Source organism: Eumetopias jubatus, unplaced genomic scaffold (assembly GCF_037043125.1).
Source record: "Eumetopias jubatus isolate StellerSeaLion01/CBP00866 unplaced genomic scaffold, mEumJub1_p1.0 scaffold_2, whole genome shotgun sequence".
Taxonomy (NCBI): domain Eukaryota; kingdom Metazoa; phylum Chordata; class Mammalia; order Carnivora; family Otariidae; genus Eumetopias; species Eumetopias jubatus.
Window position 1 is genome coordinate 30,816,280 of NW_028274808.1, and position 143,461 is coordinate 30,959,740.

Genomic DNA, 143,461 nt, shown 5'->3' on the forward strand with positions numbered 1-143,461 from the left:
ATTCTCAGCCTGTGAACTTTTACATTTTGTACTTTGAAAATTCCAAGAAAAACATGTTATTTATGTAGAGTTGTACCCATGATGCTTCAGATAATATCATTCACTGAAAACTAACTCTCCATTGGAGTCCCCTAATGCCTTGTCATTTTAGCAGGAATTATGAGCTACACTAATGGTTTTTTCTTTTAAATGCACAGTATAACACTGGACATTTCAAGTTCAGGTCTGTGCTGTGCTCAGATTCATACGGTGCTCTATAGATATTAGGTTTGTTCTCCTATGTGTAATCTACAACATTTGACTCAAAGCAAGGGCGTTCATTTTTGCTTATGTCTTCCACTTCTCAGTAGTGCATACAACACTGCATTCAATCTGTGACTAATAATGACAATAATCTCAACTGATACTCTAGTTACTGGACTGTAGCTCTTAATAGCAACAAAGAAGCCAGTCCACGATCAGGTTCTGGAATTTTATAATTGCTACGTGATCAATGGTCAAAGTTACCTCATTTTCAGGTGAAGATCTGAAGACTATTGACTAGCATTAGTGAGCCCTTTCTTCAACATTTCTGAAAAGGTTTCTATCCACCTTGTCATATCACTTAGAAAATCAGTCTCTGAGCACAATCCAAGCAAAACGCACTGACGCCCTAAACAGAATGTTGCATCGTACCAAGTCCTTCACAGCCATGAGCCATTCCTCACAGCAGCCCAGTGAGAGAGGACTCCCTCTTAATCATAGTTCACAAATGGAGACAGTGAGGTAAAGAGAAAGGTATGGTCTGTTGGGATCAACAGATACAATGTCACTGAGGGGACTTACATGGAACTCAAAACCGCACAGGTCTCCATTTGCAGATAAGAATCCTGCTACAGTGGGGCCATGCCTAACTCCATGACAGAAATTATCACAGACGAGGGTACCATCTTATTAATACAAATCCTATTACAGAAGACTCGTGCTAAACAAAAAATATATATATATCAATAATTAAAGTCTCAAATCTACAGGTACTCAAAGAGTCCCAAAGAACTTTTAATTTATTTTCTCCGAAACACACCTCATTTTCAATCCCACAGAATTCCCTCTCCTCCATCCTCTTCCCCTACAAGATGTTTATGCCCCATTAAACAATCAATTATTTCATTTCTCTAAATTTGTTCAGGGCTACATACTTCAGAAAAGTTTAGGCAGAATTTTGTCTATGGAGTCTTGATGAAGAACCAAGATAGAACAAAACTACATGCAATATTGAGGCTTAAAACATACGTGCAGCATATGAGCACTGGGTATTTTTTTTTACATGTTAATGTTTTTTTAATAATTTTTTATTGTTATGTTAATCACCATACATTACATCATTAGTTTTTGATGTAGTGTTCCATGATTCATTGTTTGCGCATAACACCCAGTGCTCCACGCAGAACGTGCCCTCTTTAATACCCATCACCAGGCTAACCCATCCCCCCACCCCTCTCCCCTCTAGAACCCTCAGTTTGTTTTTCAGACTCCATCGTCTCTAATGGTTCGTCTCCCCCTCCGACTTACTCCCCTTCATTCTTCCCCTCCTGCTATCTTCTTCTTCTTTTTTTTTCTTAACATATATTGCATTATTTGTTTCAGAAGTACAGATCCGTGATTCAACAGTCTTGTACAATTCACAGTGCTCACCATAGCACATACCCTCCCCAATGTCTATCACCCAGCCACCCCATCCCTCCCACCCCCCACCACTCCAGCAACCCTCAATTTGTTTCCTGAGATTAAGAATTCCTCTTATCAGTGAGGTCATATGATACATGTCTTTCTCTGATTGACATATTTCACTCAGCATAACACCCTCCAGTTCCATCCACATCGTTGCAAATGGCAAGATCTCATTCCTTTTGATGGCTGCATAATATTCCATTGTGTATATATACCACATCTTCTTTATCCATTCATCTGTCGATGGACATCTTGGCTCTTTCCACAGTTTGGCTATTGTGGACATGAGCACTGGGTATTTGTTTAAGGCATTTGCAGAGAACTAAATATCTCTCAGATAATACCTCACCAAATGCACACATCACATCCTGGGCTTTTTACTAAGAGTACGACCACAAAACTCATTTAATATACAATTTAAAATCTGGTCTGTAACAAACACTCCCCCTTTCCAATGCTTTCGCTTTGGATATCATCAGGAAAAAAATGGCAGAGATAACCTACTTTCTATCCCTAATACCACCCAAGAAGTATGCTTCTTCCTCCAAAGAGCTTTCTTCCCTTGAAAACCATGCAGTGGCTCTAAATGACTTGCTATTGCCTGAGTAAAAAGTTTTACAAAATTAAACTTCTTAATTTTGATAAATAAAGAACATTACTCAGAGAAGAACTTCAATGACCAGCCCAATCGCTTCTTTGTAGGTGCAAAAACTAAGGCCCAGGGAGGTTAAGAGAGTTGTACCAAATCATATTCAGTTAATGGCAGTGCTGGGATTGAGAAAAATGCAGTCATTGAACCTTCTCCCACCCAGCAATGTGACCTTTCTTGTTCCTGAGTGAATGTACTGGTTTCAGTCCTCATTCCCCCTGCACAGCCAGGGAGAGCGCTCCTCATGGAAGAGATTGCGCATGGCTGGTACATGAAGGCACTGGCCTGGGGGAAAGGGGTAGCTGGCACCATGGGAGCTGTCCTAAGTTTCATCCACACGCCACATCGGGGACATGAGAATCAGGGACTCTTCCGGTCCTCGGGAGCTGACGTCTTTCCAAAATAAAAAGCACCAAAGCCAGGATACGTCCGCTAGCAACAGGCTTTAGGATCCTCTAAAAGCCTCCCCACCCCCACATGGGAAGAAAACGCGAGCCAATGTTGTCTCCTTGTCTTTTACAGAGCTCCAGTGGATGCTCCCGACAGGACAGCCGAAACTTCTCTGTGACAGGATCAGAAATGACAGGGAATGCTCACCCACCAGAATGGGCTGCCCACTATTACAGGCTGTACATCATCCTACACAACACAACCAGAGTTCCTGGGGGCCATTCACTTCCACTCTCACATTGATTGGACGGTACAGGGTGTCCGGCCTGGATCACAGGATTATTACTCTGTTCTGCAGGATAAGGGACCATGGGGAACATCTCACTGTTCAAAACACACAAGGAGGAGGCTCATCTTCATAAGACATTCTACTTCGGTGGGGGGAAAGGGGGGGAGGAGGCAGGGCAAGATGAAAAGAAGAAAGAGAGGTAGTAAGAGTAAGAAGGCAGACAGGCATACGTTCTTCTGACTTGAAGAGAAAAAGCGGATAAAATTCACACAGCTTTTATTACTCACTTACATCCCTGGAAACCAACAGATGGAATCTCTCATTGCCAAGTTCTAATGCATTTCACGTTCATGCTCAGCATCAGGACACTGGGCTTGCCAAATACTAATAAACTGCAGACAGTGAGGTGAGTATCAAGAATCCACAGCTCCGCCCTCTGCCTCGCTTGCAGGGAGGGAAGCACTCACTCCACATTAGCCGAATTTCCACAAAAGGGGGCAGGTACATGGGTCCAGACATGTAAATGGAAGGTGACCATAAGAAATACTTACTTTTTTAGTATAAAAAATATAGAGGTGACCCCTAAGGGCAATTCACATCCATTATCTGAGAGGGCTCATTATGAGTACTGCAGCAAGTACTTCTTATCCTAAAGGAGGGTCAACAAAGTAGCTATGATATTCATGTATTAAGGCAACCTAGAAAATAAACCTCAGGAGAGCTCTAGTCTATATCATTCTGACACTTGTAGAAATTAGTCCTTGAATACCAGGGCCCAAAACTCTTGAGCTGAAAAATTTTTATTCCTATCAACCAGCCACCTTAGTGCCTGGGCTTCTTTCTTGGATTGCTCAAAGCTTAGTATCCACATGTCCCGCAAAGAGCTCCAACGTGGAGCCAGAGATGAGAAAGCAAACACCGCAGGCTCCGGGCAACTCAGGTGTGTCACGTCAGCCTTCCACCTTTTGGGTGGTAAACCCTGTGTTGAGAGAAAGGAAAAAAGAATTAAATATATAAGAAAGCACAAGTCCTGGGTTCCTGTCTCAAAATAACAGAACCCAACATATACTTTTCCTTTTAAAGCAAATATCTTCACTCCATAGTGACACAAACAGTCGCCTGCTAAACGTTTTTACCAAATTCCAGAACACAGGAAAGAAGGAAGAGATTCTACAATCTCCATGAAAGGAGACGTCTAATTCTGAGGATTGGCAGTTAGGATGGTTTTAGATCTCTTGACATTAACACTGGAAGTTAAAAAGCAATGGTAAGACTGATGAATGTGAACATTAGTGGGGAAAACTTTAAGGAGAAAAAGCATACTTGCATAGCCTCAAAATACCTCGCCCCAAATATTTATTCGTTAGACATAGGTCCACAAATTGTTTGATAATTCTGCTCTCAAGGAGGTGGAGCTTAATTCCTCTCCCTTTGAGCATGGCCTGGACTTAGTGACTCACTTAATAGAAAGGGAAAACTAGTAAACTCACAGAGAAAACCTAGCAAATACCACCTTAACCAAATGATCAAAGTTAACATCATCAGTAATAAGTCACATTGATATGATGTGTCCCCTGATACGGTGTGAAGAGAAGGGCCCTTTCACCCTGCAGTCATATTCCCCCAAATCCATAACCTACATTTTAACATGAGAAGACATCAGACAAATGCATGGAGGGATAGTCTACAAAAATATTGCTCTTCCAAAGTATCAAAGTTCTTAAAAATAAGGAAACTGAATAGCTGATCACAGTTTGGAGGAGACTAGGGAGACATGAGAGCTAATTTCAATTTGGTATCCTGGATTTGATCCTGGAACAAAAGATAACAAAGGATTTTAGTGGAAAAACTGGTGAAATATGACTAAAGTATGCAGGTCAGTTAAGAGCAGTGGGTCAACATTAATTTCTTAAGTTTTGACAAATGTACCATGGTGATGTACAATGTTAACAATAGGGAAGGCCAGGTGCGGGGTGAACAGGAACTCTGTACTATCTTTGTAACTCTCTGTCAATCTAAAATCATTCCAAAATTAAAAGTCTTTTAGAAGGCGATGCAAAATGCCTCCAAATTCTAGGAAAAATGGATAGTTTACACTCAGCTAAACTATTGCTTAAATGTTAGAGTAGAATGAAGATATTTCAGACATCCTCATGTATCCCTTCTCAGGAAGCTGTACGAGGGTAGGCTCAAACAAAAGAGCAGAACTAAGGAAAAGGGAGACAAGCATGCAAGAGATGTGTCAGAAAAAGATAAGAAAGGATAATCCCCACGTGCTGGGGAGGGGAGCGCTCAGGCTGGTGCTCCACGCGAGGTGGCGAGGGCAGCCAGCATGCTGGGGAGGCTCAGAAGGCTCTGTGAGCGATTTCTTCAACAAGATGAATGAATTGGATGTCTGGTAGATCTGAACATCTTCAAAGGAGAGTTAAACAATCAACAAGGATTGACTGAGTGATACGTACATATAAAAATAATCAAACAAGAAGGCAAATGAGAGGGAAACAAAAAGCTGTCCAGGCGAGAGAAACAAATCACAGTACACTACATGGTTCATCTCAGAATAGCAGGTGCACAATCATGATCACATAAACACTGAACATCAAAAAAAAAAAAAAAAATGAATGTATAAGCATGTTATTTAGAAACAATGAATAAATACCAAAATAATTAGCTGAATGTGGTGGTAAGAGATTGCCACTGGGGAGGGGGAAAGGGGAAAATAAAAGACTGCTCTTTTTTAAACTAACTTTGCAGAATTATTTAGTAGTTTAAGTTTGTGCATATATATCTTCTAAAAAATTTAACTCGAAGATAATAGGGCTTATAATGTGTTAGATTTGTAATAATTAGAATCTTTACCCATCAGGAATTTAGAAAGCAGAGGAGAAAAATCAATTTGGAAATACAATAATTTGGGTACCTACCTACGGTTGGATCAACATATTCTCTCTTTGTTAAACCTCCCATTAGAAGCATATTAGAAGATATTAAGGTGTAGCCTGAAAAAGAGATGACTAGAATGCATATAAAGCTTTCTTCAAGCATCTGAAGGGACTCTAAGTAGAAGAATGAATTAACGTCCCTCTTGGAAGAGGGACAAGGATACAGTTGCTCAAATCCTCCCTGCTCTTAGGGACCACTGACAAATGATCATGGAGTTTGGCTTCCAAGGGCCTGGAACTAGAGCACAGTTTCTTTACCAAGACAACACTGAGTGCAGAACACAAATCCAAATAGCAAACCACTAAGAAATGCTAAGACTAAAAATCTGGGAAGTCTAAACAATAATATAAAATAATACAAAAAAATTTTTTTTCAAAAAACCGGAAGTAGGCTCAAACTGGGGTTACTTTAGCCAGAGTTCATGGCTAGGTAGAAATTGTATTTAGAGCAAGAGTAGAACAGAATCAAGTAAGGAGAACCCAAAGTGATTACCATGAAACAACTTTTGAGAAGCCATTGCTCACATTTATTGACCGATAGGTACAGATGCAAGCCTATAACCCATTGAACTAAAGAGTCAGAAGCTGGTAGCTAAGAATGGACTAGAGAAGGGAAAGTGTTCAAAACAAAGAACAATATAAATGTCAAAACTAACAGAAGATAAAATGGGCTGCCTTAAAAAATAATGAAATTGCCAACACTGGAAATGTTCCAAGATCATTAGCAGATGACTTGTTCATGATACTTGAATCACCAGTCAGCTGGTAGCCATTCTGACCACATACTGTTGGACGGCCTTCCCAACCCTGACCTTGCATAACTGTTTATATGAGAAAGCCAGTAATAATACTCTGTTTCCTTGCCTGCCCACTCCAGAGTCCATTCAACAGTGTACGACAAAGTTACATCTGAGGTGATATAACAAAGAAAAGAATCTTATGAAATGGACACTTAACTCTAGTGTTCTTGTACAAATATTTCATAGTACGACCTGAAGGAAGTGTGTTTGATGAAATAGTTATGACATTTTAGAAGTAAGTAAATTTCAGCATCCCAAATGGACTTTCCAGCTGCAGTTCTGGGCAGAAAAACAAGCTGTTTCTAAAGTATGATTAACAAATATTTTGCTTCCAAAGAGGACATGGCTCCTATTTTAACAATAAGGACAAAGTCAAATAAACTATAAATTCATAAATTTCCTTGAGCCCATCAGGGAACTGAAATCACACAGCAACCAAGTAAACTGAATTCCATAGTGACAAGACCCTCTAAAGAAAGATGGATACATGATCTGTTTAACCTTTGACAGAACACAGGAGAAAGAGGTGGTCATCATACAAATAGGTAGTAAGAAGTCAGTTAAATTTTTAACAAATTCTTAAAGGTGAAGTATGGGCTACTATGCTGGTTTGGAATCCCTAGGAGCCCCAGAACACAAAAGAAGAGTTCAAACCCACTCTAAAGCTCTTTCCCAAGGACCTCTATCAGTTACCCAGAAGAAAGATTAGGAGCAGAACAGAAAACTGAAAATATTTTAAACTGAATTAACATTAATGTAGTAATCTAAATTTGTAGGAGGTAGCTCAAGCAGTGATTAGAGGGAATTTTATAGCATTAAATACGTATATTATAAAAGTATAAAGGCTTAAAATCAATGACCCAGTGTCTACCTTAAATTTGAAAAGAGCAAATTAAGCCCAAATTAAGAATAATTAAAATAATAAAGAACAGAAATCATTAAGATATAAAGCAAAATAAAAAATGATGAAATCAAAAGCTAATTATTTGAATAGATCAATGAAATGGATAAATTTCTATTTAGATTAATCATAAAAAAGACACAAATTAATATCAGACATGATGAGGTGACATATAGACACTACAGACATTAAAAGAATAAAGGAATACTAATAATGGTATGCCAGTCAATTTCACAGCTTGAATAAAATGAAAAAAATATTCCTTCGAAGACACAATCTACCAAAGTTCACTCAAAAAGAAATGAGTAAGGGGAGCCTGGGTGGCTCAGTCATTAAGCGTCTGCCTTTGGCTCAGGTCACGATCCCAGGTCCTGGGATTGAGCCCTCCATCGGGCTCCCTGCTCAGTGGGAATCCTGCTTCTCCCTCTCCCATTCCCCCTGCTCTCTTGCTGTGTCTCTGTCAAATAAATAAATAAACAAAATCTTTTTTTAAAAAAAGAAATGAATAAGAGGAACAGCTTTATATCTATTAAAAACAATTCAATTTATACTTAAAAACTTTCCCACAAAACAAAACAAAGAACTACGGATTGATGACTGACTGGTAAATCTAACAAAATATGTAAGGAAAAAATAATACTAATTCTACACAAACTCTTTCAGAACACACAAGAAAAGGAGTTCCTGGGTGGCTCAGTCGTTAAGCGTCTGCCTTTGGCTCAGGTCATGATCTCAGGGTTCTGGGATGGAGCCCCACATCAGGCTCCTTGCTCTGCAGGAAGCCTGCTTCTCCCTCTCCCACTCCCCCTGCTTGTGTTCCCTGTCTCACTGTGTCTCTGTCAAATAAATAAATAAAATCTTAAAAAAAAAAAAAGAAAAAGAAAACACAAGAAAAGGGAATGTGAGACCAGCATTACCATGTAAGAAAACTAGCCAAGGCATTAGGAGAAAAAGATGGAACTGTATACCTCATGAATGTAGACGCAAAAATTCCTATCAAAAATTTTAGCAATTCAATTCCAACAATAAATAAGAAGGATAATACATTATAACCAAGTGAAGTTTATCTCAGGAAAGCAAGTCCGTTTAACCTTCAAAAATCATCACTATAACTCACCATTAAATAAACGAAAAAAGAAAAACCATATGATCGTCTCAATGGATAGAGAAAATCATTTGACAAATTCCACATCACTCATTATAAAAATCCTCATAAAAGTAAGAACAGAAGGAAATTTTCTCAATTTGATAAAGGGCATCAACCAAAATCCTACAGTTAACATCATAAACAATAATGAAAAACAATATTTTCTCTCTATGACAGGGAACAAGACGAAGACATATGGTCCCAACAGTACTATTCAAAATTGTAATGAAGGTCTTAGTGCAGTAAGGGGAAAAAAAGAGAAGACATTAAAGGCAAATAGATTGGAAGTCCGGGTAAAATCATCTTTTTTTTTGTAAATGATATGATCATTTATGTAAAAGAAATCCTAAGAAATCTATAAAAAAGATACTGAATTAATCAGTGTAATTAACAAGGTTGTAGTCCATGAAGTCAACATATAAAATCAATTTTACTTCTATGTACTAGCAGCAAATAATCAGAAAATAGAGTTTTTTAAAAATAGCATTTGCTATAGTATCAAAAAATGTGAACTACTTAGGGATAAATTTGACCAAAGGGTTATATAAAAAAAAAAACCTGTACACAACAAACTACAAAGTAATGTCTAGAAAAATTAAAGAAGACCTAAATAAATGGACAGATCTATCATTCTTATGGATTAAATGTCTCAATATTGTCAGTTCTCCACCAAATTAATACATACACTCAACGCAATCCCAATGAAAATGCTATGAAGCATTCTCATATAAATTGGCAAACTGACTCTAAAATTTATATGGAAAAGCAAAAGACTTAAAATGGTGAAAATAATTTTGAAAAAGAACCAAGTTGACACTATCTCATTTCAAGACTTATTATGAAGCTACAGTACTTAAATATAGGCATATTTACCACTCTAGAAATTAACCCATAGATAAGGCCAATTGAGTTTTGAAAAAAAGCCAAGGTAATTCAATCATGAAAAAATAATCTTTCCAACAAATGGTGCCAATACTATTGGATATCCAAATAAACAAACCTCAACTCTGACACCATGCTGCATTACAAAAATTAACTGTAAGTTGGCTATAGACCTAAGTGTCTTGCTGGACAAAATTTCTAGAATAAAATAGAAGCATATCTTAATGACCCTGGGTTACACAAAGATTTTTAAACAGGACACAAAAAACACAAATGATAAAAGAAAAAAATGATGAGCTGGACTTCATCAAAATTAAAAACTATACACTTCAAAAGAGACTGTTAAGAAAATGGAAAACAAAGTGCCTGGGTGGTTTAGTTGGTTAAGTATCTGCCTTCAGCTCAGGTCATGATCCCAGGGTCCTGGGATCGAGTCCCATGTCAGGCTCCCTGCTCAGAGGGAGCCTACTTCTTCCTCTCCCTCTGCCGTTCCCCCTGCTTGTGCTCTCTCTCTCTCAAATAAATAAATAAAATCTAAAAAAAGAAAATGGAAAAACAATCCCAAAACTGGAAGAAAACATTTGTTGTATAAAGGATTCTTACAACTCAAGATTAACAACTCAATATTTTTTTAAATGAGCAAAGATTTGAAGAGACATATCCCCAGAGAAGACATTGATGGCAAATAAGTCATTAAAAGATACTCAAAATCATTAGTTACTAGAGAAACACAAATTAACTCACAGTGAGATACCAGTATGCTCCCACCCTAATGGTAAAAACTAAAAGACTGACCACACCAACTGTTAATGAATGGAAATCTCATACAATGCTGGTGGGAAGGTAAGATAGAGCAACTCTGGAAAACAGTTTGATAATTCCTCAAAATGTGAAACATACATCTACTATATGACCTAGCCATTTCGTTCATAGGTATTTACAGAAGAGGTATGAAAGCCTAGGTCCATACAAAGACTTGTACATAAGTGTCATAGCAGCTTTATTTGTAACAGCCAGAACCTGGAAATAACTCAGATGTCCATCAACAGGTGAATGGATAAGGACATTTTGGTATGTGCAAACTACAACAATAAAGAGAAACTACTGATACACACAATGTTGTGGATGAATGTCAACATTATCATATGGAGTGAGAGAAGCCAGGCACAAAAGAGAATCATTACATGATTCCATTTATTAGAATTCTAGAAAACTGACTTAGCTTCTTTGTCAAAAGTGACAAAAAGCAGATGTAGGCTTGCCTAAGGAAGGGTTCAGAGAGATGGATTAAAAAAGGACGTGGGGAAACTCTTAAGGAGGACAGAAATGTTCGTTATCTTGATTGTGGTGATGGTTTCACAGGTATATGTCACAATTAATCAACCATACACTTTAAATATGTGCAGCTTATTATACATCAATTATACCTCAAAGCTAATTTTTTAAAAGTTTATCCCAATTCTGTGAAGTTATATCTGTGATGATTCCACATTATATCTCCTATGATAGCCTTTTTGAGGACAGGATCATTCATCAGTAAATATTCTTTAACTGACTAAATTAATTCATTCAATATTGAAAGACTTTCCCCTACATAAATAAAGTATACAACACAGAGTACAGGCCTACTTGGATTCAATAGGTGCAGTGGACAGCCTGTAGATGGCCCCCAGGATTCCTGCCTCCTGGTATTCATGCCCTTATGCATGGTATCTGTCACTAGCTTCCAAGCCATAAAATACTGCAAAGGTGAGAGAATGTATGTGATTATGTATACATGATCACATACACACCCATTGTAGCACTCTCACTCCCTTGCTGGCTTTGAGGAAGCAGGCAGCCAGGGTGGCAAAGCCAATATACCAAGGAACTGTGAATGGCCTCTAAAGGCCAAGGGCAGCCTCCAGCCTCCAGCCAGCAAGAAACTGAAGCCCTCAGTCCTACAGCCTCAAGAAACTGAATCTGCCAACAAGCATGTGAGTTTAGAAACAGACCCATCCCCAGTTGAGCCTCCAGATGAACACCCAGCCCTGACTGATACATTGATACCAGGCTTCCACGAGACCCACCTAAGCCATGAACTAACCCACAGAGACTGTGAGATAACAAATGTGGGTTGTTTTAAGCCACTAAGTTTGTGACAATATTGTTTACACAGCAGTAGATAATTCACTGGGTCTGTGTGGAGGGAGAGCAGGGGAGGAGCAGAGTAGCAAAAGGGGAAATGCATTCAATATTCTTATCTTATCTTATCTTATCTTATCTTATCTTATCTTATCTTATCTTATCTTATTTTCTACATCCAAGTACAATGATTAAATTATTATCAACCACAAGATAAAAAAATAATCGGAGTTAGAGGAAATCAAATTATTTCTTTTAGCTCTACTTTGGCTGAAAGAGAAAAAGTGAAGAAACATATAAGTAGCTTACTTTAAGGCATGCCATATGTAACTTGTAACACAGCTTGTAAAACAAATGAATAAATGCAAGTGAAAAGGACTGGTCAAAAACCCTTTAATTTGCTTCCACCGTATATTTTGTTCTGCTTTTCAATAATGAGCACATTAGCATTTAAGAATTGTAGCACAATCATTGAAATGCAAGCAAAGCCTTTTAATCATCTTCACTCACCACCCCTCTGGGAGGAATAAGAGCTTGCCAGAGGACAACCTACTCTGTCTACTTCTCTTCAAAGACTCCAAAGAGAAGGACATTCAATTACACCACCTTCAGCACCTTCAGGCACTCTGAAACACCATAGTTAGCTGTCTCTGTTGGAAATGCAGGAATATATATATTCTCCTATGATTTTTAAAAGCTAGCTACCGGTGTTGTTGTACACTCTTTTCCAGTCCCCAGCAATCATTCCAATAGGGCGTCCGTGCGGTGCAGAGGCAGTTAGGGTTTGTGTAGTTCTCTGGTTCTCTGTGACTATAATCCCCAAGCCTGGCAAGGATCGTGATAAGTAGCCCGGGCAAATCATCACAGTCAGAAGTTCTGTTTTCTGCTTTGGTAGATTTTCAGAAGAAATAATTGGGATACCATGGGCAATTAATGTGGTCTCTACTTTCTCTCATGTTTTTTGCAGTGTGTGGATTTTGGTTTTTGCTGTAATGTGGCCTTATAAATTAGGTTAAAAAGGAAGTCACTGGAAATCAGGATGTCTGAGAAAAATGATATAATATTTAGTGTTCGTGCTGCTGACCAAGACACTTGGCTTAAAATAAATGATTTTATGAGTAAAAATTTGTTATATAAAACCAGATAAAATAATTTAAATTTTTATAATAAAATGAGGGAAATGATCTTGTAAACATTTTTAACTTGTCCAAACATACACATATTTAGAATATGAAAGCCTTATACAGTATACATACAATACACAAAAATAATTCCACATACTGTATAGGCTTATGTCTGACCTGAAATTAATATGCTAGCCAAAATCAACATTTCAGTATTTAGCAAAAATTATTTGTCTTCAGAGAATTTAGATAAATGTTATGTGTATATGGAAGTCAGGCAAGGGAATGATGGGTGATGGCCAAGAAGTATATGTGGGCAATCTCATTTTTTTTTTTAATTTCAAAAGTAATTGAAACTAATCTTCCTTTTTCTTTCAGTAAATTACCTTTTAACAAATTTAGTCATATACAAAGTGGGGCCATTCCTGGTAAAAATAAGTAAAGGAAGCAAATAACCAAATGTTAAGAGCATCAAGAAATTTGAAGGCATTACTAAGAAATTTATTTTTATTTTTTCTTAAGCAGGCTCCAACGCAGGGTTTGAACTCATGACCCTGAGATCAAGATCTGAATGGAGATCAAGAGTCAGACACTTAACCAACTGAGCCACCCAGAGACCCAGAAATTTCTTTAGAATACTTTATGAAAAAGAAATCTTTTAAGGATTACCCATCATTATTTGAATATTTTCTCTATATTAATAAGCATGTGTGTGCCAGAAAGATAAAGAGCAGGGATGAGAGAGAGAGAGATGTTAATTGATTGCATTCATGAAATGAAAATGTTTCTCTTTTTTTTTAGATTTTATTTATTTATTTGACAGAGAGAAAGAACAAGCAGGGGGAATAGCAGAGGGAGAGGAAGAAGCAGGCTCCCCACTGAGCAGGGAGCCAGATGCGGGGCTCGATCCTGGGACCCTGGGTTCATGACCTGAGCCGAAGGCAGATGCTTAACTGACTGAGCCACCAGGCTCCCTGAAAATAAGTTTCAAAGAAGCACCTATGAGGCAAGCTTGTAAGGGTCTGGTAGAAAACAGAGCAGTGATGGAAAAGTTAAAGGACTGACCATGTGGATGAGATTCAGAACTCCCAAATTTTTAATTTTTTTGGCTTTCTTCCCTCTTCTGCAGCCTGCTTCTATCACTGCCCAGCAAGCACCTGCAGCACGGTGTCCTCCAGAAGAAACAATAAAGGGAAGGTTAAGGCCTTCAGGAAGAAGAACATGACTCATAAACTTCATGACAGTCCTCCAAGGAAAGTAATGGAATATTCATCTCCCTGCAGTGCCTGGCTTCTCTAATGGGAATGAAGACTTGTGTGAAGAGGCTGTGACAAAGGATGCAAAATGGCAGAGACCATCAGGATGGCCCTCCTAGCGCCTCTCTGCCAAACCTCCATTTGCTCACCTTTTCCAGAAGCCGGATATTATCCCACACCTTGCTGCACACCATACACTCAAATGCATCGATGTAGTTGTCCTGGTGGACATCTTGCACTCCCCATTTCCGTTCCCTGAGTGCTGTAAGAAGTCGCGGATTAGAGACCTCACCCTTCAGCTTCCATTCTATGTAGGCCTCGTATAGTCTGTCATCGTGATCCAGTTGTCTGATGTAACTTGCTAGTTCTCTAGGGTGAGCAAATTCTGATACGAGAATAGCACTTCTATTACTCGGGAGCCAGTCTGCAATGCTGGGGGATCCATAATATACAGGGACCACCCCCAGTTTCAGAGGTCTCCAGAACTTCTCAGTGATGTAGTCGTCACACACTGCGTTCTCAAAGGCAAGAATAAACTTATACTGTGCGATGATCCTATAAAAGCCATCGGCATCCATAGAGGCTGGATTTTTCAGCTGCTGAGGGAGATCTTTGTTTCGTAAACACTCACCATAGGAATCGACCTCAATGTAAGTCATCAGCTCTCGAACATAGCTGTCCCTGTCCGACGGTGGGTCACAGTCTGACTGGACGTACACCAGTGGAGCAAGTCTTCTTCGAAGGTTGTTTTTGGACCTCAAAGGGACCAGGTATCGGCGTGACTTCAGGACTTCTACACCCTCCAAGTACTGGGTGGTCAGGGGCAAGTGGGAATGCCGGCTGAACGTGGCAGTGTAGTTGAACAAGGTGATGACTGGCTTGTGGAAGAGCTTATAATTGTTTTTTGGAGACTCTTCGTGAAAAAGGGCCCAGTCATGATGGGCTTTCCGAGGCAGAGGTAAGCTATCTATATTAAAGTCAGTGCCTAGAAGAAGAAAAGAAAATATTAGTACGTGCAAGAGAATTTTAGTGTCCAACTTGGAGTCTACCTGGTAAGATTATAATACAGAGAAGTCTGAAGCTACAAAGAAGCATGTCACAGTGTTGGCAAAGTGCCTGGCAGTCAATCGTGACTCATTCACCCTAGAAACTGCTCAGGGAGAGGAGCACCAAGGAGAGGGACCCTCTTTCTGATTTTATGTTAAGAGAAATGGGAGTAGTGTCTAGCCTGGTTCTAAAGGGAGAATTTATTCCACTGCCTCTGGCAATTAGTTTTTCTTCCCAGAGTGTTGTCTAAGAGAGGGCAGGTGAAATAAAGAGATATGGGGGCCTGGGTGGCGCAGTCGTTAAGCATCTGCCTTCGGCTCAGGTCATGATCCCGGGGTCCTGGGATCAAGCCCCACATGGGGCTCCCTGCTTGGCGGGAAGCCTGCTTCTCCCCCTCCCACTCCCCCTGCTTGTGTTCCTGCTCTCATTATCTCTCTCTGTCAAATAAATAAATAAATAAAATCTTTAAAAAAGAAAGAAAGCAATAGACAATTCTTATAAAAAAGAAAAGAGCGAGAGAAAAAAAGCCAAAAAGGGGAAAGCAACCAGCCTGGCAGAATGGTGCACTGAAAAAAAAGTGAAATCATGCAGAAGTTGCCAGAATAAATATGCAGGATAGATTTTTTTTTCATCCAAAATGATCGATTTCAACAAAGTGCAATGAATCAATCACAGTCAAAATGGTAGACAAGAGGCTTTTAAAGACAAAACGGCTGATAATAGCACTATGCTACAGACCACTGCAGGATGGACATGAATTAACCAGCACATCAAGAAATAAAGAAGGCATAACAGGATTATAATTATGAGTGATTCTAGCTTCCACAGGATTAATTGAGAAACCCTTGAAACATGATCATGTGCAGACAGAAGTGATGGATGTGGTGAACAGATGTTTCCTGACAGCGTGGATGGAGACTCAATCAGGAAGACGTCATTTCTATAACCGAGAAACAATTAAGACAATACCGCAATATGTAACACCAAATTTCTAAAGTGTTTCTGACACTGAAGATTCTGTGGCCCCTGATTTGAGTTTTTAAATATAAGGAAATGGCCAAAAAAAAAAAAAAATCCATCTGCCACCCTTCACTGGGGGGAGAAAAAGGCCCAAATAAATGCTTCCAATGGAATAAAACATATTCTCTGGTAGAATTCATAACAATTAATTATTTCATGCTCATGCACACTCTCTCAAATAAATATATACTCTTTGGTGCCAACAGTACATCAATGAGAAATCAATTAATCAAGAAAGGCTTTTAAACAATTAAAGACTGAATAAAATTATGTTGGAGGACATATACTGAGCACAGAGAAGTTGCTGAACAAAGTATGACTGTCTTGATACCAGGCTTTTATTCTCAATGATCAGGAATGGAAGACTAACATATAAAAGTGGTTATGTATTCATTTACTTAGCATTTGCTATATTTGCCCTTTAGCATCAAAAAGAATGCTCATCTACACACCTGCTATGTAATGGCATATAGAGTTAAGTGGTCAGAAAGGTTAACAGACAAACGTGAAGACATGAAAGAGAAGCAAATTTGAGGAGAAAAGCAATTTATTGCATGAAGTGGTTGCTGGTCAGCTGGTCAAGGATGGGAACAGGAACCCACCCACTTGAGTTAGAATGGAAAGTTTCCACTGAAGGCAAAACAAAAATCCAGGTCGTTTGCCTGGGATAGGAAGAACTAGAGTCCAATCCATAGGAGTCAGACGAGGGATCAAGATGTAAGATTAAGATTGGAGGGGTATGCGGACGCCTGGGTGGCTCAGTCAGTTAAGCTTGTGCCTTCGGCTCAGGTCATGATCCCAGGGTCCTGGGATCGAATCCCACAACGGACTCCTTGCTCAGCGGGGAGACTGTTTCTCCCTCTACCTGCCACTCCCCCTGCTTTTGCTCTCTCGCTCTCTGTCTCTCTCTGACAAATAAATAAAATCTTTAAAAAAAAAATCGGAGGGGTATGATTAAAACAAAAGTGGGTCTAGAATTGGGGGGGGCAGGCACAGGTGTCTTGAGGGAGTGACTCAGACCCCAGGGGCTGTCCGCTGCTGCTATATGGCACATGCATGATTCTTTCTTTGCCTCACCCTGGGTGTGCCACAGCAAAGACCCAAAATGCAGAGCAGGGAAGCAGCAAGACACAACGCCTGCCTCCTGTGCTTTGGAGAATGGAGAGGGCCTGGGTTTCATCTCTGCTCATCCACATCAGTAAAGTGTAACAGGCACTAAAAATGGCTATGTGTAGACCTTTCTGTGGCCAGTTTCTAGGTCCGCTCAGATTGTATTGATAATATGAATAGGACTTGAAACTGGTACCAATTATGAGCCATGAGCCCTTCATTCATTATAACTAGGAGATGAGAGCTTACCAGCTCATTATACCTTCAGCCAAGTTGCTACTGGAACCTCAATGTTGGAAGGAAGGGAAGAAGATCGCAGGGTCCCTTCCATATGCAATCTATGGTAGTAAAAGAAGCCTGCAGAATCTAAGCAAGAAACATTTATTTATATTCATGCTCTAAAAAAAAAACACAGCTAACTGAACATGATAAAAATATATGTAAAAATAATATAAATAAATAAAATCTTTGTTTAAAAAGGTGGGGGAAAAGAACACAGCTTTTTTTTATTTTTTTTTATTTTTTAAAGATTTTATTTATTTATTTGAGAGAGAGAGAATTAGAGAGAGAGAAAGCACATGAGGGGGGGAAGGGTCAGAGGGAGAAGCAGACTACCTGCTGAGCAGGGAGCCCGATGCGGGACTCGATCCTGGGACTCCAGGATCATGACCTGAGCCGAAGGCAGTCGCTTAACGAACTGAGCCACCCAGGCGCCCCCACAGCTTTTTTTTAAATGAGTGTGAGGTTCTAGTACATCCATCTGAATTCTGTTTAGTTTGTAGGAGTGGGGTCATCTTTAAAAGTGGGGGAATGCCTCTTTAACAGAGAAGCAAATTATGCCATTTGCAACGACATGGATGGAACTGGAGGGTATTATGCTGAGCGAAATGTCAATCAGAGAAAGACATGTATCATATGACCTCACTGATATGAGGAATTCTTAATCTCAGGAAACAAACTGAGGGTTGCTGGAGTGGTGGGGGGTGGGAGGGATGGGGTGGCTGGGTGATAGACATTGGGGAGGATACATGCTATGGTGAGCGCTGTGAATTGTGCAAGACTGTTGAATCACAGATCTGTACTTCTGAAACAAATAATACATTATATGTTAAAATAAAGAAGAAGAAGATAACAGGAAGGGAAGAATGAAGGGGGGGGAAATTGGAACGAGAGACGAACCATGAGAGACTATGGACTCTGAGAAACAAACTGAGGGTTCTAGAGGGGAGCAGGGATGGGGGATGGGTTAGCCTGGTGATGGGTATTAAAGAGGGCACGTACTGCATGGAGCACTGGGTGTTATATGCAAACAATGAATCATGGAACACTACATCAAAAGCTAATGATGTAATGTATGATGATTAACATAACATAATAAAAAAATAATAATAAAAAAAACAGAGAGGCAAGTTAAGAAGACCTAACTTTCCAGAAACATTTCCCATTATTTGTTACCTTAAAAAGTATTTCCTAGCTACTTCCCTACGATACATACATAATACACACAGACATATAGATACACCCAAAATCACATTAAAATAGGTTTTTTTAATCAGATTCTTCCAAACTAAAATTTTCTGGGAAAGATTTAAAAAATATGGGCGCCTGGGTGGCTCAGTCGGTGAAGCGTCTGCCTTCGGCTCAGGTCATGATCCTGGGGTCCTGGATTCGAGTCCCGCATCGGGCTCCTTGCTCTGCGGGGAGCCTGCTTCTCACTCTCCTCCCCACTTGTGCTCTCTCCCACTATCTCTGTCTCTCTCTCTCAAATAAATAAAATCTAAAAAGAAAAATTAAAAAAATAAATAAATAATAAAAAATATGGCATTTTGCCCAGTGAGCTCCTCCCCTAAACCTACAGCTTCAGATTGTTAACACTTGAGAAAACTGAAATGAGGTGTGGGCGGAGCAAGATGGCGGAGGAGTAGGAGACCTAGATTTCATCTGGTCTCAGGGATTCAGCTGAATAGGGATCAAACCATTCTGAACACCTACGAACTCAACAGGAGATCGAACAGGAGAGTAGCAACAACTCTCTGAACAGAGAAGCAACCACTTACTGGAAGGTAGGACGTGCAGAGAAGTGAATCAGAGGCGATATTCGGGAGGATAGACGGCGGGGGAGGGGCCTCCGCCGGCGGCTTCTGGCAAGTGATAGAGCCGCGGAGCACAAAATCGGACCTTTTAGAAGTTGGCTTGGCGGAGGGACGTCGCTGCAGTGGCTAAGAGGGGGGTGGAATCCTCCCGGGACAGTGTGGTCTCAGGACCCTTGGGGTCACAGAGAGACCAGGGGTGCCTGAGTGCGCCAGAGCTCCCAGGTATCAGAGCGGGGAAGCCGGCTGCAGAGACGGAGCAGAGTCGCGGGCTCTCAGCTCGGGGTTGCCATAAACTGTGATCCGCAGCCCAGTCGGGGCACGGCTCCTCCAGCAGGGACCCAGCAGGCGGCAGATCCGGGGAGACTCCCCTTCCTTACCGGGGAGGAGCGGTGCGGGAACGCACTGCAGGGATCTGCTGGGTTTGGAGACTCTGCGCGGGGTCGGGTGCCAGAGATAGCAACGCTCGATCACAGGCCGGGTGAGCACGGAGTGCGGCCGGAGACCGGGGACACAGGAGTGACTGACAGCTTTTCTCTGGTGGCGCACTGAGGAGGGGGCCCCGAGTTTTCAGCTCCTCCGGGTGGAGATTGGGAGGCCACCATTTCTGCCCTGGTTCTCCAAGGCTGTACCGAGAGCTTGCAGGGAACAAAAGCTCCTGAGAGCAAACCAGAGCAGCTTCCTTAGCCCGGACCGACAAGGGCGGGGCAATTCCGCCTCTGGCAAAGACATTTGGAAACCACAGCAACAGGCGCCTCCCCCAGAAGATCAGCACAAACAGCCAGCAAGCCAAGACCAAGTTGATCGATCAAGGAGAATGGGAGAACTCCAGCGCTAGGGGAATACTGCACATAGATTCATGGCTTTTTTTTTTTTTTTTACCATGATTCATTATTTCATCAAAGTTAATTTTTGTTGACTGTTTTTTTTTTTATTTTCTTTTTCCCTTTTTCAACCAACATTTTATCAATCCCTTTTTAAAAAAAAAAACATTTTTTATTTTTCATTTTTAGAGTCATATTTTATCCCTTCATAGTAGTTACCCTTATTTTTGGCATATATATATAAGTTGTTCTCTCTTTAAAATTTTGAGGTACAGTTTCTTCTAACAGATCAAAAGATACCCTAAATCACTAGTGTATGGCTTTGTTCTAGTCTCCTGCCTGATCACATTCTCTCCCTTTTTCCTTTTTTTTTTCTTAAATCTTCTTTCTTTTTTCAAACAACTTATCTTACCAAGTCCTTTTATAAAATCTTTTATAATTTTCATCTTTACAGTCATCTTCCATCCCTTCATTGTATCAACCCTTATTTTGTACATATATGTCTTGCTTCCTTTAAAATTTTAGGAGGCACTTTTTTCTAACAGACCAAAATACGCCCAAAATCTAGTGTGTGGCACTGATCTATGCACTAGCCTGATCATATTTGATCATATTCTGCTTTTTTTGTATTGTTTTGTTTTTGTTTTTATCTTTTTTTTTCTTTTTTTTTCTTTTTTTTTTCTCTTTCTTTTTTCTTTCTTTCCCTTTCTTTTCCCCTGGTTTCAGGTCTTTTCTGATTTGTATACAGCATATTTGCTGGGGACGTTGTAAACCTGTTAGCATTTTGTTCTCTCATTCATCTATTCTCCTCTGGACAAAATGACAAGACGAAAGAAATCACCTCAGCAAAAAGAACAAGAGGTAGTACCGTCAGCCAGGGACCTACTCAATACGGACATTAGTACGATGTCGGACCTAGAGTTCAGAATCATGACTTTAAAGATACTAGCTGGGCTTGAAAAAAGCGTGGAAGTTATTAGAGAAACCCTTTCTGGAGAAATAAAAGAATTAAAATCTAACCAAATCGAAATCAAAAAGGCTATTGATGAGGTGCAATCAAGAACGGGGGCACTAAATGCTAGGATAAATGAGGCAGAAGAGAGAATCAGCGATATAGAAGACCAAATGATGGAAAATAAAGAGGCTGAGAAAAAGAGAGAGAAACAACTACAGGATCACGAGGGCAGAATTCGAGAGATAAGTGATACGATAAGACGAAACAACATTAGAATAATTGGGATCCCAGAAGAAGAAGAGAGAGAGAGAGGGGCAGAAGGTATATTGGAGCAAATTATAGCAGAGAACTTCCCTAATGTGAGGAAGGAAACAGGCATTAAAATCCAGGAGGCACAGAGAACCCCTCTCAAAATCAATAATAATAGGGCAACACCCCGACATCTAATAGTAAAACTTACGAGTCTCAGAGACAAAGAGAAAATCCTGAAAGCAGCTCGGGAGAAGAGATATGTAACCTACAACGGTAGAAACATTAGATTGGCAACAGACCTATCCACAGAGACCTGGCAGGCCAGAAAGGACTGGCAAGATATCTTCAGAGCACTAAACGAGAAAAATATGCAGCCAAGAATACTATATCCAGCTAGGCTATCATTGAAAATAGAAGGAGAGGTAAAAAGCTTCCAGAACAAACAAAAACTAAAGGAATTTGCAAACACGAAACCAGCCCTCCAAGAAATATTGAGAGGGGTCCTCTAAGCAAAGAGAGAACCTAAAAGCAGCAAAGAGCAGAAACGAACACAGACAACAGACAGTTAACAGTCACCTTACAGGTAATACAATGGCACTAAATTCATACCTTTCAATAGTTACCCTGAATGTAAATGGGCTAAATGCCCCAATCAAAAGACACAGGCTATCAGATTGGATTAAAAAACAAGACCCATCCATATGCTGTCTGCAAGAGACTCATTTTAGACGCAAAGACACCCCCAGATTGAAAGTGAGAGGGTGGAAAACCATTTACCATGCTAATGGACACCAAAAGAAAGCTGGGGTGGCAATCCTTATATCAGACAAACTAGATTTTAAAACAAAGACTGTAATAAGAGATGAGGAAGGACACTATATCCTACTGAAAGGGTCTATCCAACAAGAAGATCTAACAATTGTAAATATCTATGCCCCGAACATGGGAGCAGGCAATTATATAAGGCGATTAATAACAAAAGCAAAGAAACACATTGACAACAATACGATAATAGTGGGGGACTTTAACACCCCCCTGACTGAAATGGACAGATCATCTAAGCAAAAGATCAACAAGGAAATAAAGACTTTAAATGACACACTGGACCAAATGGACTTCACAGACATATTCAGAACATTCCATCCCAAAGCAACGGAATACACATTCTTCTCTAGTGCCCATGGAACATTCTCCAGAATTGATCACATCCTAGGTCACAAATCAGGTCTCAATCGGTACCAAAAGATTGGGATCATTCCCTGCATATTTTCAGACCACAATGCTTTGAAACTAGAACTCAACCACAAGAGGAAAGTCGGAAAGAACTCAAATACATGGAGGCTAAAGAGCATCCTACTAAAGAATGAATGGGTCAACCAAGAAATTAAAGAAGAATTAAAAAAATTCATGGAAACCAATGAAAATGAGAACACAACTGTTCAAAATCTTTGGGATACAGCAAAGGCAGTCCTGAGAGGAAAGTATATAGCAATACAAGCATTTCTCAAGAAACAAGAAAGGTCTCAAATACACAACCTAACCCTACATCTAAAGGAGCTGGAGAAAGAACAGCAAATAAAGCCTAAACCCAGCAGGAGAAGAGAAATCATAAAGATCAGAGGAGAAATCAATGAACTAGAAACCAAAAGAACAGTAGAACAGATCAACGAAACTAGGAGCTGGTTCTTTGAAAGAATTAACAAGATTGATAAACCCCTGGCCAGACTGATCAAAAAGAAAAGAGAAATGACCCAAATCAACAAAATCATGAATGAAAGAGGAGAGATCACAACCAACACCAAAGAAATACAAACAATTATAAGAACATATTATGAGCAACTCTATGCCAGCAAATTAGATAACCTGGAAGAAATGGGTGCATTCCTAGAGATGTATCAACTACCAAAATTGAACCAGGAAGAAATAGAAAACCTGAACAGACCTATAACCACTAAGGAAATTGAAACAGTCATCAAAAATCTCCCAAGAAACAAAAGCCCAGGGCCAGATGGCTTCCCAGGGGAATTCTATCAGACATTTCAAGAAGAATTAATACCTATTCTCCTGAAACTGTTCCAAAAAATAGAAATGGAAGGAAAACTTCCAAACTCATTTTATGAGGCCAGCATTACCTTGATCCCAAAACCAGACAAAGACCCCATCAAAAAAGAGAATTACAGACCAATATCCTTGATGAACATGGATGCAAAAATTCTCATCAAAATACTAGCCAATAGGATCCAACAGTACATTAAAAGGATTATTCACCATGACCAAGTGGGATTTATTCCTGGGCTGCAAGGCTGGTTCAACATCCGCAAATCAATCAACGTGATACAATACATTAACCAAAGAAAGAACAAGAATCATATGATCCTCTCAATAGATGCAGAAAAAGCATTTGACAAAGTACAGCATCCTTTCTTGATCAAAACTCTTCAGAGTATAGGGATAGAGGGTACATACCTCAATATCATAAAAGCCATCTATGAAAAACCTACAGCGAATATCATTCTCAATGGGGAAAGGCTGAGAGCCTTTCCCCTAAGGTCAGGAACGCGGCAGGGATGTCCACTCTCACCACTGCTATTCAACATAGTATTAGCAGTCCTAGCCACAGCAATCAGACAACAAAAAGAAATCAAAGGCATCCAAATCGGCAAAGAGGAAGTCAAACTCTCACTCTTTGCAGATGATACGATACTGTATGTGGAAAACCCAAAAGTCTCCACCCCAAAACTGCTAGAACTCATACAGGAATTCAGTAAAGTAGCAGGATATAAAATCAATGCACAGAAATCAGTGGCATTCCTATACACCAACAAGACAGAAGAGAGACAAATCAAGGAGTCTATCCCATTTACAATTGCACCCAAAACCATTAGATACCTAGGAATAAATCTAACCAAAGAGGCAAAGGATCTGTACTCAGAAAACTATAAAATACTCATGAAAGAAATTGAAGAAGACACAAAGAAATGGAAAAACGTTCCATGCTCATGGATTGGGAGAATCAACATTGTGAAGATGTCAATGCTACCTAGAGCAATCTACACATTCAATGCAATCCCCATCAAAATACCATCCACTTTTTTCAAAGAAATGGAACAAATAATCCTAAAATTTGTATGGAACCAGAAGAGACCCAGAATAGCCAGAGGAATACTGAAAAAGAAAAGCAGAGCTGGTGGCATCACAATTCCGGACTTCCAGCTCTATTACAAAGCTGTCATCATAAAGACTGTATGGTACTGGCACAAAAACAGACACATAGATCAATGGAACAGAATCGAGAGCCCAGAAATGGACCCTCAACTCTATGGTCAACTTATTTTTGACAAAGCAGGAAAGAATGTCCAATGGCAAAAAGACAGTCTCTTCAACAAATGGTGTTGGGAAAATTGGACAGCCACATGCAGAAGAATGAAACTGGACCATTTCCTTACACCACACACAAAAATAGACTCCAAATGGTTGAAAGACCTAAACGTGAGACAGGAGTCCATCCAAATCCTAAAGGAGAACACAGGTAGCAACCTTTTCGACCTTAGCCGCAGCAACTTCTTCCTAGAAACATCGCCAAAGGCACGGGAAGCCAGGGCAAAAATGAACTATTGGGATTTCATCAAGATAAAAAGCTTTTGCACAGCAAAAGAAACAGTCCACAAAACCAAAAGACAACCGACAGAATGGGAGAAAATATTTGCAAATGACATATCAGATAAAGGGCTAGTATCCAAAATCTATAAAGAACTTATCAAACTCAACACCCAAAGAACAAATAATCCAATCAAGAAATGGGCAGAAGACATGAACAGACATTTCTCCAAAGAAGACATCCAAATGGCCAACAGGCACATGAAAAAGTGCTCAACATCGCTCGGCATCAGGGAAATCCAAATCAAAACCTCAATGAGATACCACCTCACACCCGTCAGAATGGCTAAAATTAACAAGTCGGGGAACGACAGATGTTGGCAGGGATGTGGAGAAAGGGGAACCCTCCTACACTGTTGGTGGGAATGCAAGCTGGTGCAACCCCTCTGGAAAACAGTATGGAGGTTCCTCAAACAGTTGAAATTAGAGCTACCGTTCGATCCAGCAATTGCACTACTGGGTATTTACCACAAAGATACAAATGTAGGGACCCGAAGGGGTACGTGTACCCCAATGTTTATAGCAGCAATGTCCACCATAGCCAAACTGTGGAAAGAGCCAAGATGCCCATTGACAGATGAATGGATAAAGAAGATGTGGTATATTTACACAATGGAATATTATGCAGCCATCAAAAGGAATGTGATCTTGCCATTTGCAATGATGTGGATGGAACTGGAGGGTGTTATGCTGAGTGAAATAAGTCAATCAGAGAAAGACATGTATCACATGACCTCACTGATATGAGGAATTCTTAATCTCAGGAAACAAACTGAGTGTTACTGGAATGGTTGGGGGTGGGAGGGATGGGGTGGCTGGGTGATAGGCATTGGGGAAGGTATGTGCTACGGTGAGCGCTGTTAATTGTGCAAGACTGTTGAATCACAGATCTGTACTTCTGAAACAAATAACGCAACATATTTTAAGAAAAAAGAAAAAGAAGAAGATAACAGGAGAGGAAGAAAAGGGGAGTATGTCAGAGGGGGAGACGAACCATGAGAGATGATGGACTCTGAAAAACAAACTGAGGGTTCTAGAGGGGAGGGGGGTAGGGGGATGGGTTAGCCTGGTGATGGGTATTGAGGAGGGCACGTTCTGCATGGAGCACTGGGTGTTATGAACAAACAATGAATCATGGAACACTGCATCAAAAACTAATGATGTAATATATGGTGATTAACATAACAATAAAAAATTAAAAAATTAAAAAAAAGAGAATACTGAAATGAGAACCATAACAGACTTAAAATACAGTTGACCTTTGCATAACACAGACCTGAATGTCATGGGTCCACTTACATGTGGATTTTTTTCAATAAATACAGTATACAGTACTGTAAATGTATTTTTGTTTGTTTTTCTTAATAACATTGTCTTTTTTCTAGCTTACCTTATTGTAAGAATATAGTATATAATACACGTAATATACAAACTATGTGTCAACCAACGGTTTATATTATCAGCAAGGCTTCCAGTGAACAGTAGGCTATTAGTAGTTAAGTTTTGGGGGTCCAAAGTTAGACCCAGGTTTTTGACTGTGTCGGGGGGTTGGCGCCCCTAACCCCAGCATTGTTCAAGGTTTCACACTGTTCTTCACTGAGGAGATCATGGTCTAGAATATGAGTGACGATACTGAACAACGTCTATATGTGTGACTCAGGAGACAACTGAGTTATTTTGCTCTCTCCAACTCTAGGGCACTGCCCACTATAACAAGAGTTGGAACACGGAAAGAAATAAAACTCAATTACACAATGGTGATCCATAAAAAATGTGACTAACTTGCAGGTGATTAGCTCACTAGTTGCCCACAGTCATCTGCACTCCCTCTCGTATTTAACAACTTTGGATTCAAACTTTCATTTCTCTGGGTGATTTTGTGTTTACTGAATATTGACAAATTTATTTGTTCCCTTAAATAACAGCTGACACATAGATCTTAAGCACTAAAGTGCACTGTAAAGGGAATTGCAACTTGGAATACAAATGGAATAAAGTTAATGCCAGCAAATGAAGCCAGATTGCTAACTACGGAGCTGTAATTTGAAGTGGCAGACAAGCAGAAGAGCGACAGTACTTTATGATATGTTTATGGACTCCTTTTCTTCTGCATGGGCATAGGTTCTTTTTTTATTATTCCCACCCAGACTGGTGAAAACAGAGGGCAACATGTATTAGTAACCCCACTTTACTAACAAAGTTGGAGTCATTTATCTAGAACTCAAAACCCCTGGTGGGGACCAGAGTTTTCAGACCAGCTAACGCTAAAGAGCCAGAAAGATCACTGGCCCCCGCTACAATGCTGATTCTTTTGAATGACTTGCTCCTGGCACTCCCAGGCACACCCACCAAAATATTACCAAGCTTAAACCCAGCCCACTCGGGAAGACACATGCCTTCATCAGGAAAACAAAAATGCCCCCTACCCCAAAATGTCCTCCGGAGGTAATCCCTGTTTTTAAAAAGAATTCTGCCCTAAAACTGTGCACCCCATAAAGAGTACCCCAATAGAGGAAACTAAAACTTTGGGGAGAAAACAATTTAGACCATATATTAATATCCATTATTTGCATGGTTCATGGCTATTTTAAAAGCCCATTTCACATGAATTTTCTCGACCTACCCACACAACCCCATCAGGTCTCTTATTTTCTCTAAGGTTCTGAGGGTTAGCTAAAGATGAGAAGGAATGGTGCTGGCCCATGGGAAAGACCCCGATCACCACAGGTGAAATTCTAACCAAAGGCCATCTAGGCACCCGCCATAGACAAGCCTCTGCTGGTTGCCTGGTTCCAGCCAAGTCGGGGGACAGGGAGCAGGCCACTGGACTCCAAACACACTCATACTAACTTCTAGACTGGTATTCTCCCTTCTTCGCCCACCATCTCTCTTCATGAGTCCTTCTGCCTGCCCTTAATCAATTTTGCATCATGGAGCCTTCTCTCAATTATACCTGTTCAATTAAGTACCTGTTCATTCTGCCCCCCTGGGCCTGGAAATTTCTCAAGTTCCTTTACTGGGCCTGTGCTCTAGGCCAGTCGGTAACTCTGTAGCCCCTTCCTGGCAGTGAAGGGCCTGAGGCAAGAATACAGAGTCCCGAGGACCATATGCCTCAACACTCAACGGCTATAAATCAATCTAACAAGTGTTGAGTGTTTTATCTTTCCACCTTATTCGTGGATTTTTTTTAAAAACGTGCAAAGCCACAGTTCACACCAAATGTGGAGAACACATATTCAAAATCTACGTGGTTTTCTGTCCTAAGGCATGATTCTTGGGGCCTGGCACAGGGTGGAAGGAGAAGGGAGATGTTCTCCTTCGTTTGCTGACAGCCTCACCTCACCCCCCAAACCTTCCCTTCCACTCACTCAGCACCACCCCAGGTGAGACACCATTTTCTCTTCCTCTTCCACTCCTGGCCTGTCCCGGGTCTTGCCCCTCCCTGTCCCCACTGTCCAGGGGCCTCCTAAAGCTCCTGAGTTCCTCAGCTGAGAGTGCCCACCATCCCTGCCGGCATCAGCCTTTAGAGTCTTACAAAGGAACCTGCGGCTAGAAGGCCAAGCTCAAATTGAGAACTCTCCGGTTCCTGAGTTCCAACCTAGAGTGCAGGGGTGCCTGCACCCCTTTCCCTTCCACCCTCGGCTCTGAGCCACACCGTGAGGGACCCTGTGACACAGACCTGGATGCCTCAACCCGCAAGTCCAAATTCTGTGCTGACAAAAACTCCCTCTCTGACCAAATTTAATCAGGCTCCTCTGAGACCTCCTCTCGCCACGCCTCACCATGGCCGGCCACCCCGCCCTCAGCCTGCAGAGCCCAGATTCGGCAAAGAATCCTGCCATGTTGGTTTGCTGATAATCCCCTGCCTGTACCTGATATCTGACCAAGTTCTTCATCCCCTCACACCTGATGTCCAAGTCCTTGGCCTGCCTCTAGCATGAATCCTAAAGCCAGTTTAGCAAACAGCTTTCTGCCCCTACTATCCTCTTAGTAACCTCCCATCCACTGATGGCCCCATGCGGCTGGTTGGCTAGACATCCTCGGCTGTCTTTGCTACATTCAGAGTTGAGCTCAGCTCTAGACTGAAATCTCTCTCCTCTACTACAGTAGCTCGAATAAAATCTCTCTTAACAAGTATCCACTGTAAAACTTCTCTTTTACATTCTACACCTTTGCAGTCACCCCCTGGTCAACCTTGAAGCCCAGGGGTGCATACTAGCAGCTTGGGAGGATAAACCAGAGAAGTGGCCGATGCGGGCTCTGGAAGTGGCCTCCGCTTTGGCCTTTGGGGCAGGGAATTCTGGGGTCTTGGTACTGGGAGTGTGATGTCTAAGGGGGAGGCATGGGCTCTGTGGCTACAAGGGCGCATCGGACCTTAGTCCATGAACTCCTCGCCCTGAATGAAGGGGCACAGCTGGACAAAGCCTGAGTGGATCCCTCCTGGCCGAGTCCAAAAGCCCCATTGCCCAAATTTAAGTTGCCAATCATCCTTCCCAAGTACGGTTGCTTGGAGGTTAGAATTCATGCTCTGGCATAACAGGAACAAGGACACAAATTCAGATTTAAAACCTCTGAACAATGACATCCAATGTGGTGGGCAGGAGAAGGGGCAGGAGGGATGATTACTTCTTCCTTTTAGCATATTTCCCCAAAATGCTTCCTTTTCAGTGATTTATTCTAAAATATGTCAACATGACTGTTGTTCCATTCCCACTCAGGTTTTAACCAAACCTAGTTACTGATAGATCCTAAATTTATACTCTATCCAGATTGTTCCCCTGAGCTTCAACTAGATATCTAAGAGCATGCTAGAAATATCGACTTGGATAACCCAGAGAAAATCACCAATTACCATGCCCTGACTAAACTAGCCACCTTCCCCTAAAGCCCGATCCTTTTTGTGTCTTCTTTTTCTCCACTGACATTACCACCAAGGTTGGTTTGAGCCTCTTAGAGAAAGCTAGGTGCTCTACCTTTTGAATATAACCCTTTCTTTGCTTTTTCCCTTTTAAAATACATGTCAGGTGCACAGAATTGGGTTAACTATAATCTTTGGTACACGGAACACTTACTCCAATGAGCCAAGTATAAACTTACAGAAATTTTCGTTGCTACAACACACAACTCCAGAATGTATAAAGGAGCTGCCACCCAAAGCACATGGCCCAGAGATCTGAGCAATCCCTAAAACTTTCGCATGCTAGACCAACACTATATGTGATCAGACAAAGTTGCTTTTTACGAGCATTTTTTTCCTGGAGTGACTTGAAACATACCAATTACAAATTCCTATGAGAACAAAACATCATGCACGTGGAAGATTTTACTCTTTTTTATAAAATTTTTTAAACAATTTCCACCAAAATAGATCCATGAGTCGATGCTTTATATAAATCTATCATGAAAGCAGAGAATTTAAAGATTTTATTTGTTTATTTTTAGAGAAAGAGAGTGCGCTCAAGTTGGGGGGGAGTCGGGGGGGGGCAGAGGGAGAGGGAGAGAGAGAATCCCAAGAAGACTCCCCACTGAACACAGAGTCCAAGGTGGGGCTTGACCTCACAACCCTGAGATCACGACCTGAGCTGAAATCAAGAGTCAGACATTTAACCAGCCGAGCCACCCAGGCACCCCCCGAAAGCAGAGAATTTAAGGCAGAGACCCTCTCTCGGGTGGAGACTAGTTTCTTCCAGATACGCTAAATGTCCCCTAATGGACCACACATTCCTTTGGGAATTGAAATGCTAGGCTTAGTATTACAATGGTTTTTGCCCAAGTTTACAGTACTCTCAGCTACAGCGGGGTTCACAGAAAGCACAGAGGGACCTGAGCTCTTTTTTCTAAAAGGAGGTCATGTTAGTTACTGGCTTGTTAGTTTCTCAGCTCCATTCCTACCTCTGTGTGTTTCGCTCTGCACTGAAGGGGGCGGACACCCTGCAAACTTCATTTCTCAGGATCCATCCCTTGCTGACTGGCTTGCATTTAGGTCCTGCCAATGGAGCACTGTAGGGGGACTGGGAAGTAGAAGGGCAAGAAGGAGCCTCTTCCTAAAGGCTTCTCCTGTGGCAGAGAGAGCAGTTAAGGACCTGGGAATGTGACTGCATCAAGTTGCAGTGGAGACGCCAGGCATGTAGACTTTGGGGACAGCCACGGTGGCAGTGGCAATGACCTGGGAGTGCCAGCTCACGGGTTCCTGCTCACCTCCAACAGCGGGTCCTTGGACACCACTGTCCCACACTCTGGGTAAAACAATCTCCCCCGGTGCTTCTCCAGCCCAGGGGTGGTAGCGGTCTCCCATTATTCATTCTGCATAACTTGCCCTCCCTTCCTTTGCTCCACTAGCCCTTCAAAGCCTTCGCAACCAATCCCCATAATAAATTCCCATTGTCTGAAACACCTAGAGCAATTTCTTTTTCCCTATCAAACACTGATTAATACAGAAGTCCATTTCAAAACCTTGAGACTCCATCCGATGGCAATTTATTATTCCAGGTTCTGTTGCAGGTTTTTTCTTGCTCCCTTAACTCCTGCTTTTCCTAAAAATACTACGTTTCTTCACAGTTCTCACCCCCTTGTTATCACCATCCCAGCCTTCCAGTTCCCCCTCTCCGTTTATTTCTCTCTCAGTCCATCTGGTGAGAATGGGGAAGGAGAAAAAAATGCAAGCCTCCCGTTTAAGAAGGGAAAATACAAAATCAGAAAATGAGGCTCCCTTGACGAGAGGAACCATCAAATTATTTGAAACCAAAAGCACGTGGCTCCTTCAGGTACTGTGTTGTAAATGCCTTCTCCGAGCTGCTAACTAAAACATACAGAATACTGATGACCCACATAGCTACAAGGAAGGGTGAGGGAGAAAGCCAAGACCTCCAGTAAAACTCCATTTGACCAAATTCCACCTTTTGTCACAAACTCCAAATCCTCTCCACTGTGTTTCTTGACCTTCAATGTAACAAAGAGATGAAGACTTTCTTGTCGCTGCAGATCTAACTACAGAGCCTTTTACCCATCGGAAATGAAAATTTCTGTGGCTAAAAGATGTTAAAGCTCAAGAAACAATGGGCATATTGGCTAGCAACGGCTCATAAATCACATGTATTGCTAATTGCCGCAGCCACGGCCAAACTCACGGTGGCCTCAACGAGTGTGTTCTCATTTCCTGCCTCGGATTAAATCATTTGCTTCATGAAGCTCAAAGGACTTCCAGTGCTTGAGATAACTCTACAATTGCTAGCTCCCTGCTACTTTTGTCTGCAATAAGCTTAACAGCAAATTAAGGTACTTCTGACAGCGTCTACACCTAAACACAAAAGGGAATTCCATTTCTTCCATGGTAATAATTAGAACAAGTGAGAAGAGGAAGAAGGAACCAGAGCAGGAGTGACAGTCTGCAGAGCAGCCTAAGGCACTGCCCTCCCCGCCCCCACCCCCGGGAGACAGGAGCTGCGGTGTCACCCAGGGCTTGTTGACAAAGCCACTTCAGAGAGTTCTCTGCTGAAGCCCTCACTTGAGAATTCCATGGCAAGGCTACATAACCCTGGATTAGGGTTCGTGATCTCTCTCAAGGCATGTGAAGAATTTATTCTTCGTTATTAAAAGCCACATTAGGGCGTCTCTGGGTCTCGCATTCTGATTCGATTGTAGCCAACATACCTGGAGACAGGAGACACAACCACTGACTCAGAGAAGCGGGGCCACTCCTAAAAGGCAAGGTTTTACTGAGTTCTGCTATTTGGAAAGCATTAAACTGGGAACTCTGTGGCTTCAAAGATGAACAAAATAAGCTCCAGGGATCTTATGATTATGAATGTAAATGTTAAGCCATTAGCTGAAATTCAAAGTAGAATAACAGCAATGCAAATAGCCCTAGCAGGAGAAAGAATGGAATAATTATTTCTGACTGGTTAGAATTTGGGGCTGAACTGCTTATAGGTACATAAAAAAAAAAAGCAATTAAAAAAATAAATAAAACTCAATTATTAACTCAAGGCAAACAAGTAATCAGTGAACTAGCTGGTTCATCTATGAATATCATTTGCATAGTCATAAAAATGTAGAGTGAATACTGATCCATCCAATACAATAATATAAGTGGACGGCGGGGATACGAGATCGCTGAGTGAGCAAGTGGAAGAGGGTAAAAGAATAAACCCTCATCTTCCAAGACAGAGTCCGTAGATAATGCCTAATACTGAAAAACCATTAAATAGTCCTGCCACCATGTTATTTCGAGATCTGGGGGTAACAACCAAAAAAGTCATCAGATATATACAAGTCTTGAGTGGTTGGTCACCTGAAGAGCTAACTCCTTACTCCTCAAACTGGAGTATGCGTAGCTTTGATAAAGACTAAAATAAGGTAAACAGAAGATTGTATAGGAGAAATGTCTCCCTCTCCCATGTACCAGAAACCCAGGTCCCTTTCCTCCATTAACAGTTTCTTGCATGTTCTGCATTTTTTAAAAAAATGCATAGATGGAAGGAAGGAAGGAAGGAAGGAAGGAAGGAAGGAAGATACCACATTTAACTACATCTAGGAAAAATAAATTATAAGATGTACCATTATTTTTTGTGTCACGAAGAAAAGTATTTCCAATTAAACTATGATCTAGTGCTTTCTTAGAATTTTTATTTATACTTATTAAAAGAGCTCTTTTAGATTTGCTTATAGATTTTTGTCATTTATCACTCTTGTGGATACTCAGAAAAATATGTCAAATTGGTTTAACTATCTAAAATATCTTCAGATTCAGAGTCCAAGTCTTTGAATCTTTTTTTTTAAAGATTTTATTTATTTATTTGACAGAGAAAGACACAGCGAGAGAGGGAACACAAGCAGGGGGAGTGGGAGAGGGAGAAGCAGGCTTCCCGCTGAGCCAGGAGCCCGATGCGGGGCTCGATCCCAGCACCCTGGGATCATGACCTGAGCCGAAGGCAGACGCTTAACGACTGCGCCACCCAGGTGCCCCTCTTTGAATCATTTTTGAATCTTTGACATCTGTGGTTTTCAACACAGTGTTTCGCTCCGAGTCATTAATGTTGTTAGCCATACAGCGTTGCTTCAAAGTATGCAGCACCTTCATCTCTGGGATTTTCTTCCAAACCACTGACCCCATTCCTAAGTTTTGATGCCAATGCTTTCTTGGCATTACCAGAAGGTGTCAAAGAAAGTTTTCAGACAGGGATGCCTGAGTGGCTCAGTCAGTTAAGTGTCCAACTCTTGATTTTGGCTCAGGTCATGATCTCAGGGTAATGAGATTGAGCCCCGGGTCGAGCTCCATGCTCAGCAGGGCATCTGCTCTAGATTCTCTCTCTCCCTCTGCCTCTCTCCCTCCTCCTGCTTGAGCTCTCTCTCTAAGATAAATAAGTAACATCTTAAAAAAAAAAAAAATTAGAGACACCTGGGTGGCTCAGTTGGTTAAGGGTCTGACTCTTGATTTCGGTTCAGGTCATGATTTCAGGGTTGTGAGATCAAGCCCCGTGTCGGGCTCCATGCCCAGCATGGAGCCTGCTTGAGATTCTCTCTCCCCTTCTCCCTCTGCCCCTCCTCTCTCTTTCCCTCTCTAAATAAATAAATAAATAAATAAATAAGGAAGAAAGTTTTCAGACATTAACTTGACCTACATTCTTTCCTCAAATGGGCCCAGTTCGTCACCACATGGCCAGTCACAACCATATCCCTCCTGTTGCTGACGGTGATTGAAGGGAGGCTATCAACTACAAAATACATGGTGATTGTGGAGTTGCTAAAATTTGAACAGGAAAAATACTTTTTAAAACTAAGTAGATTTTTTTTTTTTTACATAAATGGAAACACTCTATATACACTGCATGAACCTGGCAGGATCCATGAAACTACCATGGAGCTATTTCCATGTCAGTGAATGCAGAGTTGCCCAATTCTTTGTAATGATCACATAGCATTATTCCATTTAATGTATGTACGTAGTAATTTCAGTATTCTCCCCACTGTTCCACTTTGTGGGACAAAAGCTGAACCCTGAAAAGTGGGTCATGAAATAACTGTTTTCATAAGTTGGGTGCATTGCATCCTAAGGCACTTGATATTGCTGACATCTTCACTAGCAACTAAGACTTCAGTGCACACCATCCTTGAGTCTGTCCTTAGGCTCTCTACAGGAGGGACATTCGGCAGAAATCAATTCTCAATTCAGCAATCAATCTCCAAGTTAATTACATCCTCTGAAAGCAAAGATCAAGACAACTGAGTGCTTTTTCCAAAGCAAGTCTATCCTTCTGGTGGATATGGGACTGCCAAATCATTGTATTTCACTTAGCCTTTGGGCTACATTTGACCTTAGTGAGAGGCTAGGACCTAGAGAAATAAACTCTCTTTATTCTCAAAGCTTCCAGTGTCCCACTCCATTTAATCATCTTGGAGTCTCTCTCTCCCCAAGAGAGAAACAGTGCAGAAGAAAGCACTGCCCTCCAAAGTTCATCATGCCTAACATACTCCCAGCATGACTTTCTAATGTACATGTCTCATCACAGAAGCAACAAGAAAACAACAACAAATTTGGTCAAGAATTTTAGGTCCACATTAGGAGCCCTTAGTGATACGATGTATAAATGATATTTTATAGGCCCAGGTTTAATACTATAAACAAGTAAGATCCACCTATCTCTCTTATGGCAGTCAAAAAAAGTAAAACAGCAAAGGACATAAACATTTTCCTATAACTTTTACTTTATTTAAATTTTTTCATCAAACTTCTAGTAAACATATGCTCGATACAAGAAATTCTACCGTGCTAAAAAACATAAATAAAAGAACGAGCAGAGAGGTGCCTGGGTGGCTCAGTTGATTAAGCATCTGCCTTCGGCTTGGGGCATGGATGGAACCCCACATCGGGCTCCCTGCTCAGCGGAGAGTCTGCTTCTCCCTCTCCCTCTGCTCCTCCCCCTGCTTGTGCTCTCTCTCACTCTCGCTCTCCTTGTCAAATAAATAAAATCTTTTAAAAAAAGAAAAGAAAAGAAAAGAACAAGCAGAGAGTAGAGGGGAGATGGAAGAGGAGTAGTAACATCACCCATATTCCCAAAGAAAAGCAATATTTAACATCGGGGTGTTTGAGTTTATTAATGTGTATAAGTGTGTCAGTGCATGAAAGATTCAAATAAGAACACACTTATTACAACACTTGAGTCCGATCACTACTGATGTCTAGAAAAAAGAAATTTATAGTGATATTAATTTATGCTCTATTACTCATACTCAAAGAAAGATGAAATTTGTCCCCAAACACTCTATCCTGTAGAAACTATGGCTTGAAGAACAGAACGGGCCCCAAAATCAGAAATGAAAACTCCCTCGGAAACTCTAACCCTAACAAGGGAAGCCTTGCCTCATGGCTCAGTGATCCCTGCCATCCCAAGCTGCAGTGCCTGTAAGCAGGCTGCCAGTAAGCGAGTAGGTGCACAGAACAGAAGCACGAGACGTGGACTGGCTCGGAGAGAGATACCATCATCCAGAGCCTGGGGGTTGTTGGATGTGCTCAGGTAGGTGAAGTCACAGAGCTTTCAGCTGCCACCGCCATCAGATGACTGTGTGGGAAAATGAGAGAAGGATGTCTTCCGTGACACGATGGACTGCTGAACAAAACAGGCCTACCTGCCCTAGATTTCCAGCTCACTGAATAAATTAATGTCTTGATTGCAAAGCCACTTTTGGTCGGGTTTTTGATACTTACAGTCTAATGCAGTTGAATGGCATTGGCATTAGTCTGTGACCTGACAGTTGGGAAGTCTGTATGGTGGTATATTTAGAAGCAGTGAGTTTGATGAGATGTTTCCTGCTCTTTTCCTAAAACAGGCTACATTGCTATGGCCAATAGACTTCTAGGAGGTAAAGACAATTGAAAGAAGAGCTTTCCAAGCTGCCCACGTCCTCATATCCATTGTTCCCTATTCAGTTATCTTGTGGCTTTGGGTCTGGACCTGAACTCCAGTATTCACTGTACTCAACTGCAATTAGGTGTGCCCCTGTCTAGCCCCCCACCAGACAGGGAAAACTTTCCAGACCCATGCCTTGTTAATCTTTGCCTGCAGAACCTAACATAATGCTCGGGACGTGGTACGTACTCAAAGATATTTGGAAAATAAACAAATGCATTTTCAGATCTTATTTTGCAGAAGGCAGGCTTTAGCTTCCTTTGGCAGTAAGAGTTAAAGAAAGAGCAAGAATTAAAAGTAGAAACTGGTGCTAACAGCAAGTATGTACCAAAGGGATGGAGCTCAAATGTGGAAACCTTGAGAACTCTAAAAAAAGTCTTAGAATTAAATCAAAGCATCGAAAGCCCTTCATACAAGTGTCATCTGCAAACTTTTTCAGTCCTAACACAAGATAGAAAGTTCAGTTCACATTCCTAGCTGTTTGATTTCATGACTTGATCTCCACCCAATGAGGCCAATAGGTTTCTGTAACCATAAAGGGGCATATTAAGTTAGGGAGAAGCGGGTGAAATGAATTGATGAGAAAAGCCCTACATCGTCTTAGTAACACTCTCCTGCCTCATTTACTCTGACAAGTGTAGCAGTTTTATTTTAGTTACTTATGATAATACCTCATGGTGGACTAGTTAGTGGTATTCCCACCTCATAAAAAAAGAATGTGAAGTCTTAGCAACACTTTGGCATCCAGTCATTATTAATTCTTTGCAAAAAAAAAAAAAATTTTTTTTCTTGACAGAGTCAATGATTTGAGAAGAAATTAGTGAGTTATAAAAATGGAAAAAGGGATATTAAGGAACTGCTAAAGAACTAGACTCTTAACCTGAGCTTTGGTGTAGAAGACCTTGTAGGCAGAGGTAATGTCTTGACCATTCCATGAGGACCACATTTCCATCAGTGTTTGTGATACGGAAATCTCTTAGCAGTCGGTAATGGAAAAACATTAAAACTCATTCTAAACCTGAACTCATGTGAAGTCCATGAAATTATAACTAGCTGATAAATCAATAACCAAGTGGCAAGTTTTTCTGAGAAGTTTTATACAAGTCAAATGTATAAGTAAGCCATAAATAAGATTTTATTAAAAGCAGAGCAAATTCCCAATTTGCTGTTTGAGCTTGCAAAATTCAATTATCCGTTTCTGTTTTGTTTCAAATTTTCCACATGTAAAAAGAATTCAAACTTTGAGGAGCAATGGTGCAGCATTTTTGAGGCCAATTTGGCAGTATGTACCAAAATTTTAATTTACTTTATCCATTGACACAGCAACTCCATTCTCAGATATTTGGAGAAATAATAACACATATGAGCAGAGACATACAAGTAAGTTTACAGTAACATGACAAAAAAAACAGCAATAAGGTAAATAACCATGGACAGGGGGATGATTAAATTAATTTAAGTACCTTTATAACACTGAATAAACGTAGCTTAAAAAGTAATGAAGTAAACTGATATATTCTAACCTGATAAAAAATTTAAACATATGTTTAATGGAAAAACCAGTATATATCTATTACATGATTCAGTGTAAGGTAAAAAAAAAAAAAAAAACAGACAAAACTACAGACTGAATTCGATTATACATTAAAATTCTAGAAGGATAGCCATTAGTCTGACTGGGACAGGGATTGAGAAAGTAAAGGTGAAATTTCATTTTTCTCTTCTTTATTGTTTTAGTGATATATTCAGGCATTACTTGTGTAATTTTTACATATTTTTTAAAGATTTATTTATTTACTTACCTACTTATTTATTTATTTGAGAGAGAGAGCACAGTGGGGGGCAGAACAAGAGGGAAAAGCAGGCTCCCCGCTGAGCAGGGAGCCCGATGCGGGACTCCATCCCAGGACCCTGGGATCATGACCTGAGTTGAAGGCAGATGCCCAACCCACTGAGCCACCCAGGCGCCCCTACTTGTGTAATTTTTAAAGATCAAAAAATTAACGGAGAAAACAAGACACCTTTCTGAAAAGAAGCATTAAAAAAAATCTCACAAACTTTGTATGATATATAAAAGCTCACAAATGTCCTCACAAACTGCCGTAACATCCCTAGTACCGCTTAGAAAATATTGCCCTTGGAATCCTGCATGCTTTTAAGAGTATCATATTTCAGAATTTATGTGGGAAATTATATGGCAGTTAACTGCCAGGCATTTCATCCACCCCAAAAAGAAAACTGGCAGATTATAATTTACTCAAACATCAACAGGTGAATATGTTTTGTTAACATCCAGCTAATGAATTATTTCGGATGTAAATGACACATTAGCACACATCCTCAGAGGAGCAATGCCTTGCAATTTGGTTGAAAAACTGGGTGGATTTTTAAAATTAAACACACCAAAATAATCAAGCTGGAGTCCATCGAACCAAGCACCTTGACACAATAATAATTACTAGCTAATCTTGGTGCTTTCAAATACATACTTTGTAATCTTGATTACATTTAAACTTTTAAATGTCAGAACTCTAAATAGTATTCTGGAAAGTAGAATAGTAATAAAACACAATATATCCTGAATAAATTAGGTAACCAAAATATTAAAAAAAAAATCCAGCCACCCCCACAGCTGGACTGCTTCCAAAGGACTCTCCCCAAGTTGGGCTCCTTGTCACTGACAGCTTCAAGGTAAAGAAACATAAAATGTCCATTTTTCTGTCCCTTTCTCCATTGTTTAGAAGCTCATACCCCTGATGCTTTAGAGTACCTACCAGAGGGGGCTAGGGTGACCAAACTGTCCCAATTTGCCTGGGACCTGTCTGGTTTTACCACTGAAAATCCTGTATTCGAGAAACTCCCTGAGCCCAGGGCAATGTAGGACAGTTGGCAACCCACCTCCCCAGGGCCACACTCCTATGGAAACAATCCCCAAGCCCTCCGTCGGCTCCACCTGGGCAGAAGAGGTATGGGTTATGCTAAACCATGTCTTATTCCTTGTCATGTACATTAGGGGGTCAAAAATCGGAGTTTCGTCTCTTCTTGATTGGAAAATAGAGAAATCTCAAAAATATGCTGTGCGACAGAAGGCAGACAAAAGAGAGTGCTTGTTGTACAATTCGATATATAAAGCCACTAAACCAGCAAACCTAAACTATGGTGACAGAAATCAGATCAGTGGTTTCCTGGGGAGGCAGGGAGTGGGGAGTAAGGGGAGGCTGATGAACAGGGACACGAGGGAAACTTCTAGAGTGAGTAAATGCTCTATATCTGGATTCCTACACTTGTCCAAACTCACCAACTGCTGACTTAAAATGTGCACACTTATGATATGTAAACTTCACCTTTCAGGAGTTGATTTTAAAAATAAGAGCGAGGATTGCCTGGGTGGCTCAATTGGTTAAGTGCCCAACAGACCCTTGGTTTCAGCTCAGGTCATGATCTCATGATACTGAGATCCGGTCCTGAGACCCAGCCCGGAGTAGGGCTTCCGTGCTCAGAAGGGAGTCAGCTTGGGATTCTCTCTCCCTCTCCCTCTGCCCCTCCTGCTTGTGCTCGCTTGTTCTTTCTCTCAAATAAATAAATCTTTAAAAAATAAATTAAATTAAGTGGCGCCTGGGTGGCTCAGTTGTTAAGCGTCTGCCTTCGGCTCAGGTCATGGTCCCAGGGTCCTGGGATTGAGTCCCACATCGGGCTCCCTGCTCCTCGGGAAGCCTGCTTCTCCCTCTCCCACTCCCCACTGCTTGTGTTCCCTCTCTCACTGTGTCTCTCTCTGTCAAGTAAATAAATAAAATCTTTTAAAAAAATAAAATAAATTAAATTAAATTAAAAAATAGGGACACCTGGGTGGCTCAGACGGTTGAGGGCCTGCCTTCGGCTCAGGTTATGATCCCAGTGCCCTGGGATCGAGTCCCGTGTGGGGCTCCTTGCTCAGTGCGGAGCCTGTTTCTCCCTCTACCTGCTCTGTCTGTGCTTTCTCTCTCTCTGACAAATGGATAAATAAAATCTTAAAAAAATAATAAAATTAAATGAAATGAAAAAATAATAAGAGTGAGGTCTTCCATCACCCAAACGATTCAGGACAGATTGGAGCAATATGTTTTAAGGATGCTGTTGGAGGGATTTCTGGGGCGTGGGGCAGATTGAAGAGCCGTGGTCACTTTCAGCTCTATGCCTGGAGGATTCTAAGGGCGCAGTGCATTACTCTGCTCCGTCATATAAAATACATTCAAAATTCACTCGGAATGTGTGCAGTCATCCAACACAGGAAATTGTACAGATTCCTTCTCTGGAAATATCAAAAGAAAAGCATAGCTAATGTTCTGACATTTTACGATGTCTTATCCTTGTTACAACTATCAACTCATCAAACGACTAGAGGACCAGAAGCACGGTGGGTAGAAAGGGAGGCGGTGCAGATTTCAGTGCCTCTAAATAATGCAACAGAGCAGCCCAATATAAACAGCTTCTAGGGCAGAGATAATCCCAGCAGTGGGAACCTAATCTAACAAAAACGTGTGAAGTGGCTTTGGTTCAGGAAGGTAGTCTCCGTTCTGACCTTGGTGCCTTACTCACTCACTTCAAGGAAATGTCTGAGAGCTGGCTAGCTACTAGGGAATAGAGGCACACATTTCAGGGACAAAAGTACCTGGGAGGGGACCAAATGTCCCAAAGAGATGTCCTTCAACATGCCCTACTACATGCCCTACATGAAGTGACCCTACTACAGGGAAATAGTCCTTGAATATTTGATTGTTAGAGTGTTATCTGCCCTGATCCAAGGAAACTATCACTTTTCAGTTTCCCGCCTCTCCTGTGATTCTAACGCTGCAAATAGTTGGCATCCCAAGCAGGAAATGATAGAATCTGCTCTGTTGCTAAGCCGGTCTGAGACAGGCTATAGCACCTGCAGGAGGGGGGGGTGCTGCCTCCTAGTGGTGACTGTGAGAGCAAGAGTGGCCCAGTCTTTAAAAGGCGTGCGGGGGACGGGGCGCCTGGGTGGCTGAGTCGGTTAGGCATCTGCCTTCGGTTCAGGTCGTGAGCCCCCGGTCTTGGGATCGAGTCCTACGCCAGGCTCCGTGCTCAGCGGGTAGCCTGCTTCTCCCTCTGCCTGCCGCTCCCCCTGCTTGTGTGCTGACTCTCTCTCTCACAAATAAATAAAATCTTTAAATAAATAAAAGGCCTGCAGGGAAGTGTCCATGAACTTAGCACTGGAAATTTCTCAAGTGAAAATCCAGAGTCTCCCACGGGGTACATATTTGGCAAAGACTGAGACTCATGAGCCTTTGGGTGTATGCATGCCTGTACGTTTTCACTTGCCAAATGTCGGCTGGTTCCGGTTAGCCCAGTAAAGCAGCCCCTGCTCGTCACCAATAGAGCCAAACATCTTCCCAGAATTATTTCCCGATTGGGAAATGGAAAGTTATTGGGTTGACTCTCCCATCTGATGGTATGTAATGAGGTCCAGTACATAGCTGAGGTCCTGGCCCAGTGAAGCACCAGAGCCAATTCCTTCTTCTGCGACTCGAAAGCTGAGCTGGCACGCGGAGGCCCACGATGCAGCGCCATCTGCCCAAACCAGATCCTTCAGGCCGACCGACTCTTACTGATGACCACCCCGAACAGCCATTGCACGCTGGCTTCCTACCATACAGCCAAGCTCCCTGTCTAATAACGAGCAGGGGCTAGCCGCTGGGTATTCTGGTCCCAGCCATTCGGATGCCAAGGCTTGAAAGTAAATCCTCCCACAGTAACTTGGAGCTAGTGCTCAGGAAAAATAATGGCACCACAGAGATATCCTGGAGCTTGCATGAAAGGAATTAGAGGATTAGAATTGGTGAATGACGTAATGAGAAAAATAGCACATCCACGGATCCAAGGTACATAAGAAAATTAAGATAGAATAACACAGAATCAGGATGAAGGAGCGAGACAGGGAAATGCTGAAGTAGTTTTAATCTACAGCACAGCTGGAAGGGGGCCAAAATGAACCTTGAAGTAATATTTTTATTTTCTATTAATCTGTTCCTTAGTAGATACGCTGAAGAGGATGGGCTGGTTTCAACTTTACTGAATGGCTCTCTCTCTCTCAAAATGAAAAACTGCATAGAACCATTAGTTAATAAGAAAAAGAGTCTTTAAAGAAAAAATCTTCATTTTGGATTGAAAACAATACGCCACATGAAGAGAGAGTCATCTGGAACACCATCTTGGGCCGGGCTCTAAATACAGCACGTGTGAATTTCACTGGGTAGCCGCAGAGAGCTCTGAATCTCAAAATCAGGGTTTCATTATACTTCCCAGGACTTTCAACATCTGAGCTCAGAAGAGGCATTTGACAATCCCTGGGTTCTCATTCACTGGCTGGACAACAAAAAGTCAAAACTTGCGCATACCCTACCGGCAACACAACCCATTTTGACGGAGGTTAACAGATGCGCATTGACTAAATAACAATGCAGGGGATTGAAAGCCTATCCTTCCTTAATGTACATTTTCAAGATCTTTCCTCTAAAGAAGTGGGACGGTAAAATCCTCACCAGGAGTGGACCTTACAACCTTTGAGATCAAGATTACCAAGTCACTTTTTTGAATAAGGTCTCAAAATGTCTTTGGAGACCTTAAATTACAGGGCCAAAGGAAACAAAATTGAAGCACTGGGTATAAATGGTAAGCCGGTATGAAAATTTACAAAGGCGTCAAAAACGGACCTTCAGCAACGAGAAGGTCCGTTTACAATGAGAGTTTGAGTCAGTCAATTCCCTCCAACTACAGAGCCATGCCCAGCAAGGCTGAAAATCCTGGGCCTGATTCGCAGGCATTGGCCTGGATACGGCAGCAGAGCCCGTCAAGCTAACCACCAGAAAATACTCTCTCTTCTCTCATATCACACATCACATCTCTATTTTGCCATCTTAGGAGAGCCTGGGCACAAAGGCATTGGGGTGAAGGGTCCATGCACAGGGAATGGAGAAGCATGAAACAAGAAACAATTCACTTCCTAGGTATACAAAACCATGATAGCTTTGTTTATTCTATGTATGCATTCGTTTATTCATTTATATTTATTTTTAAAGATTTTATGTATTTATTTGACAGAGAAAGAGACACAGCGAGAGAGGGAACACAAGCAGGGCGAGTGGGAGAGGGAGAAGCAGGCTTCCCGCGGAGCAGGGAGCCCGATGTGGAGCTCGATCCCAGGACCTTGGGATCATGACCTGAGCCGAAGGCAGACGCTTAACGACTGAGCCACCCAGGCGCCCCTATTCATTTATATTTATTTTGGAAAAAAAAAAAGTGCCGGCACTCGTATCTTGGAAAACCATCAAATATCTCTCTTCTTCACCACCATCCTGTCCTCTGCTCACTCGGGCAAATGTACTAATTGCATCAGATAAGGCAGGGAGAATTGCAGTGAGCAATGCCCCAACGATGCAGAGAAAGGCATCACGATGCTCTGCCAGGAGAGTGCATCAACGGAAAGCGGGTTCTTACACATGTAATCAATGGAATCCATCTCATACATGGAATCAATCAATCAAATACATGCCATCAAGGTATATATACCATAAGTAGATCGCACCCTCTAAAAGGAGCTAAATAGAATAACTTGATAGATTCAGTATCTTTCCTTCAAAGGGCATAAGCTCTGTAGCTATCAATCAAAATCGAATAAAACAAGTCTTCTTTAGTTTAGCTGTATCCTCCCTTCTTTATTCCCATACAACACCTTACCTTATTTCTTTCTCTGTTTACTTAAAAAAAAAAAAAATTCCCCCAAAGTTGACTGGGACACTGACAGAGTCTCACCTTGACCAGACTCTAATCCTGCTCCACTGAGCTCTTTTGAAACCAGGCCCTGACCTCTGAGCATCATGGGTTTGTCCATGCTGCCCAGTTTTAGCAAGAATACCTCCACCGGGATCCTCCAGATAGATCACCCTTGATGTCTTGGGTTCTTCATCCTTCACCATCCCCCAGGTGGTGTGATCACCCCAGCCGGCCCTCAGCAAGAATCCTGTTTGGTAGGCTGAGCCAGAAGCCCCCTCACCCTGCTCTTTCATGTTGGGAATTTTCCTGCCATGGATATCCCACCCGCTCCCCAGCTGTGAATTCCCACTTGCTCAGGCTGTATCTGGAGTTGAGTCTAATCTCTCTCACCGCGAGACCCCATTGCCATGGTCCCCACACCTTGAATAAAATGTGTCCGCCCTTGAATCAAGTCTTCCTTGCCACGTTTAGCAAAAGTGTCATGAATAATATTTCCTCTCTTTTTAAGATTGATTTATTTATTTAGAGAGAGAGTGGGGGGCGGGCAGAGGGAGAGAGAGAGAGAGAGAGATAATCTAAAGCAGACACCACACCCAGCACGGAGCCCAATATGGGGCTCAATCTCATGACCCTGCGATCATGACCTGAGCCGAAATCAAGAGTCGGACGCTTAACCAACTGAGCCACCCAGGCGCCCCGAATAATCTTTTCTTTAGCAACACCTCAACTCTCAGGCAGGATAAGCAAAATGGAGCTCAGGGCCTGGCTCACTATGGTAAGCACTCTCTGACCTGGCTAAACACAAGTTCACCTCTTTCTTCCCCATCCTCAAATCCCACTACAATGACCAGAAACAAACAAACGAACAAAAGATACAAACCTATAAGGACAAAAAATTGGGAGAAAAGGCTGAGTCAGGTGAGGGATTTAAATGTGGAGCAGGGAGACCCATGGAGGAAGGTGCTGGGGGCAGGGGGTTAGGAGGGAGCTTCCTGAGCCCACACTGCTCAAAACCCATGACTGGGGAGCCACAGGGATGTGGAAGGAGGGGGTGAGAGACATAAAGACTGGGGTTACTGAAGAATCTAGTGACGGGGCAGCAGAAGTCCAGCTTCTCTCTCTGGCACACGTAGCCTGGGACCAACACATCCCCAGCCAGGCCACTGCAGACTCATTCTGCCCATATTGTTGAAACGAGAGTGTTCACACTTGCGCACATCAGGCATGATAGAGGGCAGACTGGCATTCAGAGCTATAAAGAGGAGGATTTGAGGAAAACGGGGAGTGGCGACGTAAAGCCCCAGGACCTATCTCTACCAGGTCCCAGAATGGGGACAGCCAGGTTTATGTTACTCAAACACTTCCCTTCAGAAACTGAGCAGCTCCCGAGAAATGGCCCACGTTTACTGCATTAATAGTAGTTATGTTACATTAGTACACCCATAAGACAGAAACGGTAAAAGAAAAAAATAAAATTAAAAGCAATATAACAAAACTTCAAAGTTTTGTTAGAACATAATGGAATAGTTGGAACATAAAACAGAAATCTCCTGAAAGCAGAATAGAATGATAAGGTGATAGAAAAGAGAAAAAAAATTTTAAACATACAAAATCTAGGAGATCCAATGTCCACTTAATAGTAGTTTCAAAAATAGAGATGAGAGGGGCGCCTCGGTGGCTCAGTCTGTTAAGGGTCTGCCTTCGGCTCAGGTCATGATCTCAAGGACCTGGGATCGAGTTCCACCTCAGGTTCCCTGCTCAGCAGGGAGCCTGCTTCTCCCTCTCCCTCAGCCGTTCCCTCTCTCAAATAAATAAAATCGGAAGGAAGGGAGGAAGGAAGGAAGGAAGGAAAGAAGGAAAAGAAAGAGAGAGAGAGAGAAAGAAAGAAAGAAAGAAAGAAAGAAAGAAAGAAAGAAAGAAAGAAAGAAAGAAAGAGAAAAAAAGAAAGAAAGAAAGAAAGAAAGAAAGAAAGAAAGAAAGAAAGAAAGAAAGAAAGAAAGAAAGAAAGAAAATAGAGATCAGAGAAGATGACTTGACTAATAGTATGAGATACATTTTCAGAACTGAACGACACGAGCCTCCAGACAGAAAGGTACTAAGTGCCTGTCCCATGAGAGAAAAAGACCCACACCAACTCAGGTCATCAAAATTTACAGAAAACTGGTTATTTGTAAAGGAATGGGGAAGCAAAATAATACCAGACACAAAGAGTAATAAGTTGATACAAAGATGAAGCCAATTCCAGATGCCAATATTCTTCCATTTGTATTTATGGCAGCTTCCCCTCAAAAACGTAAGGCTGTATAGTCACTAACCCAAATCGGCAATCCGAGGTCCCTTAGTCAAATTGGCCTGCGTGCCTGGTCACAAGGTTCACTACCAAAAGAGCAGGAATCAGAACGACATCAGACTTCTAGAAGACAATGGAGCAAACCCTTCAAAATTCTGAGGGAAGATGTTAGGCCTCCAATTCCAAACCACCCTTGTCCCCACTTTATGAAACGTTTAGAAAATGGGCTGTAGACACTCTAGAGAGTAGATCAAGAAAGCTGAAAACAGACCTAGGAAATAGGGAATCCATCATAAAACAGGAAAAAATAATTCCTCAGGATATTTGAAGCCCCAGGATGAGAATATTCATATAGCAGGACTAATGAGAGCAACAAGTCCAGTTTATTTATTTATTTTTTCAGGATTTTATTTATTTATTTGACAGAGAGAGAAAGAGCATGAGCAGGGGGAGCGGCAGAGGGAGAGGGAGAAGCAAGCTCCCTGCTGAGCGGGGAGCCCGATGCGGGACTCAATCCCAGGACCCTGCGATCATGACCCAAGGGGAAGGCAGACGCTCAACCGACTGAGTCACCCAGGCTCCCTGGACAAGTCCAGTTGAAAGCAGGAGAGGGCAGCAGAACAAATGTTCCCTGGGGGAGAAGTAAAACCAACAGATGACCTGACACATCAAACCACTTACTTAAACTTTATTTATGTACCAAAAATGCATTTTATATACCCAAACGTAAAAATGCAATATCCACACACAGCTATTGGCTACAGCTGCTGGAACACTGCTAAAACAAAGCTAAAGTTAATGGGAAGTAATTCATAAAAACTAGGCAATTTTTTAAAGATGATTATTAGCTCAAGTAAATCAAGTATCAGAAAAGGAAATGTAATCACTGGCCCCATGTGGAGCCGTATTTCATACTCATGATAAAGTAAACAATGCTGGGCGCCTGGGTGGCTCAGTCATTAAGCATCTGCCTTCGGCTCAGGTCATGATCCCAGGGTCCTGGGATCGAGCCCCGCATCAGGCTCCCTGCTCAGCGGGGAGTCTGCTTCTCCCTCTCCCTCTGCCCCTGCTTTGTGTTCCCTCTCTCGCTATGTCTTTATCTGTCAAATAAATAAAATCGTTAAAAAATAAAAAAGTAAACAATGCTGGTAAGATGATATATGGTGTTTAAAAATTGTTTCAAATCATTAGGAGAAGGAGGAGGAATGTACAAATAATCAGACACAAAGGAGACAAGGCTGATGGTTGTGGAAGCTGGGTGAGAGTACCATGATGAAAACTTGAAATCATAACAATGACACAGTAAACGATGATTTCTTATGAAATAAAATTTTACTATGTTAGATAGATTCGGGGCTGGGGGGAGAGTAAATATGAGTGTCTGGGGTAATTCATTAAAAATAACCTTATAACTGTCTGTCTCCAGAAATACAAGCACATATTATCTATAATTCCAGGAAAGAAAGGTATAAATGACAGGGGAAGACGACTGTTTTATTTTTAAATCCAAATTAAAAAAAAACTTTTAATACTACTTGATTTTTTAAGCCAAGTTTAACCAAGACTTTGATAAAAATTACATTCACAAAATTCTTCATCCTCTTAAGATTTTTTTGTTATGATGACAGAGGATTTCAGTGTCGTTTTCCCTCTGTTATGTAATGAAATGAACAGAATTAAGGAGTGATATTTGAAAGTTAAAAAAAAAAGCACAGCTGGAAATTTAAGAATTCAGTGGCCAGCTCCATTGTGAGATTTTTCCTGTATATACTGCCCTCTAGTGTCACCTCCTGGGAAAGCATTTTACATTTTGTAAACGAGACATTCACTGACCCCTTCAAATGCTACATTCTCTCTTCATCCCCGTTTTTCTAGCCTCTCCAGGTAGTCAGCCTCCCAGTTCGAGGTCCAAGAATTCAGGCTTGGATTATTAGTGTTATAGTATGGCTTCATTATTCAAAATATTTTGATGGAAGGGCCTTGGAATCTGGTCATGACGAAAGGGGTAAATATGTTCTGAGTTCTAAACAACTGTTTAGGCAGCTGGGGAAAAGAACCCATTTGTGTGCCATCTCCATGATTCCCTGAGGGTTTTTTTTTTTAAGATTTTATTTATTTATTTGACAAAGAGAGACACAGGGAGAGGGAACACAAGCGGAGGGAGTAGGAGAGAGAGGAGCAGACTCCCGCCGAGCAGGGAGCCCGATGTGAGACCTGAGCCGAAGGCAGACGCTTAACGCCTAAGCCACCCAGGCGCCCCTCCCTGAGGGTTTTTGCCTGGACGGAAATTGGACGCATAGATGCTCAAAAAACATTGAGTCTGGTGCGTGCCTGGCTTCAGAACGCATTCTGCTGTTTGTGGGCCATCTGAAGGGATGAAGTAGGCACACAGGAAAGTGATCGTTGTTACTAACAACTGCTTGAACCAAATTATTTAACGAATATGGACAAGGCAACACAGATGATAGAATCTAGGATGAAAAGTCCACCTTAATGCCTTCCATCCCCTCCTGAAAGGAAAAAAAAAAAATCCACTTTTCACCACACTCTTTTCTTTGCAATGAGAAGAATGTATTTTCTTCCCGAGCATTATTTACTATTTGATAAAATCACACATTTCTCCCTGCCAAAATGTTGACGTACATTCAGTTCCACGATGCTTTTCCTCTGCTACTGGGTAACAGGGAGAGAGCCCTGTGGCTCCCCCCGACTTGGACAGTTCTCCCCCTCCACCGTTACTCCTCGGCCCTGCGGCACACTTGCTTTTGCTAACCCCAAAAGAGACTGGCTTAGACGGGGGCATTCAAGTCATACTGGCTTCGATATCTACAATAGCGTAGCCTATGTTCCATGGAGAAGTGCTCTCTTTGAAACTTCCACCCGAATTTTCCTTCTCTGGTAGTTATATTTCAGGTGAGAAATTGTTTAACCAGCTCTAAGGTCATTTTAATTGGGGCTCATGATGAGTGAGCAGGGATCCTATTTCCTCCATGAGCACTCCCTTCATTAACACTGTGACTAAGAAAACTTCACAGTTAGTTTGTATCCTTCAATATAAAATCAGGATGACAATTCTCACAATTTTCGATCCTTACAGACATGCCATAAAAAAACTTGCCCGTTTCAAATTCTGAGTCTTTGTCACCAATTAGAGATTATAAACTGCCAACAGAAGATGCAATATATTTTATATTAATGGTACATTTCATTTCCCAAGAGCCAACAAGTTCATAAACAGGGATAATAGTTTCTAGGGTAAGTTTTGAATCTAGCCAATATGGCACATAATCGGAAAGGGTATACTTCTCTTTAGAAACGGCAAAAAAAAAAAAAAAAACAGCCATTACCAAAATTTTTAAGAAGGCACCAGAGTGTCTGAGAAAGAACGCGGGTTTCTAAGCCAAGGGAGTTAGGGCTAAAAACTCAAGTTAGCCACATGAATATGACATGGAGCGTGTTGTTGTAGCCCTCTGAGCCACAGGACCCTCGTCTTTCCAATGAGGAAAATATTGACCTGATAGGACTATTTTTGTGCCTGTAACACAGAGAAAGGGTATTAAGGAAATGTTAGTTTCCTCCCCTTCTTCCCAGCACCCCACAGCCCCTCCTGCCCCAATCCCACACCCCATTCAAGGATAGAACTGTCACCACCTGCAGAGCCAGAAGCTTACAAAACAAAGCTGTGCCTGGAAGAAGAAACTAGCACCTCCCTTTCTTCCCTCCCAGCCTGCATCATTATGGTTTTCTGGTGTACTCAGGAAGGAGTCTTTCCAACCCTAGCCAGGCCTGGGGAGAAGTGATAGGCCACGCTGAAGACTGCTGCCCACATCACATCAGAGACCCCTTTCCAGCCCCCTCCGCCTAACTCCAACTTCCTCACTCTGGCTCCATTTTTCTTCTGCGAAATCTGTTCTTTTGCTTCTCAGTTTCCATTTGGACCTGTTTTCCTCCCTTTCCCCACTTCTGGTTAAACAGCCTGACAACGGATTTTCTAATCTCTCCTCTGGCGGCTCTCTGCTGCCCCCTGTCGTCACAAAATGGAGCAGGTCGCGCTCTGGCCAAAAAAAAATCTTCCAAGTTTCAGGAACGCTCAGCGTTTATTGAGGGCCTACAGCACGCGGGGCACTGTGGTAGGTACTGGAGACACGGTGGTGAGCAAAATCAGAAAATGCCCTGCTCTCACGGAGCTGACAGTCCAGTGAAAAAGGCGGACGTTAGTCAACTCCTCATAGAAGTAAAAGCAATGCGAGACTCAAACGTGTTATGAAATGCAGTGAGTGTCTGAAGTAAGGGGCTTGACCTTGTCAGAGAGGTCAAGGACGACTTTCTCGAGGCTGTGACATGGCTGGGACTGAAGGATGGCTGGAATAAACAGAAGGAAGAAGGAGGAGGAACATTCCAGAAGGGAGGCAGCCTGTGTTCAGTAGGAGGGAGCATGGTAACACAAGGGACCACAGGCAATCAGTGTAGCCAGAGGGAGCAGAGAAGAGGCTGAGTGGAAGCAGCTGGATGAGCCAGAGGCCGCTGTGGGGGCCACATAAGTGGTTATGGCAGCTTGGAGTAAAATGTTAAGGTAGAGCCTGGGAGAGTGGAGAGATTAAAAAAAAAATTAGAAAATATCTTCAGTATTCGGGAAATAAAACTAAAAGAATTTTATGATGAGTCGGATACCCATGGAGGGTAAGGAGGGGAGGAAGTCTCCAAGGGAGACCCGGTTTCCCGACCTGCATAAACAGATAGACACTGCAGCCGTTCTCTGAGTTTGGAGGTGACTTTGGGACCCATAAAATGGATACCAAGCAGACAGCAGGTTATTTAGATATCAATAGGAGGTCAGAAGAGAGGTCGGGAGTAAAGACGTAAGTGCGGGTGCTTTCTGGTTAGGGGCTGCAGCACCGGTCAAGGAGGAGACCCCCAAGGGCAGTTGTTCTCAACTACCGAGAAGGACCCCCAGGGGGATTTCTGGAATTTTCCAGGGTGGGGAGATGAAGACAGGTGTCCCACAGTGATTTGGGAGTGCTACTGCCACTCACTGGGAGGGGACCCCAAAATGCGAGACTCCTTGAAAAGCACAGCACAGTTCACGGAGAAGAAACGTCCCATGTCCCACATGTCATGAAAGTGAAAACCCTGTTTGTAATTCTCTTCATCTTCTGTATAAACACCAAGGCTTGTATTTCCTGCCTCGTTTCAATTTACATTGAATTTTCCAGGCATATAAGAAGCATATAAATTAAGGGAAGAGTGGGCTGCTCCTCAGTATTTACCCAGAGCTACTCCCCATTTTAGAAAAATCACATCACTGCTCGTGGTAACTGAGCACCAGGTCAACACTCCTCTGTCGGTCTACACAGCAGATGCCACATACAGAATAACCACATTCACAATCACGGATTCCACACAGAGGCACAGCATGTACCGACTTCATCCAGCCTTCTGTATGACCAGGCACACACACATATATTGAGATGCCCTCCAAACAGAAATGATTCTCCTGTATATTACAGATAGGGCAGTATATGTTTTTGTTTTAGATCACATGTTGTTATAACAAGTAGGCATTTAGACTGATGGGATTGTAAACCCCTGGCCCAGGGACAGAATCTAGAGCGAGAATCAGAGAAGGCAGCAGATCCAGTTGGTGAATTCTAACATCTAATGGCCAGCCAGAGAAGGGCGTCCTCGCAAGAGCAGACAGAGGAGAAACCCAGAGGTGCTGAACTGGAGAAGCCAAGAGGAGAGGACATGTAGGGAAGGAAGTCCGCATTAATGATGTCCCGTGTTGCCGAGAAGTCAAACAGGACGAGGGCCAGAAAATGCCTTCATCTTATTTAGCAACATGAAGGATTTGGCAGCAAGGATGTCCCCGATAATTTAGTAAGGGCCATTTCAGGGGAGTGCGGGGGCCCGGAGCAGGGAGCTGAGAAGTGAGGGAGGGGCAGAGGGAGAACCTGGAGATGGCCATGACGTGGATCTGTCACAAAGGGGAAATGATAATAGGTGATGAGAAGGTGAGTAAGGGGGCTGTTTACTGTCTACATAGATTTGCTAACATGACCTTTGTCTCTCCAGGGGAAACTGATAACGTGGACCCTCCGCTCAGGGGAGCTCAGGTTGGTGGAGGTTGGCAAGAGAGAAAGGGAAGGTGGGGTCATGGGCAGCACAAGGATCTGGAGCCCGAGTTCAGATGGGCTCCCTTGCACCGGATGAAACATTTTAGAGAGCCCATAAAATTCACTTTTTCGGATTTTATGAAATTAAGTGCAACTCTGTGAGTTCTGAATTAATCCTTCATATTTTAACTTCCTCTAAGCAGATGAACAGGTCAGGGCGTGGCAGAGTGCCCTAACTCACCCTGTTGTCCAAGACAGAGGGAAGTCGTTTAAAAAACACTACAATAGACATTTACCAATTCGTAAAGCTAATCAATAATCTTAAAACTATGGCTTAAGATGGGGCGCCTGGGTGGCTCAGTCAGTTAAGCGTCCGACTCTTGATTTCGGCTCAGGTCATGATCTCAGGGTCATGACACTGAACCCCGCGTTGGGCTCTGCGCTGGCCCTGGAGCCTGCTTGAGATTCTCTTTCCCTCTCCCTCTGCCCCTCCCCCTGCTTGCTTGCTCTTTCTCTCTCAAAACAAAAAACAAAAAACAAAAAAACAAAAACAGTGGCTTAAGATTGGTGAAATTTATGAATGTCATACCTCAATTTAAAAGTTAAAAAAAATAGACTACCTATAAGCATTTCCCAATTATAAATATTACAATGGATCCCTGAAGATCACTTAAAGGGATTACAGATGTAAGTTGAACTCCAAGTATCGCCTACTTCTGTGGCCAGGACTGAACGAGTAGGAAAACGTGACCCAGTGAAATGAGGGGGCTCTGTCTATTCCATGTTGGTGCTAAATATTCTTAGAAAAGTTTTGACCACTATGAGGCTTACAGAGATCTTGTCTTAGCAGCTTCAAAGACCTTTGAAAACAAAGGCCCGCAAAGAAGCTGCAGAAAAACGTATTGTTCAGTGACTGGGTTGCAAAATTTGCTCACGTAAGTGCAATTCAGATGTGTCAGAGAGGAAAGGAAATGTATCTTCTGTGTGACTAACCCAATCCTGTAAGCCCCCATCCGCTGGGCATGAATACAAAACAACTGATCAAACACAATCTAATGCAAAACCTCCCAACAGTCGTGCTATTCATTCTCTCCAGGTAAACATGTCTGTCCGGTTTCTCAGCTTCTACCTCCCTCTCTACCTCTTTTCCACACCCTGTGTGGCATTGGAGAAGATGCTCTGGGATTGTGTGGTGTCCTCCCATTTCTCTGACCTCCGAGTTGACATCCTGCAGCTTCTGCCGCTGAAGCCAGCACCTGTGACATATGGTCTGGTCCCGGGGGGGGGGTCCCGTCAGGTCCTGGGGTGCTCCGCTGAAGGCTCAGCCCCACTGACTGCTCACAGGGGTATGCATCATTTCTGGTACAACTGGGTCACTTTTAAGAGAGGCAGAGGGCAGGGGCGCCTGTGTGGCTCAGTCGGTTGAGCGTCTGCCTTCGGCTCAGGTCATGATCCCAGGGTCCTGGGATCGAGCCCCGGGTCGGGTTCTCCATTCGGCGGGGAGTCTGCTTGTCCCTCTGCCTCTGTGATCTCTTTCACTTTTGCTCTCTCTCAAAATAAATAAATAAAATCTTAAAAGAGAGTGAGAGAGGCAGAGAGCACTAACTGCAGAGGATGAGGATGATGGCGCCACAGGGTTGTCCGGGGCAAAGCGTACAACCGCCCGTAGGTAAGTCTGTGTGCGCGCTCTGCCACAACATGGCCGGGTGCTTGCCTCTGGCCTTGGCCAATGGACATTCTGCACCTTCACGCTCTGCAGACTTGCAACACAAGAACACACAAGCTTTGGAGAATAAACCAGAAGCCCCTGCCTGGCCACACCAGGCTGACCACTTAACTATGCTGGACCCTACATTTTAGCTCAGGACCTTCCTGTCTTTGTGTTTTCCTCAACTTACTGAGGTATTTCTTTCTTTTTTTTTTTTTAAGATTTTACTCATTTATTTGACAGAGAGAGAGAGAAAGAGCACAAGCAGGTAAAGCAGCAGAGGGAGAGGGAGAAGCAGACTCCCCACTGAACAGAGAACCCGACGCAGGGCTCGATCCCAGGACCCTGGGATCATGACCTGAGCCGAAGGCAGATGCCCAACTGACTGAGCCACCGAGGTGCCCCATATCAAGGTATTTCTAATGTCTCCACTTCAAAATGTGACCCGAAGGCAGGGTTTGGGGTTGGCATGGGCAAATACAAAATGTTGGTATCTACCTTCCTTTTCTTCTCCGTCTTTGTTCGTGCCCCACAACACCGAGGGCTAGAAAGCGCGAGGCTTTCTCCCCTTCCTTCTGCCATGGAGAAGCAAGGCTTGTGACCAAGCTGTCATGACTGGAAGCGGTACCTTCTCAAGAGGAGAAGTCTCTGAGCTGAGTACTCTAGTCTTAGTTTCCATTATGTTAAAGTGGGAACTAAAAACATGTAGAAAATCCCCACAAGACAGCAGTCTGACTTTAGAAAGGAAAGGAAATAACAGGAAATAAGAAAAGCTGAACATCAAGGTTACAAACGAGTGTCAAACTTTTCTTCTGTAACAGTCCAACCTTCCCCCAAAGGGGATGGAGGCCTTGGACCAGCAAGGAAGATAGTAACCTACTCAAAAGGAAAGAAAACTTCTTTACCCCAAACCATCTCTGTTAGTCTAGTTTTATTTTTATTTATTTTTATTTTTTATTTAATTTTTTTAAGTAGGCGCTATACTCAGTGTGGAGCCCAACCCGGGGCTTGAACTCACGACCGTGAGATCAAGATTTGAGCTGAGATCAAGAGTTGGATGTTTAGGGGCGCATGGGTGGCTCAGTTGGTTAAGCGACTGCCTTCAGCTCAGGTCATGATCCCGGAGTCCCGGGATCGAGTCCCGCATCGGGCTCCCTGCTCAGCAGAGTCTGCTTCTCCCTCTCATGCTCTCTGTCTCTCATTCTCTCTCTCAAATAAATAAATAAAATCTTTAAAAAAAAAAGAGTCGGATGTTTAACTGGTTTAACTGACTGAGCACCTAGGCGCCCCACTCTACTTTGAAATCTGTTATAATCTTATTATCATTGCTCCTGAACTTTACATTAGCTCATGTGAATATAAACATGATAGCAATCCTAAACATGTATACACTTAACAAGAGACTGTCAAACTACATGAGGCAAAAATCAATAGAACTGCAAGGAGGAAACGGTGAATTCATTATTACAGCTGGAGACTTCAACACCCTTCTATTGGAAATGGACAGATTTGGCAGGTGGAAAATCAGCAGACACACTTGAACTAAACAACACCATCCACCAACTGAATAGAATTGACATTCTATGCTCTGCTGTATCCAACACCAGCAGAATACACACTCCTCTCAAGTTCACACGCAACATTCATCAAGATAGAGTATACACTGGCCATAAAACACACCTTAACAATTTAAAAAAAATCATACAGTGTCTACTCTCAGACCACATTGGAATGAAACTAGAAATCAAGAACAGAAAGTTAACGGGAAAATCTCCAAATATGTGCAGGTTAAACATCATACTTCTAGTAACACATCAGTCAAAGAAAAACCTCAAGAGTAATGTAAAAATTTTTTAACTACATGAAAATGAAAATGCAACTTACCAAAACTTGTGGGCTACAGAGAAAGCGGTGCTTAGAAGTAAATTTTTTAAAAGATTTTATTTATTTATTTGTTTGTTTATTTATTTGAGAGAGAGAGAGAGAGAGAGACAATGAGCATGAGCAGGGGAAGGGGCAGAGACAGAGGGAGAGGGACACGCAGACTCCCCACTGAGTGCAGAGCCCGACACAAAGCTCTATCCCAGGCCCCTGAGATCATGACCTGAGCTGAAACCAAGAATCAGATGCTTAACCATCTGAGCCCCTCAGGTGCCCCTTAGAGGTAAATTTATAGGATAGAATGCACATATTCGAAAAGAAGAAAGATCTAAAATCAATAACATAAGTCTCCACTTTAGGAAACTACAAAAAGAAAAGCAAATTAAATCCATAATAAGCAGAAGCAAAGAAATAATAAAGATTAGAGCAGAAATCAATGAACTTGAAAACAAGAGATCAACAGAGAAAAATCAATGGAACCAAAACTAGTTCTTTGAAAAGATCAGTAAAATCAATAAGCCTCTAGCTAGGCTAAGACAAATAGAGAGAGAATACACAAATTATTTATCAGAAATGAAAAAGGGGAACATCACCACAGATCCCATGGACATTAAAAGGATAATAAAGGAATATTATAAACATAATCATTATGCTAACTCTCAGTATTAATAACTCTCTGTCATTTCTTATTAAGCATTGACCATGCCCCGGCAACATTTTGCACTTTACATGAATTATCTCGAAACTTCTCAAGCACTCTACAGAAATTGGAATTATCCTCATATTATAAATGAGAGAAGAAACGTAATAAGGTTCAGAAACCATGCTAATGTCACACACGTAACAAATCAGCTCTGCTCCAACTGACTGTCTGAACCCAGTTCTTTCCATTACACCACAGAGTTTCTCAAGCAATGTGGGGGTATATAGTTTGGTTATGGTGTGGCTCTCCCTGTCCAAAACAGGCCACCATTACTTCTGCAAAGAATGGAAATGTATACAATTAGACCTGCCTTTGTGCATGACGAGAGAAGCTCTTTCTGTCGGTCTGAGTATTTCAGAATAGTATGGCTAATATAAAACGACCTTCAGCTTCTTTCTTCCAAGAAATAATGTAATATAAAATAGAGCATCATGGGTGTTACAAAGTGGATATACACTTTCTCTAACTCATGACAAAATGCACCAAGCAATTGAGGAGGAGGAGGGGACAACAACAAAAATCTGGGCTAGTAAATAAGGAAGAGGAGCAATGAGTATAGGCAACAAGCAGGAGAGACACTTGACCTTAATGAAAATGAAAAGAAATAACCCAGTTCATATTTAAGCTGAGCAAATCTTCTCCATGTGCCAAAACTCACCACCACCACCCCCTGCATCACCATCACTGTTACCAACCACCATTTCATTCACTGTAACGGACAAAATCTCCCACCTGTTTGAGCAGCATGGTGTCCTGCAGCCCAATGTCAATATGAAGACAGAGCACGGGCCGAGGGGGGCACAGTGACAGGATGGGCCAAAGCAGAAGTAAAGTGGTTGCCACGAATAGCAAAACTACTCATTTCACCGCTATGCTTTCAATTCCTCTCCATATACTGGTGACCCAAACCAGGGAATATTTGGAAAACTGAATCTAGAGGTTGAAAATAGGCCACCTGGGAAATGAGAGCGTGAGCATTTGCCTTCTTGTCAAACTGCGGGACGACTGAACTAGCAAGTTTCCAGACTGCTTGATGTCACGTATGAAAGTAAAAACTAGAGTTTAGTTGCCTTGAGAATAAAGAGAAGATGGGCCACCCTAGCCAATCAGGTATCAAGGTCTGGAAAACCAGGAGCTTTACAGTCACTGACCAAAGGGGAATCTACTGGGACTGTTTTAACATGTGCACTGCAGCAGACAGCGGGTTCAAGTAACCCTGAAGCTTCTCAGCCTCCAGAGCTGCACAGTTTTAAGACCGCATGTACAATTCCACCCCTAGGGAATGTGTATTCGGGGTCTGCGTGCTACTGAGTGGAGACAGTAGAGAAAGAATCTGTCTCATCCCTCCTGGATCCAAGCTTTTGCTCGGCATCAGCTAAGTCATAAGAATCTTATTCTAAGCAGAGGCCCCTGGTTCTGACACTTTCAGACATCACCAGATGCTATATTATTAGTCCAACAACGACCAAATGGTGCCCACGTGGCCGAAAGAATACCATAATTGCATAATGCCTGTGAAAGAATCATCCAAATTCACATGTCCAATTATGAACAGTTTTCCAATTTCGACATGAGACATTCTTGGAAACTGTCACAAGGCAGATGTCTTAAAGAGGATTTTATTTTCCCGAAGGCATAATGTTATAATTGGATATTCTGTTACCAAAGACCAAAGCATGAAATAAATCATAGGCATACATAAGCAACAACAGGATATAAAACCAAAGATACAACTATAAATTCTCATGATAGAATTTAGAGATTTTATATTAAGTCATAAAACATTAGTGGTGGAAGCCACCTAAGAGACCATCTCGGAGCTGTTCCCAATACCCCCAACCCCCACCCCCAAGACTAGCTACATCACTACTTCTTGGGAAGTTTGATAAAGAACACAGATTCCTGGACCTCATTTCCAGAGATTGTTGATTTGGTCTAGAACGAGAAACGAGAAACAAAATGCTGTATTTTTCTTTTAACTTTTCCAGGTGATTCAAAAGACTCATGGGGGGGCGTGGGGTCGGGGAAGGGGTAGAGTGTGGAATGACCCATATAAAATGGATGTTTTTCTGCTAGATTTTCTGATTAAATGCCAAAAGCTTCATCAGTAAACAAGTGTCAATGTTTTTGGCAGTGAATTACAGGACTACGGGTTAAACATGGCTCTTTGCGTGCAACTAAAAAATATATAGTTACCAGGGAGCTTGGGTGGCTCAGTTGTTAAGCGTCTGCCTTTGGCTCGGGTCATGATCCCAGGGTCCTGGGATCGAGCCCCGCATCGGGCTTCCTGCTCCGCGGGAAGACTGCTTCTCCCTCTCCCACTGCCCCTGCTTGTGTTCCCTCTCTTGCTGTCTCTCTGTCAAATAAACAAATAAAATCTTAAAAAATATACATATATACATATAGTTACCAGTGATCAGGATATCAAATTTAGATGTTTGTACTCATGAAAGTAAAATATGCACATGTCAAAAACCTTGAGGATTAAATATTTATGTGTCCGTGGAAGCAAAATATTTAGTGATCAATAATTTATGACATATTGTTTTTACCCATCAGGAAGGAAATGAATAGCTGCATTTATGCTGTTTATGGATCATGGTTGTGGAAAGTTGATAACGTGTGGTAAGTTGAACTAAGTGTCTGAAAGGCCAAGGAGTTAAATGAAAAAGCACAGTTAATTTTTCTCTTTGGACACCTGCGTATATAAAAATAGACACCTCTAAGACATCAAGACATCCATTCTATCTCCAAAGCACATCTCAAATCTACCCATTTCTTTCTCCACTACCTCCCACCTTAATCCAGAGCACCATGATTTTCACTTCTGTAATGGAAACTGTGCCTCCCTTCCACCTTCACCGTCCAATCAATCCATTCTCCATGGAGAAGCCATCAGGCATCAGGGATCTTTTTAAAACATCAATCAGAAGAGAAGAAGACCGAAATCAGATCATAGCAATTCTGCTTAAAACCTTCTGATATTTTCCCATTGCACTCAGACTATATCTAGACCTTTAACTCTGTCTATTGGAGCCCTTTATCATAGGAGTGTGTCTGCCCCTCAGATCTCATCTCCTATGCTCCCCCTTCGCACCCCTGGTGCTTCTTTCTGACCATCAGACTCCTCCCATCAGACTCCTTCCCACTCTCCCATGCATCAGCTGCTCCCTTGACCTGAAATTAATTCCCTCCACTTCGTACACAGGTTTGTCTCCTCCCATGTTTCAGTTCTCAGGCTCAAATGTTATGTCCTCATAGGCCTCCCTAGTACTCTGTCTAAAGCCAAAATGCTCATCCCTAGCTGGTAGCATCCTATTTACATATTTCGTAAGCTCCACAGGCAGAGCCTGCTGTGTTTAGCACTATAACCCCAGCACCCAGCAGAGGGCTATGCATAGAATAAAGGTTTCTTAAATGAGGCGCCTGGATGGCTCAGTCAGATAAGTGCCCTCAGCTCAAGTCATGATCCCAGGGTCCTGGAATGAAGCCCCACATTGGGCTCCTTGCTCAGCAGGGAATCTGCTTCTCTCTCTGCCCCACCTCCTGCTCGTGTTCTTTCACTCTTGCTCTCTCTCAAATAAAAATAAAGTCTTAAAAAATAATAATAAAAAAATAAATGTTTCTTGTATAAATGAATGAGGAGCAGACCCTGACACCAGCAGGGCATACATCCTGAGACATTCTCAAATTCTCCCAAACCACAGATATGGTAGCATACAATGTCCTCAAAACACGGAATCAGGTGGACTATTTCACACAGATCCAAACTGTAAATTAGTCCAATGCTCTACTCTTTGATCTACCTAGATAGCTATCTGCTGCCCAGTAACCATGGTTTCTTAAAACACTGCTTTGTCTTCACTTTCCTCATCAGCACTAGCAGTTTACTTCCTTCAGAGAGGTTCCTTTTTCACGAATACAGAAGTTTTTAATATTTCAAGAGATCTCTAGCATATGCAACAAGTATATGACACGAAGCCAGCTGAGAGATGGACGCTGGCGGTTCTTGTCCCTCAGGCATGGGACGCTCCCTAGCACCTCCTCTCTCAAAGGCCACGATGCTAAATCTACACCCTAGAACGCTCTAGATGGGGTGGACCAAAATGTGAGTGTAAAATCAGTGAAAACAAAGGGTCTGCCATACTCTCTTCAGTTTGTTTTTGTTTTGTTTTTTAATTTTTATCTTTTTTAAAGGTTTTATTTGTTTGAGAGAAAGAATGAGAGAGAGAGAACATGAGAGGGAGGAGGGTCAGAGGGAGAAGCAGACTCCCTGCTGAGCAGGGAGCCCGATGCGGGACTCGATCCCGGGACTCCAGGATCATGACCTGAGCTGAAGGCAGTCGCTTAACCAACTGAGCCACCCAGGCGCCCCTGTTTTTTTAATTTTTAAGAGCAAAGAGCACACATCAACGAAAGCTGCATGGTTTTATCTGGGGTGCCTATGAGCACTGGTTGTCTGTTCTGCAGATGGGAGCTGCCAGCTTGTCTCGGAGGGTTTCCCAGTGTCAGAGAATCTGCCCAGAACTGGATCGGGGCCAACGCATCCGTCAGCCCAAATTGCTGAAGCTGCAGTCATGAGATCTGTCCACCGCATCCTCATGTCTGCCAGAAGAAAAGTGCTGGGCTCTGGCCCTATTTACTTCTGTGCTTCCTTCCAGATTTGTAAGGTTAGCCTGAGAAATGCTTTCAGATTTTCAGCCCTTTTGCTCTTCCTTTAATCTCTATATAACCACACGCTACCAAAAGAACAGAGAGGGTTAAACAAGAAGAGGGAGGCTAGGTCAGAAACAAGGCCAAGAGGATTCCCTTCCTGCCTGAACAACCCTCAAAACTAAACATTATGAGGCTCACTAAAGCCTTTTTCCTTACATCAAACAAAATCTAGCAAAACTCAGTTGATTTATCCTTTTACATGGAGAGGTTGAAAATCAAGTAATATTAATATGTAATTTTTTCATGGAAGGAAATGAATACATTAGCTAGAAGAAATAGTAATGTCTTTACATAATTAACACTCTTCCCAAAGGCATCCCAATAAAGCAAAAAAGTCTAGGAATTGGATAATTTATTAACAACTGTTCTTACTGTCCTTGCACTTATCTCTCTCGAGACAAAATATCTTTGTTATTTAAATTTTTATTTATACCAAATTAAACCTGCATATAGCTTTAAAAGTGAGACAGGCCTTTTATCAGGCCATTAACACCAGAGAGTGGTATCCTGCCCCACACCCATACCCCCTTTCCACATGCCAGAAGTCACCACTCCGATTCTTTCAGGTGTTTCTTCTCTATTCACACTTCAGAAACACCCAAATAACATGCTTAACATGCTAGTTCTTGATTTTTCAGTTTTAGATAATACCTACTATCTTCCCACTATGGAAGATGTAAATTGAACTCACCGAGATCACCCTTCCCCCACATATTTGTCTTCCCTCCTCTTCCATCTTTTTTCTTTTTTTATAAAGTTTTTATTCAAATTCCAGTTAGTTAACATATAGTGTTATGTCAGTTTCAGGTGTACAATATAGTGATTCAACACTTCATACACCACCTGGTGCTCATCACCACAAGTGTGCTCCTTCAACCCCATCACCTACTTAACCCATCCCCTCACTCACCTCCCTTCTGATTCCTCATCCATTTTTGATTACGTATATATCCATGCTTTCATTATTGCAGGTATAAATATTATTTACTGCTGAGCCAAACCAGTGTGTTATCATTACATTTTCTTTCTTAAAAATCTGTTTTTGGGGCACCTGCGTGGCTCAGTTGGTTAAGCAACTGCCTTCGGCTCAGGTCATGATCCTGGAGTCCCGGGATTGAGTCCCCAGTCGGGCTCCCTGCTCAGCAGGGCGTCTGCTTCTCCCTCTGACCCTCCCCCCTCTCATGCTCTCTCTCTCTATCTCATTCTCTCTCTCAAATAAATAAATAAAATCTTTTAAAAAAAAATCTGTTTTCTTTTGTTTCCAAATCTCCAGCCAACTCTTCCCACACCTTCCCAAAGCCTTGTAAAACGCCTCTTAAGCCAATCTGACAACATACGTGGCAGATTACAAGTCTTCAGCACAAGAGATTCTGAGTATGTCGGAGGTAGAGCCCATGGAGTTAGGGTTTTGTTTGTTTGTTCACCCATGACCTTAGGGTGAGCTGGATGTGAAAACCACTCATCTACAGCAAAATAAGTAAGGTCATAAACTCTCAAGTTTTAGAAATCTAAGTGGCAGAGAATTTGGGTTTGGTTCTCCATTGTTCCAGCATTACTTGAAGGAAACTTTGTAGAGATGCAAACAAATTTGACAGGAGTTGAAAGAATGACCCACACATTATATTACATGAACGATCAAAAACAAAAACAAAACTGTCACAACTCCCATTGAAAAAGCCCAAGTGTGAGTGGAGATTCTGGTTTGAAACTTTCACTTTCCAACCAACGACCTTGACACCTGAACACTGGGCATTAGTAGGACTGAATGTCTCTGTTCTCATGACTGCTATTCCCTTGCTGTTAACCCTGGCTGCTAGATCTGATCTAGTCAAGCTAAGAATCAATCATACCCGACTGACATGATAAACGTTACAACACGGGCGCCTGGGTGGCTCAGTTGGTTAAGCGACTACCTTCGGCTCAGGTCACGATCCTGGAGTCCCAGGATCGAGTCCCGCATCGGGCTCCCTGCTCAGCGGGGAGTCTGCTTCTCCCTCTGACCTTCTTCCCTCTCATGCTCTCTCTCTACCATTCTCTCTCTCTCTCTCAATAAATAAATAAAAATCTTTAAAAAAAAAAAGTTACAACACACCTGTCCCCCAAGTGACCATGCTGACTTGCTGCAGCGTAGGACCAGGCGTGTGGCATCTGTGCCATGTGTCCTGATCTGCAGGCAGCCAGAGGGACTGTTCTTCCTCCTGATTACAAAATTAGGAAGGAACATGGTACTAAGAAAATAGCTAAAACAGCCGAAAGTGATTGTTTCTAGGGACTAGAAACTGAGGACCGAGTCTGCTATTTCTTGGAAATAAGCCCTGTACCAGAAAGTTTCATTCAGCTGTGGACACGAAAAAAAACTGATAAAACATAATTTAAATAAAACAGCGTGTTAATCATAGGGTCTAATGAACACAGTCAAAAAAAGAATGCCAGGCACAGTGTGGGTAAGTTATGTAATATCTCAAGACCCAGTGAAGATAAAAATACCAACGTTCTCTGGGGTGCCTGGGTGGCTCGGTTGGTTGAGCGGGACTCTTAGATTCGGCTCAACTCCTGATCTCATGAAATGTGAGACTGAGCCCCACCATCAGGCTCTGCCCTCGTGGGGTGTCTGCTTGAGAATTCTCTCCCCCTGCCCTTCCCCGTCTTCCTGTGAGCACATGCACACTCTCTCTCTCTAAAATAAATGGATAAATCTTTTTATTTTTTTAAGATTTTATTTATTTATTTGACAGAGAGAGACACAGCGAGAGAGGGAACACAAGCAGGGGGAGTGGGAGAGAGAGAAGCAGGTTTCCCGCGGAGCAGGGAGCCCGATGTGGGACTCAATCCCAGGACCCTGGGATCATGACCTGAGCCGAAAGCAGACGCTTAACGACTGAGCCACCCAGGCAACACTAAATGGATAAATCTTAAACAAAACAAAACAAAACAAAAAACCAAAGTTCTCATTTCCTCCCCCATCTCTACATGAGGAGATTGGGCCAGTTTCACTAACTCATTCATTCAACAAGGCTCCCTGAAGCCTGCCGGGGGCCAGGCACTGTTCTAGGTCATGGGAAGACAGAAACAAACAAAACAAAGCTCCTGGTCTTCCCGTACTTACATTCCAATGTGGGGAGACAGCTGATAACTCACCCCAGACAAGTAAGCCAACTTCGGGGGTGATGGGTGCCATGAAGAGAAAATAAAGTGGTAGGAAGGGGAGCACTGCTTCAGAAAGAAGCGAGGAAAGAGGCCTCTCTGAGGAAGCACCACTCACAGACACCCAACTGGCGGGAAGGAACAAGCCAGGAGAGCACATCCCAGGGAGAGAAAGAGCAAGTGATAGGTCCTGAGGCTGGCAAGGCTTCCCCGGTGTGTGAGGAGGGACTGCGAGCAGCTCAGGGTGGAGAGGAGAGAGCACGGTGAGCCTGAAGAATCCAGCAGGGCAGAGCCCGCGGTCTTAGAGGCCACAGCAAGGACCTGGAATTCTAACTAGAGGAGATGTCACTGAGGGTCTGAGCAGAGCCCTGCCACTGGGTTCAACCTCTATAAAGTACCACACAAATAGTTATGTAAGTCAAAATAAGACGTCTATTTAAAATAAGAGGTTTGGGGCACCTGGGTGACTCAGTCAGTTAACCGTCTACCTTCGGCTCAGGTCATGATCCCAGGGTCCTGGGATCGAGTCCCACATTGGGCTCCCTGCTGAGCAGGGAGTCTGCTTCTCCCTCTGCCTCTGCCCCTCCCCCTGCTCTCTCTCTCTGACAAATAAATAAATAAAATCTTTTTAAAAAATTTAAAAATACAGTAAGAGGTTTGGGGCGCCTGAGTGCTCAGTTGGTTGAGCGCCCACCTCTTGGGTTCGGCTCAGATCATGATCTCAGGGTTGTGAGATCGAGCCCCACTACAGACTCTGTGCTCAGTGGGGAGTCTGCTTGAGATTGTCTCTCTCCCTCTCCCTCTGTGTCTCCCCCTGCTTGCGAATGTGCTCTCTCTCAAAATAAATAAATAAAATCTTTTTAAAAATAAATAAATAAAATAAGAGGTTTGATTACAGCAAAAATATATATATGTGGACAGATAAGCACATATACATATGTATACATATATTGTATAGAATATACAATCTATCACCTAGTTATTATGAGCTTCTTTTCATGTTCCACTTCATTACTGCCCACACAGTCCAATTAAGTCCATCTCCTTCCCATCTCCCAAATAAGTCTTAATCTGGCAAGCTATTAAGAACAATTACCTACTAATTCAATGCACAGGGCCCAAGAGAAGATCAACCTCTGGAGACAAAAATTACTAAGAACTAGCATGTAATGGATGAGATCAGCAGAAATCTCTAGCCCTGAGCATGGTTCACGAATGTGTCACTCATGAAGTGGGTTATAGCCACATAAGGAAATCTATCAAGGCTGTTAGCACATCAACTGTGATATACTCATGTGAAACCAAACTTGTCTGTTTTCTGTGTTTCTCCGGGGCATGGCAAGGGGACTGGCAAACGGTGCCACTTTGCAGAAACCCCGTACAACTTCGTGTCCGAATAGAACTCACAGGACACATCCCGAGATACAAAGTAATTGTGAAAGAGAACATATCCTTGTCCCCACTCACCGAATTTATGCATGGAATGAAGGAGAACCCATTTTAGGATTCGTGGATTCCATAACAAGGTCAAGAATACAGAAAAAGATGCGAGAGAAGAGCCTGTGGGGGACACTTATTGAAGTGTTTCTATGGCGAGCACTTGTGCCCTACTCTGAACCCCCTGCTTCCACAGAGCTGCCTGGAGAACTCTGAAATATGTCATATGTTCTTGCAACTTAGAGACAGAGGACTAGTGTCTACCTCACGCCTGAGGAGGCACCCAAGGACTGTGGACCAGGGATGGGCTCTCCTGACCTATCTCCCCAGGAAAATCTAGGGGATGTGACCTGCCCATGATCCCAAAGCTAGCCAAAGCAAGAGGTGGGTGATACTTCCCTTGACACATGTGGGGATCCAGTGTGCAGCCTTGGGTCCTCCTACGAGAGCCCTACAAGGAACAGAGACCTCAGCAGAAAGAAGCTGGATGTGTTCTGCAGGGTGCCAGGAGCTGGGAAGCCATCTGACTACGCAGAGTAGAGACACAGCTTCCTGAGAAAGGAAACTGTAAAAGTCCAACAGGCAAACTCCAAATGCCATGCAAATGCCCCAGAATAGAAAAAGTATACTTCATCCTCTGCCCGACCCACTCAAGGACACCGGCTCGAACCATCTGCCTGGTTCAGAAAATATGAAGCCACGCAGCCAAGTAAGAAATGTCCTATCTCCTTAATTCTCCTCCCTGTCCTCACTGCACCTCCACTAAGCTCCCAAAAGCAGCTGGTGATGGGGAGAGAGGGAGCAAGCAGAGGGTAGAGAGCAGAAAGAACACAAGTCCCTTCCCCAGGGCAGCAGGCTTGCAGCATGAAAAGAGCTCCAAGCTGGTGAACACAACAAATGTTACTTAGGCACATTGAGAGTTAGGATGGGATTCTACCTGGGAATGAACATGCCACTTACTAAGCTTGAAACTGCACTTGCAACGTAAAGTGACCATAAAGTCGTCCGTTGCTTCTGAGTGAGCACAAAGGCTGGAGATCTGCCAGATTTTCCAGTTAGGGGATGATGAAAATTAGCCCCCTGAATAAGGCTTTAAAGGGCAGTGAGAAACACATGCATGTTGATCTCATTCCATAACTCATGCTTGGTCATTGTCAGGCTTTGAATGAATGAATGAATGAACAACAAACAAAAGAAATGTCTGAAGGGGAATGAGTAAACAAAAGAGTAAACCTGTGCACAAAACCCAGAACATGGAGAGATGGCTGGTAACAGAGTTCACTGATGAGCTAGCATTTTCAAAGGAGAAAGATGATGGACCTGTTGTGCAGGCTCATAGCCTCTGGTGTAGACAGTGTGGTAAAATACTAACAAACAGAGTATGAGTTCTAGAATCAGATATTCTGATTTGGGTACATGATCAGGCACTTTCCATCTGTGTGACCTTGGGCAAGTCACTTACATTCTCTAAGCCTGTTTCCCCATCTCTAAAATGGTAATAATACCCAGGCAACTACATAGTGTTATGATGATTTTAAATAAGAGAAAACGTGGAGAGTATCTCTTTGGTGCCTGGCAGAGTGGGCAATGATAATGGCAGTGAAATCCCAAAGTGTCCCTTGAAACAAACAAAGCGTCTACTGTGTTTGCTATCATTCACTCTAAATGTATTTCAATCCAACACTCTGGGAACTGGTAAGCTGTAGATGGCTTATAACAGAAACTCTTTCTCTTCCTCTGCTAAAGACCTTCTTTGTAACTCCGGTTCTTGAAGAAGTCTTCTGGAATGATACCACCCATTTCTGATGATTCCTTTACTCTATGTCTTCTCCGAGGTTGGAAATATAATTTGGACTATATTATCTCACACCTTGTCCATGAGGAGAAAGTTCTGGTTCCTGCCACCCACACAGGTAACCGAAGACAAGCCTTTTCATGCTGTGCTTTACTTCCTTCTTCATCAAAAAGAGGCAGAAGGCCCACCTATGAGGCTGTTTTGAGAAGGCAATAAGATCATGTTCAAGGAAGTGGTAGGGGGAACATGGAGCCTACCCTGAGGGTGGAGGTATTGGAGCTCCCAGCAAGCAGTCAGCAATCAGTCCCAGAGAGCTGGACTGGAGCTGTCCTTTGAGGAGGGCCAACCTGATGTCCTTCCTCTTCATAACCTCCACACTTCATCAAGGTGTGCTCATCCCACATTCCTAAGGGGGTAAAATATTTCAGAAGCCTCCTTTTCTTTATCTCCACGTGCCTCTGTTTACTAAAACCTCTACTGAGAAGCTCATCTAAAACATAAGCAGTTCCCTGCTCTAACTAAGCCCATTCTCGTCAAGCGTGACTCCAACCCCTCCTTCAGGAGAGACATCTGTCAGGAGAACTGTCTAAAAACCCGGAGTTGTGTTAGAAATCACTACAGTGACAGTATCGAAGACTCCCATAACCCTTGGACTTTGGGTTTAAAAAAAAAAAAACACTTTATTCACTTGTGACTGCTTTATTTTCATTTCAGAGAATTGTTAATGAAGCTGAAGATTTGCATTTCTCAAACGGCTCAAACCAGACACAGTATTCACAGTGTTCATATTAAGTAAATAACTCATATCTAGGAAGAAGAAAAAGAAAGTAGGCTACAAAGGAAACAAGCAAACTCAAAAATATTCTGGTTTACAATAGCTTCGAGGTTACATAATCCTCCAAGTCTCCATTTCACTAAATTAGGTCAGCTTTTGACACCAGCATCATTTTCCCTGACTTTTTTCAATCCTGCTGCAGCAGAGATCCAGGTGCCGTTGTGAGTGACCTACTTAACTAGAATTTGTGGGGCCCTCAGACAGAAACGTGTGGTATCTTCATTCTATTTTGCTCAACAGACCTCCTTAATGAACTGAATCTCTAATTCAGCCGGCTAAAAACCACACATCTTAAGCAATTCCCACATCCAAATATCCAGGTTTAATTATACTCATGAGTGTACATTCAAATGTGGCACAGGCAAAAGAGCGATGGATGAATCAGGTGTGAGGGCCTGTTGGCTCTCAGTTCCACTCTTTTGCTGACCCCAGTGCAATCGTGGCACATCCCTCACCTTCCAGAGCCTCAGTCTTGTCACCTTGGTGAAGAGAAGGTTAGACTCTTGCATCCTTTTTGGCTTGACTCTCTATGAAGATTTCCTGAGCACCTACCAAGGATAAGGCGCTAGATATAAGGGTAGAGGAGGTACAAAGATGAACTGACATTGCCCCATCTTCAAGAACTTTCCACTCCATGAAGGAAGAGAAGATCACACAGAACAAAACCAAATGCTTAGTTATCTTATTTATTCCTCAGGATTGGCATTGTGCCTGGCACACCATAGAGGCTGCATGTGATGGGAGAGAATCCGGAATGGTTCACAGGTGTTCTATCTGAGTTGGCTTTTAAAAGGCCATTCAACTCTCAGGGGCTCCCTGATACCATTCTCCAATGTGATTCAAAATCTTAAGCCAGCGTTCAAGGTTCTCCTCGTTCTGGTCCCAACATACCATTCAAGCTCATCTCTCTTACCCAGAACTATGCTATAGCCTTGCTGTACCTCAGATATTACCCATAACTTTCTACTTCTTTGCTCACATTCATGCCATCCCTCATCCTGACATGTCCTCCAATCTCAACACAATCCAATTCCGTTATCGCTCAACATTTTGAATTTCTCCTGTTTTATGAAGGCAGTCTTAAGCCTTTCCTGACTCCTCCAATCATATGTTCTCTCTCCCTTCTTTGAAATTCCACAAGATCTATTGACACTCCTGTTATGGTACATTTGCCACTTAGAACTCCATTACTGCCAGGTAATGTCTTTGTCTCAAGATAATAATCTGTGACATTAGATGCTACGTTATTCATCCATGTTGCCAAACAAATGGTGGGTATTCAGTAGATTACTTGACAAGACAAATATAGAAATGACAATCTAGGACTCAGAAACTGAATAAACAGTGGCAGTAAATTTGTACATTTGTGGCTTCTGCCTAAAATGGTGACTATTGCAGTTTGATTCTTGAACCTAGGGTTTAGTTGATAGAATCACAGCGGTTAGAAGTTTAGAAGACAGGCTGGATTCAGATTTCAGAGCCTTGAGTGCCAGGGTAATAAAAATGGCATAGGGCACCTGGGTGGCTCAGTCGGTTAAGCATCTGCCTTCAGCTCAGGTCATGATCCCACGGTCCTGGGATCGAGTCCTGCATTGGGCTCCCTGCTCAGTGGGGAGGCCTACTTCTCCCTCTCCCTCTGCCTGCCGCTCTGCCTACTTGTGTTCTCTCTCTATCTCTCTGTCAAATAAATAAATGAAATCTTAAAAAAAAATAAAATAAAAATGGCATATATTTAGTTCTCAATGAGTCACAGATGGTTTCAGGAGCTGGAGAGTAACAAAACCTGAGATAGGAAGATCAAGCCAGAAGCATTCCAGTTAACGCATCAGTCTCCTGGGAACTGGGATGGAGGTAAGTCCATCTCTGAAAGAAGAATCGAGTCTTGCTGTGCTGATAAAATTAAGTGCATGAACCTATAGATCTGTGAGTCCTGGAAAAGTCACTAAGCTAAATACTGCTTTGTAGGCTTCCTGGCAACCCGGTATTTTAGTACCCACCTCAATAAAAGGAAAGAGACCCACACCAAAGCATCATTACTAAATTTCCAAACTGGTGAATAAGAGAATATTTGATATTTTTCCAGAGAAGGGAGGCGGGAACAGAATACAAAGGAGAGGGAATCAAAATAGCTTTGGATTGTCCAGCAATAACAGCAGAAGCTAGAAGACAGAGGGAAAATGTCTTTCAAATTCAGAAAGAAAAGCATTTCCCACCTAGAATTCTATGCTGAGCCAAACCATGAACGAAGGTAAGGGTAAAATGAATACATTTTCACACATACAAAGTCTCTGAAAACTTACCTTCAGAACACACTGAAACAAAAGTCTAAACCAAGAAAGAGAAAAATAAGGCATAGAAGAAACAGGAAGGGCGCCTGGGTGGCTCAGTCAGTTAAGCATCAGACTCTTGATTTCAGCTCAGGTCATGGTATCGGGGTCATGAGACTGAGCCCTGCATCGGGCTCCCCACTCAGTGGGAAGTCTGATTGGGATACTCTCTCTCCCCCCCCCAGCCTTTCCCCCCATGTTCTCTCTCTCTAATAAATAAATCTTTGAAGAAGAAGAGGAAGAAGAAGAAGAGAAAGAGGAAGAGGAAGGGGAGGAGGAGGAAGAGGAAGAGGAAGGGGAGGAGGAGGAAGAGGAAGAAGCAGCGGGGAGCCAACGCAAGAGTAAGGCATAGGGAACCCCCAGAACAACAGGGAGCCAGGACAGCACCTGTGTACCCAGCAAAAAGGGCAAGCACTGGAGACTGGAGCAGGTCAGGAATCTCGGGGAGACGGGATGTGTTAACTTTCTGTCTTAGCTCTCTTAACTTGCTCTTCCTCTTACATGATTTCCAAGGTCTAAAATGTTGGATGCTCAGAGCTCCGGGACATTCATTTCCACTGTTGTGTAGTGTCACACTGAATTTATATATATCACACTTCATTTGACCATTTTTCTCTGTTGGACATTTAGGTGATTTTTAAAACCTTACTTAGGACAAACAATGCAATAAGCAATCCATGTGCATGTGTGAGATTTCGTGAGGCTTCATACCTAGCAGTGGGATGATCTGGTATGAATTTATGTTGACTGGATATTGCCAGACCAATATCCAAAGTGGTCATATCATGGTGGCAGCCTTTCAAACAAAACTTAAAAAAAAAAAAAAAGATTTTATTTATTTGAGAGAGAGAGTGAGCGAGAGAGAGAGAGCACGAGTGGGGAAAGGGGCAGAGGGAGAAGCAGACTCTCCACTGAGCAGGGAGACTGACCGGGGGCTCGATCCCGGAACTCTGGAATCATGACGGATGCCCAAATGACTGAGCCACCCAGGCGCCCCTAAACAAAACTTTTTAACATGTTATACATGCGCAGAGACCTCCAGTATTCCCAAATAACATGCTTAGATTTTACTTCTTGACTTTTCAGTTTTAGACAGTATATATGGATTCTTTCTACAGAAGATGAATATTCAACTCTCCCTCACCCCTGCCCACCCCACTCAATTTCTCACCCCCATAACCTTCCCCAAAAGTTGTATCATTTTAGATAGATTAGTAATCAGTGTTGACATCATTATGTCATCTCAGTGAGCCATGTCATATACTAAGATGACTTTTCCCCCATAGCCTGTTTGCCTTGGAGTAGCATCAGATTTCTCAAAGAAATGTCTCACTATTAAAATCAATGGCTATGGGGCGCCTGGGTGGCTCAGTCGTTAAGCGTCTGCCTTCAGCTCAGGTCATGATCCCAGGGTCCTGGATCGAGCCCCACATCGGGCTCCCCGCTCAGTAGGAAGCCTGCTTCTCCCTCTCCCACTCCCCCTGCTTGTGTTCCCTCTCTCGCGGTGTCTCTCTCTGTCAAATAAATAAATAAAAATCTTAAAAAAAATCAATAGCTACACTTGGCAAGGGGGTGCAGCAGCGATGTGATGGCTGCTTCTTGCCTACAGCAAGGGGAGACCAGACTCTCTTGGTGGTTTCAGGCAGAGACCCCAGCCCAATCTCTAAAGGAAGAGTGTGGAAGTCTCCCTCTCTGTCTCTCTCTTCACACACATACACACAAATACAGATACACATTCACACCACTCTAAAGCAGATTTGCTTTCATTGACTTCCTAACTGATCAACTTTGCCTATATTTGGTCGAGTCTGCTCATCTGTACCCTCTTGCCCCCTCCACTCATCCCCCAGGAGCTCTGTATTTCCTGCCACCCCTGGCAGCTTGCTAATTCCCCTCGCTGGGTTTGATTGCCCTCAATCCCAGCAGGACATACAATCAGCCTCAGGAAGTGATAAATACCAACTTACTCTCGATATTGTTCAGCCCGTGCTGAACAATATTTTTATTTTTATTTTTTTAACAATATTTTTATTTTTATTGCTGATTAATCTGACTAATGAAATAAAGAACACTGTGTTAGCTAATGTCCAATTAAACATTTGTTAAGGTCATCAAAATCTCCTGGCTTATTATCGCAGGTGACATTCTGAATTGATGTCAGCAATAGAATCAATACCCAATTCCCTAAATACCAAATTCAGTAAGTACAGTGTCCAATTGTGAAAGGATGAGAGGAAATATCCCTTCTCTTCCAGAATTACCAAGGGCCAGCCAACCCACCTTTATGTTGGTGAAGCCTGTTTATTTCTTGTATCTGCTAAATGCTCAGGCCTCTCACAGAACAAATGCAAAGGAAATCAGGCATGTCCCATATGTCCAAGGGGAGCTCCACCTTCTCTTCCCTGAAGGTAAGCAGTAAGTCAGCTTTGGAGTAGGATGTCAGCAAGCCATGGGAGACAGGCAAATGCCCTACTTACCATAGAAGAGGAATGCTTTGGTCATGGGATGATGTAGGAAGGTCCGGTTGATGGTGAAGAAACACGCATCTGCCCCGCACTGGCCGAGTCTTCCAGTCTCCCCAGTAAGTGGGGACCACCAGAGCATGATGGGGTAGCTATCAGTTTCCAGCTGGGTTTTCCTATCCAAGGTCAGTGCTTCTTTTCCAGGGAGTGGATAGAGATGCGCAGGCTCCTCTTCCATCTTTGCCTGTCCATCTCGCAAATTGGAACTTTTAAACTTCTTCCTTTCAAATTTTCCCAGTTCAACCACTACCTGAAAGAGAAGACAAGTATTACAGAGTCAGATGGTTTCATTGCCTCTTGCACGTCTCCCGTTCATCTTGATGATGAAGCCTTGTTTTAGTTTTCTATTGCAGCTAGAACAAATCACCACAAACTCAGCAACTGAAAACAACGCATTTATTGGGGTGCTTGGGTGGCTCACTTGGTTGAGCATCCAACTCTTGATTTCCACTCAGATCATGATCTCAGGATCCTGATCTCAGGGTCTTGGGATTGAGCCCTGCATCGGGCCCCACACTCAGTGAGGAGTCTGCTTGAGATTCTCTCTCCCTCTGCCCCTCCCCCCATTGTCTCTCTAAAATGTAAATAAATTAAAAAAAAAAAAAGAAGAAGAAGAAAAAAGTAACCAACACATTTATTACTGCATAGTTCTGGAGGTGAGAAGTCTGACCTGAGTCTCACTAGGCTAAAAGCAAGGCGTCAGCAGGGCTACATTCTTCTCTGGAAGCTCTAGAGAATCCATTTTCTTCCTTTCCTATCTTTTAGAGACACCCACCGCTTGGCTCGCCACCCTTTCTCCATCATCAAAGCCAGCAATGTTGCCTCTCTCTGATGCTTATTCTGTTGTCACATCTCTGTCTGACCACAGCCACAGAAGAGTCTTATCTTCTAAGGACTCATGTCATGACACTGGGCTCACACTGATAATTCTGGAAAATCTCCACATCTCGAAGTGTCTCACCTTAATCCCATCTGCAAGGGCCCTTCTGCCACGTGAATTTACATACCCACAAGTTCCAAAGATTAGGGTGCTGACAAAATATCTATCAACAAGCATGCTTAATTCTACTAAACACATGCCAGCTACATTTCTGCATTTCAGCAGCATATAGAGTATCTGGAAATAGTTCTGTCTCTTTATGAAACCCGTGAGAGTCAGGGCTATTATCTGGCTCTTACTCGAGACTGCATTCTAGGGAGAATTCGTTATAAGTCACCAACTGGTTTCTTTTTATTACAGTTAAAAGAGTCATAACACAAGTCTTCCATTTCTAATAATTTCTACTGCGGCATCAAGTGAAGTCTACCATGAGTACTGGGCTCCCTTCCATGTAAAGCCACGTTTCTTTCTTTCTTTTAGGATGCACTGGGTCACTGGATAGCAGGCCATCAGTAATAGGAGTCTAGAGGGCAGGGCGGGCAGAGCGGACACAGATGGACAGTGGTTCCCCACAAGTGATAGAAGCTCAGAAATGACATGCATACCAAAAACATGACAATGTCTTCTGACATCAAAAGAAAAATTCTTAGGGATGCCTGCATGGTTTAGTCAGTTAAGCGTCTGCCTTGGGCTCAGGTCATGATCCCAGGGTCCTGGAATCGAGTCCCGTGTCGGGCTCCCTGCTCAGCGGGGAGCCTGCTTCTCCCTCTCCCTCTGCTCCTCCCCCCTGCTCGTTCTCTCTCCAGCTCTCTCAAATAAATTTTAAAAAATCTTAGAAAAAAAAGAAAGCTCTTAGCTTCGACACAGCCATTCCTCATAACTGAAAAAAGTGCCAAAGTAATTGGTAAGATCAAAGCTCTGGTAACTTCCCACAGAGAGTAGAGAACTCCAGCCCCTCCCGCACAAGCCTGGACACCCACAAGTCAGACGAAGAGGGAGTCAAGTATTTCTTCCAACCAGAATCCTGATCTGGCAGCAGAAGGTGGCAGAAGTCCAGCGCCAGCCTGTTTGCCAAAGTGCTTTTATATGCATTATCTCATTCAATCCTGATCAAGAGGAAAAAGCCCAGAGAATAATACCTCTGTTTCCATCAGCCCCACACCTGAACTGCTCACATCCACAAATAATCTTTAGAAGTCTTTTGAATTTCCAAATGGACAGCTGGTGCTTGAATGGGTCCAAACTATATCTGAATTCATATCCATACTTTTTCTATTGTTGTGTCATTTTTACTTTAATTTGACATCAGTAATGAACTTCAGAATCACCGACAAAATGAAATAGATGGGAAGACTAAAAAATGCTGCAGTTCAAACACCCACATTCAGGGACGCCTGGGTGGCTCAGTCGGTTAAGCCTCCACCTTTGGCTCAGGTCATGATCCCAGGATCCTGAAATCAAGTCCCACATCGGGCTCCCTGCTCAGGGGGAAGTCTGCTTCTCCCTCTCCCTCTGCCTGCTTGTCTACCTACTTGTGATCTCTCTCTGTGTGTCAAATAAATAAAGAAAATCTTTAAAAAAAAAAAAAGAATGACAAATGTATTAATGCGGATTCTTGTGTTCCACAGAATGGATGAGCTTATTCTTAGAATACACATGGCTTCTTCAAGAATGCCATCTTTCAGAAGTCATTGTGATAGGGGGCTTTGAGAAATCCATCTACATTTGACCCAGTAAGACAGACTGAGCTCTACTTTCTCTTCTTCTAGAACCAGGAACCTACAAGAGTCACAAACTGACCCCCTACTCACTGATTTTGTCTCTACCTGACACACCCACTCACTAAACCTCAGTTTTATCTATTGACAAAAAAAGTATTTCCCCTGCCTTAGACAGAAAACCCCCCGATCCTGAGAGATTAAGCAAAAAGTAAAGTACTTGGAGAGAACAGGGGTGGGTTGAGGGCGGGAAGGTTGGAATGGCTCAGCAATCGACACTACGCAACCCAAATTCTTGCTACCTGGAGTGTGACAAGCAGAAAGACGGAGGCTGTGATGCATAGGCAAGATGCCAAAAGCTTCCTCCTCTGAATCCACACCATGCTGCCCGGCCCTGGGTGACTGACAGAGGGCTAGCCTGGTTACCAGGTGTTCTCGAGTCGGCCCACAGCCCAAAACAACTTCACGTGGAGGAACCATCTGGGTGCAAATTTCTTCCACTGTCATTCCTGCTGGGACTTGGTCTCCATGAAGGACTGAGATCCCAGGTTCTGCAGGGGCCTGGCTTGGCATCGAGCGGGAACAGTATACAGTCTTCTTAACCTATCAACAGAGCAGCTGGAGATTCTTCAAACCAGAAGGCATCAAAAAATTCTGTAACAAATGAATAATTTTTTAGCCATAGTGCAGAAGATTTAATAAATGTAGTCTTTCAGGGTTATCACATAGAAACCTCACACTTTAAAACTAAAAGGAACCTTTGAGATCTGAGATACCTCACTCCTAGACAAGGAAACCAAAATCAGAGAGGTAAAGTGACTTGGTCAAGGTCACACAGCCCATTAGAGGACTGTGACAGGTCTACAATTAGGTCCTGAGTCTAAAATTCTGTTTCCACTTAATTTTCTCTGCCATCAGAAGATTGAATTCCACAAGTCACGTACACGTAGTCATTTTCTTCTACTTAGGTTTCAAAGGGGTAGAAAAGTGGAATAGAAATTACCATGATTGGGGCACCTGGGTGGCTCGGTTGGTTAAGCTTCTGACTCTTGGTTTCGGCTCAGGTCACGATCTCAGGGTTGTGAGACCAAGCTCTGTGTTGGGCTCCACACCGAGCGCAGAGTGTACATCCCCCGTGCGTGTTCTCTCCCTCTCTCTAAAAAAAAAAAAATTCCCAAAATTATCCACCCACTCCTGTAAAATTTAAGGAGAAAATAAATAAAAGTTCAGGCTTGGTTTGAAAATAGATCATGATCAACTGACCCAAACTTTCTCTAAGGAAAACAACTTCCACCACAACATAAGGAATTCTGATTATTGATATATTTGTTCAGTCTTTTACGGCAAGTGTAACAAAGCAGTGGGTTGTGTGAACAATACGATTCTCTGGAAGTTCTGAAATAAGATTTCCATCTGTCTGAAATGTATGATCTTTTCAAAAAGTTTTAAAAATGAACTAGAGTTCTAGGGGCACCTGGGTGGCTCAGTTGGTTAAGCGACTGCCTTCGGCTCAGGTCATGATCCTGGAGTCCGGGGATCGAGTCCCACATCGGGCTCCCTGCTCAGCAGGGAGTCTACTTCTCCCTCTGACCCTCTTCCCTCTCATGCTCTCTATCTCTCATTCTCTCTCTCTCAAATAAATAAATAAAATCTTTAAAAAGAAAAAAAGAAAAGAAAAAAATGAACTAGAGTTCCAAAGAATGCCTTTTATTCCCAGGGCTCTGTGCAGTCAAAAGTCTCGGTCAAATGACCCTGTGGAGTTTCAGAACAGAGCAAGGATCAACATTCCTGAAGCTGCTTTATAGTACCCCAAACATCTGGCTCTAAGATCTGATTGTACATCTCCCAGATACCGCATTAAAGGTATAATTAGAAATATAAAAATGACGTAGAATTCTGGTTAAAAACATTAGCCTTAAAGGTGTACTCCCCTCCCATGCATCTTCCTTGATTTACTTTAAGTCCAGGGTAAGTCTTTCAGCAACAAAATGACTCTTGGTTTCAGAAATCACCAACTGTGTTTTTCCTCTTTTCCCCATGGAACTCCTGCAATCCACAGTAACTAAGAGAACAGCTCTAGAGTCAGCCCCCCAGGATTCAAATCTCAGCTCCCCAGCTGGTTTAACCTAGCCTCTCAATATCTCGATTTCCAAAATATAGATAATAAGGGTACCTAATCAGAAAGTTATTGAGAAGTATATGAGATGAGATTACTAAAACACTTACTCAGAGTGTGGTACATAACTGTCCAATAACTATTTGCTATCTTATTTTTAAATATTCATTATAATTTTTATTATACTTTTAAGTGTAAAATGAAGCTGAATTCATATAAAGTATGTTGCCGCCCCATCCACTGGAACTTCAAAAGGAGAAACACTCATTTTGCCAAAGTAAAGGAGATCACTAATATTTGTCAAGTGACCTATTGTAAGCGAGGCCCTTCCTAAGTGTTCAGCATGCATGAGATCATTCAATCCTCCCACAACTCTATGAAGGAAAAATTGCTGTCCTCATTTTTAAGGATGAGAAAACCCAATTTGAAAAAAGTAAATTAACTTACCCAACACTACAACTTCATAAGTACTACAACCAGAAACTAGTTAGACTCTGAGGTTCATGCATTCTTTTATATTTTTTAACACTAAGACTATAAAATTCCCACCCAATAATACTAACACAGATTATTTGCCTTCATCAGAGAAAAAAAAAACCTGTATAGAATCGCTCTCGGTCAGCTGGTATACCAGAGAAAAAAGTAACAAAAATCTGTAAGAACCTGAAAATTGTCTTCCCTTCTACTCAGTTGACGCTAGTAGCTATGAACTACCTAACATGTGGAGCTAGCACTTAGGGTTTCAATCCTGGCTCTGTCATTTACACATAATATAAATTTGGACAAGTTACTAAATCTTTCTAAGCTTCAGTTTCATCACAATAAAGAATAAACGTTCGCTGTCATTATTTCTTTCCCTTGCATTACAAGAAGATGATCCAATTTCTGTTTTATATGCAAAGGCTATTTATTTTAGCTAGAATTAATGTAACCCAGATTAGATAATGAATTATTACCACCTTAAGTGGGTATAAAACTCTATCATCTTCAGAAGATTTTCACATCTATCACTCCCCTCAATCTTACTGATAACCACTTTGTAAAGTAAGCAAGGTAGGTTTTATTCTCAGTTCCCACAAATAAGGAAACTGAGCCTCAGCGAGTTTAAGTGATTTGCCCAAGATCATAGTTTCTATAGGTTGAAGTGGGTCTAGAAATCAGGTCACCTGTCTTCAGGCTCATGGGAAAGGAAAGAGATGGAGAAAATAGTGACCATTTGTTAGGAGTCAAAGAGGGTCAGTAATAAAGGAAAACAAAAGATAGGATGAGAATGGGAAGATATAGTTCGGGGTATTTTTACAGCTACCACAATGCTGTCCTAGGGTCTGTCCTAGGTAGGGCCTTTTTAAGTCTTGACATGGCTGTATGAACTATGACAGAGGGATTTAAGGTTACAAATTCCCTTTCATCCAAAGAATTTCAATTTAGCTTATACCCACAAAGCCAGAGGTATAGTGAGGTCTCAGGGACTGAGCTGTGGTTAAATGCCCACCACTATTCTAAAGAACAGAGCCAGTTAGTGTAGATGGTACTACAATTTATAGCATGCAGCTATCAACCAGACCTTGGGGCACATCAATCTAATATGTGGTATCAATTACACCCAGGAGCTTGTCATCCAGTCACCAGTGCCCCCACTGGTGGGACAGATGAACTTGCTGAGAGCATGGCGAAAGTCAGTAAGCGCCATGCAATGGAGCTCCAGGAGGAAAGCTCCCTTCTGTTTCATCACTGCCCACAGGGTGAATCTCAGAGGCCACCAAGAGGGTGTCCCAGAACACTCCATTCCTGGATTGAAGCAATGTGTGCTTGTTCAGACAACCATGGTAGGTAACATCTGAAACGGACACTTGCTAACCAACCCTCTTGACCCTAGAGCTGAGCTTCTGAAATGCATTTTTTGGCTTGTGTGCACTGCCTGGGGCTGGCCATCTGCTGCCCAGAGCGGGGTCCGAAGCTGAGCGTGACTAGCTCACATTCCTGCAAGCACTAGTCCATCAAAACCAGCAATACCTTCACCCTAAAATAATTTCAAATTTCTCCACTTTGTTTTGAATTAAAATGGACGGAGGAGGGATCTTAGAGCAAATTAGCAGTCTGAGGATGCCAGCTTCAAATTTCAGCCTCACAGTGCCAGTCCAAAGTATAGGTTAAGGGTCTCAGAAATGGGACTTAGAAGATGATTTCTGCCCTGCATCTCTGAGTATAAAATGAGAAGGTAACCCTGGGAGACGCATGGGGTTTTCTGACCCTGACACTTTATGTGTGTGTCTCTCTCTCTCCCTTCCTGTCCCCATGGCAAGGAAAAAAGGTGAGGCAGAGGCTGGGAACTCTGGGAAGGCTCTTTTGATCGTCTCTCCTCTAGTCATTGGTGGGTCAACTGAGTTAATAAGCGACTGTCTAAACAGAGCTTAAGGTTAGACCAGGGAGAGTCTTTAAAAGGAATGTATCTAATTACCAAGCTTAAATTATACCCACTAAGGTGTAATTTCTCAAGTAGGTTTGACTCTCCGAAAGTATGTTTTCATTTTATAACCTATAAATCCTCACAATATCCCTTAAACAGGACTGTCCTAAGAAAAACAGATGATGGCAGGCTGGTGAGAAGATCTAAGGGCCTTTGGACGACTCTCCAGGAGCTTTTCAACCACTGCCTTCAACTACTTGTCCTCATCAACACTCTTCTTTCATTCCTATTTGGTTTCTCTAAAAGCCTGACAACTGGTGTTCCTACCAGTCTGACCCCTTGCACTCTCCACTTCGCTATAGAGTTGTTTCTGGGATGTAAACTGGATCTCTCTCCTCTGATTACGATCCATCAATGGTTTCCCACAGATTTCAAGATTAAGATCAAATGCATTAGCTCCGAAAACAAGACTCCCTCTACCCCGCCCTACTTCTCCAGCTTCTGCCACACATAGCCTTTGTTCCGACTATTCCTGGAGTGTAGCTTCCTGTTCTGTGCTCTAGACCCTACCTAACACATCCACACCTCCTTCACTAGCCCAGCCGTTCTCCTAGACTCTCCGGGCCGCCTGCTTTGGCCAGCCTTACCCCTCCCAATGCCAAGTTGGGAGATCTAGGTCCATATCATTGTGCTTGTTTCTATCACAGCAGTAGAAAGGATGCAGGAAGCTGGCAGATTTCAGGAAACTTTCTAAAGTTGCTTTATTGGATGCATATAAAACACTTGCCAAACATTAAAAAGTTGACATACTCTTTAATTTGCACTTCCTTAGTGCCTGTGCCTGTTCTTGCGCACATGGCGAACATGCCATGGTGGTTCATTTCCACTTTCATCCAATTTTCTTTATTGACATTTATTGGTGTTCATTTTCCTCACTCTTTTTAAAAAGACTTCATATTTTGCTAAGCATTTATTTTTACTAGAGTGCTTAGGGTTGCAGATTTCTATCTGGGAAGGTGATCCTCTTCCACCAAGCACACATTTCAGGTAAGACAGATAAATAAAGAGAGATGAAGGGATACTGGCAGTCACGTGAGGCCAGGCTGGTGGTTAATGGTGGGGAGCAGGGGGAGGATTTGCAGCCTGAGACCTTCACATCTCTATTGTAGAACTGAAGGTGATGTCATTCTTAACACTTAAATTCTGGACATGCAGAAGCATTCAAATTATGTAGTATTAATATAACTTCATTTAGTGGTGCTACTTAATGAAGAAACTAACTTAAAACATTTCCAGACCAAAAAAGCAAAAAACAGAAAAGATTGATATGAAGCCTCAAATAGAAGTGTTCAAAGGGAATAGGTTTTTTTAAGTAAAGGTGAGGGCACAAAATTGTGAAGATTCTGTATTACACCAAGAACTTGGCTTCCAAAGAGCAAGACTTTCTCAATCTTTCTCCTTGGAAGGTCTTCTTAGTAACTGTTCTTTCCCCAAGAAGAGTTTATTGGTTACGATGTAACAATCTTCCTACCCGGAAAAAGATGTGAATTGAAATCCCTCATCTGCTTTGGTCATTTATGTAATCATGAGTGAGGCACTGGTTAAATAACACCAACACAGTGTGGCTAACACTTCACATGCCCAAAGACAAAGGGCTGGACCAGGGGATCTCCTGGGGTTTCATCCCAAAATGAAGCTCTCCGATCCCACAAATAGTGTCCAGGAGCAAAAACTCTCCACGGAAGAAAGACCAATCAAGTAAAGAGATAGTCATTAAGACAGTCTGAGTCATCATAAACCAAGAGTCCTGTAAATATAAAGAAATATTTCTATATAACAAGTTTAGGGTTACTTTATCTTCATTCTCCTTTTTAGTAATTCAGCATTAACTTTTGAAAACTCAAAATTTTATTCTCAAAGAAATAAATACCTTAAAAACACTGTAAATATCCTTTTTAGTAATTCAGCATTAACTTTTGAAAACTCAAAATTTTATTCTCAAAGAAATAAATACCTTAAAAACACTGTAAATAAAGACAGACATATATATTTTTTAATGTTTAACAACCCATGTTCAGAAACACTATAATGTTTATCGGGAAATGCTGGTAATTGAATTAGGTATTGCATTCCCACCGAAATCAACACTTTATATTCCACATTTAGAAAGCATTTAAACATGGGTTGGAAATGTCGCATCTGAGCAATACTTACACATCTGTGAATAACATTATTGTTTGTCCAAACTATGCTCTTGTTCTTTATTTTCAAAATTTAACCCTAGTTTTAATTTTTTTAATGTACTGTTTGTAGGATAAACAGTTCTTTTAAGTGAAGAATAAAAGATGAGCCATAATAACAGTGACAGTTAATGCTGTGTATTTAATTCACTGTTACACACTGCCATCTAGCAGGAAGCCCGCAAAGGAAGTTACTACAGCAGTATCAAAGATGGAGCTGACCTTAATGAACCTCTGACGCTAGGACAGTGCTTGTGGCTTGCAGACAGCAGGAGAAAGTTGTGAAATTGAGGTGAGGGTGCTTCTTGATTGGTGGGTCTGCCACTTTAGTGTGCAAATACCTGGGTTGCTTATTCGACGCGGATAGCTGGGACCCACCTGAAAGCCCCCTCCCTTTGAGAGACCGCAGGGTGGACCAAAAACGATGCCCTAGTTGTAGTGTGACATCGCGAGCAAGCCCAAGATTGGTCACGAGCTTCTGGGTTGTCTCATGTGGAGGGAAGGAAGGGCATACAAGGAGAATGAGGTCCTGAAGACCAACTTGCCATACACCCAGCCAGAGCGCAAGCACTCCGCAAATGAAATGAACCAGCCAAGTCACCGCACGCATTTTAGGGAGATGTGGCAGCGAGTAGGAGAGCAGTCTGTTGGGAGCTGTGATGTTAAGGAAAACAGTCCTTTTGCGTGACATTTGCTACATATTCAAGAATCATTAAAAGATGCCCAGAAAATGAAAATCACATCGATGTTATTTCTACATCTTACACAAAATGAGGGCGCTAATCGGGTGAAAAATACCAAGAAATGTATTGCATATGGATAATGAAAGCCTGCCAGTCTTGGGGCTCCCTCCAGGGCATTTTCTCCATGAAATACGCAATGCCCGCTATAGCTGGGCAGTCAGAATCCCTACCACTTCTGCACACAATTCCAGCAACAAGTGATTCTCAGAGAAGATGTGGGGAAGAAGGATGCAATTCTCAACACAACGTGGCGGAGTGAGCCTCTGGAACTGGAGGGGCTGGGAAGATCGTGGCAAAGGGGAGGGACGTGAAATCCCCCCAGTTGCCTTCCCCCGGCTCCTGCGGGGGCTCCGGCGCGTCACCGGCCTCCCACCTGTGCTTTTCCGGCCCCTGATAGTTTTACGTTTCAGGCGGTGTCTCTGGAAAGCGCTGCCCAAGTTTCCCAAAACAGACTTGGCTTCTTTTTCCGCGCACTACTCCGTCTTTCTCTGACACACACTCCCTTCTGGGCACAAAGAGGAGGTGTCCTGCGGCTGCGAATCCAGCGGGCGGCTTCCCCGCTTCCGTGCGCACCAGGAAGTCTCCTTTGATTTGTGGGCAGCAAGACCCTGTCCCCTCCAAGTATCACTCCAGCCTGAAAAGACCCAGTGCCTGCCACTCACCTTGTCTTGGGGTAGGAGGCTCGCTCCGCGGCCGAGAGCCCCGCGGTTTTCCACTTTCAGTTTGCGCCCTGCCCGAGCTGGGGCGAAGACTCGGAAAGGAGGTTTGGGAAAGGGGGGATAACTCTCCGCGCGCCCAGGCCCAGCGATCCTTGATCCAGGTTTTCGCCGGTGCCGGGCTTAGAATCCAGTCCACAGGGGTTACCGGGAGCATCTGCTCCTCCCCTCACACGCGAGCCTACACAGTTCTTGAAAGTTCCTGGGAAGCTCCTGAAATTCTCTTAAGTAAGTCGTGGAACACTTTCTGCATCTCAAACTCTGCTAGGACTGAAGCAAATTCAGTCACCTATTCAGGAAAACTGAGAACATGGTAAGCAGAGCAGAGACCTGGGTACTTTTCATCAGGTACCGTGTTTGGTAGACTGAGCAGGATGATCATTTGCCAGTAAAATGAAACTTCAGGCTACTGAATTCCAAATTCGGAGAACCCAAGTAGAATTATTTAGCTCTAGCCTGCAGGAAGGTGATAACACGTAGGGAGGTAATTCAAGACCTTGGTAGGGCCAGAGCTAGGTTGAGGCAAGTGAGGCATCCAAGGCTCAAAATATGAGGAGACACTGACTGAGCCATGTAAATGCTGGGCACACTTGCAGGAACCTGAGTCATCGCTGCCCTAGGCCTGCCTCACTGTAGTCCTGGCCCCGAGAGAGTTCCAGTGCCAAGCACCTCAATTAACTTCTCTGTAAAAACCAGTTGATGATAATAATGGTATCAACTTCAAGGAACACCAAACACAAAGGAAAATATTGATAAATTGGATATCATTGAAAGTAAATCCTGTTCGTCAAAGACACTATTGCTGGAAGGGAAAACAATCCAGAGTAGAAAATATTTGCAATAGATTTATTTAAGAAAGAATTCATATCCAGAATATAGCCAAGAATGCCTACAATGTGATAAGAAAGAATTGAAAAAGCATCCTAATAAAAATCTCCTCTGGGAAGGAAGGGACCAAAGACTTACACAGTACTTAATCAAAGAAGAATCTGGCCAGTAAGTAGGTGAAAAGATGCTTAACTTCTTCAGTCATCAGAGAAATGCAGATTAACACAACAGTTATATACTACTACACATCCACCCACCCCAAAATTCATGTGGAACCACAAAAGACCTGGAGTAGCCAAAGCAATCTTGAGAAGAACAAAACTGGAGGTATCACAATCCCAGATTTCAAGATATAAGGCCTATATTAATCAAATCAGTATGGTACTAGCATAAAAATAGCCACAGAGGTCAATGGAACAGGATAGAGAGCCCAGAAATAAGCCCCACTCCTATATGGTCAATTAATTTATGACAAATGAGGCAAGAATATAACATGGGGCAAAGACAGTTGTTTCAATAATAGTGTTGGGTAAACTGGACAGCTACATACAAAACAATGAAGCTGGACCGCTTTCTTACATCATACACAAAAATAAATTTGAAATGGAGTAAAGACCAAAATATGAGGTCCAAAACCATAAAACTCCTGAAAGAAAAGATAAGCAGCAATCTCTTGGACATTGCCCTTAGCAACATATTTATGGAGATGCCTCCCAAGGCAAGGGAAACAAAAGCAGAAAATAAAGGATTGGGACTATATCAAAATAAAAAGCTTTGCATAGCAAAGAAAACCATCAACAAAACAAAAAGGCAACCTAGTGAATGCAAAAGATATTTGCAAATGATATATCTAGTAAGGGGTTAATATCTAAAATATATGAAGAACTTATGCAACTCAACACCAAAAAACCAAACAATCCAATTAAAAAATGGGCAGAGGACCCAAATAGACAGTTTTCCAAAGAAGACATCCAAGATAGCCAATATGAAAAAAAATGTTGGAAACATGAAAAAGGTTCAACATCACTAATCACTGGGGAAATAAAAATCAAAACCACAATGAGATATCACCTCACACCAGTCAGAAAGGCCAGAATCAGACAAAAAATAACAAGTGTTGGTTAGGATCTGGAGGAAAATAGACCCCCTGTGCACTGCTGGTGGGAAGGCAAGCTGGTGGAGCCACTATGGAAAACAGTATGGAGGTTCGTCAAAAAATTAAAAAATAGAACTGCCATATGATCCAATAATTCCACTTCTTGGTATTTATCTGAAGAAAATGAGAAACTAACTAAATTATATATATATTTATAATATATATAATAAATATATATCTATATCTATATCTATATATATATACAGTTGACTCTTGAACAATGTGGGAGTTAGGGGCATGCCAACCCCATACATATTTGGTATATGTATTATATACTGTATTCTTACCATAAACTAAGCTAGAAAAAAAATGTTAAAAATCCCATGGGAAAGAAAATACATTTACAGTACTGCACTTTATTTATTGAAAAAAAATTCACATATAAGTGGATCCATACAATTCAAACCCATGTTTTTGAATGGTTAATGGTATGCACCCCCCGCATTCATTGCAGCATTTACAATACCCAAAGATATGGTAAGAACCTAAATGTCTATCAACTGATGAGTTGGGTAAGAAATGTAGTATATACACACAATGTATATATATACAAAATGTATATACATACATATATACATATATCACTTCCTCTACTTAAATAATTTGGGGAGTGTGGTGTGGTACACGTGGTATTATCTTTTGATTTCTTCCACATTATTATTTCTTAAGCTTCATCTTTTGATTTATTTTTTAAGTAATCTCTACACCCAAGGGAGGGCTGAACTCACTACCTGGAGATCAGGAGTCGCAGACTCTGCTATTGAGCCAGCCAGGCATCCCTCTTCCATATTATTTTTAAACTCGATTTTAACATAAAAGGGCATTGTATGTGTGATGACTGTCCTCTTAAGTCTTTAAACCAGGAAAGGCAAGTAGATGAGTGAGAACAATCAAAACTGTTTCTTATGAAGCAATGTAAACTATGCATTTAACATACCACCAGCCATCATATATCCCCCCTTTTTCAAATGGGATTGTTTGCTAAAGGGTAACTTGCCTAAAGATACTTAGTAAATAGCAGTTTGTTTTTATAACCTAAATTTGGCTCCAAAAACCACTGCCAAATCAATGGTTTCCAAGAGGTCGTTTTGTTTAAGATTTACTTATTTTTAGAGGGAGATTGACAGCGGAAGGGAGGGACAGAGGGAGAGGGAAAGAGAGACTCCTCAAGCCACATCCCCGCTGAGCAAGGAGTCCGGGAAGGGACTGGATTCCAGGACTCCGAGATCATGACTTGAGTCGAATCCATCAGTTAAGCCTCGGCTTAACTGACTGAACCACCCAGGCACCCCTTTAACAGGGTGGTTCCAATTCATAGTTTTCACCTGTATGCAGCACACACATTACTTACGATATAATTACTTTATAATGTGATATGCAAAGTAAGTGCCCATCCTTATTCTGAGATTATGCCTTTTTTTGCTCTTTTGGTATTAATCTGGCCTTTCTTGAGAAAAACGGTATGAGCTACTAAACGTTTTCTTTTTCCCGTCAAAAATAAAAAGAGGGGGACAAACTTAATCCTCCAATTTTTTTTTTTTTTTTGCTTTTAATATTAGCCAATCCATAAATTTCAAAGGTCAAGACCCAGCGTCACAGCAAACAACAGTGCGTGCAAGGTTAAGCGAGAGGGAAGTGAGTGCGGGAGCGGGAGCGCGGGTCTCGGGTGAAGAGGGACCGAGTTCGAGCTCCACAGCCCCGGCGACGGCGGAGTAATAGTAATGCAGCTCCGACGGCTAGGCGCTAGGGGCCGGCGGGAGGCGGACCGCGCTTTCCTGAGCGCACCCCGCGACAGAGGAGGCCGGCCGCCGGCGTGGGCCAGCCAAACCTCAGGGCAGTCATAGACCGCGCTCTGTACAAGGGCGTGCCCAGCGACCTCCACCTCCGCGCCCCAAGCCTTGGCCGACTCCTGCGCGGAGTAGCAGGGGGCCGCTAAACGGTTTACCGTCCCAAAGGGAGACCCGGAACAAGATATAGGCAGTAAGAACTGGCGGTGACGGACCGGACGTGGCGGTGAACGCGGAAGTTGCGCCGCCCAAGGGCACTACGCAAGCCCGAGAAATCAAAACTCTCGCGATAGGTGAGACCAGGCTCTCCGGAAGTGATTTTCCGGAAGAAGCATGGCTGCTCCCTAGATCTGGCCAGGCTTTGCATTCTGAACCGCGGACGCCATGCAGTCAGATGATGTGAGTGTCGTGTTTCTCTGCCACCTGGGTTCTCCCGCTTTAGGAGACTCAGAAGCCACTCAGCTGGCCCATCGCATTAGCCTCGTGTTGCTCCAGAACCGAGGCTTCTAGAACCCCGATTTCCGAGCGTGGGGCTCTCACGTGTCTACTCGGGATCCCCAGCCCGCTTCCTTAACTGGGTAAACGGGCTGGAACACCGTCACTTCAATCCACAGGGTTGGCTTATCCAGTCCATGGTACCCAGCAGTGAAGGACTTTGCCTGTGGTGTCACTGGACGTGGGAGGCAGGCGCGGGTGGGGGGTGAGGTGGGGGTTGGTACGGCCAAGTTTGGACATGAAATTTAAGGCTCCCTTTCTTCCACGTGTATGTTACTTTTAAGTCTGCTTTTTCTGTGTTAGATTTTTCTTTACATTTGCTCCATTGGCTGCCCAAGTCATAATTTTTTGGAAGCATCCTCGATTCATTTATTTAATAATGTTTCTTTATTTTTAAAGGTTTTATTTTTTGACAGAGAGCGAGAGAGGGAACACAAGCAGGGGGAGTGGGAGAGGGAGAAGCAGGCTTCCCGCCGAGCAGGGAGCCCGACACGGGGCTGATCCCAGGAGCCTGGGATCATGACCTGAGCCGAAGGCAGACGCCCCCTTGATTCATTTATTTAGTTACATGTATGAGAAATAACAAGTGTTTACGGTGTGCCAAGTACTGTGTAATTACTGGAGATTTAGTTTTTAATAAGCAGACAAAAGACCTCTTTTCCTGGAGCACTCTGGTGGAGGAGACAGGTGGTATACACGTGAACAAATTGAAAACCATTGTACTGTGTAATAATACTGTGAAAGAAAGACCAAGGTTGATGAAGTAGAGAGTAATTAGCAGAGACCACTTCAGACAAAGCTGATCTGGGAAGGTTTCCCTGAATGGAAGACATTTGAGCTGAGATCTAAAAGATGAGAACAAGCAGGCATTGAGGGGCTGAGGGAAAAGCAAAAAATCCAGGTCCAGGCCATGGGAACAGTAAAATGCAAAGATCTGGAGGTAAGAAAAAAGGAATATATTACAGAATACCAATGTGACCTGTGCTATAGGAATCGAGGGAAGAGAGAGAGATACTGAGTTGGATATGCTTGCAGGACAAGATCATGTAGAGTCTTGTAGGAAGTATTTTTAGGGCTTCTAATGGGAAATGACATCTGACTTATTTTGTGAAAAGTTGTGTGGTTATTTTGAAGGAGAGAAAGAATGAAAGCAAGGAGACTAGAGTATGATGAAAGTAGTTTCAATCAAGGTAGTAATGGTGGAGAGGAAAAGAAGTGGATGAATTTGAGATCTGTATTATTGGTATAACTGAAAACACTACGTGATCCATTCAGTGAAGGGGGAAAGGGAAAAATCAAAGGATTTTTGGATTTGTCCAAATAGTTCAGTGGTGGTTATATTTGTGGAGACGGGGAAGGAAAACAGTATTTTGAGGGATGTGGAATTGAGAGCTTCATTTGGTTGTTAATGTGTGCGATACCTTTCAGACATCCAAGTGGAGATGTCAGGTTGACAGTTGGGTGTATATATACTTTGGCTCTGGAGAGAAGTTTGACCAGGAGATGACAATTTGGGAGTCATCAACTTATAGATGATATTTAAAGCCACAAGCTAGAATTAACTCCTTTCCCAGTTTGATTTCCTCTCACCTGTTTCCTGTCATCCCCCACCAAAGACACATCCTATAAAATTCTAAAAATGTTATTCTGTTTGTTTACACTTATTTATGTTTTAGGCTTTAACTTCTTTAAAACCTTTCCCAGTTCCTCAGGGCAGCTCACTTGTCAAAGGCTCTTAAAAACTTCTTTTGTGGCACTTAGACTAATGCTTTGTGGTGTTTTGTTTACATTTCATTCCCCCTAAATAGATAGATAAAACTGTTTAAGGACTATACCTTCTTTGATTCAACAAATACTTGAGTACCTCCTGTGTGTCAGGATTTAGAGATACCAGTGCCTTACATAAATTAAATATATAATCAATGCTGAAAGAATAAAGTACATGTTAGTAGAAGATAGCAGTAGATGATTTTCTTTGCCAGATGAGATCAAATTATGGTACATATATCCAACAGTCTAGTACTGTGCAGCCTTTTACAATGGATAATGAACATATCAAGTAAAAAAAGAATGTATATACATCTCATTTTTAAAAATATAGGCATACTGGTTGATGGAAAGTACATGTATAGAAAAAATTCAAAAATATTTACAAAATTCTAATGAAATTTTATCTGTGGGTCATGGGGTGATGGCTATTGCCAATTTGTATTTTATTTTTCTACAAGAATCTTTGTAAAAAGAAAACAGATCAGACTATTTTACAAAGCATTTCTTCCTCCTCTCATTCCTCAAAGACTCCTTTGAGACTTCCTCAGTAAACCAGGGCATTGCCCTAGGGCATTGTTTTCTTGAGTTAATATTCCCATCTGTTGGGTCAAAGCAATTGAATTGGGTTTTTTCTTTGTCTTGTAGGTTATCTGGGATACACTAGGAAACAAGCAGTTTTGTTCCTTTAAGATTAGGTGAGTCTAGATTTGCATATTGAACAAAGATTCCTTCAGTTGCCCTCTTGGTAATTCATCTTACAATTTTTGCTCTTTTCCTCCCATTCTAGAACTAAGACTCAGAGTTTTTGCAGAAATGAATATAGCCTGACTGGACTGTGTAATCGGTCGTCTTGTCCCCTGGCAAACAGTCAGTATGCCACTATCAAAGAAGAGAAAGGTAACTCCTCAGTTTTAACTTCCATGAGAACTAGTCAACAGCTCATAAAAGGATGTTCTCTAGTCTCTCTGTAAATAATATTAATGGTATTTATTTTATCCTGCAGGACAGTGCTACTTGTATATGAAGGTTATAGAGCGAGCAGCTTTTCCTAGGCGTCTCTGGGAACGGGTAAGACTTGGCATAAAATTACAATGATCATTAATCAAGAGCAAAAATGCCACATGCTTTTCTCTCTTCCTTGACCATAGCTGTATTAAACTTTTCATTAAGATTTATTTGTTTATGAGGGGCACCTGGGTGGCTCGGTCGTTAAGCGGTCTGCCTTTGGCTCAGGTCATGATCCCAGGGTCCTGGGATGGAGCCCCGTGTTGGGCTCCCTGCTCCGCGGGAAGCCTGCTTCCTCCTCTTCCTCTCCCCCTGCTTGTGTTCCCTCTCTTGCTGTTTCTCTCTCTGTCAAATAAATAAATAAATAAATCTTTAAGAAAAAAAAAGATTTATTTGCTTATGAGAGAGAGAGTATGAGCAGGGAGGTGGGGGGTGGGCAGAGGGAGAAGCAGACTCCATGTTGAGCACAGAGCCCAACACAGGGCTCGACCCCAGGACCCTGAAATCATGACCTGAGCCCAAATCAAGAGTCAGATGCTTCACCAGCTGAGCCACAATAGTGCCCCTGGATTAAACTTTTGAAGCCAACCTCCTTAGGTCCCATGGGTATCATAGCAGTGAAGACCTAATAATTTACCCTTACTCTTTAAGCTTCCTTTTTTCTGTTTGATAGGTCCGGCTTCATAAAAACTATGAGAAAGCACTGGAGCAGATAGATGAAAATCTAATTTACTGGCCCCGTTTCATTCGACACAAGTGTAAGCAGAGATTCACCAAGATCACCCAGTACCTAATTCGAATTAGAAAACTTACACTAAAGCGACAGTAAGTATTTAGATCATTCATTTATTATATTTATTTTTTAAGTCTATCTTTCCATGGGACATATTAGGAAGATGAGAGATTATGAAATCTCTGGTAATGCTTCTTATTAAATCCAATTTCGGATAACCTTTTATGATATGTTGCAAGAAGAAAGTTTATTTCCAGTTAAAATTGTGCCCTTTGATGCTGCAGGATTTAAAAAACAGTTGAGTAAAACTTGATGATCCCCTCCCTGTCTGACCCCTCCCTGTCTGAAAAGCAGCTTCAGAAAATTTTCTTTATAACTCCCTGACAGAATCATAAAATTAAGGAATTGACGATGACCTAAAAACTTTTTTAAATAAATAAGAATGTAAGAACTTTATTCTGAGTTCACTGAAAACTAATTTTTAAAAGTGATATGAAATCCACAGAATATCTTCCCAAGGAGTGATAGATCCTAATACTTCTTCATTGTGACCTGCAGAGAAAGCTAAAGATGGCAGTCTTCTACAGAAAATTCTTTGTTAAAACTGAAGCGTTAATCTTGGCACAGTGAATGCCCTCAGAAGTCTCAGAACGCCTAAAGAAAACAAAAAGTAAAATACACATTAAAATACATATGAAGGGCGCCTGGGTGGCTCAGTTGGTTAAGTGACTGCCTTCGGCTCAGGTCATGATCCTGGAGTCTCGGGATCGAGTCCCACATCGGGCTCCCTGCTCAGCAGGGAGTCTGCTTCTCCCTCTGACCCTCCCCCCTCTCATGCTCTCTCTCTCATTCTCTCTCTCAAATAAATAAAATCTTTAAAAATAAATAAATAAATAAAATACATATGAAAATGTCTGACTTTCTATAGCATTAAATACCTAGAAAATTGTTAAAGTATATAATCTTGGCTATATTGAGCTGAGCCCTACAAAATCAACTCCAATCCTTTTTTCTCCTCATTTTTTTAAAGATTTTATTTATTTGTCAGAGAGAGAGTGCGTGAGCACACAAGCAGAAGGAGTGGCAGGCAAAGGGAGAAGCAGGCTCCCCGCTGAGCAAGGAGCCCCATGTGGGGCTTGATCCCAGGACCCTGAGATCGTGACCTGAGCCGAAGGCAGACGCTTAACCGACTGAGCCACCCAGGCGCCCCTCTTCTCTTTTTTTTTTTAAAGGTACACGCAGAACATGCACTTCGGTTTTCTGATAATGTGTTCTGTTTTCCGTAGGAGGAAACTTGTTCCCTTGAGTAAGAAGGTGGAACGGAGGGAAAAAAGAAGAGAGGTAACTTATTATTTTGGGATTCATAGCTTCTGTATTTTCATTGAGGTTAGGGGTGTGTAGATAGGGATCATGAAAAAGATTCAGTCACTATTGTCTGTGAACTGCTCAGGCCTTGGGTTCACTAATGGATAATACTGTTGTATTAGTTGTATAAGATACCGGATATTCATATTTTAGGTTTATGACTTTCAGGGCAGGTTAAAGTAAGGGTTCTTAGGGATATATATAATGGAGAACAGAAGGAATACCTTGTCTGAAATTCTTGAGGTTAAATGTTTCAGAAATCAGACCTTTGGTATGTTGCCTTTCTTACACATTGCATACTACTCTCAGCAGGGTTTGAGCATTCTTTTTTCTTTCCCCCCCATGATAAACCTCTTTAATTCCCATCCCCTATTTCCCCCATCTTCCCACCCACCTCCCCTCTGGTAACCGTCAGTTTTCTATAGTTAAAGAGTCTATTTCCTGGTTTGTCTTTTTGTTTTCCTTTTCTCGTTTTCTTTCTTAAATCCCACATTGGAGTCAAATCCTATGGTATTTGTCTTTCTCTGACTTATTTCACTTAGCATTATACTCTCTATCTATGTCGTTGCAAATGGCAGGGTGTCATTTTTTTATGGCTGAGTAATATTCCATATATATACACGCTTCTGTATCCGTTCATCAGTCAGTGGACACTTGGGCTGTTCCCATACTTTGGCTATTGTAAATAATGCTGCAATAAACAGAGTGGCGCATGCATCCCTTTAGATTAAAGTATTTTGGTATTTTTTGGCTAAATAGCCAGCAGTGTGATGCCTGGCTCGTAGGGTAGTTCTATTTTTAACTTTCTGAGGAATCTCCATACTGTTCTATAGTGACCGCTCCAGTTTGTATTCCCACCAGCAGTGCAAGATGCTCCACATCCTCACCAACACTTGTTTCTTGTGCTGTTGATTTTAGCCATTCTGACAGTGTGAGGAGATACCTCATTGTAGTTTTGATTTGCACTTCCCTGATGATGAGTGATGTTGAGCATCTTCATGTGTCCATTAGCCATCTGGATATCTTCTTTGGAGAAATGTCTGTTCATGTCTTCTGCCCATTTTTTAATTGGATTGGTTTTGGGCTGTTGAGTTTTATCAGTCCTTTATATATTTTGGATATGTCTTCTGCCCATTTTTTAATTGGATTGGTTTTGGGCTGTTAAGTTTTATCAGTCCTTTGTATGTTTTGGATATTAACCCTTTGTCAGATATATCATTTGCAAATATTTTCTCCCATTCAGTAGGTTGCCTTTTAGTCTGTTTTTTTTTTTTAAGATTTATTTATTTGAGAGAGCGAGAATGAGAGTACATGAGAGGGGGGAGGGTTAGAGGGAGAAGCAGGCTCCTCGCTGAGCAGGGAGCCCGAAGCGGGACGCGATCCCGGGACTCCAGGATCATGACCTGAGCTGAAGGCAGCCGCCCAACCAACTGAGCCACCCAGGTGCCCGGTTGCCTTTTAGTTCTGTTGATTGTTTCCTTTGCTGGGCAGAAACTATTTTGATATAGTCTCAATAGTTTATTTTTGCCTTTATTTCCCTTATCTTAGACATAACTAGAAAAATTTCCTTATGGCAGACATCAGAGACATTACCCCTGTGATCTCTTCAAGGATTTTTATGGTTTTGGGTCTCATATTTAGCTCTTTAATCCATTTTGAATTTATTTTTGTGTATGGTGAAAGAAAGTGGTCCCATTTCATTCTTTTGCCTGTGGTTGTCCAGTTTTCCCAGTACTGTTTGTTGGAGAGACTGTCTTTTTCCCATTGTATATTCATTCCTCCTTTGTCAAAGATTAATTGACAATGTAATTGTGAGTTTATTTCTGGGTTTTCTGTTCTATTCCATTGATTTATGTGTCTGTTTTTATGCCCGTACCATTCTGTTTTAATTACTACTGCTTTGTAATATAACTTGAAATCTGGAATTGGGATACCTCCAGTTTTGTTTTTCTTTTTCAAGATTGCTTTGCCTATTCGAGGTTTTTTGTGGTTCCATACAAATTGTAGGATTGTTTGTTTTACTTCTGTGAAAAATGTTGGTGGTATTTTGATAGAGATTGCATTTAATGTGTGGATTGCTTTGGGTACTATGGACATTCATTATTTGCTCTTCCATCCCACGAGCATGGAATGGAATGTCTTCCCATTTCTTTGCATCCTTTTGGATTCTTTCATCACTGTTCACAAAATACAGGTCTTTCACCTCTTGGGTTAAGTTTATCCTTAGATATTTTATTGCTTTTCATGCAGTTGTAAATGGGATTGTTTTATTTCACTTTCTGCTGCTTCATTATTAGTGTGTAGGAATGAAACAGATTTCTGTACACTGATTTTGTATCCTGCGACTTTACTGCATTCGTTTATCAGCTCTAGCAGTTTTCTGGTGGAGTCTCTAGGGTTTTCTATTTCTAGTATCATGTCATCTGCATACAGTGAACATTTTACGTCTTCCTTACCAATTTGGATGCCTTTTATTTCTTTGTGTTGTCTAACTGCTATGGCTAGGACTTCCAGTACCATGTTGAATAACAAGTGGTGAGAGTGGACATCCCTGTCTTGTTCCTGACCTTAGGGGAAAAGCTCTGTCGTTCCCCATTGAGGATGATTTTGGCTGTAGGTTTTTTATATAAGGACTGTATTTAATGTTGAGATATGTCCCCTCTAGACCTACCTTGCAGAGAGTTTTTATCAAGAATGGATGTTGTACTTTGGCAAATGCTTTATCTGCATCTGTTGAAATGATCCTGTGGTCTTTATCCCTTCTCTGAATGATGTATCACGTTGATTGTTTTGTGAATATTGAACCACCCTTGCATCCTGGAAATAAATCCCACTTAATGATGGTATATGATTTTTTTTAATATATTGTTGGATTCGGTTTGCTAATATCTTGTTGAGGATTTTTGCATCTGAATTCATGAGAGATATTGGCCTGTAGTTCAGAGGAAATTAAGTTGTTCTGCTTTTACCAGGTAAGTTTGAAGCCTTCTGAAAAATGTCGATTTGGAAGATTTTTAAATCAGCTGGAAAATTACATTTCCAGATTGTGTGATTTATGGGAGACATATGTTTTCACAATGTCACTTATAGATGTAATCACTTTCCTTTTTTAAATGTTCTATCCACAGAACAAGTTTAAAAACATTTTAAACTCACTGTTAAAATATTGCTTTTCTCTTGAAAGAATGGAGTTAAGTGTATTTTTTAAAGCTTCTGTTGTTACATTATTACAGTCATCTGTCATCCTGGAAAATTTGGAACATTTTTCTTTTTGTGAAAAATGCATAATTCTTTTAAGATGTAGAACTCTTTTTAAGTACTAAACAATTAAATAGTATACCTTTATAACTCTTCCTGTGGTATTGCAAAGTATTCAGTATCTATAAATCCACTTAAGCAAACATCAACTGCCGTATGCTGTAATCATGTGAATAAAAGTAGTGAGAATCCCCACTTTCAGACTCTGGGCAGTATTTTTCCCTTAGGTTATCTTCCTCACTGTATTTGACACACAGCTATTTGCTTTATGGCCAGAGTTAAGGCACCAGTGTTATTATGCATAAAAAAATATAACTTAATTTTTAAAGAAAAAATACATACACAGCAATTTTGACTATTTTCTGTCTGCACCTCAGTGGATCGCCCTTGAGGTGTGAGCACCCACTTGAGAGAACAGTGCAGAACATCACGATAGCCTCTTAACTGCTCATGTGCCCCAGTAAGACTTTTTTCTTATTCATAAAATTTTATGATCTTTACTATTAAATTAATGCAGTCTTAGGCAAGAAAGATAGACTGAGGTTAGATTTTTATGTTTTGGTTGTGGGTGGTAGTTTGATACCATGTATCATTATCGTTTTTGATGCAATCATTGGAGGAAGAGATTTTTAATCTTTTTTTCTGTCTGTCACATGGAATCTAACATGGTTTTAGAAAAAGTAGGAGTCAAAGTCTCTATTTCCCTTTCTCAGCTTTTACAAAATCTGTTTCAGGATTGGTCATTTTTTTTTTTTTTTAAAGATGTATTTATTTGACAGAGGGCGCAAAAGCAGGGGGAGCAGGAGAGGGAGCAGCAGACCCCCCCACTGAGCAGGGAGCCCAATGCGGGGCTCGATCCCAGGACCCTGGGATCATGACCTGAGCTGAAGGCAGATGCTTTACTGACTGAGCCACCCAGGCGCCCCAGGATTGCTCATTTTCTAAGACACTGAAATGCATATAGACCTACATGCTTTGTGTATCTATGAAAGGCTTCGTTAGAATTTAAAATGCTATTTATAGTCCGGCGGCCTTTCTCTGCTTCTGGTCCTCCCCTCTGACTCTGAGCAGTTCTCTGGTTCTGATGGAGGCACTGATTTTTGTAAAATTTTATTAAATAAAATGGCCTGGACAAGCCCCCCCCTCCCCCAAAAAATAAAATAAAATGCTATTTATAAAACCATTGGAATTTTTAAATTTAAAAGGTTCCCAAAGTTTGAAAGCAGGAATATATCTGGCTGGAGAGGTATGAGTCCCGGTGATAGCAAGAGGGGAAAAAAAGTGATTTTTTTTTTTTAAATAAAAACTTGGTTTCTTCCACTTCTACAGGCTGAAAATGAGTATTAATGAAGTAAATGGGTTTACTCAAATTTTTCTGTTACAGGAAAAGGCATTAATAGCTGCTCAGCTGGATAATGCTATTGAAAAGGAATTGCTGGAGAGACTGAAACAAGATACGGTGAGAAAGCCAGGAACTTTGGGATGTAAATTTTATTTTTTAGACCAATATCATACTAGGAAATAGTGGGGAAATGTGTTTTATTTTCAAAGATGCTGGAAAGAGCTTCACTTTGATTTTGTTCCTGGAATAAAACAAATATATAGGCCTTGGCTTCTCCATTTTAGTTCCAGATCTCTGTATAAAAGACATGCAGTTTTGATCCTCCTGCGTATTACCCTAGTCTTCTAAGGTTCTTTAAAATGAGTTTTTAATTCTCTTTTTAAAAATTAGTGTCATTTAAAAGACAAAATGAATAAAACTTATTTTCCTTATCATTTCCTTTCTGTCAGCAAATTTACGTTTGTTCCAACCCATGGGTTTTATACACTACTAAGTTTTAAGTGATGTGCTTTTCTATTCTTCATGGAAGTTACCTGTCTGATTTTAACCACTGATTATTTAAAATGTACTTTTAAAGATATTGTTGGTTCTGTGCTTGAAATTAATACAGAAATATTACTACTTAATCAACTTAAGTATTCTCATTTAATCACTGAGGAATATGCTTATTGGACAGTGGACTTCAAGTGTGAGATTGAGATGTCATTAAAGCCGGTGTGTGTTTCTGTCCTTCAGTATGGTGACATCTACAACTTCCCCATTCATGCTTTCGACAAGGCCCTGGAACAGCAGGAGGCAGAGAGTGACTCTTCAGATTCTGAGGAAAAAGATGACGAAGATGAAGAAGTAAGCCTTGTTTTTGCTTCATCATGCAGTAATCTGTAGAACTATATCTCTTTACCTGTACTTGAGAGAATATCATTTTCATTCCGCTAACCAAAAATAATTCTTTGGTCATTTTTTTCTATTATGAGGTTAATTTTAGTTCAGCCAACAAACTATTTACACATTGACAATTTTAATCCTACTTATAGGCATTCTAAAATTTTTCCTACAAGGGGACAAATGAAGAATCCTCATCAGCTGATAGAACATACCATTAAAGGGACACCTGGGTGGCTCAGTCGGTTAAGAATCTGCCTTTGGCTCAGGTCATGATACCGGGGTCCTAGGATCGAGTCCCACGTCGGGCTCCCTGCTCAGCGAGGAGCCTGCTTCTCCCTCTGCTTGTGCTTTCTCTCTCTCCCCCTAATAAATAAATAAAATCTAAAAAAAAAAAAAAAAAAGAATCTACCATTAAGGAACCTCCTGAAATTTATACAGGATTTAATTTCACTATTAATATAGGGGAGGTACTGGAATGATTGTATTTTTAGGAAAAGGCCAGATTTACCAAGTAGTTGCTTAATCACATGGTACACTCACATAGGCACATAGGTGTACTTTTTTTTTTAAGATTTTATATATTTGTTTGACAGAGACAGCAAGAGAGGGAACACAAGCAGGGGGAGTGGGAGAGGGAGAAGATGTGGGGCTCGATCCCAGGACCCTGGTATCATGACCTGAGCCGAAGGCAGATGCTTAACAACCGAGCCACCCAGGCGTCCCCATAGGTGTACTTTTCCTAAGAGTAACCCTTTTTTGGTACTTGAAATTAATAGGTTTAATTAAATGTACAGAATTGTTTGTAAAGCCCTACCTGTATACTGATTTTTTTAAACAAATTAAAATGAGGATGTTTTACTCTCTGATGATTTATATTAGGCATGAGAATTGATATCCCTGAAATGTTTTTAAATCAGAAGTAATTAAACTTGGAAATAAGTAGATTTTGGTTGAGCCTAGTAAGTAGACTGTGAATCTCTTTGTTATTTATGCACTTATCAAAAAATAAAACTAGATGTGTAAGCTGAATTTTCATTCTGTATTTTGAACTTAACAGCTATGTGTTTTTTTAGGATGTGGGGAAGAGAGAGTTTGTGGAAGATGATGAGGTGGAGGAGAGTGACATAAGTGATTTTGAGGTGAGATTTTGGGCTTTCAGGGAAAAGAAGGTTTCTGAACACACAGGCAGATAAATTCTCTGGTTCTAAATTGAGAGTACAATGAAAGGAGTTTGGGGGATGAATTTTCTCTTTTCTTTCCCTCTATCAGGATATGGATAAACTGGATGCCAGCAGTGATGAAGATCAGGATGATAAATCCTCCATCGAGGAAGAAGAAAAGGCCCTTGATACCAGACATAAAGGCAAAACACCCTTGAAAGGACCCTTGCGGAGAAAACGAGCCTATGTGGAGATAGAGTATGAGCAGGAGACAGAGCCTGTGGCCAAGGCCAAAACAACGTGACTTTTCTTTGGACATTTATAAATAGGACTGAACATTTTCAGCATCCTCCTTTCTTTTACCATAAACGTGCACACCTCCAGTTTTAGCTTTCATATAGTACTTAACACAATATTTGTGTTTTTAATATTTATGCTACTTCTGTGGGGCACGAAATCTGGGAGGGAGCGGAGGAAGCCTTAAGTTGTGAACAGAGTATTTTTATAGCGTTGGCATATGCTTTGAAGTAACAGCTTGAGCCCAAGAAGCTTAACAGATGAATTTGTGGGTATAAATATTTCTAAATTTTAAATGCTATCCACCCGTTTCCTTGGCGTCCTCCCCTCCAATCCCCCAACTTTATTTAGAAATGCCCAGACTTCATTTTTTTTCTTGTTCTCTTTTCCCTACTTCTTTGGGAATAAAAGAAGGAAAAAGAAGGTCTAAGTTATAATGTTTAGTGTGAAAATACCTTTTTTCTTAAACAATTCCATTTACACAGTTGGAACAAGAAGAAAAGCCTTCCTGCTTTAGGAAAGACAAATTTAAGTTCCGTCACAGGACGCGCCTTCAGACACCTGCTGCACTTTTCTGATACAGTTCACCACCTTACTGTCTTCACAGCTTTGGAGAATTTTGACCAGGAGACCCTGAAACATGAAACCAAATAGGCTTTGATTTTTCTTTTTAATTGGTATTTCTTTTCCTTTTACCTTGGTTCTTCTTTCTTGGTACCATAGTCAAAGAAAGGATGAACAGACAAGACTAGAGAGCAGTTTGTGGAACAGGTGTTAACGTTAAAAACAGTGTCGTTGTACATGGAAGTGTCCTGCTGGCTCAGGAAGAAGCGAGTTAATACCAGCCAGTGCAAATCAGATTGGATCCAGGGACTCGAAAACTGCCTGAGATGAAAGAGCCAACACAAAGTAATTTGAATAAGCTGATAAAACAACAAACTACACTATTTCTAAATACTTTTAGGATATAAATTTAGATTTCTAAATGGAAGAAATGAGGCAATAGTTTATTAAATATATATAAATATACACACATAGCTATTACATGCTTTGGCTTTGAGAAATTAACTTTTGTGGAATATGAAACTAAAGGAAGAACTCCCATGTGGATAAATAAGAATATGGAAAAATACAGTTGCCCCAGAAAAACTGGAAACATTTCTGGGATCGATCTGAATCACTCTACTTACATTATTACTCCTTGGTGGTTTATAGCTCATTATTTCACCATTTAAAAAAAAAATTCAGATGACTAAAACAGAACTTAAGTTTTATAAACCTCTTAATCTTTTGTGCATTTTCTGTCCTCACCCCAGAAACCTTTTGGTCTAAATTCTGAATAGCTTTAAAAGAAAAATTAGGTGTTAATCAACCTCTGTTGAAGGCTAGCGGTCTCCAAGGTGGGAACCTGAACCCTCCATGTTCATTTACAAACTTGGTCAGGCATGTGAACAGTAAATTTTCATCAGTCATAGGAATTACTTAAGGACCAGGTTGCAGACTCTTACCTTCACCTGTCCTTGAGAACAGTGGTCCAGGAGAATCAGGCAATCTGTGGCTTCCTCTAATAAGGTGTTCTTAACAGGCTCAGGTGTAAGGTTTGGATCCTTTGCTACATCGCATATCAGTTTCAGGAGAGCCTTCAGTAAGACCACAAGTCTACAGGAAACTCTGGAATCAAGAAGAAAAAGTTATGTTCATACTCTAAATCAGGATATTAAAACAGATTTCAAAGGCCATCTAAGTTGTAAAGCCCTCATTTCCTAAATGAACTAAAGTGAACTGACTTAAAGACCACGGAGCCAGAAGCAGAACTAGAGACCATATACCAGATTTCTTAACTGCGAGCCCCTCTTTCTCTGCAGCATAGTGTGTACTCATATACACACACTGGCCTAAATACCTTGCTCCCTTCCAGAAGCTTGGTTCTACTGTAAGGAAATAATCCCTCCTGAAAAGGGAGAATTGGGATCTCCCCTTACCAGGGGCTTAGACTTTAGGCCAGAGAAGAAGAAATGGTCCACAGTACTTTAACTTTTATGTAGTCTTGGGCCTGGAAGTTTTTTTTTTTTTAAGATTTTATTTATTTGACAGATAGCGAGAGCAGGGGGAGTGGGAGAGGGAGAAGCAGCAGGCTTCGCGCTGAGCAGGGAGCCCGATGTGGGGCTCCATCCCAGGACCCTGGGATCATGACCTGAGCCGAAGGCTGACACTTAACGACTGAGCCACCCGGGCGTTGGGCCTGGAAATTAAAGTGAGAGAAAGAGGCTTGCTTTCAGGGACCTCACTGTCAATTAGAATTTTCTGTCCCTCAGTTCCAGATCCTCGCTTACCATCAGTTAAGCCCAGCCTATTTACTTCAACTTATTAGCCTTTCTGAAAGTTTTTATCTTGATAAAAAAAATTCTGGAAAAGGATAGTGGTGATGGTTGTACAAAACTGTGAAGGTACTTAATGTCACTGAGTCCACTTTTAAATGGTAAATTGTATGTATTTTTTTTTTTTGAAGATTTTATTTATTTGACAGACACAGCGGGAGAGGGAACACAAGCAGGGGGAGTGGGAGAGGGAGAAGCAGGCTTCCCGCGGAGCAGGGAGCCCAAGGCGGGGCTCGATCCCAGGACCCTGGGATCATGACCTGAGCTGAAGGCAGACACTTAATGACAGCTACCCAGGCGCCCCTGTACTTTTTTTTTTATATAATAAAAAAACCTTAAAAGCCTTAATCAGAGCTGAAAAATAATTTGTAGTGGGAAAATATGCATACTACACCATATTTCTGGGCAGAAATGTGACTGGAAGAGTAAGTTTGCATCCCTCGATTTAGTAAATATGAAGCCCGTTTCCTACATTGTTTGCTGCTCAGCTTTCCTACCTGTCATCAACATAAAACCTGTTTCCCACTTCCCAGCCCAACTGCTTCCATACAGGCATTCATTTTCTAACCTTCCTACTTGGGCCTGCCAATCTCCACCTGGAACGTTAACTGGATTCAATTTCATCATCCATCCGTTCAGTCTGTTCTAGTCCATCCATTCTTCTAATATTTGTGTATGTAATAACCAAGTACTGAGAAAACTTGTATACTCAGTATCCCAGAGTGGGCTTACAGTTCAGTAGAGAAGAAAGACAGGAAGTAAACAAAGACAGTCCAGTAATAGACCTAACTAAGGGTAAAGACTGGGAAGCTTCTAAGGAAATAAAGAGTATTATGGTTCAGAACAGATAGAGATGTTTTTGGAGCACTGGACTCTAGGTGAATTAAACTTTGTTGTCCATGCAAGAAGAGTATTTGCTGACAAAACATGTCTGGGTTCCAGTTTATTGTTCCTGACACCAACCTCCAACCAGAGTTGGAATGCTTTCTAAGCAATCATCAATTAGTATTCTCCTGGTCACTGCTCTGCAGATGTTCAGTAATGTGTTATGAAGTTCTCTGTTCTCAATTAGATTTAAAAAACTCTGGGGTGAACAAAGTTAAGCATTGTATCGCTTCTAAACAGCCTCTGAAATTCTAATATACATTATAAACCTAGAGAGAGGTACCCCTGCAGTAACAATGGGTATATTTTATCTTTTCAATGCGACTTCCTCATTTCAATATCCAATAGAAATGTAAAAATGGATATTCAAATATAAGGTATGTCCTTAAGACTTTGTACTGAAAGTACACCTGGGCAATTTCTGAAGAGAGTATTGGCTGAGTTCTGCCCCTCTTGGCACACCTGCCTGCTTGGCTGTTTTACCTGGGCCATGCATACTGCATGAGCAGTTTCAGAGTTTCCAGTATCTTCAATCTAGCCTCCTCCTCTGGTCCATCATAAACCTCCAGATAACCAATGATGACTCGCTCCAGCCTCTTTAAGTGCCGGACAGTTAGAATCCCCAACCTAAAAAGGAAAGAGAAAATGTGGCACCAAGGAGATGAAGAGTAGGCCGGACCAGCAGCCCAGGCACTCGCCTCTTCACAAACGCTGGGAGGTTTCTCGCGTAGGTCCTGCGTAAGAGAAGGCGGTGCTCCGGCTCCATGTGCGTCAGGATCAACTGCAGTACCTCATCACAGTGCGTGGTGGGTCGAGCGGCACCTCCCTTCCAGTGCAGGCCTTTCTCTAGGACGGGGAATAAATCTAGCAGACACAGGAGCACAGCCTAGGAGGAAGTAATAGAAAAGAACTGTTCGTCTATTGGCATTCACATTCACTGATTGGTCTAGCAATTTTATTAATCTATCCTTGGGGTCCGTGTGATAGAATTCTGAAAGATACCAGTAATACATGAAGTGTATATTACTTTATATTTTCAAGCTTGTTTTACATCATCTCCAAACAAGTTAACACCCAAGCAGGGGGAGTGGGAGAGGGAGAAGCAGGCCTCCCGCTGAGCAGGGAGCCCGATGCAGGGCTCGATCCCAGGACCCTGGGATCATGACCTGAGCCGAACGAAGGCAGACGCTTAATGAATGAGCCACCCAGGCGCCCCTAACACCTTCTCGTCCAGACTGTTCTTTGCTAAGCTATGAAATGGGACCTTATGGGCACAGCTGGGACTTTAACCGAAATTGTAGGAATCTAAGTCTATTGCCACTAAATTTCTAAGTTAAATTGATAGTTACACATACTCACAATAAAACTGCTCCTACAAAGAATCTACGGTGGTCCTCATTTGTATCCAGTCTGACCACCCTATGTGAAGTTTCAGTATCTAAGCACTCCCTTCTAGCTCTCTCGGGATTTTTTTTTTTTCTCTTAGTTTTGTTTTGTTTTTAAACCATCATCTAAAGAGCCTTAAACTTTTTGGCTGTCAATACCTGGATTCTCAATTTAATACTTAATATTTATGAATACTTAATATTTAAAAAGAAAGGTGGCTGGGGGGATTGGGGAAGGGAGGACAGGCATTAAAAAAAGAGGCTATTTCTACCTCTGATTTTATAGAACTTGTTTCTTCTGTCTTCAGAATGTTCTTGCCTGTCCTAAGAAACTTCTGTTCATCCTTCAAATATCACCTCCTTCCTAAATCCTCCTAAAATCATCCCAACACCACCAAACCTGGTTAGCCGCCCTTTGCTGGACACCCACTGCATTCTATACAAACCTCTTCTTAATAGATTTATCACCCTGTACTATAGACATGTATAAATACTTATTTACATGCCTTTCCAAAGGGTTTCTTAAAGCCAGAAACCCTGTCTGATCCATTCACTCTTGGAACCTACAATGGTTACTCACACACAGTAGCTATTCAATGTCTTTAGGAAGGAAGAGTGGCACTATAATACCCAACTTACAAAGAGTTTCAAGTGTGTGTTGATACAAGGAGGCAGAGGACACAAGTTAATAAAAATAGAACTTTTCAGACAAAGCCACCCTCAAGTGATACAGAATTGACCCAGATGCGAAGACAAAACACTGGCTCTTCTGTGGAGACTCAGAAATGTGGATGCCTGCTCAGTGCTGACATTTTCACTAGTCATTTGCTACCTCTTTATTTTCAAGTTGGCTATGACTTAGTCATCATCCTCACTTTCCAAAAGAGGAAAATGTCTCAACTATTCTTATTCACGTAATACCACCTTCTATTCAAATTTGAGAACTGAGTACAATTACAATTACAAAATTACAATTACCTGAATGAGGTTGTACTCTGGTGTGTACAGGTGGTTGAAAAGGGCATGGTAGAGGACCTGGGCTCTGTTATACTGGAGCAAATCAGCAGCCGGCTGCAAGCAAATTACCCAATTAAAATTTTTCCAAGGTTGCCAAAATGTTGATTTTTTTTTTTTAAGATTTTATTTATTTTTTGAAAGAGTGAGAGCGCAAGCATGTGCACCCAAGCAGCATGGAGGTGCAGAGGCAGGGAGCCCCATGCAGGACTCCATCCCAGGACCCTGAGATCACAACCTGAGCGGAAGGCAGACACTTAACAGACTGAGCCACCCAGGCACCCAATGTTGGTAATTTTTGAAACTGAAGTATGGATACACAGAAGCTATCATGCCATAGGATTCATTATACCACTCTCTACTTCTGTGTATATTTTAAAAGCTCCAAAATACACAGTTTTAAAAAAAAGTTTCCTTGAGTAACATAATAATGGCTTGCATATTTGGATAAAACCTCTTTCAGTTTCTGATTTTTTTTGCTCCTTGAAAATCAACTGTTAATTACTCAAGGTCTGGTTATTCAGTTTGACATGCAGGATAATGGTCCAGGAGTCTTACACATGTTACCTCTGAGGTACAATTTACTAGGTTGGCAGAAGGAAAATATAAAGAAAAAAATATAAATAAGTGAATTTAGTCACATAACAACATTAATAGGAAGCTAATAAAAGATTAAAAAAGACAACAATAAAATGGTATCATGATGACTCAATCTGTCCCATCCACACAGATGGCAGAGTGCAGAGGCTGCTTACCACATTCAGCACAACATGATGGAGGCAGTGCACACCCAGTATCTTGTTCTCGGTTTGATAGTCATCCGAGATGAGCAGTGATGGGGGGAGTATCCTTTCCAGATGTTCATTCAGCCAGGGTCGGGTGACCTGTTGCAGAGTCCATGAGAAAACATGTTTGGTGGCAGGGTTTTTCTTCCAGGATTCCCTACACGGAAATGTGAAACCACATTAAGTAAAGCGACATGGAATCAATCAGCAAAGAAAATCAACCTCTTCAAGCTAAACAGAGCATTTTCTTGTCCTTGAAAAGAATACATCACACGTAACTCTTGATGTTATACATTTTAAGATTTAGATCAAAATAACTTACAGAACTTGCACTAAAGAACAAAAAACAACCTGACACTAAATACATTTAACAATGAATCTGCCAGGGCTCTGGGTCTAAAGCTTAGCCAATGAGGAGCCATTTATAACAGTAGCTTGTAAAGAATCTGTGGTGATGGCGTGGGTGGTTACAGGGAAGATCTGCTAAGAAGGGGGCGCCTGGGTGGCTCAGTTGGTTAAGCGACTGCCTTCGGCTCAGGTCATGATCCTGGAGTCCTGGGATCGAGTCCCGCATCGGGCTCCCTGCTCAGCGGGGAGTCTTCTTCTCCCTGACCCTACCCTCTCTCATGCTCTCTTTCTCTTTCTCATTCTCTCTCTCAAATAAATAATAAATAAAATCTTTAAAAAAAAAAAACTGCTAAGAAGGGAGACAGGAGTAAAAGAAACATCTTCAGTATTATAAGTATTACAAGGGAGCAAGTGAATCAATATTTGAACAAAAGCAATTTGCAGCTTATAAAGTGGGCTTACACACTTTACTCAACCTTCAAAATAACTGTGTAATAGATAATATTATCTTCATATTACAAAAAAAATGCAACAGGTTCAGAAAGGCTCTCTGACCTGGTCCTACTCAGAACCAATAAAAAGTACCAGACTACTTCAAAACTCCAAGTTCCTGATAAAATGACAGTTAGGTACACACTTTTCCTCTCATCTCTTTCGTGTTACTAATAGTAATAACGTATAAAGTAGCAAGTGGAACTCACAGAAAATACTTTAGCTGATAGCAATCTAAAGGTCTTTTTTTCATTCCAAACACCACTTTCATATCTAACAACCAACCTCATCTAATAACTAGTGATGAGTTTCAAGATCCCTAAGTTTAAATTCAAATCATAAGTTTAAATCCTCTCCAAATCCTCATCCTCACCTAACTTAAGAAACCTTAATATAAATAAATGGGACAGACCTTCCGATGTCCAGGACAGTTGTCAAGAGGACCGGAAAGAGCACTAGGGAATGGAAATCTGACGACCTAGGCTCTAATGTCGAACTTGCCAATATCTGATAATGTCATTTATAGCAAATTGCAACCTTCCTGGGCCTTAAGACATCTGCTATTATCACAACACCTTTATCTTACCATCGAAGAAACTCGGGTTTCTTTGAGCTCTAATATTCTAAAATGTTAGGCTGAAGCTCAAGTTAGTGGCCCTTTTGACAAGAATACTCACTTATTCAAATCAGGTTTGAGAAGCTCCATTATTACAGTAAATCTCCCTTTCTCATCTTCATTTTCTCCGTGCAGAAATCCTGCCACAGAACCACACTGAGTAACTCGGAGGAGTAAGGAGAGCACCTCTCCAGCAACGTCATGGGATCTCGGGCTGGTCCATGGTTGCTCTAAGCTGTGTGTGACCGCGAAAATATAGATGGGTCCTGCCAAGTGACGTAGGCCTATCTTCCATGTAGGACAAAGCATGGAATTCTGGGCCGCCTCAACTTTCCCCAACAGTTTAAGAAACAGTACCCCAACTGCTGCCGCTTTCTCGGCCACTTCAGAGTGGCCATGACCTCTACCTTGCTGCTCCTTGGGTGGGGCTGCATACTTCTCTAGGGCTTTTGCCACCTGCCCCAGCATCTCTGGCATTCCGCGGGGCGATGTGCCACTATCCTCAAATAATTGATCACATTCTGTGGCTTCTATTAGAGCACCGAGGTCCTGAATTACTGCACTTCTGGCCTTGCCCCGTCGGGACTCCTGGCTGGTAAGACGGTGCAAAACCTGGGAGAGAGACTGTCCGAGGGCGGAGGAAGGCCGCTCTCCCGGCAAGGAAGATCCTTCCTGCGATGGGGATTCCCGAGAGCTGTCCTGCTCCATTCCTCAGACTGCGGCAGTGATGAGCGGGTCTCGTCCAGGAAGCCAAGATGGGAGGCTGGTGGGGATCTGCTAGAGAAAATAAGATCACCCGAAGGCTGGAATTCTCCCAAAGAACGCAACTAAAACCAAATAAAACGGCAAGACGTCGGGGGGGGGGGGCGGGGTGGAGCTCGGGGGGCGCGAGTCTCACCCGCAAAAGAGTAAAGTCTGCGTAAAGGAAAAGATGCAGGAAAGGGAAAGGAGCCTCTCCGGGAGTAACAGAGCCTCAGACTCCCAACAGTAGATCAATTATTCTTGCCTTTCCGAAGATTAAAAACAAAAACCCTAAGAGTTTAAGAAATAAACCCCTAAGGCATGACACAAACACCTCCACGGGTGGCGCCTCCACACCTTCCACCACTGCAGTACCTGTTAGGATCCGGACCCAGCTCGCCTCGCTGCCGCAAAGCACAAGGCTAGCTTCCGCCAATATTCAGGCAACACTTCGTCATTTCACGACATGCTTGTCGTAAAGCAACAGAGACCAGGTTCCCCTCAAAAAGGTGGTGTTTTGGACGAAAAATTTGCATAGACATATCCGCTCGCTAATTTTGTTTTTGTTTTCATTTATTAAGGTAGAAACAAAAGAAAAATACCGAAAATATTTTAAAAGTATATCCGATTTCACTGTTGAGGCTGAATATATAAAGCAAAAGTCTGTCACCCTTTCTTAAAAGTCAGTGGGACATACTCGGGACTCCTTAACAGAAACATCCGCGCGATCCTTTTGTAGTTCATAAGCGTGATGATTGGGTGCTCACACCGTTGTGTGACATGTGCGTCCCTCTAAACCTTGTTACGATCTCGGCACATTACCCGTCTGACATGAACTTGGAGGATCCTTTTATTTTTCAGCGTGTTGAACGAGTTAGAGCTTTGGTTATTCCTAGGATGGGTTGCGTCTGTGGGTTGTAGCAGTTGAAAGCAGTTTCCACAGTTTGTGAGCATCTAGCTTAAGAGTTTCGGAGTTCCGTCTGGTGCGGGGTGTAGCTTTTTATCTAGGAGCCGGCTTTTTAAAGCGCATATCCGTAGACGGCTGCAGGTTAGGTGCCAGTGTCTGGCGAGGGCTTGGCTTGTGTAACTCACTCTCCACCAGGGGCGGGGCGGTCGCACTCGAGGCGGGCCTGCGGGTGTGAGCGCGCTGTGCTCTGGGGCAGGCCGCCGCAGTACTGAGTCCGGGCGGCAGGCGGTGCCGGGAGCAAGCCTCCGGGCGGTAGGCGATCTGCAGGTTCAAGCTGGGCGGCCCACAACCACCTGTCTTCGGTGGGGTTTCGACAGACGAGACGAGGCGGAGCGGGGTGGAGAACCACTACCCAGTGCGACCCGTTGTCCTTGCCCGTGTCATGCTACGCCGGCACTGCTTGTCCCCTCGCTGCGGGTTCCCTGAGTGTAGAATTGTGTCCAGTTGACATGGGGTTACCCCATGGGAGGGTAACGATGCCTGGGAATTCGTCTGTGGCTGCATGTAGCTTCCCCCGTGTCGTAGGAGCCCGGGGAAGCGGACTTCATTGCTGCCCAGGCATGAGCGGGAGCGCGGAGAAATGCGCGGTGCACACTTGGAGGGGTCGGAGAGCCGGCTCGGCCGCTGCTCGGAGGGGGACCCTCGGCGGGCGACCCTTCAGCTCTCGGCCGCTGCTCAAATCCGCGCTGCGGGGCGGGCAGGCTGGGCCTCCCCCGTGCACCCTGCAGGTCGCCTACGGGCCTTGGGATTCCTGCGCCCCCCAAGAGTCGAGAGAGAGCCCTGCAGGGTTTTTCCGATCTTGGGGGGGCGGGGTGTAGGGAGGGAGGTGTCAACGGTAGTTTCTCCTCCGCAGGGGGTGATTATGGTAGGGGAAGACACGGTGCTTTTGTCCCACTAGGGAGAGAGGGCAGTGCTTGCGAGTATCCTGTCGTCTGCGCTTCCTTGCTCCCTTCCTCGTTCGCTCGCTGTGTGCCCTTGAAGAGTTCAGTAACCTCTCTGTGCCGTAATTTCTTTGACGGTAAAATGTGAGGCATGATAGTCCCTACTTCTTAGGATTGTTATTTTAAAATAAAGGAGTTAAGTATGTGTCAACAGCTTAGAGCCGTCTCTGGTGAGTGTTAAATTCAATACCGGCGTTAATTGTTAAACCACAGCTTATGTATTAATTTACGTTTCCTCTTTTGAGGGAATTTTGTGGTTAGGACCCTTCCTCTCTGCCTCTTTCATTTGGCCTTGCCTTCTCTGACCAATTGGTGGCACTCATGATTTTCTAAGTAGTTTCAAACATTGATTAAAAAAACAAAATAAAACTGAGTTCCTCCCATGGGGATTCTCCCTTATTAAGGTCCGTGTGGCAGCAAGATGCCAGCCAACAGAGTGTCATTGTGTCCCTCCTGTGTGTGAGCCTGTCTGCCCTGTTCCACGCACCCTTTGTGCTAAGTGGATCCAAGATCTCACTCTCTCGTGAGCAAAGCGCTTGTATTGCAGGGGTCTCCCCCTCTTCACTCTGAGTTTCCTGAGGCCAAAGACCATGTCTTTATCCCCAGTGCCTGGCACGATTTAGCGACGAAATAAATGTGTGTTGAACCCACAAGTCTATCCACAGAAGACTGGCTGAATAAACCAGGGTACATCCACACAATGCTGTTCTGTGCAGCTTTACCAAAGAATGAAGCCCATCTCTGTGGAAGGCCACAAAACTCCAGGATACATCAAGTGAAAAAAGCAAGGCTGGGACCACATATACGTTGCCTTTCTTCTAACAAAGATGTGTGCTTTTGCTTACATTTTTAAGAAAAGGCAATGGAAGTGTAAATCACAAACTAATAAAAATGGTTACATATAAGGAAAAAACAGAGTGAAGGGAATGGGAGTGGAAACTAGGCTTATTTTCATATACTGTGTTTTATAGTTTGACTTTGGAATCATGTAAATGGCTTACATGATTATTTTTTTAAAAGAAAATAAAGCATTTTCCAAAAGAAAAAAAAAGCCACTAATCAGAGTGTATCAGGAGTTACTGACATAACTACCTGGAAAAATAAGTAACTAACTTTAAAACTCATTATTTTGACTATATATCCTTAGGGTGACACATCCTCAGGATAAAAAAGAATGGCAAAGAAATCAAACTACACTTACTAATAGTATTTGTTAGTAATAATACTGGTATTGTTGTTTAGCTGCTATTGCATGTATTTGTATTTTACATTTATATGTGTCAGTGAAATAGTAAATAAGTAATTGAATTGATATCGTTAGATACGAGGGTCTTCGGTGAGAGATGAAGGGATACAAGTATCAAGTCAATGATGTTAGGGATAAGTTGTATAATGGAAAATTTGAGTCGGCAAAGGTAGTATGAGCCATGATTAATTTTTCTCTTTCTACAAAAATACATATATGTTAGCTATGTCCACTGAAAAGGCCAAGAAGCAATGACAGTCCATTGCCTCTGAGCACCCGTAGTGTCCAAACTGATCATCTAAATGCCATTGCCCACTAAGAGGAACAAAGACCCCTTTAGGAGATGACTGATTTCAGAACTGGGACAGGGATTGTGTAAAGATGAGCCTGTGGCATTTTGTTATGCCCCAGAGTAAGGTGGCTATCAAATACTACTGAGGTTATGTCAAAAGAGCCCAGGAGCAAAGATAAAGGGGCACCCTTTGGCTAAAGATGGAACAGTTTGGGCTGAAGAAACAATAATGAGTGATTTATTGAAACATATCAAATGTATACAAATCCATGAATGCATAGTAATATTTTTTAAAATCGCTTATTGTTTACTCTTGTATTGCCTAAGGAACAATGTGTTTGGAAAATTGGTAAATAAGAGGGGAAAAAATCAAGCATTTATTCTGCTCTCATTATTTCAGGATACCAAAATAGTTTGTAAGGAAAATAAATGCAACAGAACAGGGGGACTGAGAGAGTCACTCTTCACAACTCATAAAGAAACACTAGGGCAAGCAACAACAGCTATTAAAAGTATGAGGTGGGGGGCACCTGGCTGGCTCAGGGAGTTGAGTAGCTCGATGGTGAGCCTGCTTCTCCCTCTGCCTGCCGCTCCCCCTGCTTGTGCGCTTGCTCTCTCTCTCTCTCTCCCTCTCTCTCTCGCTGAGAAATAAATTAAATCTTTTTTAAAAAATAAAAAATAAAAGTATGAGGTGGAGGGCACCTGGCTGGCTCAGGGAGTGGGTAGAGCATGGGACTCTTGATCTCAGGGTGGTAAATTCAAGCCTCATCTTGGACAGAGAGATTACTTAAAAATAAAAATTCAAGTATGTTGGTGGGAAACCTATATTGGCCGGATCAAACTAAAAACCCTGAACCCACTGATTTATCTTAACATCACTGAGTGAGACAGACAGATACCACATGCCTCCTGTTGCAATAGGAAGTACACAGCATCTACGAAATATTCTTGCACAAACATTGAACCTTCATCTAATCAAACTTCCAGATCTAACTACCAAATGGCAAGAAACATGGAGGACAAAGAAACAGATGAAAAGAGACTACGATGGTTTAATCAGTCGAATCAGGATGTGGGAAGTTCCACAAATCACCCGGTTTCTTCAATCGATGACGAGCATGAAAGAAATGGAGTAGAGGGAGAACTGATAGAGGTTAAAAGTTTTTAAAGACATCTCAGCCAAATGCAGTGTTGGGTCTTGTTCTCAATACGTTGGAAAAAGACATACTGAAGGCAATTGGGAGAAATTTGAACATAGACTCATTATTAGGGTGTTCGTATAATCTGTCATCTAAACAGGGCATGTTGAAAGTTAAAGTCTACAAAGGTGTAAATTGGGTCTGTCCAGGCCAACTTGATTACCCTGGGGTTGCACAATTGTGTGGAATTATTGTTAATTTTTATATTGACATTATTATATTTAATTTTAGAAGTTCTATGTCAGAAAAGCAACTCTCAAAACTTCTAGTCTCAAAACTCTTTACACTTCTAAAAATTACTGAGTCATACTCCCAAGGATGTCTAGCATCAAGAACACTGAAAATAATGAATTTTGGTAAAGCTGTGGAGAACTGGAATGCCTATACATTGGTGGTTGAAATGTAAAATGGTGCCGCTACTGTGGAAAACAGTATGAAAGTTTCTCAAAAAGTTAAGCATAGCGTAACACAGAGTTAGACTCAGCAATTCTGGTCTTAGGTATAGAGCCCAAAGAACTAAAAACATGTATTCATACAAAAACCTGGACACAAATGTTCTTAGTAGCATTATCCATAATAGCCAAAAGTGGAAACAACCCCAACGTCCATCAGCTGATGAACAAATACACACAATGTGGTATATACGTACAGTGGAATATTAGGTACAAAAAGTAATGAGGTTCTGGCACCTGCTACAATGTGGATGAGTCCTAAAGACAGTATGCTAAGTGAACTAAGCCAGACACAGAAGATTCCACGTATATCAAATGTTCAGAAGAAACAAGTCAGAGTCAGATAGAGGATGAGGAGGGGGAAGAATTGATACTGACCAGTAACGGATATGGAGTTTCTTTTTTAGGATGATACGAATGTTCTGGAATTAGCTAGTAGTGACGGTTGCCCAACCTTGTAAAAATACTAAAACATACTGAATATTATACTTTAAAAAGGTGAATCCTTTGGCATGTGAATTAAATCTCAGTTAAAACACTAAAACATTATTGAGGACCCCCAAGAGCTTTTCTTTATGTGAAATACACATTTTTTTTCCCTATAGTAGAAAATAGGGGCGATTGAGTGGCTCCGTTGGTTAAGCATCTGCCTTTGGCCCAGGTCATGACCCCTGGGTCCTGGGATGGAGCCCCACATCACGCCCTCAGCGGGAGACAGCTTCTCCCTCTTCTTCTGCTCCTCCCCTCTGTTCATGCTCTGTTTCTTTCTTTCTTCCTTTCTCTTTTTCTTTCTTTCTTTCTTTCTTTCTTTCTTTCTTTCTTTCTTTCTTTCTTTCTTTCTTTCTTTCTTTCTTTCTTTCTTTCTCATTCCTTCCTTCCTTCCTTCCTTCTTTCCTTCCTTCTTTCTTCCTTTCTTTTTAAAAATATTTTATTTGTGGGGCACCTGGGTGGCTCAGTTGTTAAGCGTCTGCCTTCAGCTCAGGTCATGATCCCAGGGTGCTGGGATCGAGCCCCACATCGGGTTCCTTGCTCTTCAGGGAGCCTGCTTCTCCCTCTCCTCCCTGCTTATACTCTCTCACTGTCTCTCCTTCTCTCTCTCTCTCTCTCTCAAATAAATAAATAAAATATGTAAAAAATAAAAAATTTTATTTATTTATTTGACACAGAGAGAGACACAACGAGAGAGGGAACACAAGTAGGGGGAATGGGAGAGGGAGAAGCAGACTCCCCATGGAGCAGGGAGCCCGATGCGGGGCTCAATCCCAGGACCCTGGGATCATGACGTGAGCTGAAGGCAGACGCTTAACAACTGAGCCACCCAGGCACCCCTCATGCTCTCTTTCTCTCATGTGCTCTCTTTCTCAAAATAAATAAATATAATCTTTAAAAAAATAAAAAATAAAATAAAATATCCGTTTGATTCTCTTAAAACAGCAACAACATAAATACACATATTTAAATAAATGTTTCAAACTTATTTTTATGAAAAATAAGTATATAGTCCAAGACCCCCCCAAAAAAACCAGAGTGGCATTGTCTTACATTTTTGTGAAAAGATTTGTAAAAATGTGCAACTCTGTCATATCGGTTTAGTTGAGACAGCTGGATTCTCAGCTCTGTCTGTGCCTGCAACTCCACTGTACATCCATGAGAGGGTGAGAATGAAAAAGACAAACAGCATATTAGTATTATTATAATGATAGTTTTCAGCTGGCAGAACTCCCGAGAGGAAAACTTTCAGGGGCCTCCGGATCACACTTTGAGAACTGCTATCAGAAGTACGCGCAAGTATTGCCAGTTAACATGAGATCACATCTGGGATTCACTTCACACTACTCCCTGGATACGTAAAGATGCAGAGATGACTCCAAAGCGGACATGTAAAGATGCAGAGATGAAGCAGTCCCTGCTTCAGCAGGCTCTCCTCCGCGGGGTGCACACTGAGACGGGGTGTGGGGAAGAGCCGTAATGAAGGCCTTTGAGAAACAATGCCACCTATCCCGAGGGTCAGACACTCTGCTCAGGGCCTTCCAGACGCTTCTCCTCACAGCCACCCTCTGAGACTGGCACCATCCTCACCATTCAGCAAGATGAGGAAATGAAGTGAAGAAGCTGGGCAGCTTGCCCAAGATGCCGCAGTGGAAAGGGATCATGTGGGGACTGGAGGTGAGGTCCGTTTGACCCCCAAAGCCTGTGCCCTTCACGGCTCTGACATTCCATTCTAAACCTCTGGGTGCACAATGTTGGAGGGTCACTTTTGCTACACACCTCATGAATGGCCCCCCTCCGCACAAGCCCAGATGGTCACCTGGGGAGCCTAGAGTCTTCAGAAGAACTGATAATAATAATGACTGGATTGGTCATTACATGGCACCCGGCCCCTCATTCAATCCACACAATTTAAATCTGCGGACTAAGCATTTTATCCACATGCACTGTCCTCTCCTTAACTCTCCCTTCCTCTCCCTCCCGGTTTTGGGAAGCAATCTGGCAACATCTCTTCAAAGAATAAATGAATTCATTGGCAGCTGTGCTCCTGAGACCCTATCAAATACGGATGACCCTATGTAAGGCTGTGGGTTCTTCGAGACCACAAGGATAAACAAGTAGGTTCATTGTGTGGCTTCATAGGGCAAAAACCTGAACACAAAGTGAAGGCTCATCAGTAGCACCTCCACACTGGGGAATTCTCCCTCCATTTACTAAGAGAATGAAGTGGAGCTAATCCAGAGGACTAACTAGGAGGGGTCCCCGCGCACACAAAGGTGTTGTGCAATGGTGAGCCTAGGATGCAAAGGACTATGGCCACCTTTTTATAAGACAGTGCTTTAAAAAACGCATGCCTTGGGATGCCTGCGTGGCTCAGTCGGTTAAGTGGCTACCTTCGGCCCCAGTCACGATCCCAGGACCCTGGGATCGAGTCCCACATTGGGTTCCTTGCTCAGCAGGGAGCCTGCTTCTCCCTCTCTCTCCCTCTGCTTGTGCCCTTTCTGTCAAATAAATAAAATCTTTAAAAAAATAAAAATTAAAAAAATTAAATTAAAAAATAAAAAATGCATGCCTTTCTAAGTAGATACATGTCTAGGTGTGGGTCGAAGAATACCTGAGTAAGGAGAAAACTTGGGAGGATACATCCCAGCTTCTGAGCATAGATGGCCTTGGGTGCTCAGTTGGGGAAAAGGAGGAAGAGAGGAAGCGGCTGGAGCTTAGCAAAACAAAAACACAGAAAGGAAAGACTGGCCATCCCTCTTCCCAAAGCACATATGTGACCGTGCGTACCCATGTAAAATTATCTATGAACGTGGTTATGGACAAAGAGGTTAAATTTTTAACTATTTCCTCTCTTTGTCCATGGGGGCCCAGTGTGCCATGGCTGCAAATAGTAGCCTCCTTGGTAGTGTATGCAGCCTGTTGATTGTATGGGTTGCCCTAAGAGACCTTGAAGACCGCCCTTTCCAGTGGACACTGAGGTCTGACGTTATGCTATCGCCAATCTAGGCTACAGACAGGTATGCGGGGTGCCAGGGCACAGTAGCCAGGGTCCACATTGGCCAAGTCATCATGTCCATCCATACCAAGCTGCAGAACAAGGAGCATGAGATTGAGGCCCTACGCAGGGCCAAGTTCAAGTTCCCTGGCCGCCAGAAGATCCACATCTCCAAGAAGTGGGGCTTTACTAAATTTAATGCGGATGAATTTGAAGACAGGGTGACTGAAAAGCGGCTTATCCCAGATGGCTGTGGGGTCAAATACATCCCTAATTGCGGCCCCTTGGACAAATGGAGGGCTCTGCACTCATGAGAACCTCAGCACTGCCCCCTCCCTATTCATGCCCACGAATAAAACCTACTTCCTGTCAAAAAAATTTTTTTTACCTATTTCCTTTAAGGAGAAATGGAAGAATGCAATTAATTACAGAGATTTGGTGGCTAAACCTTTAGCCGTACCTCTCAGGTTTTCCGAGACCATATGACTGACGATATGTGGTGAAGACTTCCTCATCAGGAGAAACAAAAATGAGAGAAAGTAAAACCAACAACAACAACAACAACAACAACAAAACAAGTGTTTGCTCCCTTTCCTTCTCCAAAGAGTCAAAACTGTGTTTAGAGCATGACAGCATTTGCAGCTCCATCTTTCAGGGTTCACGTGGTCGCGGCGTGGTTAATAATAGGATTGGGAACGCACTGGAAGGTAATTACTGCTTGCAGCAAAGCCACTTTTCTGATTACGGGCCAACTGGAGAAATGAGAGTCCAATATTTACAACCCCTGAAGGCCTATGGAGAATGAGGTGACCACTATCTCCTTTTGTCTGTGAGGATACAGAAGTTTTAACATAACGAAGGCTGGTTTGGGTGAAACGAGTATATACTAATTATTTGCACCAAATGGCTTTTAATGAGCCAGAACTCTGAAACATCATAGTAAAGAGAGCTATAAACAAAAGAATCTTGTAAACATAGAATATCCACTGGAATAACAAAAATCAGAGTCATGTTGAAAATTTGACCTAGCGTGTCAGCTTTCACTGTGCTGTAAATCCATCACATCTCCAGTATACCTTTCTCCCTCCTAAACGCCTAGGTTCGCTTAGCTTCTTTTTCAGATCTGTGTGTGCCATCAGCTTAATATTTCTACACGTGTTTTTTATTAGGAGAGTGTATGATCTAAGCACATCTTGTCCAGGGGCTGCTCAGCCAGGAGTCTGCTTCTCCCTCTGACCCTCTTCCCTCTCGTGCTCTCTATCTCTCATTCTCTCTCTCTCAAATAAATAAATAAAATCTTAAAAAAAATAAAAATAAAAAAATAAAAAAATAAAAATACAGTCTAATTTTTAGGTTCACACCAAAATTGAGCGAAAGATACAGATTTCCTATATACCCCTTGTCCTCCTCTGCCTCCCCCACACATAATCGAGGCCAATGGGAGTCTTTTAATTTCGGCTCCTGTGTCTTTCTGACATGACCAGTAGTCTTGGATTTCTTCCTTGCTTTCTAGAATGGCAAGATTGAATCAACCATTCAGGAGCCCTGGCTCCTTCTAAGGGGAAATGCTATTTAAAGGCTATAATCTGACCAGTGGAATGCCATTGCTCCTGAGGTTTTTTTCTTATTTTAGGTTTCCAGGCTCAGCAGACGCATCTAGGAAATATGTGTTCTTTAGAAAATGAAAATAAATCATGGGTTCATGTTGATATTGCCTATTGAAATTAAGATATTAGGCTTATACTTTTAAAGTATGAGACATCTCTTTCACTGAAAATCTTATCTTCTCACAACATTAACAATTACTTCTTTGCTTTATCCTAAATATACACATATAGGTATTTAAATAAAAGTGTTATCACTAAACGTTATTGAACATGATTGAAGATTTCTTTGCTGTTCTTTTTTTGTCTTTAGGATATACTGGTAAATAATTACAATCAAATGCTACGCGTCAAGCCACCTGAAAAATTCTTTACTTTTTCTCTCTTCTTTAAATTTTTTAAAAAGATTTTATTGATTTATTTGACAGAGAGAGAGAGAGAGCACAAGTGGGGGGAGCAGCAGAGGGAGAAGCAAGCTCCCTACTGAGTAAGGAGCCCGATGTGGGGCTCGATCCCAGGACCCTGGGATCATGACTGAGCCAAAGGCAGACGCTTAATGACTGAGCCACCCACACGCCCCTCCCCAAATTTCTTCTTTCGTTTATGACTCTGTGACCAACTTGATCTATGTTTAGTAGATTCATTTATTTTTGTTTCTTTTCAGTTTTTTAGGAAGGGCTTCTTTCTTCTCACTTTTCAACACACTCCACTCTGCCTCTACCACCAGCCGCCCCCCGCCAACACTCCAGCAAAACTGCTCTTGGGCCACCAATAACCCCCTTATTGCCGAAGTCAGCAGCCACTTTCCTACATCTCTTAATTTGATTGCTAAGGAACATTTGACTCTTGATCTTCCTCTCTGTAAAGCCTTCTCTTCTCTAGCTTGTGGAGAGCTCACCTCTCCTGGTTCTCTTTCCACTTCTGTCATTCCTTCTCCTTTCCCACATCCTCTGCCTCCTCCAGGTCGTGAAAGGTGGTGATGCTTCAGGACCTGTCATGGACCCCTTTCTCATTGCCAGTCCTCTCCCCGAAGGGGAGCCTATGCTGCCCATGGCCTTCAATCCCATCTATAGGCTCAACCCCCACTGTGGATATCTAGTTCATCCATGCCACTGAGCTTCGGAGTGGTGCATTTCAGACTCCTGGCTAGCATCTCCTTCGGTGTCCCTTTGGGTAAATTTAATATTTCTAAACTGAAATCGGAATCTTCCCCTCCAAAGCTTTTCTTTCTATAACCTCATCCTCATTGAATAACCCTTCCCTCCACCAAGCCATTTAGCCAGAAACTGGTCATCCTTGCTAGTCCCTCCTTCCCCACATGCAATCTGGTAGTGAGTTCTATTGATTTTTTTCCCCAAAAATATATCCTGAATTCATTAGTTTTTCTTTGCTGCCACTACCACCATCTCAGTCCAAGCCCACCTCACCTGAGCCACTTGGGTAGCCTACCCGTTGGCCTCTCACTCCCATGTTTGCCCACCATTATCTCCATGAAAAAGTTAACTCAATGTCACTTTTCTTAACTCCTGAGACTGTCAACTCAAAACTCCTTACTGTGGCCACTTGGCCCTACAGGGCGTGCCCCAGCGTCCCTTCAGTCTCATCTTGCATCCCATTTCCCTTCTCTTGTTGAGCTCCAACCGCACCGGATTTGTTCCTCAACAATCCAGGCTCTGTCTGGCCTCCCCATCCTCACAGATGCTTCTTCTGCCTGGTCTTCCCTCAACTCTTGTCATGCTTCAGGTTTCTGCTTCAGTGCCTCTTGCTCAGAAAGGCCTTTCCTGCCTGCACTCACACCCACCCCACGTTTAATTTAGGTGGGTGCTGCATGCTTGATCATGTTTGGCACATGTATACATGATGTTCGTTTAGTGTCTGTCTCTCATACGACCACACACATCTTGGGAGCAGATGGTCTTTGTTGGTTGGCACAGTGGCTGGTATGCAGCAGGCACTCAATTCATCAACCCATGTCGATTCATCAGCATTGGCTGATGAATAAATTTAAAATGTTTGAGGGGCGCCTGGGTGGCTCAGTTGGTTAGGCGACTGCCTTCAGCTCAGGTCATGATCCTGGAGTCCCAGGATCGAGTCCCGCATCGGGCTCCCTGCTCCGTAGGGAGTCTGCTTCTCCCTCTGACCCTCTTCCCTCTCGTGCTCTCTATCTCTCATTCTCTCTCTCTCAAATAAATAAATAAAAAAAATCTAAAAAAAAAAATGTTTGAGATATGTATTCCTCCATCTTTGGCTCTAAGTACAATGACCCATATCTGGCTTCTCTACAGACAGCAGTGACAGCTATGCCCAGTGAAGGAAAGCAAAGTGCGGCACCTATGACATCGTGTATGCTTGATACAGGACTATTGGACTGTTGGGGGAAATACACACGCTTTCCTATTTCTTGCAGACTTTTCACTTAGTCCACTTACTTGGGGGTCTAAGTCCCTATTTAGAAACAAAAATAGCTTATATTTGAATGTGACTTTGAGTCTGTATTACACGTGCTTTTATGTACTCTTCCCTTTTTTTCATTTCTAAAAATTTAAGTTCAATTAATTATATATAATGTATTATTGGTTTCTGAATTACACTTCTTGACCACACTCTGGATGCAGTTACTACTAGCTCCATTTTACGGAGGAGAAAGGTAAGGCCTCACTTACGGAACCAGGCCGGGTCTCCCAGCTAACTGGAGACAGAGCTGGGTTTAAAACCCATTTTTTGTTTATTCCACTGCACAAATTAGCCTCATAATGAGGAGCAGCAAGGAAAGTACCCCTGATCTAAAAAAGCCACAGTTCATCACTGTAAACCTTTTGTTTCTCCAAATACTGAGCCCTCCCCCCACTGTAAAACTAATAATTATGAACAAAAACCATTCATTCAAAACTTCTCTCTCGGGCGCCTGGGTGGCTCAGTCATTAAGAGTCTGCCTTCGGCTCAGGTCATGGTCCCAGGGTCCTGGGATCGAGCCCCGCGTCGGGCTCCTGCTCCGTGGGAAGCCTGCTTCTCCCTCTCCCACTCCCCCTGCTTGTGTTCCCTCTCTCGCTGTGTCTCTCTCTGTCAAATAAGTAAAATCTTTAAAAAAAAACTTCTCTCTACATTTGTGCTCGCTTAATGCATTTCTCCTTGTAAACCCGACGTAAGGAAATTCTGTTGTATTCTAGAGCAATGTCTCACTTTAAGAAAAACTGATTTTATATGAAGATTTTAGTGTTTCAAAGTTCAGAAATTAACAAACGAAAAAGTCCTCAGCCCTCATTTTAAAGACTTTTTTAGACCTAAAAAGACTCAAACATAGAATTCCCTTAAATGATGAAACCTGCCTTACACACTTAAGGCAATTATTCATTTCACTGTGCGCCATTACCAGAGCATATAAAGTAGAGATGCCTGTAAATGCATTGCCTGTTTCTCAATCTGAATGGATAAAGTTCTAATGTTCAGACTTGTAATGAATTTGCTATATTACTGTCTTTACTATATCTTCAGGATTTAATAAAGGAGTAATCTGCTGCTTTGCAGAATAATTAAGTTGAGGCCATTACATTCTAACCACAAAGAAATGCAGATTTTCCCGTCTTTGGCATTCTTCTTTTCAAAAAATGTCGCTTAAAGTGGTATTTAAAAGATAATTCTAGCTTGCTAAATTTAGGATGTGGAAAAAGTCCAAAATGAGAATATTCCATGGGTAATTGTGCAAGAAATGTTAATATGTGCAGTAAGAGAAGGATGTCCTATACTCCCAATGCATTTCTCCCCTCCCGCGTCCCTTCTTTTTTCCTTGATGCCAGCATAAAATTTAGCCAAGTTAAAAGTTACCAGAGGCAGTGAAAAACGCTTTACTCACCTCATTTTAAATATAAAATGATTTCATATCTGAGTAATTTCTAAAACCACCCTGACGTCAGAACTTCCCTTCAGTATTTATCAGCAAGTTATCAGAAAGTGCATATCTTCATATTCAAGGCAGATTTCTGGTCATTCTCAGTTCACTTGCAAACAGAGAAGCTGACTGTAAAATTTAAGAAGTGTCCCGGTCTATGAAATTTACTTTAAAATGCTTTGAAAAATACACTGATTATACATAAATATGGGATAAAACAAATACAACAATATGTTCATTATGGAATGTAGGTGGTTCACTCTATTCTTCAACCTGAAAAGGAAAATGGTGTTGGGTCCCAAGGTGAACAGGGACGGTCACCTTAGCTCCCAGGTGGCAGCCCAAGAGGGTGTCAGTGGAGGAAGCTGTGCGGGTTCTTGGTTGAGCTGGACCCTCAACACCTCAGCAAGCTTCCCATACTGCAGCCCGGGCACCAGGGATGATAGATGTGGGGTCTCTGGGGCTCAGAGAACAGACAGATCAGTTGTTTCATAGTGTGTATAGAGGATGGGGGGAGAGGAGTGATCTGCTTAAGACTCCAAGGCTCCTGAATAATTTAGGGAGGAAGGCAAACATAGTTATGTACACAAAGATGAGGAGACAGTTGGTGGCTCAGGGTCAAAGGCAACTGGAAGGCAAGAAAACAATCTATTTCTGGAGTGACTGTGAGTTTGTGATGGAGGTTTATGCTTGCAATGTAATATTGAAGCCCACCACTAAGTTGTTTGCCCCTTCCTCTTTATCCATCCAGATTTAAAATACTCCAGTTCCTTCCTCAGAGGACTTTGTATAGCTTCTGTTTTTCTGCAGACATAAAAATCTGAGTAAAATTATTTAACGGAGATTTGGTTACTACTGAAGAATACTGAAGAGGGCAGAAAGGATGACCCCCTGGCTGGGTACAATCACGCTATTGCATTTTGGATTTGTTTGGATTTTTCTTGACTTATGACCAACTTGACACCCTCTGTGCTTCCAAATCAGCTTCTCTCCACTGAAGCAAACCTGGGTTTTCCTTCTGTTGGGCTTGGATTTGTCGGCCCCTCTCGTATTGCATCGTGCCTTTAAAGTCATCATGGATTCTCTTCCTGTCTTGGAGGATATCAACCACCTTCTTGAGACTTCGTGAGCACATACAAATATTAAGCACTTAGAAACCCAGAGCTGGCCCCCAGAGGAACTCACACCATCATCTGGGTAAAAACCCTTGGGAACTGGTGTATCTTTTGAACCATTCATGACAATCATGGCCCATCAGGAGGGTTCTGAGGTGGCTTTGGGGCTCTCAGTAATGTCACGAATAAGCTGTGATGAAGAAAAAGGGAAGAGGGAGAAAAAAGCAATAAGAAAGGAGAGAAAGTGAATAAGAAAAAATGTGCTGAGGTATAGCAGTGGTGGAGAGCAACAAGACTGAAGATCACTGGGAGCCACCAACTGGACATTTCCCCTTCTACAGAGCACACGCCCTGGTTTGTTGTTGAGACTGTCATATAGGGACAGAAGCAGAAGCCACTTCAAAGCACAAAGGTGGCATTGGTCATATCCCCCGTCTACATAGTATGTCAGTTTATTTTTTCTTTTTTAAGATTTTATTTATTTGACAGCACGAGAGAGCACAAGCAGGGGGAGCAGCAGAGGGAGAGGGAGAAGCAGGCTCTCTGCTGAGCTGGGAGCCCAATGCGGGGCTCCACCCCAGGATCCCAGGATCATCACCCGAGCCAAAGGCAGACACTTAATCATCTGCACCACCCAAGCACCCCAGTATGTCAGTTTACTAAAGGAAGAATTAAATGGGCATGATTTCTTAAAATGTAGGACCAGTAGGAATTCAGGGTTGTTGATGGTCTGGGGTCGGAGGCAGGGTAAACAGCTTGCTTTTCTCCCCATGAATGGCATTGATTATATACCACCCCACATGACTGATCATCATTTGACCTTCTCGTCTCCAATTGGATCCCATCTGTTGCTCTGAATCTGTGCATGTGACTTTGACAGATTCACCTGTAGTGAGTGAGTGATATGGTCAAGGGCATCCATGTTAGGCTGACAGAAGAGGGTGCTAGAGACAAAAGAGGGTGGTAGAATGGAAGATACAGTCTGTCGGGGGTGGGTGGGCATGGCAAAGTTGGGGAGGCAGGAAAGGCTCTAGTGAGAATGGGAAAAGCCCCAGTGGGCAATGGATGACTTTGAGTTGGAATGGAAGACCCGTTGGGAGACAAGGGGAACAAGAAGGTGCCATTCTTCAGGGCACCCATTTTTCCAATCTATCCAAGTCCCTGGCTTTCAAATTCTGTTCTGAGTTTCTTATTCCCACTTCAGTTAACCATTTTGTAAATGGTGGATCCACAGAAGATTCTTTAAAAGAGGTAATCTGGGGTGCCTGGGTGGCTCAGTTGGTTAAGTGTCTGCCTTCGGCTCAGGTCATGATCCCAGGGTCCTGGGATCGAGTCCTGTGTCGGGCTCCCTACTCAGCAGGGGAGTCTGCTTCTCCTCTGCCTCTCTCCCAGCTTGTGCTCTCTCTTAAATAAAATCTTTAAAAATAAAAGAAGTCATCTATTGTGGAGTTAAAAAAAAAATCCATGGTCCTAGGTAATGGTAAGCACACAAATCACTTGACAGTACTCTGGGGTTGTCTTCCATGATGGCATCAGCCCAGGAGCTAATAGCACCTCCTGCTTTGAGTATCTTCATGGAGGTCAGTCTGCCTCCAAAGCTATTGTTGGTCAACAAAGCCAACATTGAACTTAGATCTGCACATCTATGTAATTATGAGTAAGCCATTTATTTGCTTTTCTCAACACTCTTTTCCTAATCCCAAACTCAGAGGGGCATATACAGAAAGGAAAGCAAAATGTATTTTGTGAAAGAATTTGGTGGCTAAGTGGTCATTATCTTCTGATTGAATGGTGCTTGCTTACCACCGATCATTGGAGTTCAGATCCTGGTATATATGATTATCACTCAGCTTCCTTCAGTTTTTTACTTTGGTTTTTGTTGTTTTTTTTTTTTTAAGATTTATTTGAGAGACAGAAATAGAGCACAAGCAGGGAGGAGTGGGAGAAGCAGGCTCCCCACTAAGCAGGGAACCTGATGCAGGGCTTGATTCCAGGACCGCAGGATCATGACCTGAGCCGAAGGCAGACACTTAACCGACCAAGCCACCAGGCACCTGATTTTTTTTTCTAATTATTATGCCCATAGTGGGACTCAAACTCACAACCCCGAAATCAAGTGCCGCATGTTCTACCGACTGGTGCCCCTTTTTTTTTTTTTAACTCCTTGAAACACCGTGATCAGGATGCAAATTCTTCTTCAGTAATAGAAGTAGTGTTACACACACTGTAGCTGCCTCTGAATATTTTGTGCAGAGAGAAGAAAAGCATTGTCTTAGCTTCCAAATGGTGCTCGGATCTTTTAAAAGCCTCATCTAAAGGAACTTTGGGATTCTCACTCTAACCTAAAGTTCCAGGCTCCAGGCCCACACGGGACTGTCTCACCCCCAGCCTTTCCCCACCCGAGCTTCATCTGACTTGTGTGCACTCTGACACCCACCAGGCTGGTTAACGCTTGGAGTGCTTTCATCCAGGTCACTCCCTCAGGACGCAGCTCCAGTATCACCTCCCCACAGGACTCCTGCTGTCACTTCCATACCAGTTGAGCTCAGAGTTTCTGGCCCATGAGCTTGCTCACTCCAAATACACCGTGCTTACACCCTTTCCAAAGGCAAGGGCTGTCCTGTCTTCTAGCACCTGGCAGCTTGGCAGGTGCCCTAGAAACACGACCACACTAATGACAGTGTATTTGGGACCAGTGACTATTTACCTTGTGACTGGTTACTGTCATTCCTCTCTGATTCACAAAAACAGTTTTCACCTCTGTGCACTGTTCTACCGAGCTGGATTGAAGCACTGCAAGTAATACAAGGCATTTTTACCCTGTCATTTCGACTTCAGGACAAAGCTATTCAAGTCTGCAGACAAGACACTTTAGTGCCAACATTTTAATCGGAATATGCCAACGCTGATGAGGAAGGGAGATGGTGAAGGAGGAGCATGTAAATATTGAAGCCAACCTGCTTTCCCCCTCATCCCAGAAATGCATCCACCATGAGGCTGCAGCAGGAGCTAGAGGGAGGGCGGTTTTGCTTAGGAAAAGCATTTTATTCCCTGCACTGAAGCTGGCCAGACTAGAGGAAGAAGCGGGGCCCCTGATGAAGAAAAGACCAGACTCTACAGGGTTGGTAACAGCAAGGAGAGGGCAGAGGCTTTAAGGAGCGGGAGTTATTCCTCAGAGTGTGGAGGAGGTACTCGGGCAAAGGACCCCACCAAGACAGGTGCTGGTAACTTCCCTAGGATGGGCAGATGCCCCAGCTACACCTCAGGTCTGTCAAGCATGAGCACCAGCTGTGCCAATAGCCTCCATGACACCACTGCAGGGGTGAGAGGGTATCACACCCACCCTTTAGGCCTGGCTCCTTTGGGTCCATGGGCAGCTCTCGCACATCTGTGACCCACCACTATACCCTACTTTGCTCAATATTCCTAGTGTGCACGGTACCCAGGGCTTGCTTCCTGGGATGACCATTGGCCACCCTGAGGAACCACAGCCCACCTGCTCCGTGCTCATGATGGCCAAGAAAATTGTTCTCAGCCCTCCCAGTCCATTTTGCATATCCATTAGCCCTTGAGACACTGAGAGCAAAGATGGAGGGCATGGGTAAAAGATCTGAGCGCACACGGGGGCATAAATTTGTTGATGCAACACTTCAGAGATGTTGGTATAGGAGGGTAACATGTTTCCATGATTGTCAGCAAGGAGGTGAGAAAAAAGTTTAATAAGGGAAAGAGATCGAGCCTCTGTGGTAGCAACCTGGACCTTGAGTGGTAGTAAGAGCACAATTACTTGAATGTCGTGTAGGATTTTATTAATTTCAAGTCTTACTAAGCTTGGCATTCTATCACACACCATGGTGGCATACATCACCTTTCTTGAAGCCAGGCTCATTCAGCTCATTTCTAGAATATTTTAATCAGGCCTTAAAGTACCTGGATGTTAGTCCTATGGCATTCAGGTAATAACCTGACATCAATTTTTCTTTTTAAGATTTGGGAACCTTTAGGCATGTGTTTTGAGTATGGAGAAGTGAGAAGCAGCCGTAAGAGAACTTTTTTCCTTTGCTGGCAGAAAAGGGCCAAGAGACACAGGCCATAACCACAGGCAAAAGTTAAGAGAAATTTGTTATTAAATTTAATTTTCTTTAAATACATACCTTTGCCCCACCCCTCACCTACTCCAGGTGGGGGAGAGAAAACCCCACCCCATCCATTCAGGGGTTCCATGTATAAAGCCTGAGATGGTGAGGATGAAGTATAAAAATACTATTTACAAAGGGGAAGAGGTATCTGCTGCTACCTTAATTAACCTTAAGACAGACACCCCCATCCCTAGGCCCCTTTTGCTCCTTTAGAAAAAGCCCCTGGGAATTCATTTGAGTGTAGAACAAGCCCTTCCTCTCGAGGGGCACTCAAACCCCAACACGGCATAGGAAGCTCTGAGATTAACCGAGGAAGAGAGTGAACAGATAGCACCACAGATCCTAGCAGGGGGAAGGCCTTTGCCCTCCATTACCCTGTAGTCAGCAGGCCTGCCCACCAGCCTTTATTTCCACAGGCCCCATGTAAACATTGACTTTCCTTTTTTCTGTGTCCCCTGCTCTTCCTGACTTTCTACAGAGCCTCTCTCACTTCCAACGGAGGCACTTGGTTCCTTGATGGTTCCTTGATCATTCCTTCCACCCCTTCTCACCTTCCTCAGCAAGGAGTGAAGAGGGGAGGGAGGTGACAAGTGGGGCAGGGCCCATCTTAACCCTTCTTTGAGGTCAGGGCAGCCTGTCTTCCTAAGGGGAACCCTCAGGGGGTGAAATCCAAGCGCTCAGCCAGATAAGGGTGGATGGCTTTCCCCAGCAGGGACAGGCAGGCAGACAATCCAGTACCAGGATACAGTGTTCTTTATGGGTGACGCCATTAGTTCTGAGTAGCAGGGAAGGCGGCCTCAGGGGGCAAAAAGGTGGGGCAACACTGGTCTCACCCTGATGCTGGGAGACTAGCCTTGCATCCCTGCCCCTTCAGGTAAGCATGTCAATCACCACCCAACAGTCCTTGTTCACTGTAGCTGTGCAGAGGGATCAGGCACCCATGAGGCAAGAGGTCTTTTCCAGGTCTTGGCATAGAAGCAGCACTCACACCAGCTCGTCCAATAGGATCCCGATGCTCTGAGTGGCCTCCGAGGGCCCAGCAATGGGCTTGTTACACATAGGGCAGACACAGCGTACTTCTAGCCACTTCACCAGACACCTGTGGGCAGAAGAAGCCTGTTCCGTCTGTCTCCTGGAGCCCAGCGGCTTCTCAGGACATCTCTGTCCTTGCCCCAGTCCAACCCCTCCAGCTTGTCTGATGTCCAGACAGGATGTAGGGCCTCACTGGCAAGGGGTAGAAGGGAGGGGGTAGGGATTACAGGTTCTACAAGATGCTCCCTGCTTCTTTTCTTTCAAAAGGCATCCCTGGGTAGCACATTCCCCACAGTGGACACTTACTTCCGGTGAAAGGCATGTTGGCATGGGAGCACACCCAGCTCGTCCTTCCCCTTGAAGTCTTCCAGACAGACTGCGCAGGTCTGCTGTGGGAAGAAGGGGTAGTGTGAAAGGAGGCTGGGCAAGAACCACATGCACCCATCGGCTCATCCCCACCCAAGTAAACTAAGCTATGGCCCCGTTTCCTCATCAGCCACCGACACTTGAGTCAGAGGGTAGCCATTAACCACATGTGATGTTTCCATTGACCAAAAGAAGGTGAAATTAAAAGTTTAGTTCCTCAATTGCACCAGCTACATTTCAAGGGCTTCCCATACTGGGCTGTGCAGACATCAGACATTTCCATCTTCACAGAAAGCTTCATTGACCAGTACTGTTCTAGAAGAGTATTTTTTAATCCTTTCTCTCCTGGTATATTTGGCAAGGGGACATGTATCAATAACTAGAGGTTAAGGATGGGGATATGGTGTTCAGTTTTAATATTCTTTAAATCCAGCTTTTTGTCTTTATATATTAACCCCTGAGAGCTGAACTCTTCCTCTCAAGGAGGGCTTAGGGAACACCTGGGAATTTGCTGAAATGCAATAGCAGGCATCAAAAAGAGGGATGAGGGGCGCCTGGGTGGCTCAGTCAGTGAAGTGTCTGCCTTTGACTCAGGTCATGATCTCAGGGTCCTGGGATGGAGCCCCGTGTTGGGCTTCCTGCTCAGCCGGGAGTCTGCTTGTCCCCCTGCCCCTTCCCCCCACTCGTGCTCTCTCTCGAATGAATAAAATCTAAAAAGGAGAGAGATGAAATGAGGCATTCCTAGGCTGTCTCGTGTCTAGCAATACCTGCGGATCCTCCCGGCTCCCAGACAACCACAAACCCCCTGTGCACAAGTGTCTGGGGTTATGGATGGACACCTCGAGGTTAGATGATCTCATAAGCGCAAGTAGAACAGGAAGAGGAAAATGGCCTCCTGCAAAGTCCATGGGAGGAGACCCAAGGACTTGCTATACTGGTTGGGGGAAACAGGGAAGCACTGCGGGGATGGCTGCACGGGTCAGATCCGCAGGTGGCTGGACAGAGTGCATGTATGGCGGTAAAAGCAAAGGCGGCTGGACTCTGGCACGGAGTGGGGTGTTCACCCTCCCCTTCAACATTATGCAGAGCAGCCTTCCTGGGGCCACATGTCCCCGCTTATTCAAACCCTTCTGTAATCGCTTTAGGTTCTCTGCCTACGCCGACATCATGAATCCCATACATGGATTACCTGCTGGGATGAGTCCCATTTATTTGGCCCAAGGAGATGAAGACAGGGTCTAAAGTTCCTGAAAGGGCAACCCCTTCGGGTCCCCTCCCTCCTTGGGAGCTTTGTATTATCACTCTGCTATCACTCAAGAAACCTTGGCTTTGCTGCCCACCAAAAAAAAAAAAAAAAAAACAAAACAAAACAAGAAGAAGAAGAAGAAGAAAGAAGAAAGAAGAAGAAGTAGTTCCTGAAAGGTCCAGACAGAGCTGGACGGAGAAGCTGCCATTTGCCTTGCCGGCTGCGGCCCTTCCTACATGCTTCCCAGTGCGCTTACCCCATATAATTGCAACTTCTTGGCATCTCCTTTAAGTACCACCTGGGAAGACAGAGAGGAGGCATGGTGTCAGAAGAAGCCCACCACAGGGCCAGGTGCTCTCAACAAAGAAGGGAGTGGCCAGCCCTGCACAGGAGGGTCTTCTCCCTCTGGAGGGGGAGGGCTCTGGGCACTGCCTGGGACAAGCCAGACGTGAGGACCGTAACAAAGCATCAGCTTCCAAGGGAGCCAGAAGAGAGGCCAAGGGGGTTCCAGGCCAGCACTGCACCAGCTTGCCTGCATCCTGCCTGCTCCCTAGCAGGGCAAGGAACAGGACAGGAAGTCTCAGGGAAAGAGGCAGCACTTTACCTCCTTATAGCCATATCGTTCACTCTGTGCCTGGTTCCGGAGTTTGCTGGGGGAGAAAGAGATAGGGGAGAGAAGAGGTTAGTTATTACTATGCCTTGCTACAAACAGCCATTCAGAGTAAGAGAGGCAGGAGGGTTGCAGGGGGCCATTCTTCTGGGGCCAGGGAGGCTGCTCACCCCAGGGCTGTCTCATCGCAGAGATGCCACGGAGTGTGGTTTGGACCCATGTGGGTCACCCAGAGTGGATTAAAGACTCAGGCTCTTTCCTGGGCCCAGCAGCCTCCAAACTTTCTGGCAGTTCCCACAGATGGGGGAATTCTGCCCGAGCACATTCTAGCAGAATGGTTCATTCCTACTGCCTGTGGTTTCCCAGTACCTCATTTTCTTCAGGCTCCCCAAGTCTATGGATCAATAAGCTGCTTACTGAGTCTACAGAAGGAGTTAGATAGTCTTAAAAGGGATATTGCCATTAAGCCAGGGCGGCAGGATAAATAAGTCTCTGTTTACCCTGGGGAATTTTCCTCCTGGAGAACTCAAGTATTCTGGAACCAAAGCATACTCTCCCCTTCACAGCACCAAGCAAACACAGATGATCCCTCCTTTGCCCTTTTCCCCCTCCAGTTTCGAGCTGGTGGCCTACATACAACCTAACTCTCAATAGCCAAAACACAGCACACGTTGTTATTAATGGCAAGAACACCGTAGTTATGGAGGGCTTACTGTGCGTCCAACCCTGTGTTAACATACGCATGTACTTTGAGAGCTTTCCTTTTTACAGAGGAAAACTGAAGTCCAGAGAAGTTAAATAACTTGCCCAAACCTCACAGCTAGTTGGCAGCATAGGCGAGTTTGAATCAAAGTCTACCAGACTATAGAGCCTGAGCTCTTTAACACATACTGTGTCCTGCTTCCCATTAGGTGGAACACATCATTGTCCTGAGAACGATATCAGACCACTTGGGAAACATCTGTTCATTAGCAGGGCTACAACTAATGGCTGGGACCATGATTATGCATTATTATTATTGCTGTTTTATTTGCAATGAAAGAAACCTTCCAAATTAAGCAGGTAGCTCTATGTCCTTCTGTACTTGGGAGCCAGATGGGGCTTCCTCTGAACTGATCACTCCTACCCCAGATTTGGGTTATTGGAAGGAAACATCAAGTTATAATCAGTGTGGCAGATTATGGCCTAAGGGCCAAAGCCAGCTGAGCACTTGTTTTATAGGGCCTGGGAGCTAAGACTGATTTTTATTCTTAAGTGGTGGAAAGTAGAAATCAAAAGAATATCTTTTTTTTACGATTTTATTTATTTATTAGAGAGACACAGCGAGAGAGGGAACACAAGCAGGGGGAGTGGGAGAGGGAGAAGCAGGCTTCCCGCGGAGCAGGGAGCCCGATGTGGGGCCTGATCCCAGGACCCTGGGATCATGACCTGAGCTGAAGGCAGACGCCTAAGGACTGAGCCACCCAGGGGCCCCAGAATATTTTATGTCTTGCGAAACCTATATGAAGCTTAAATTTCAGTGTCCACAGATTTTTATCTCCCTATTGTCCACGGGGCTGCTTCTGCCCAGTACAGTGGGGTCATTAAGAGACTGGAAGACTTCCAAAGCCCCTATATTTGTCCTTTTGCAAAATAAGAGTGCTGATCTGAGTTAGAGTAAGAGATCTCAAATCACAAGCCTCAACCAAAAGGAGTGAGAGAAGACGCTCGCTCCACGGACACTGTGGAGAAGGTGAACTGCAGCCCGAGCCGGGGAAGGTGCAGCACATGGAGCAGAGCAGAGCCGTGCCCAAATCCCAGTCAGGGAGCAGATCCAGATCGGGCTGCCACCTACCTCCACTGTTACTAACAGAAGTCAGGGGCCCCAGCGAGCCTGTGTACCTGGAACCTCTTAAGATCTCCAGTCCGGGGTGCCTGGGTGGCTCAGTTGGTTAAGCGACTGCCTTCAGCTCAGGTCATGATCCTGGAGTCCCGGGATCGAGTCCCGCATCGGGCTCCCTGCTCAGCGGGGAGTCTGCTTCTCCCTCCGACCCTCTTCCCTCTCGTGCTCTCTATCTCTCATTCCCTCTCTCTCGAATAAATAAAATCTTTAAAAAAAAAAAAAGATCTCCAGTCCAGGGGGGCCTGGGTGGCTCAGTCAGTTGAGCACGTGGTTTCAGCTCAGGTGGTGATCTCAGGGTGGTGAGACTGAACCGCATGTCAGGCTCCCTGCTCAGCATGAAGTCGGCTTGGGATTCTTTCACCCTTCCTCCCTCCCCCTGCACTCTCCTCTCTCTCAAAATAAAATCTTAAAAAAAAAAAAAAAAAAAAAAAGAACTCCTGTCCAAGGATGCCCAGTTAGTGGAAAATGTGACTTTTGATCTCAGGGTTGTGAGTTTGAACCCCAAGTCGGGTATAGAGGTTACTTAAAAATAAAATCTTAAAAAAAACAAACAAAAAAAACAAAGGAACTCTAGTCCAGGTGGAGTCCCGCACCATGGAGCAAGGCCCAGGGCAACACATCCACTGGAGAGATTCTGGTCATTGGAGGGATGGACCAAAGGTTTAACCAGGACTCCCACTGTCCCAACCTTAACTTTGAGGGAACTCAGTCCAGAAAAGCCTTTCACAGGCAGGCCTCTCCATCCCCACCTCTAAACAAGAGGGGCAGACATGGATGCATCCAAAGCCTCAAGGAGCAACGGTTACCTGGCTGACACCGAATGAAGCTGGGGAAGGAAGAGTGTGTTCTCATGATCAAAGTGCTCACAGCCGCCTTCTGAGGGAGGCTGTCACCCGCTATGTAGGAGACCAAATAAGGAAGTGGTGAAGAGCCTGCTTCTTAACTCCAAGAATGAGGGGACGGCTCACATCTTTGGTGTCTCCACTGCCTCCCCTCCCACATGGCTCTGAGCACATTGTGTTGTGCCTCTCTGCTTGTTTCATGGGATGTGCGGGGTACCCCCCCCAACCCTCAGCCCTTCTGTCTGCCTGGCTCCACTTAAGGGTCACAGTCAACGACCCTCCAGTAGCTGGGGGCCCCTGAGCCCAGTACCACCAGAACACTGAGAGCCTTCACCCTGCGTGTAGATTTCTGGAACAGGAAGGTATACATTGTGAGGAGAGGGGGCTGAGAAAGGCTACAAGAGAAAGAAAGCAAAGGGCAAACCCCCTGGGCCATCCAGTGGAGGCCGTGGTGCCAGCAACTGTGGACAGGTGGCCTTCTCAGCTGTTGGGTGACCAAAGCTACTAAAAATACTCGGATTTCAATGAGACCATTTCTCGCCACTGCCAGTGGGCTCTCCCTGGCTTCTTTTCCCTTTTGGAACAAACAATGCAGCCAGGTCCTGAAAAGAATTGTTCCTTTCCTGCCTATTTGTACTGCACTGGCCCCTCCATCCTGTGTAGTCCAGAGGTCAGCTCTTGGGGACCGAGGAAGGAGTGAGGGGGAGTTGGGAGAGTGGAGGCTGGTGTTGGCCAATGAGCTCTGCCAGGTGGAGAGCAGGGGTCATGGGCCTATTTTGGCGGTGGAGGAAACTGAGAAGCAGGGAGAGGAAGTGGCTTCTGTGCTTGTGTGTGTCTTTCTATATATAGACACCCCCAGGCTGCCACACAGCAGCGAGCCTCTGGAACCATGAAACTCCGGGGTCAGCTGGCTTTGGGCAGGCTGCAGAACAGAAGGTGGGGTGACAGAATGGACAGTTGGCGCCAAGCGGCCCGCAGTCAGGAAAGCTTTTGGTTATTGCTCTGTTCTCTTACTCCAGCCAGCCAAAAATAAGTCAGTCAGGCCTAGCTCCCTAGCCTGTCCTCCTGAGGGACCCCGATCTCTAGCGGTAAGGGGGTGCTGAGGGACCTTCCACAGCTGCCCCTTCACTTCCCATTCAAAGAGTAAGAATCAGAGAAGGCAAATGTAAGGAATCTGAAAGACTCTAGCTAATGACCACCAGGCTAGCCCACGTCTGGATTTTCCTCGACATAGGATCCTGAGCAAACCCGTACCTGCCTGAGCACGAATTTCCTCATTTACAAAGTGGGCTAATACATACGTTGGGGGGCGGGGGTGTGTGTGTCACAAAATGCCAACCATAATGTGGCACACAGAACGCACTTGGTAAACAGTAGCAAAAACCCAAGGTCACACCTATCCTATTAGTGGCAGAATTAGGAAATGAACCGTGGTCACCCACTTCCTGGCCCAGGGCCATTTTCTAGATTTTTCTTCACTCGACCCCACCCCCTTTGCAGCGTGCGTGTGTACCAGAGTTGCTTCTGCAGACTCCTCCCCAGAATCATACATTGGTATTTGGTATGTCTCCATCTTCAGTCTCTGGGGAACTGCATGAACTGCTTGGTGTGGGGAGATGGGGGTGGCTGGTGGTCAGGAAGCCAGAAAGTTTGAGGAAGAAAATATAGGCTTGGGGAAAGAGAAATGGGGGACGGAGAGCTACTAGAAGAATTGCCCTCATTCCCACTTATGCAAATTTTAGACTCAATCATACAAGAGGGAAAGTGAACCACTATCTTCTCTGCATAAACATGTAAGTGGAAAACTCCAGTCCCAGGAACTTTAAGTTCTGAGAAAGAAGAGGCCTAAAGTAGCTGGCTGGGGGCACTCAGGGCACTTCCCCTTTTTTAGAGGAAGCTCTTCTAGCTTCAGGAATACAGACGGAAGGGAAGAGTGTCTGCCTTCCCCCTAGCCTCCCTCCAGGTGAAGCACTCAGACCCACAAAGACCTCTCAGTAGGGAGCCAGAACTCCTTTCCTTCATCTTAATTTAAATGATTTGGCAAGACTCAAGCTGACAGCTACTCAGGCATTTGGTCAAGTGTGTGTGTGTGGGGGGGGGAGGTGGGGGGGTGGGTAGGGAGTGGTTATTACAATGGCCTTAAGGACCACTAGGGTGCCCAGGGATGCTCCACACTCCTCAGTATGCAATGCAAGGTAGTCCCATACAATGAGGAACTGTTAATACCAAGAGCATGCCCTCATCAGAAACACTAATTTCCACTCTAAATACCAGTCATGCCCCAAATTTTTGGTAGAAAACCTGCCACCAGTTCCCATGTCTTTCAACAGGAGGTGAAGAAACCATTCCTGGAGCTTGGCTAGCCTCAGGAGCCCTACCATGCTCAAGTCCTTCCCTGGATCTCTATGTAATAAGAACAAGTGACGTTTTTATTTTTGGGGGGGGTTATTGTGTTTCCTCCTGCCCCCACTATCAAAAAATAAAGAGCTTAAAAGGCAGAATAAACAACCAGCTCTCCAGACATCAGTTTGCTAATATTAGCATCTGGAGGGCTGACAACAGGATTTCCCAGGAGGGCAGAGGAACATGCTACTGGTGTAACTGATGGCCACCTATCCCTGGCTACCCAGAGTTGTGAGCGGGGAGTGGAGACAAAGTGAAGGGATGGACTCACGATATTACTTGGTCAGACAATAATCCTAGGCCACCCTAGCGTAACAGGCCAAGAGATGCGATGCAGCCCAACCAATGGTGACCTTATATGCCCTGGACAACTTGATAGGCTGACGAAAATAGAAACAGCAGGCGTCACGGGCCCAGTCAAGGGCAGGCTAAGCCCTGTCCTCAAAGCAGGGGCCCCAGTGGGAAGCCAGGGACTCTGCTGAGGAAGTCTCACTTGGCTCACCCCACCCCTGGCCTCCTTCTCCCTGCCTGCCTGCCCCAGGTCACCCAGGGTGCCACCCACCTGATAAAATAGCAGCAGAAGATGAGGCTGAGCATGAAGACGAAGATGCCCGTGCCAAAGATGACCATGTAGATGTTGAGAGGAAGGTCCTGGAAACTGATGGGTGGCATGGAGCAGGACTTGTTGGTACTAACCAGTCCCAGGCCACAGAAACACCCTGCAAAGAAAGGCAGAGGAAAACTTATCGTTGATTGTTGGAAATGTACCACCGAGGCTGATGTTACTCAGGTCAGCCAGGATGGAGAGAGAAATGGCAGGCTCTGGGCTCCTAAACCTCTTTGATACAGAGGCTTAACTCTATATCCTAGCTCTAACACTGAGCAGCCATGTGATTTTGGGTAAATAAGCCATCCGTGAAATGGGATAGCACATCTAGCACTTAAAACTGCATCTCCACCTAGGGGATCAAGGATACGAGCCAATGGAAGACTTGATCCCATCAGCTAGAAGCTCACAGAGCTCAGCAGCAAAATGAAGAGCCCTGGGTTGCCAACATGGGTATTTGGGTTGCCAACACTGCCTTTCCCTAGAGATGTGACCTTTAAGAACTTAGACCTATCTAAACTTCCCTTTGTCATTTAAAAACAAACAAAAAACAGAGAGGACCGAAGTCTGTGTGTTAAGAACGAAGCTTTGTAAAATCGCAAGGTGCCCTTGCAAAGGTCAGTTGTCATTATGAAGTCACCTGCTCCAGGAGACAAGCTGCACCAGGGCCAGAACAGAAACTGTTCACCCCAAGGCTGGGCCAGTGTTCCAGAAAGTGTTGCAGGGCGCCACTTACTCTGGCCACTTTCCCCGTTTGTACTCAAAGCCTCAATGTGCAGTTGTATAGTGGCATTGGCATCCGACTCAAAATCTTGTGTAAGAAATGCAAAATCTCAGGCCCACCCTGAACAAAATGAACCTGAATCTACATTTTTTTTTAAAGATTTTATTTATTTGACAGAAAGAGACACAGCAAGAGAGGGAACACAAGCAGGGGGAATGGGAGAGGGAGAAGCAGGATTCACGCAGAACAGGGAGCCCAATACAGGGGCTTGATCCCAGGACCCTGGGACCATGACTTGAGCACGCCCCCCCCCATTTTTTTTTCTCCAGAATCTACATTTTGAACAAGGTCCTTGGCAGATTCCTACACATGCCTTGTGGGAAACACTGACCCGCCACTAGACGCTTCTCCTTCTCCCATCACTCGGGTAAATCCCGACTGGCCTACTAATCATTGTAGTCACCTTCCCCTTGCCAGGGTTTGGTGTGGAGATAGGTATGTTGACAGGGTTCTGGCCAAAAACAGAGCGAAGTCCTGCTGGACAAGGAAAGAGTCACATCTTCCTGAGACAACTGAAATGCTCACAGCCAGGTCACAGCTGGACGAGAAAGCTGTTCAATATAAAGCCAAGGGTAGAAGGTGGCAGAAGGGGCAGGGAAAGAGGAGACAAGATTATGGCAGTTACTGCTGGATGAACCAATCCTGGAGCCGCTGTTTTGGGAGTACTCGTTTTGAGAAACAGTAAATTTCCTGTAATGTTTTAACAGTACGAAAAAATATATACAGGATATAAGCCGGATGGAATGTTCTGTCCTGCAACCAGGACAAAATGCTACAGTGATCCAAAAGGCAAGCATAATACAATTCTTGCATTTCAGCAAGTGTGGAGACAAGGAAACTAGCATCTACCATAAACCTGCTACAACCCAAGCACATTCTCAGGCTACCAATTTAATCTTCGTAATGCCACTGTGAAACTTACTTTCCCCCTTCAACAGGAAAAAAAGAATCGTTAAATAAGCTGTCTAACGTCAAGCAGCTAAGAAGTCTTGTATCCAAAGACCTCTGCACTCAACTCTTCAACATGGGTTTTTTTCTTTTTTAAAGATTTTATTTATTTATTCATGAGAGACAGAGGAGGAGAGAGAGAGAGAGAGAGAGAAGCAGAGGGAGAAGCAGGCTCCCAAGGAGCAGGGAGCCTGATGTGGGACTCGATCCCAGGACCCTGGGATCATGACCTGAGCCGAAGGCAGACGCTTAACCATCTGAGCCACCCAGGCGCCCTCAACATGGGTTTTTAAGCACTGGCTTGACATCTTGGTTGGGAGCCAGAACCCATAAATATACTTCAGAATTCTAGATTATAATTTCCAGTGCTACCACAACTCAGAAGAAGACTGGTTTAAAGGACTGGAAGTCAATTTTGACATCCTACATCTCATGCCTTGTCATCCCCTAGATCAGTCTGGTGACCTATCATGAGCCTCCCTTCAAACCTCTTTTAGATGTTGGGCCCAATTCTATTCCAAGTCTCTGTCCCAGACACTTCACTGATGTCTGGTCCCTCCTCTAATTTAGCCCACCACTATTTCCCAAGCTTGTTGTGATTGGCTTCCAGTCCTCCTACACACACACGCCCTGGGTCTCTTCAACCTCCCCCACTCACCGTCTTATGGAATCACCCACCAGGAACCTGTCTCACTGTATCTTGTCTAAACTGTCCTTAACCTGCTTCCAGACCTTTGTTCACGCCAACTTTTCCCTGCCCGAAACTCCCTCTGCCTTCTGCAAGTCCACCAAGCCTGAACCTCATGATATCCCAGGGAGCCCTCTCTTCCTCTGAATTCTACAGGGCTCACAACCTGTACCACACATTCTGGTTCTTGCACACTCAGATGCTGTTCCAAGCATCAACTTAAGTGAACTCAAATATTGACTACAGGACAAATGCCATGACAGACATTGAATATAAAAAAGCAAAGAATGACTGGATGATTTTACTGTGTAGGGACAAAGAAAACACAAAAGCTTTCACTGTACCAAGGGAGGCACGGCAATAGAGGTGCGACTAGAATCCTGAAATCAGAAAGGAAATAGTCCTAACCAGCTTGAACGTTCCTAAGTCTGAGTGAAGTCTGAGGACAGACAGCAGACTTGGACTTGTGTATATTCTCCAGTGCCTCGCCCAGCGTTTGGCTTCTTTTCAATTAACTAGCTGACAGATAAATAACTCCTGATTTTCAAGACAACTTGGTACCCTTGGCAAAGGCTCCACTTCAAAGTAAGGAGAGTGATATTTGGGAAAATTGCCCAGAAACTGCCCTCAGCTAATGAATGACCGGTCAACCAACAAGTATTATTGAGAGCCTGATTTATGCACTGACCTAGACATTGTGGGAAAACAAAAAAACAGAAGTAGTTCTTGTCCTGAAAGACTTTATTGAAAAGATTAAATAATTAGCTCCTAACCTTGCTATGTTCAACAGGAAGCCCTTGCTTCTAGGCTCCCTACTTCAGCAACATCTGATGCCATAAGGGGGTCTAACCCCAATCCCTCTTGGCTCTCCATGCACGTTTTATGAGCTGGATCCTGGTTATCTTTAGGGTCCCAAAGAACCTCATTGGTTTCCCGTCCTGGGAAACTGCTATTGTAAAGGATATGTATAGGCACTCTGCAGGGACTCTGGCCTCAGTTTACCTTGACCGTCTTAGCTCTTCTGACAGAGACTTCTCCTGGGTTCCAGGACTGAGTCAGTGAGCTTGGGACTTCATGTGATAAAAAGATACAGGTGAGAAGAGCTTCATAGCCAAGAGGAGATGGTACATTTACTTATAATTAAAAATCAATGGTGAAGATATATATTGGCCAAAAGGTGTAGGAGTCATTTTTTCCTCCAAAACTTGTAAGGGCAGAATACCAACCTGAGGAAAGAGACTCCAGATATTCCCCACCCCCAACAAAGGGATGGGGGAGGGGGAAGGGACTGCTTCCTCCTTGGAGTCAAAGAACAGGGTCTATCAGTCACTTTAAGTGTCAAGAAAAAGCAGCAAGCCCTCTGCTGGTCTAAAAACCCCATATGAAATAGGAGTGCCAGAATCAAGTGCCAGCCACCTTGGTTCTTCTGAAGTCTCTGTTCCATTGTCTCAGCTGACCTAGCAAAGCCCTGACATCAGGAGTGTCTCATCGTGGTGGTGCGCAGGCTGGGGGCTGGAATGACGTCAAGAGAAGGGCTGGCCAAGAAAGACCAGTGGGTCTGGGAAATGCTTCCCCTGCCCAGCCAACGGGAAGCTTTCCCAGATGCTGGGATGCACCGTCCTCCCTCACCCCCATCCTCCGCCCCCTGTCCCCCAATGCCCGCCTATCACACACAGCTTGGTTCATTTTCAGGAAATTAGATCCTACCAGCAAGAGGAAGAGGGGGATGGGGGACGCTCATACACATGCTGTCCAAACCCTGCCTTAAAACAAAAGCCGCTTGGAAGAATTCATCCAAGATCTGGCAGGGGTCTGCTCTCAAGAAGGGTGTTTTTTTTTTGTTTTTTTTTTCTTTTCTTTCTTTTCAAACTGGCCAGCTTACCATACTGAGATAAGGCCAGCTGCCCCCCACCCCCACTTCTCCAGAAACTCCATGCCTTGGAACAACACGGTTAAAACACCAAAGCCACTGGAAGGTATTAGTATCCAAAAACCAATACCTTTTGACTGACCGGCTCAGAAAGGCCCTTCTTTAAGGTAGCTTGGGTGGAGTCAGCCCCAAACCCAACCGGTATCACCTGAAATGCCAAAAAGCCTCAGGTGAGATGGATTTAGCATCCCTCCAGGCCCGGGAGGGTGGGTAGAGAGTGGGGTGGAGGAGTGATTAGGCAAGGAGGTGCGGCCACCACCCAGGCTCGGGTGCGGGTGCGGTTCTTTGGCCTTAGGGCCAGAGAGCACGGCTCCCGCCGGCCTGGCCCTGCACCCAAAGGTACCCGGGCGCCGAGACATCTGCAAGGCTTTATCAACCCAATAAAGACACGCTCTTTAATCTGGCGTCTTCCACAAACAAAAAAGCCCCCTAGCAGCGAGTGAGAAGCCAACAAAGACACAGAGGAAGCCGCCCCCGCGCCCGGTCCCGCACGCTGCATTGTATACATATTTAAAATAGCCTGCAAAGTTCCAGGCCGGGAACTTGAGCTCCCTCTAGGAGATCCCAACCCGAGCGCGGATTTTATTCTCCTCCGACAACCACAACAAAGACCAAGAGTTTGAGCGCACAAAGGCAAGGGAAGGGGATAGAAGAGCGAAGCCGCGACACAAAGGCCGCGAACCCCTCGGCTCCCACGCCCCCCGCCCGCCGCAACGTTCAGAGACAGTCCCGGGCCTTGAGTTAAACCTGATTTTTTTTTTTCCCCCCAAATTCGGCGCTGTGCTGAGCGGAGTTGGGCGCCAGGACGCTTTCTCGCGCGTCGCATTTCATGAGAAACTTAGCTCAAGAGGAAGAGCGCGAGCCCTCTGTCTGATCTCAAAGGCTTGCGCCCCACCTCGTCTGCGGCCAGCCCAGCGTCCGCTCGCCCTCCCGG

The 143,461-nt window shown here is 43.1% G+C and overlaps 5 protein-coding genes and 2 non-coding genes across 11 annotated transcripts in view; 4 read left to right on the forward strand and 3 right to left on the reverse strand.

Annotated features, from left to right (window-relative positions):
- Positions 1–3,242: 3,242 nt before the first annotated feature.
- Positions 3,243–85,190, reverse strand: POFUT3 (protein O-fucosyltransferase 3). Its single transcript, XM_088021395.1, has 6 exons — positions 85,083–85,190; positions 77,918–78,070; positions 77,217–77,568; positions 74,272–74,566; positions 14,364–15,199; positions 3,243–4,017 (listed from the first exon to the last, which is right to left on the reverse strand). Exons 3-6 carry the CDS (start codon positions 77,295–77,297, stop codon positions 3,793–3,795), a joined length of 1,437 nt encoding a protein of 478 aa, XP_087877521.1. The 5' UTR covers positions 77,298–77,568; positions 77,918–78,070; positions 85,083–85,190; the 3' UTR covers positions 3,243–3,792.
- Positions 85,191–89,220: 4,030 nt separating this feature from the next.
- On the forward strand, positions 89,221–101,640 carry MAK16 (MAK16 homolog). Its single transcript, XM_028096712.2, has 10 exons — positions 89,221–89,306; positions 91,818–91,867; positions 91,960–92,069; positions 92,176–92,240; positions 92,851–93,002; positions 94,197–94,251; positions 98,918–98,992; positions 99,611–99,721; positions 100,834–100,899; positions 101,030–101,640. Exons 1-10 carry the CDS (start codon positions 89,292–89,294, stop codon positions 101,222–101,224), a joined length of 894 nt encoding a protein of 297 aa, XP_027952513.1. The 5' UTR covers positions 89,221–89,291; the 3' UTR covers positions 101,225–101,640.
- Positions 93,425–110,877, reverse strand: TTI2 (TELO2 interacting protein 2). 5 transcript variants are annotated; one of them, XM_088020949.1, is made up of 10 exons: positions 110,237–110,877; positions 109,182–109,897; positions 107,635–107,821; positions 106,844–106,936; positions 105,179–105,366; positions 104,964–105,107; positions 102,726–102,888; positions 101,673–101,850; positions 99,973–100,141; positions 93,425–93,564 (listed from the first exon to the last, which is right to left on the reverse strand). In XM_088020949.1, exons 2-8 carry the CDS (start codon positions 109,826–109,828, stop codon positions 101,746–101,748), a joined length of 1,527 nt encoding a protein of 508 aa, XP_087877075.1. In that variant the 5' UTR covers positions 109,829–109,897; positions 110,237–110,877; the 3' UTR covers positions 93,425–93,564; positions 99,973–100,141; positions 101,673–101,745. The 5 variants fall into 5 exon arrangements, with proteins under 5 accessions (XP_087877075.1, XP_087877073.1, XP_087877072.1 ...); XM_088020947.1 differs by lacking the exon at positions 93,425–93,564 and adding an exon at positions 99,007–99,692 and having other exon boundaries at positions 109,182–109,894; XM_088020946.1 differs by lacking the exon at positions 93,425–93,564 and adding an exon at positions 99,007–99,692.
- Positions 110,589–110,693, forward strand: LOC114203359 (small nucleolar RNA U13). Its single transcript, XR_003607965.1, has one exon. It is a non-coding gene; the product is annotated as a small nucleolar RNA U13 (small nucleolar RNA).
- Positions 110,878–118,275: 7,398 nt separating the features above from the next.
- LOC114203913 (small nucleolar RNA SNORA70) lies at positions 118,276–118,409 on the forward strand. Its single transcript, XR_003608075.1, has one exon. It is a non-coding gene; the product is annotated as a small nucleolar RNA SNORA70 (small nucleolar RNA).
- Positions 118,410–118,485: 76 nt separating this feature from the next.
- Positions 118,486–118,759, forward strand: LOC148164814 (large ribosomal subunit protein uL16-like). The gene has a single exon (XM_088021396.1). The coding sequence runs from the start codon at positions 118,520–118,522 to the stop codon at positions 118,757–118,759; it is 240 nt and encodes a 79-aa protein (XP_087877522.1). The 5' UTR covers positions 118,486–118,519.
- A 9,161-nt stretch (positions 118,760–127,920) lies between these two features.
- The window catches only part of RNF122 (ring finger protein 122), a 15,960-nt gene continuing 419 nt past the window's right edge, over positions 127,921–143,461 (reverse strand). The window contains exons 2-6 of the mRNA XM_028089445.2: positions 138,133–138,289; positions 132,438–132,483; positions 132,090–132,131; positions 130,528–130,610; positions 127,921–130,288 (exon numbers count right to left, since the gene is read on the reverse strand). Coding sequence (XP_027945246.1) covers positions 130,174–130,288; positions 130,528–130,610; positions 132,090–132,131; positions 132,438–132,483; positions 138,133–138,289 — 443 coding nt within the window. The 3' untranslated portion in view covers positions 127,921–130,173. The remainder of the gene's footprint in view (positions 130,289–130,527; positions 130,611–132,089; positions 132,132–132,437; positions 132,484–138,132; positions 138,290–143,461) is intronic.

Coding starts and splice junctions, on each gene's coding strand:
- TTI2 (XM_088020949.1), bottom strand. CDS start 109,828: ATGGAGCAGGACAGCTCTCGGGAATCCCCATCGCAGGAAGGATCTTCC. Junction 107,822..109,181: donor CTCAAACCTGATTTGAATAA/GTGAGTATTCTT, acceptor ATTTCCGTGTAG/GGAATCCTGGAAGAAAAACC. Junction 105,367..106,843: donor CAGAGTACAACCTCATTCAG/GTAATTGTAATT, acceptor ACTTCCTCCTAG/GCTGTGCTCCTGTGTCTGCT.
- LOC148164814 (XM_088021396.1), top strand. CDS start 118,520: ATGTCCATCCATACCAAGCTGCAGAACAAGGAGCATGAGATTGAGGCC.
- MAK16 (XM_028096712.2), top strand. Junction 94,252..98,917: donor GGAGGGAAAAAAGAAGAGAG/GTAACTTATTAT, acceptor TTTCTGTTACAG/GAAAAGGCATTAATAGCTGC. Junction 98,993..99,610: donor AGAGACTGAAACAAGATACG/GTGAGAAAGCCA, acceptor TCTGTCCTTCAG/TATGGTGACATCTACAACTT.
- POFUT3 (XM_088021395.1), bottom strand. CDS start 77,297: ATGGTGTGGATTCAGAGGAGGAAGCTTTTGGCATCTTGCCTATGCATC. Junction 15,200..74,271: donor CAAAGCATTCCTCTTCTATG/GTAAGTAGGGCA, acceptor TTCTTCTTCTAG/GCACTGACTTTAATATAGAT. Junction 4,018..14,363: donor ATATCCGGCTTCTGGAAAAG/GTGAGCAAATGG, acceptor CTCTCAACACAG/GGTTTACCACCCAAAAGGTG.